This window comes from Narcine bancroftii, chromosome 4 (genome assembly GCF_036971445.1).
Source record: "Narcine bancroftii isolate sNarBan1 chromosome 4, sNarBan1.hap1, whole genome shotgun sequence".
NCBI classification, from domain to species: Eukaryota; Metazoa; Chordata; class Chondrichthyes; order Torpediniformes; family Narcinidae; genus Narcine; species Narcine bancroftii.
In genome coordinates this window covers 249,161,579-249,283,474 of record NC_091472.1, presented here as the reverse complement: position 1 = coordinate 249,283,474, position 121,896 = coordinate 249,161,579, and the positions used below count along the sequence as shown (strand labels likewise).

At 40.8% G+C, this 121,896-nt stretch overlaps 2 protein-coding genes across 9 annotated transcripts in view; both read right to left on the bottom strand.

Annotated features, from left to right (window-relative positions):
• Positions 1–208: 208 nt before the first annotated feature.
• LOC138761832 (signal transducer and activator of transcription 1-alpha/beta-like) lies at positions 209–66,968 on the bottom strand. 6 transcript variants are annotated; one of them, XM_069934636.1, is made up of 26 exons: positions 66,862–66,938; positions 65,744–65,807; positions 54,315–54,382; positions 50,094–50,222; positions 49,690–49,834; positions 39,774–39,872; positions 38,179–38,268; positions 35,352–35,430; positions 35,154–35,245; positions 33,423–33,574; positions 32,069–32,227; positions 31,568–31,660; positions 30,440–30,499; positions 28,998–29,027; positions 28,800–28,896; positions 28,640–28,681; positions 27,756–27,839; positions 26,483–26,581; positions 25,785–25,920; positions 24,304–24,356; positions 24,121–24,215; positions 23,853–23,992; positions 18,888–19,076; positions 13,261–13,336; positions 11,637–11,739; positions 209–2,479 (listed from the first exon to the last, which is right to left on the bottom strand). In XM_069934636.1, the coding sequence occupies exons 4-26, from the start codon at positions 50,219–50,221 to the stop codon at positions 2,426–2,428; spliced, it is 2,295 nt and encodes a 764-aa protein (XP_069790737.1). In that variant the 5' UTR covers position 50,222; positions 54,315–54,382; positions 65,744–65,807; positions 66,862–66,938; the 3' UTR covers positions 209–2,425. The 6 variants fall into 6 exon arrangements, with proteins under 6 accessions (XP_069790737.1, XP_069790741.1, XP_069790738.1 ...); XM_069934640.1 differs by lacking the exons at positions 54,315–54,382; positions 65,744–65,807 and having other exon boundaries at positions 209–505; positions 2,378–2,479; positions 66,862–66,968; XM_069934637.1 differs by lacking the exon at positions 54,315–54,382.
• Positions 66,969–79,489: 12,521 nt separating this feature from the next.
• LOC138761830 (signal transducer and activator of transcription 4-like) overlaps positions 79,490–121,896 on the bottom strand; it is a 111,924-nt gene continuing 69,517 nt past the window's right edge. For all 3 annotated transcript variants that reach the window (XM_069934627.1, XM_069934629.1, XM_069934630.1), the window contains 10 exons: positions 119,327–119,410; positions 115,642–115,740; positions 111,843–111,978; positions 101,099–101,151; positions 93,422–93,513; positions 83,131–83,270; positions 80,495–80,686; positions 79,937–80,003; positions 79,731–79,839; positions 79,490–79,622 (listed from right to left, as the gene is read on the bottom strand). In XM_069934627.1, the coding sequence (XP_069790728.1) occupies positions 79,593–79,622; positions 79,731–79,839; positions 79,937–80,003; positions 80,495–80,686; positions 83,131–83,270; positions 93,422–93,513; positions 101,099–101,151; positions 111,843–111,978; positions 115,642–115,740; positions 119,327–119,410 (1,002 nt within the window). In that variant the 3' untranslated portion in view covers positions 79,490–79,592. The remainder of the gene's footprint in view (positions 79,623–79,730; positions 79,840–79,936; positions 80,004–80,494; positions 80,687–83,130; positions 83,271–93,421; positions 93,514–101,098; positions 101,152–111,842; positions 111,979–115,641; positions 115,741–119,326; positions 119,411–121,896) is intronic.

Genomic DNA, 121,896 nt, shown 5'->3' with positions numbered 1-121,896 from the left:
CCCAGCATCTGCAGATCTTTCTTGTCGACCACCAAATGATTCATTATGTTTGACCTTCAGTTTCACTAAGTTGGTTGAATTTGTGACGCCATTTACCTGCAAGCTTTGGTTTTTAATAACTGTTTCATATTGTCCATGAACATATTGGATGATAATTTAGGGAAACAGAATAATTTGGCCATATAACTGAAAATTAATAGACCACAAATATTAAGTATGCTTTATTATGAGTATTTGATTACAGAGTATTTAAATGTTTTGTACAAAGCATTTTTCCATTTAATTCAGTGATTATCCCATTTAATTTTAACTACTTTTGCCTATTGGAAGGAGAGGCAACTCCTTCCATTCTGCAGATAACTCATCAAAAATGACTTGCATTTTTGATCCATTTTCATTGTTGCCAATCAAGCATCCAATCTATATAATTGTGCATCATCTTGTCCTGAAAATTCTGGAGAGCCATAGTCTCTTAGACGGTATGATTGATTAAATTACCTTGAAACTGGAAGACAATTAAATCAGGTCACCAATTTGCAATTGCATTTGAATTTTTCAAATAAAAGCAATTATCACCTCTTTAAAAAAAAAATATTTACAAGGAATAGAAGCTGTAAGGCTCTTTGGTGTGGAAAATCTTGGAATAATTTCTACAGCAAGCTGTAATTTAAGACTGTCCGGTGAAGAGGCACAATACAGCTAGTTCCATATTTTGTCAAGTTTTAAAGGGAGAGCTTTGGAGAGGATTTGGGGAACCAAATCTTGGAGAGTTGGTGATTAGATAGAGGAGCATGGTTCAGTGCAAGTTCCTGGAGTTTCACTGCCATTCAATATCGGTTCACACTTCATTAAATTCTAGTTTCGTATCTGTTCCCTGTATCCTTTCATATCCTTGGGGGTCATAAAATAATTTATTCTCAATCTTGAATACATTTCTCAGGCAAAGAATTCCAACCAGTTACTCCCACCCCAATCTTAGTCTTATCCTGACACTGAAACCCCACTTCTAAAGTGAGGAAATGACCTTTCAGCACCTCCTTGCTCTATCCACTCCCAACTCTAAATTTCAACTGTTCCAAACTTCTCGTGACTAGAATCAATGGTGTCTATGTAATTGTTATGAAAGACTGGCTTCAAATTGAGTATTTCTTTTTTTTTAAAGATGTTGCCTGATTTGTTTGGTGCTTCTAGCACTTTGCAGATGCTTGAAATCTTCGGCAATATTTTGTACTTTGGCAAATATATTCTTGCTAAGATACAGTACCCTTTGGGTAGTCTGTCCTAGTTGGAGATGTTTTGGTTTCACATTAGATCTTTGGGGTCTAAGGTAACAAGCACAATGCAAATTTTGGTGAAGATTATTCTTGCTCTGGTGGAAAACTGAGGATTTCAACTTATACATGTTCCAGTGGAGTCCAAATGCTCAATAGCTTCCTAGATGTTTCTTCACCAACTTGACCAGTCTCAGGCCAAATGGGTTCCCACAAATGGATGATGTGGCTTTCAAGAAAGCTTTGAGTAACTGAAAAATGCTGGAAGGAAATTAATTCTTGGCTCATCTGGTTGTAGATTCCTTGTGAACCAACACATATAAAAAGTCAGAAATTCTAGTCTAGTGCAAGGGAATATGTGTTAAGGGCTGTTCACAAACTTGCAAATGTTCCTGACCATCTCACACTTGTTGGAAAAAGAATGAGAGATGCGAGGAATGAAATTTGAGGAGTCATTTGAGAGAAAAGCTGTCTTCAACTTTACAGCCCTCTTTCACTGTAGTGTATTGAAGATAAATGACCTTGACATTTCTTCTGCTTCATCTGCATCACCTCCAGCATGGAGGGCGTCAAGAATCTGGCCGAGCAGGTGTTCGCAGACAAGCAGTGAGGGAGCATTCCATCACGTTTGGCATCTGTACACCAGGATGAGAAAAAAAAATAGGAACAGACCTTTGCTCTATTGCTTTTTATTTCTTATGGAGAAGGGCAAGTAGCTTTCTGTGCTTTTGTGAGGACGGATCATCCAAATTATATGCTGAGAAATTTGGAGTGCAATACAATATGGGCATTTGGCTCTGCAGGTGAGATGGCCTCCATGTGAGAAAATATCTTCAAATGTGATATAAAGGAGCAAGGGAGCAGAAGCTCAGTGTTTGTGTGGTCCAGAAGCGTAATGTGAGCCTCATTACAGTTGAATTGCTTTTGAGCAGAGTTTCCCTGTTGTAAAAAACATTAACTAGTTCGGACAGAAACTGGCATTGGACTACATTTTAAGCATGCATCTTGTCTATAGTTAGGACTAAGACACAGCCGTTGTTGTAACTAAAACATTACAGGTTCTACAGTCACTTTATTCTTTTATGCTGAAAAATACCAATATTTACATTGCAATACAAGTTTTGAGTTTGTGTAGCAAGCATCAAGTCATAATGTTAGATCCACAGGTGTGAAGAGTTCTCTTGGTTAACGTGGGTAGGTGTACACAACTGTTCAAAACAAAAAGAGGGTATGTATATTCAGAAACATTAAAACACATTATTTTTAAACTAAACATTCAAATGAAATCATTAAAACTTTAAAAAAAAATCTACTAGTTCCTCCTAGCATTGACTATATCCTATTTACTTAAATGGACACTGCTACTTCAAATCATACTTGAATCTCCAGGCAGACGTCGCAGTCTAAGAGCAGGGAATTCTTGAGTTGCCAACTGGTGCAAAATGTAACATTAGTTATGAAAACTACACTTTCATGAGAAATAGCTGGGTTAAGTCCTAGTACCGCTATACAACAAGCAATTGATGATTTGAAACTGCCAACCCTTATTGACAACATTCTTCTACAAATCTAGCTTAAAATCCCCAGGAGTTCAACCTGAAAACAGTGGCATTTGTAAGCAATGTTCACTATTTAAGCAAATGAATAGGGTTATACTTGAATTATATATAGTCAGTGTGTTTGTGGATTTGATTGTATTAAGAAGCTAAAACTACTTATCAAATTAAATCATTTTGCTGTATACCCTGATGAGGTTTCATATATGAAAAGGAAAAGAGCAATATTTCTGCATGTTGCCCTATTTATATTATGGAAATATCTGGTTTTTGTTCCTACCAAATTTTTGACATACAAATGACGACATTTAAATTTGCAAAACAATGCCTGGTGAAAATGAGAGAGAGTAGCAATTAATAAAGTGTTCAAAAATAAAACATACCATTTTTATATATTAAGCAACTTAGTTTAGAACGCTAAGTTTTACAAAAAAACTTTACACTGTAGTTGTGCTACTACCCAGCATAATCACTTTACAACTTTAATTTAATTTATTTGATGTAGCTGCCTTGCACAAGGAAACCCATAATTGGCCTGAGTGAGCAGACCATTTCAAAGGGCAAATTTGAGATTGACATTTTCCCCATTAGACTGTCAGACAACCCAGACCTTATTAGGTTAATAAGTTCCCTTTCTTGTCAGTCATTTGTGAACCTGATTTTATTCTTACAATTTGGTGGCTTGATTTCATTTAGATTTTTTAAAAAGTTTATATTAACTAAATATAAATACTACAATTGCCATGCTGAGATTTTAATTATTCCAGTCTTCTGCATTACTAGTCCAGGTATGCAACCTCTTTAGAAGCAGGCCCTTAGCACCTTTTTTCTGACCCTTTAAGAACAAAAACTTTTTAAAATGCTGATGGTGGCACGGTGCTGCAGCAGGTAGAGTTGCTGCCTCAGTAACAGGGTCCCAGAATAGATTCTGATCTCTGGTGCTATCCTTGTGGAGTTTCTGTTCTCAGAAGTCTGTGATTTCGAACCTATCATCCATACTAGTGGGTTTCTCTCGGTGCTCTGGTTTCCTTCCACAATCCCTTAGTACAAGACGGTATATTAAATGGCCCCTATATTCCTCTAGTGCATAGGTGAGTCACAGAATGGGGGCGGTGGGGTGCGGTGAGTTGATGTGTCTATGGTGAAAAGTTAAAGGATTACTTTCCATTTTGTGCAAATGGGTGGTGAAGTGGACTTGGATGGAGCAAAGGGGTTGTTTCCATGCTGTATGACTTAAGTACCTACTGTTCAATAATTAGTCCCCTTCCCTCCATTAGGTTTGTAAAATTTTCAATGAACTTTGTTCTAATCCTTCTTCTAGTTATTAAATCAATGCCGTTTGCTTCTCCAAGATGCTTCTTCACTCAGAGAGTGGTGGCTGAATGGAATAATCTTCTGGAGGAAACAGTTAAGGCAGAGTCAGTTCTTTTATTTAAGAGGAGGCTGGATATATACATGGATAAGAGGGGGTTGGAGGGTTATGGGCAGAGAATAGGCGGGGAGGGGATAGGGAGAGTTGTTTGAGCGAACTGGCATGGACTTGAAGGGCCGAGTTAGTCTGTTTCCATGCTATAATATGGTTATAATTGCAAATTTTCAATTATTTAAACCAAGTCCTAGATTGCTAAAGCTCTTGCTTTTTTTATTTGCAATGAACCTCAGTCACAAAAATGCCTGTCATTGACTATGCTTCACTTTCTGGCACAGTGCCTTATTTTGGATCACATAGGCCTCTTGTGTAATCGCTAAATTAATATACAGCCATTCCCCGACTTACATCTGAGTTCTGTTCTGATTGACCAGTCGGATCTCAAAATGGACACAAGTCAAACATATGTTAGCATTCTTTTATCCTATTCAATATAGGATTTGTACTTGGCTGTGGGTCATCACATACTTCATCTCAGTGGTTTGAGGGGCAGGGGGATTTTAAATTTAGACATACAGCACGGTAACAGGCCATTTCAGCCCACGTTGCCTAATTACAACCCATTGACCTACACGTTTTTGAACAGTGGGAGGAAATGGGGAAAACACACAAACTCCTTTCAAATGGTGCAGGATTCAAACTCCAATTACGATCAATGGTGGAGTAAAAAACGTGCTTCAATTTGTTTGGATTGTTTCTTTTTTTCCATGTAGATTCGACCATAAAAATTTATGCCGATCAACCTTGGCGTATCTTTTGACATTCTGGTTCATGCTTTACAAATCAGCAAGGACTTTTTTTCACTTGTGAAAAAACATCTGCCAACCCCTTTACAGTGAACATCTTCTGTAGGTCCTTCTCTTCATCTTTCCTCCTCCGCAACTCTTCTTCCACCTGTATTTCAATTAACTTTGTTGGTCAATTCCTTCAATTCAAAATCTAATAACTCTTCCATAATCTTCCACTTCGACTTCTAATTCAAGTTTTTACAATTTTCTAATTTCCTCAAACGTATCCTCTTTAGCAAAGCCTTTAAAATGTGTGAACGCAGTGTTTAAGACATTTTTCCAAATTCCATTCATGCATATTTTAGTCACATTCTCCAATATTCTTGATGCATTGTAGCATTTCCAAAATTGCACGACGACACTTTGCCATTATTGCTATGGCTTGCTCAAATGTTGATTGAAGGTAATAAGCTCCATCATTTGAATGATAGAAGCTGTGTTCAGTGACAAATATATCACTTTAACATCAGGATGAAGGTCATCCAGATAAGAGGGATGTCTTATAACTATATAAGAGTCTGGAAAAAGAGTTTGGAAAAACAACCAACTGAAAAACCTCACAAAGATAAGCGTATACAGAGCCGTTGTCATACCCACACTCCTGTTTGGCTCCGAATCATGGGTCCTCTACCGGCACCACCTACGGCTCCTAGAACGCTTCCACCAGCGTTGTCTCCGCTCCATCCTCAACATCCATTGGAGCGCTTACACCCCTAACGTCGAAGTACTCGAGATGGCAGAGGTCGACAGCATCGAGTCCACGCTGCTGAAGATCCAGCTGCGCTGGATGGGTCACGTCTCCAGAATGGAGGACCATCGCCTTCCCAAGATCGTGTTATATGGCGAGCTCTCCACTGGCCACAGTGACAGAGGTGCACCAAAGAAAAGGTACAAGGACTGCCTAAAGAAATCTCTTGGTGCCTGCCACATTGACCACCGCCAGTGGGCTGATAACGCCTCAAACCGTGCATCTTGGCGCCTCACAGTTTGGCGGGCAGCAACCTCCTTTGAAGAAGACCGCAGAGCCCACCTCACTGACAAAAGGCAAAGGAGGAAAAACCCAACACCCAACCCCAACCAACCAATTTTCCCTTGCAACCGCTGCAATCGTGTCTGCCTGTCCCGCATCGGACTTGTCAGCCACAAACGAGCCTGCAGCTGACGTGGACTTTTTACCCCCTTCATAAATCTTCGTCCGCGAAGCCAAGCCAAAGATATAATCACAGCATGGAAACAGGCCAATTTGGCCCTTCTAGTCAGCACTGACCCAAGTACCCTCCTCTAATCCCACTCTGCCCATATCCCTCTCCCATCCATATACTTATCCAACTTTCTTAAATGACAAAATTGACCCTGCCTCCACCACCTTTCCCAGAAGCCCATTCCACACTCTCTGAGTGAAGAAGTTTCCCCTCGTGTTAGTCCTAAACCTTTGCCTGTCAACTCTCAATCCATGACCTCTTTTATCCATCTCTCCTACTCTCAATGGGAAAAGCCTTTCCACATCAACTCTTATCTATCCTGGGATATGATTTTCTAAGCAATATTCCCAAACAATGGGAATAAAACAGTTTACAGACCAGTCTTCAAACAAAGCCCAGAATTATCTAGGATCTGGTGTTGGATCAGTAGTTGACAAGCTAGGTATGCTTATTAGTGTTTTTTGAATGCACGCAGGTTCTCTGAATGGTAAATCAGGAAAGGCTTCAGCTTAAAACCAGCAACATTTCCTCCCTAGTAACAAGTTACTTGAACCTTAAATCCTGGCATAGTTTTAGCTTCTTTATGGATGTACATTCATTCCAGCATCCACTTCCCAAAAAGTCCTGTTTTGTCAACTTTGAAAATTTGCTCAGGTAGATAACCTTCTTTATGGATTAATTGATCCAAACTTTAAATGAACTTTTTGGCACTTCATCAGCACTTGCTACTTCACCAGTGACTTGAACTTTGTGCAAGTTGTATTTTTTTTTAATGTAACTCGCTGTGAAGTTCTCGATGTAATCCTCTCCTGGTCGCTCTTTCAAAGTCTCAATAACACTTCTAACCTTTGCCTGAATTGTGAGTAAGTTTAGTGGTACATGTTTTTGAATTTGATCTTCTATTCACAGCATCAACAACTTTTCTAGTTCGTGGATGGGGCCTTGTTGTTGCTTTGTTATTATCATAGACTTCATACTTGCCGAACCTTTCTCTGCTTTCTGTATTTTTTCTTTGCCCGTTAAAATTATGGAGACTGTCGAATGGGACAAGTATGGACCACGTGCAACCACATTAACTTTTTTTTCCTCCTTCATTTTCAATTCCAAATCAAGTGTCTTCCTCATCTTCTTGCCAGATCTATCAGCAGGGGATGTGTTTTTCCTCTTGCATGTCATCTTCTTTGAGGTTCAATACAATAATGGTTTAATCCACCATGAAAATTAATTAGTTTTATTAAATAATGTGCGCTTACCAAATAGTGACCGAGAGATGTTGTGATGTATACAATGCTGGGATATCATCTGATGGTCACTATTGTACACACACAGCTGTTAGCACTGGTGGGCGCATGACCGAGTGTAATTTTTATATTTACATTTCTTTATTTTTTCCAGTCGTATGTATGGATGCTGGTAAGTCGCATTGGTCATAAGTAGGGGAATGGGTGTATTTATACGATTACAAAAATTAGTATTTAGTGCACTATATACTGACCAGTATTTTTGTTTGCCAACGATGTCTATTTATTGTCTACCCTTTCTCTCTTTTTAAGTAATGACAGGAAGAGTCCTCTTTCCCCTCCAACAGTATCATTGCCTGTAATGGAAGTGTAAAATACACTGCCATTTCCTCCCGATCACTCAGTGATGCATATCATTCAGGCCTAATATTTATTCAGTGAGGGGAAACCAAGCTCCTTAATATTAATTTCATTATGAATCTTAAGAACCACATTTTTCTTCTCTAGGCCACCTTCAGTCTGTAGTAAGTGCTTCACGTTCCTTTGTTATATTCTTAACAACAAAAAAATGTTTTCCATGAATTTATCTACCTTACCACACCATCTTTAATTCTACCCCCCCCCCCCAAACATTCTCGAGTTTTCTTCTGTATCTTGTTATCAAACAGATTCCATTTTACCTTGTGTTCCTAATATATTACCGATTTAGATGTTCCAACTGTGGTATCATTCACACTGAAGTGATCGAGGAATTTCTTGAGCTAGTGTGGAATTTTTGGCCACAAGGCAGTGGTAAAGGCCAGGTCATTGGGTATATACAAGGCAGAGATTGATAGGTTCTTGATTAACCAGGGCATCAACCAGAGAAGGACCAGCAGTGTGGCTGAGTAGGAAAGTGGATCAGCTCATAATTAAATGGCAGGGTAGACTTGATGGGCTGAATAGCCAATTTCTCCTCCTATGTCTTAAGAACCTTCCCATCTTTTGTCTGTATGTCATTGACTGTTTACCCATTGGTCTACCTTTAATTAACTCTTTTAAAAAAAAAAATTCTAGCAGAGGAGGGCTAAAGATTTGGTGCGACTGGCAAGGCCAACTTTTATTGCCCTTGAAGTGGAGCTTTCACCTTTAACCACCGCTATTCCGAAGGTACCACAGAGATGTTGTATAAAGAGTTCCAAGATATGAATTGTTTATAACTTTTTGTGGGAAAAGGAAAAGCCAGCAGCGTGGTGGTTCCAGGCACTTGCTGTACTTGAAGGTGTTCTCAGGACAGTCTATGCAGGGAATTATAGTGCATTTTGCAGATGAAAGACTGCAGACACATTGAGGCAGTTGTGGACAAATTGAATGCTTAGGGTGGAGGCTGATGGGGTACCGAATAGGGGTTGATTTGTTCTGGAGGGTTTGAGTTTTGTTGGCAGAGTAGATAAAAGTATCTTGTGGATAGTACCTTGTGCCTTGTGGATAGAGGAAAGATGTACAGGTGTATCAATGTACCCAGTCTGACCTGCCCGTATGGCATGTCATTTGTGGCTAGTCCAACTGAGTTTGTGCATCAGGAAACCTCCCTCTTCAAGTGAGCATATTATCCAATGATGGGAGTTGATGGTTAAATTCTGGAAGATGGCTGTTAACAGGCAGATTCAGCATGCACATCACTTGATAGCCAACTCCTGAATGCTACCTAGGCCTCGCTGCAAGCAGTCATGAACTACTCCAGCTGCTGACGAGATGGAAATGGAATTTGTACAAGCACCCACTGTTCTAATCTTGTGATCAAAGGAACATCATTGATGACCCAGCTTTGAGGTTCAATACATTACTATTGATTGCGTACTGATTAGCTAGATTAGTTTAGTCCTGCAGAGTGTGAAAAAGATGGATTTGGGCAATTATTTGACAGTCGGGTAGATTCCAGATTGACAGAGCAAGGGCTTTACTCTTTGGAGCAACAAAGGATGCGAGATGACTTGAGAGGTATACAAGATTGAGGCATAGATAGGGTGGACAAGTAGCATCCTGTTCCTAGGGTGACAATGACATGGTTCCCCTGTTTAAAAAGAGCTCCAGATCTAGGCCCAGCAATTATCGGCCAGTAAGTTTGACATCAGGGGTTGGTAAACTAATGGAAAGTATTCTTAGAAATAATATGTATAATAATCTAAAGAGGCAGGGACACCCATCATGGACTTGTGGGGGAGGGGGGAGGTCATGTTTGACAAATCTCGTTGAATTTTTTGAGGAGGTGATTAAGGAGGTTGATGAGGGAAGAGCAGTAGATGTAGTCTAATTGGATTTTAGTAAGGCCTTCAATAAGGTTCCACATGGAAGGTTGGTAAGGAAGGTTCAGGCGCTAGGTATTATTAATGTTGAGATAGTCAAATGGGTTCATCGGTGGTTAGAAGATAGATGCCAGTGAGTCCTGGTGGATAACTATCTGTCAGGATGGAGGCCAGTGATGAGCAGTGTGCCTCAGGGATCGGGGTTGGGTCCCTTGTTGTTTGTCGTTTACATTAATGATTTGGATGATGGAGTGGTAAATTGGGTTAGTAAATATGCGGACGATACAAAAATAGGGGGAGTTGTGGAGAGTGAAGATGGTTTTCGGGGACTGCTTAGAAGAGTGGGCTGAAAGATGGCAGATAGAGTTTAATGTAGATAAGTGTTAAGTGCTTCATTTTGGGAAGAATAATCAAAACAGGACATATGCAGTGAAGGGGAGGGCATTGAGGAATACAGAGGAACAGAGAGATCTTAGAATAAGGGTTCATCATTCTTTAAAAGTGGATTCTCATGTAGATAGGATGGTGAAGAAGGCTTTTGGTATGCTGGCCTTTATAAATAAAGCATAGAATATAGGTGCTGGGAGGTGATGTTGAGACTGTTCAAGGTGTTGGTGAGGCAAAATTTGCAATACCGTGTGCAGTTCTGGTCCCCAAATTAGGGGAAGGATATCAATAAGTTAGAGAGGGTGCAGAGAAGATTTACTGAAATGTTGCCTGGATTGTGGTATCTAGAATACAAAGAAAGATTGAGTAGACTGGGTCTTTATTCATTGGAGCGATAAAGGTTGAGGGGGATTGGTAGAGTAGATATGAATAAGCTCTTCCCCTTGGGGGTAGGTGAGATTGGAACGAGAGGTCATAAGTTGAGGATTAGGGGGCAAAAGTTTAAAGTAACATGAGGGGAACCTTCTTCACTCAGAGTGGTGGTTGAGTGGAATGACCTTCCGCAAGAGGTGGTTGCAGCAGGGTCAATTTTGTCATTTAAGAGAAGGCTGGATGAGTGCATTGGAGGGTTATGGACAGGGAGCGGGTAGGTGGAACTAATGGAGTTCTCTTAAATCGGTGCAGACTAGAGGGGCCGAGATGGCCTGTTTCTGTACTGTAATTGTTATATGGTTATACAAGAGGAAATCTGTTTAAGATGAGTGGAGGAGATGACAGAGGTTTTTTTTTAAAAAGTGCTGAGTGCCTGGAGTGTATGACTGGGGTGGTGGTAGAGGCTCATACAATTGGGACATTTAAAACACACTTAAATTTAACACACTTAAATTTACTCCACAACAGTCTAATTCTATTTGGGCCTTTCAGACCACAATGTTATGCAATGTTCTATGTTCAGTTGTCTACTCCTATATGAAAGATGTTTAACTAGTGAACCAAGTGCACGAGAGAAAGGATAATTAGAGTCAGAGGTAAAGATGAAAGTGATGGTAATGTTAGCAAAAATATTAAAATGGGTTCCATAAAAATAAAATAGATTTGCAGCAGTTAAAATTTGGTGGAGCAGAAACTACTATCCAGAGGATTTAAAAAAAATCAAATGATCTAGTTAACAGCATTCAACAAATCCTGGAACAAAAACAAAATCTGTATAGAAAAGTAGCTATTTAATCCATTCTACAAGGTCTTGTATCAGCATTTAATTTTCAGTCAGTAGATTTGATAAATTGTGAATTGAGATCAATGTAAAAACTGAAGGCTGGTTTTAAATAATGCATCCACATAGTACAAATTTTGCCTTTGTCTTACTACAATGGTTGAATTTAATATACTTCCAGTGAACAAACTACAGCACAGTAAATTGCTTTTCTTGCCAAGTGTAACTCACAAGAACAACAGCCACTTAGATTCTGAAACCTACCACTGTATCAATATCTGAAGAACTTAAATGTCGCGTCAATTCACCAAAATCCTCCACTGACATGGGTAGAAGATTTTCTGTTGACTGCAGTCTTGAAGGATGACTGGAAACAACAATATTGTAAATGGTTATTATATCTAAGCAAGCACAGTTTCACTTGTTATGATTGCTATACAAGTCTAAAAATCAGCACCCAGCCAAATTACTTGTTTGAAGAACAGGCATTGCTTTAACACAAGGAGCTCTTAACTTGCTGTTCATGGAAACTTGTGTGCAATGAGTTAAAATACAAGTCATTCCTTAATATAGCTCTTAATTAGTTAGCCAGTCAATCTGACAGAAGTTCCCTACCATGGGATCTTCCTAATTTGTCACTGAACAAAATTGTCATCTTCAGTATCTTTGAAGTTCCTTGATAAATTGGGGGCTTTCCTCCTGACAGACTTGTATTTAAAGAAATTTTAAATCCTGTTTTTAAACTTTACATTTAAGCTACAAGAGGCTGTACTTAAGTCGATCAACATTTATATTTGTAAACCCTGTTTGAAGGTGTTGTGTTAGATTTGGGCTGCAAGTTTAAAATGTAAACAATACTACTGGAGTCTTTTCCAAAATAACATTAACAATATATACATGTGAAGTGACAAACAATTGTTTTAGCTTCTGCATTATGGTGCAATATTTTAGAGCCAGCCCGCTAAAACTTATTTGGGTAAGTAATTTATCTTCCCCCCCATCATCACAACAGAATATGAAATCTATAGTCATGGGATCACAGACTACACTTAAAGACAACTCCTTCATTTCTACAGCAGCCATCGCCTACCCACTCATCCCAAAATAATGGACTTCACAGCTGGAGACTAGAAACTGTGGTAAGCAAATTGTCTAGATATAGGGTCACTGACTTTATTTTTAAAAAAAAGACCAGAACTGGCAAATCCATTGAATGTGATGACCTCCTGGAATTTTAAACAGATATTAAAAGGAAGTGGATCCATTGACTTTTATCTTCAAAAGTTGAGTTAATTCCAAGATGACACATCCATTTGTTTGGATGGCTAAAACCAGCCTGTTTCTTTACCTATCCCATTTACTCCTTTGTGTCTTTGACCATAATTCCCTTTCCCAGTTAGATCTCTCCCTTGGTCCTTGGCTTACTACTTCCCATTCTGATAATGGTCAGTGGCTTATTTCCTTCTCCAGATGTAGCAGCACTTGCACTCTTATCACTTTAATCAGTGAGCAAAAAGAGTAGAATGATTACAGTGTTCAATGCAAATCCTCAACATGTTAGAATAGCTACTCTTGCAGTCCTGATCTGAAGGATGAGAGGTTAATATTGTTATTTAGAACACTGTCACAAAATGGTCACATGGGAAAATAAGCAGAATTTTACATTTTGTGCATACAATTGTACTAGCAATAATTAGTTGTATTTGTGAATTTACTGTTTAAAAAATGCAAGAAAAGCATAATATTTCAATCACCAGCCACTTTCCAAAAGGGAGTTTTATTCCAAGTATCTTGTATTTAGAACATAATGAAACGCTGCAGGAAAGCACAAATATATTCATGACCTGCATTAAAACAGCAAGGAAAAAGCAGTTAAAAGGTTACTTACACTTCAGAAACAGAAATTAGTTCAGTCTTTATGTAACCACTCATCTTGGCATCATCCACATCCATAGGCTCAGAAGCTAAGAAAAATGAAATGAGCAGCGAGTCAGAGGAGGCGGCGACCCGGAGCTCAGGTAGTGTTTGGAGGAGGAGGAGCGAGGTCAGTGATGGGGTTAATTGGTCAAGGGCCAAAAGAGTGAGAAACCTGGTGAAGGAGTGGGGCTTCGAGGCTTGAGAGGGTTCGGTGAGCAGAGGCTAAGGTCAAGCATATCTGGATTAAGGTAAGACTATATATGTCACATCTTTTTCTCTTTGTACAGTGAGGGAGAGAAAGAGAGAGAAGGGATGAGTGTGAGAGCAGTTTGCTGTTCAGTGCCAGATGTGGGAGGTTCTGGAGTCTTCTAGCCTCTCGGACGTTAACATCTGCACTAGGTGTGCTGAGCTGCAGTGTCTCAGGGACTGTGTTAGGGGACTGAAGCTGCAGCTTGATGACCTCACTCTGGTCAGGGAGAGCAAAGCCATCATAGATAGCAGTTATGCCAGGTGGTCTCACCAGGCCCACAGGAGGAGGGTCAGTGGGTTAGTTAGGAGAGGGAAAGGGAAGAGACAGAGACTCAACAATAGGTACTCCTCCTTGAGTACTGTTGGGGGGGGGGGGGTGGGGGGAGGGAGAGAAACAGTCAGGCTGGGGAAGGCAGCAGTGGCTGTATCTCTGGCACAAGGTCAGCCTCTGTAGCTCAAGAGGGTAGGGAAAGGAAGAGGAGAGCAATAGTTATAGGGGATTCAATGGTCAGGAGGATAGATAGGGGATTCTGTGGATTAGATAAAGAAAACCGATTGGTGGTTTGCCTCCCTGGTACCGGGGTCCGGGATGTAGCTTTTTGTGTCCAAGACATCCTAAGGGTGGGGGGGAAGGATAATGAGCCAGAGGTTGTGGTACATGTTGGTACCAACGACAAAGGGAGGAAGAGTGAAGTGGTCCTTAAAAAATGAATATAGAGAGTTAGATAGAGAGCTAAAATGGGGGTAAATCTCTGGATTACTTCCTGTGCCATACGATAATGAGGGTTAGTATCAGGTGGAGGATGAATGTGTGGCTGAAGCGGTGGAGTAAGGGGCAGGGATTTGAGTTCTTGGATCACTGGGACCTTTTTTTGGGGGGAGGTGGGACCTGAACCGAATGGACAGGTTCCATCTGAATCCCAGAGGGACCAGGATCCTGTCGGGAGAATTTCCTAGGGCTATTAAGGGGGCTTTAAGCTAGTTTGGTTGGGTGTAGGGGTCCACATAAAGGAGAACAGCAAAGAGAAGGTTTGTCGGCAAATAGAAAAGGCTTGTAGACAAAGTTTGGGGGTGGAAAGGCAGGTGATCGAGAATGAAAAGGATCAGTACCATGGTGGGGTGGGGGTAATGGTAATAAATAATAGAGATGTCCATAAAGATGGGGGCAAGCAGAAGGTAAGATGTTGGAAATCTCTGAAATGTATTTACTTTAATCCTAGGAGTATTGTAAGGAAGGTGGACGAGCTGAAAGTGCGGATAGACATTTGGCAGTATGAGGTGGTGGCGATTAATGAGACGTGGTTGTAGGAGGAATGTGACTGGCAGCTAAATATTTGGAATTTTGCTGCATTAGGTGATAGAATTTGAGTGGTAAGAGGGGGTGGTGTGGCAATGCTTGTCAGAGAAAACATTACAGCGGTACTGATACAAGATAGATTGGAGGGCTCGTCAAGGAAGGAGATATGAGTAGAATTAAAAAATGGAAAAGGAGAAGTTGCAATTATAGGAGTGTATTACAGACCCCCTAATGGGAGCGAGAAATAGAGGAGCAAATGTGTAAGGAAATGGCTGAGATTTCTAATAAGCTTAGGGTTGTGTTAGTGGGGGAATTTAATTTTCCTAATATAGATTGGGAAATGCATTCTGTGAAGGGGTTGGATGGATTAGAATTTGTAAAATGTGTGCAGGATAGATTTTGCAGCAATACGTTGAGGTACCCACTAGAGAAGGGGCAGTGTTGGATCTACTGTTGGAGAATGAGATGGGGCAGGTGACTGAGGTGTGTGTTGGGGAGCACTTCAGATCTAGTGATCATGGTACATTAGTTTCAATATAATTATGGAAAGGGATAGGTCTGGTCCAAAGATTAAGGTTTTTGAGTGGGGGAAAGCCAGATTTGATGAAATGAGAAAGGATTTGCAAGGAGGGGTTTGGGCTGATTTGTTTTATGGGAAGGAGGTAGAAAAAAGGTGAGATTTTAAGGGTGCAGAATTTTTGTGTTCCTGCAGAGCCAAAAGTTCGAGAGAGCCATGGTTTTCAAGGGAGATTAAAAAGTTGGTTTGAGATAAATGGAAGGCCTACATTAAATACAAGAAACAAGGTATAAACAATATGTTTGAAAATACATGGATTGTAAAAAGCTTAAGAAAGAAATTAGGATAGCAAACAGAAGGTACAAAGTGGCTATAGCAAACAGGGTGAAAGTAAATCCGAAGGGTTTTTACAAATAGGTAAATAGCAAGAGAGTGAAGGATAAAATTGGTCCCTTAGAGAATCAGAGTGGACAAATGTGTGCACATCTGAATGAGGTGGGGTGGGGAGAGATATTGAATGAGTTCTTCTCTTCGATATTCACTAGGGAAAAGGATACGGAATAGTGAAGCAAAAGAAGTGATTATGGAAAATGTATGGATTAGGAAAGAGGAGTTCTTGGAACTTTTGAGGCATATAAAGGTGGATAAGTCCCCGTGTCCTGACAGGATTTTCCCCAGGGCCTTGAGCGAAGTCAGGGAGGAAATAGTGGAGGCTCTGACAGTGAATTTTCAACAGTCACTAGAGGGCAGGCATGGTGCCGCAGCATTGACGTGTCGCAAACATGGTTCCTCTATTTAAAAGGGGCTCCAGGTGTAGGCCCAGCAAATATAGGCCAATAAGTTTGTCGTCGATGGTTGGTAAACTAATGGAAAGTATTCTTAAAGATGATATGTATAAGTAGCTAGAGAGGAAGGGACTGATTGGGGCACCCAACACGGGTTTGTGCGGGGAAGGTCATGTTTGACAAATCTTAGTGAATTTTTTTTGAGGAGGTGACTAGGAAGGTTGATGAGGGTAGAGCAGTAGATGTATATATGGATTTCGGTAAAGGCTTCGATAAGATTCCACATGGAAGGTTGGTAAGGAAGACTCAGGAGCTAAGTATTAATGTTGAGATAGTCAGATGGGTTCATTGGTGGCTAGAATGTAGATGCCAGAGAGTCATGGTGGATAACTGTCAGGATGGAGGCCTGTGACGAGCGGTGTACCTCAGGGATCAGTGTTGGGTCTTGTTGTTTGTTATTTACGTTAATGATTTGGATGATGGTGTGGTAAATAGGGGGAAGTTGTGGATAATGAAGATGGTTTTCAGGGTCTGCAGAAGGATTTGGACTGCTTAGAAGAGTGGGCTGAAAGATGGCAGATGGAGTTTAATACCAATAAGTGCTTCATTTTGAGGAAGAATAAACAAAACAGGACATCTGCAATGAAGGGAAGGACAGTGAAGAATGCAGAGAAACAGATCTTAGAATAATGGTTCATCATTCTTTGAAAGTGGTTTCTCATGTGGATAGGGTGATAAAGTAGGCTTTTTGTACACTGGCTTTTATAAATGAAAGCATGGAATAAAGGAGCTTGGAGGTGATGTAGAGACTGTTCAAGGCATTGGCAAGGCCAAATTTGGAATACTGTGTGCAGTTCTGGTCCCCAAATTATAGGAAGAATTTCAATAAGGTAGAGAGGGTTCAGAGAGGATTTACTAAAATGTTGCCTGGATTGCAGTATCTAGAATACAAAGAAAGATTGAGTAGATTGGGTTAGTGTAGAAGGTTGAGGGGGGATTTGATAGAGGTATATAAAATTATGAGGGGAATAGGCGCTTCCCCTTGAGGGTTGGTGAGATGAGAATGAGGGGTCATGAGGTAAGGGTTGGGGCAAAGGTTTATGTAACATGAGAGGGAGCTTCTTCACTCAGAGTGGTGGCTGAGTGGAATGACCTTCTGGCAGAGTGTTTGCAGCAGGGTCAATTTTGTAACTTAAGAGAAGGTTGGATAAGTGCAGTGGATATGAGGGGATTGGAGGGTTATGAGCAGGGAGCAGGCAGTTGGGACTAGAGATCACTTAAATCGGTGTGGTCTCGAGGGGCCGAGATGGCCTGTTTCCGTACTGTAATTGTTATATGGTTATATATGGATTAAATTGATGAGATTAAATTTCCAATTTAACACCAATTGAGGTACAGGATTAACCTACTACAGGGAGTTTAGTCCTGCCTGCCATTGAACAATTCTTGATCCACTCAGTCTTAACTGCTGTGAAGTGGTAGTAAACAGCTTTACGCAACTCCATTGCAGTAGATGCAAAGTATTGTTCTGCAATTCATTTTGACCCACCAACGATGAAAGACAGGAGGCAGTGACAAGTTCGAAATACAATGGGAGGAGATATCACCAGAGATCAATACAAGGATCAATAAGACAGTATGTCCCAGCTTACCAGCACTGGCAGCTGTTCAAACTTGACAGGTACATCAGCAAAAAGCACTAACCTAAGACACCAGCATTTTGACAAATTTATGCTTAGCCATCCTAGAGTGAAATACACAACTTTTTACAGAAACAAGAACAACTTTAGAGCATGGAGAATGGGAAGAATTGAATTTTTCCTGAATGGGTGCCAAGATGTACAAAATTTAAATTAAAAAAAAAATCAACATGGAAATTCTAAGTAATACAAGTGCTAAACAAGCTAGTGTTGAGCTAAAATCTTATGCTCAGTAACAAGGTCTTTACTCTGCAAGTGGAATATTTTTCTGCACCCCATTATCACAAACCATAATTTCCCAAAATTACTTGTACCACCACTACCTTAAAAGAAGGGTATAAAAAAAGGTGCTCTTTGGCTAGGATATCTGAAAATTTAATAGACCAAATTTCTTAAGTAGGGTACAATGCACTGATGCCATTAATAGCTAATACAGCACATTCACAGAACAAATTTACTTCTGTATCAATTCTGGTCCAAACTATTAATGGTTGACTTTTCAGTGAGACCTGCTGGTGACAAAATTCTTACATTTTCACAGCTCATAACACAAATTCCCATTTGCCAAGTCCCAACAGTTCCTCTGCAGCAGCCATTCTCAATAGGGGCCTCAGCAAAAAATTTTTTTTAATGTAGAAGTACAGAAGACTGCTTCAGAGGAAAGGGGGGCCCATAAACTTTGAGCGGTCCTAATGAGTTGTGAATGGCTGCTCTAAAGAATAATAGGAAAGTGCTATTTTCATCAAGGAGTCGAATGTCCTGTCACATTATACCCTTTTAAGGTAGTGGTGGTACAAGTAATTTTGGGAAATTATGGTTTGTGATAATGGGGTGCAGAAAAATATTCCACTTGCAGGGTAAAGACCTTGTTACCGAGCATAAGATTTTAGCTCAACACTATCTTGTTTAGCACTTGTATTACTTAGAATTTCCATTTTGATTAAAAAATTTTTTTTTTAAAATTTTGTACATCTTGGCACCCATTCTCCATGCTCTAATTAAATTTACCAAAAGGTATCTGCCTCATCACAAAAATCCATTTATACTTACGATCTTTTGGCCTGGAGTAGTACTTTCCAAATGCCTGATCTTTGGGGATTTCAGGATACAAATACTTCAGTGGATTTTCTGGAATATTTTCGGCTGCCATTACTTTATAATTGCGAATAATATCTGGGAATGTGACAGCTGACAATTGATGCTTTGTGTATGGCTCCACAGAGTGAAACTGAGGTTCAGCTAGGAAGATAAAATTTTTTTAAAAATTACCCAGGGGGTAGGCAAATGGGGCATTACCATCTTGTATATTTTAAGTACAGGAAAATGCTTAAAATTCTTTATAAACATCGAAGTTCAAAAATCCTCTGTACTCAACATGTTTAAATTTTGAAACCTTCACTTTATTACAGCATCGGCTTACTCCCAACTGTAGGTTCTTGAATTTAAAAAAAATCCAGATACTCAATGTAAATCTAGACATTAGTAAACATCTGGAAAGAATCAATTGTGTTAAAGATAGCAACGTGGTGGGTTTCATTCAGACACGGAGCCTTTTTTCACTAAAGGCAGAACTAGACGGTGCTGGATCATGACGTTGCTCTATCTACTCTGCCATCTGCAGGATAAATTGATAGGGTGATAGAAATTGGAAATTCAGCAGTTTAATATCCTAGTAAAACATGAAAATGGTTGAAGTAAAAACAGTATAAAGGACACTGCTTGACCTGCTGGGAAACCTACAGCTCACGATCCAAATTTATCCGGCTCAGTGCAAGGCTCTTTCTTCTTCCCCCACCACCCCTTTCTCCTTGGTGTGAGGTCCATCTTGGTGCATAACTCCCCTACTCTGGGACCCCCCACCCCCCCCCCCCCAGTGATGGTGTTTTTCTCTCTCCCATTGTCTGTGAGATCCTTCTCTGCATGACACCCCTCTCTACAGCATCACCTCTTTCTGTAATGCTCCTTCAACTTATTTGTGTGAGGGTCTCTCGATTTCTGTATGCAAAACTGTGTACACATTCGTGTGTATACACACACACCGCTGCGTTAGAGCCCCTTCCCTCTGTGTGACGTTCTCCCCCTCTTACTGCTGTCTGTTTTGAGGTTAGTTTTTTTTTGTTTTCATAATGACTGATTTTTTTTCTCCTTTTTGACGTATCTTTTTAATGACTAACTTGTGATTTCTGGTGTATTTCAAATTTGACGATGCCTTCCCTGACCTGAAATGCAACATCATATTTATTTCAGTGCATCCATTGATACACCTCGAATGGTAAAAGATGGCCTGCCCCGTCCTTGCCCAATATTCCACCTTTCAAGTGCATCCCATCAAAAGCAATGGATGGGTACAATTAATCACCAATGGACATGTAAATAATCAAAAAGTAAGCCTGGACTTTTCAAATTGAAGTGTGTTTCAACCTCCAGATTATATTTTGCTGTTTCTCCCTGAGTCTTTGAATTTTAAAAAAACTTGTCAAAAAAGGGCATTTTGTGGAAAAGATTCAAATGTCAGCAGGACTTTCCAAATGCAAAAGTGATGAAACCATCCTATAAAGTCAAACCTGTCACATTTTAAAACTATTTAAGGCATTGAAAAAAAAAACACAAAAATAATAATTGTGCATTTAAAGCTGTTCAAGTCAATTAAATGGTTAAAAATTTTTCCATTTTCTTTACACATTACCCCAGGAAGACTGTGGGGATTCAGTCACTGAACATATTTGAAGAGTAGAGCACAAGAACAGGCCCTTCTCTAGGCCGAACACGATGTCCAAATCAAACTAAAAGTTTTTTTTTAAAAAAGGCATACAGCACGATAACAGGCCCTTTCAGGGCATGAGCCTGTGCCTCTCCAAATACACTAATTAACCTATAATCCCCATATGTTTTTGAAGGGTGAGTGTAGACCCACATAGATACAAGAATGTACATACTCCTTACAGACAACACTGGATTCAAACCTGCATCGCTAGTGCTGTAATTGGGTTGTGGTAACCATGCTACCCTTTTCAGGCAAGTTCACCACCCAGCCAGGAGACTCCAGGTATTTATTATCTGAGTGTACATATACAAACCAAAAACAGAGTTTCTGTGGAGCACAGCCAGCACACACACACAGTGTTATAGAGGGAACTGGGCATTCGCAGGCCCTGCCCCCCCCACCCCCCCCCCTTCTTGACTGCTATTCTAGACATACAACACATACCTGTTCCTTCCATGAACGATAGACTTGTTGTCCTCCTTCTTCGTTCTAGCATTCACCCTCAATTATACAACATAAAATACAACATGGTGACCACCAAGGCCAGATATTGCAAAACCTTGTCACCATTTATTTTGATACATTGGCCACCCCTGCCATAGGAACCATTTTGCGTCGATACACCACTGCCCTATCAAGGTTACCCTAATGCCCCTCGCTTAGATTGGTTTTGAAGCCAAATCTGCAGCACACAATTATCATACATACCGTATATTTTGGCGTATAAGTTGAGTCATGAAACTCAAAAAAATGGGGATCAATTTGTACACCAGATATATTGAGGCGTTAAATTCAGATCAAACTCTAATCTGCGCTAATCTGGCGTTCATCGACCCTTGAAAAAAAACAAAAAACCCGACTGCGACAGATTTTCATTGAAAACAACAATTAGCACCCTTCAAAAATCACTATCATTGTCTGAAAACAACCACACATTTAGAATCCTTCAAAATCACTCTCCATATCATCATCTGAAGTAAAGGTGGCGGCAAGCATATCCATATTCTCACTGTTTAAACAATCATCATGTGTCTCAGACTGTATCTGATGAGACGGTTTCAACTTCATCGTCAGTGACCCAACAATAAATAATTTTCCGTGCCATCAATTGCACAAGAGATACCACACTTTTTAAATGATTTTATCAGTCTCCACTTTAACTTTGTCCCATACCTTGAGCACAAAGTAACAGCATATTAAGTGATGCATCATGCATTACCCCTCCTTTCGTAGATGACTCTTCTGCACTCTACATCAATGTATTCCATTCCTCGCGCACATGGTCTTTGAATGGCTTCTTCAAGCAGACAGAGGTTGCAATACATTTGTCAAACCACCCAAGATAACCGCCAAGTGTTATGTAGTGCTAATCTACTTATAGTGTTTTCAGTTAAGTGGCTACGAAACATATCTAAGACCAGCAAACTCCATTCTTTGTGTAAAACCCCTGGCTGCATGTTCCACACATTGCCTATCCATAGTTTTACATCATTTTCATCCATCCATCTTTTTTCATGAAAATGTACTAAAATACCTGCAGGGAATTTTATTTTCAGATTAATTTTGCATTTGAAGATCACCATGGGTCTTAGCTTTGTCCCATCAGCCACGCTTGATTACGCTACAGTAAACCTAGTCCTTTCTAGTTTGCACAGTTTAACACCTTTCCATTCCACTGTTCTATTGCCTATCATGTCAAAGTCCATGTTTCCGATATTTGCCAATGCAAGCTGGTGCTTCTGCCAGTTCAGTATAATAAACTGGTGAAAACTTACAACTTTATGATCAAGATCTTTTGGTAGTTTCTGTGCAATTTTTGTTTTTTCTTGGTGTAATACCAGATTTTTCCTATGAAACTATTGCACCAGCCTACTGTAGCCTCAAAATCAGAGGTCTGGGTGCAAGTTGGCCCACTGCAGTGTAAATGTTCTTATTTTATTAACAATTTTGCCTCTGTTCACATATCCATCCTGCAATATGATTTTCCAACTCTGGCCAACGAGTGATTCCTTTTCTCAAAGTACATTGCCTTTTAGGTATGTTTCTTAAAGTCTCTTCTTCCAATCTCTTACCAGCTTCTCATTCACATCAAGTTTTCTTGCAGCAGCCGAGTTGTTGGTTTTCTTGGCTATTTCTACCACTTTCAACTTAAAGGTTGCTTCATATTTTCCTCGTGTGCTGCATTGTTGTCAATGGATCCTCCAAGACAGCAAGCACCTCCAGCCAACATCCAGCAGATCAATCTGTGCAATCTATGGGGGTCGATGTATACGGCGGTTAACGGCCCATCTCAGGGATCATGAGCTTTGGTGGGGGGGGAGAGGGGCAGGGTTAGACTTATACTCCGGTCAATGGGGCACCTCAGGGAGCCAGAAAACTGGGGTTAACTTGTAAGCCACATATACGGTAAAACCCTTAAAATGAGGCTGAAGGTGGGGGGGTGGGGGTGGTCATCTTATACACTGAAATATGGTACATAAAAATAATAAAATAAATGTACAAATCTGGACTAATTTACGGTTTCATTTACAAGGCCACTCAAACTCACAGCCTACAGAAAGAACCTATTTCCCAGTCTGGATTTTGATCCTCTAGTACGATTAGTATTAAAGCACTACTATTGCATCTGTTTTCACCACTACTCCTGGCACCCAGCACTCTGTTTAAAAAAAAAATAGCCCTACACATCTCCCTTAAATTTCCCTCCCCTCTAAATGCACATCCTTTGAGTGATGCTTTTGTCCTGGGGAAAAGATTCTGCCTGTCTTCCCAGTTAATGCTTCTCATTATTTTATACACATCTGTTAGGTCACACCTCAGCTTCCTGCACTCCAGAGAAAACAACCTGTTTGTCCAATTGCTCCCCATAACCCATGCTCTCTAAATCAGACAATATTGTGCTCAACTTCTCCTGTACCCTTCAAAAGTCCCCACGTTCCTCCTGTAATGTGACCACAAGACATGCGAACATAGTCAATTCAGCCCATCAAGTCTGCCCTGCCATTTAATCATGAGTTGATCCATTTTCCCTTCTTAGCCCCACTGTCCATAACCTATCAATCTTTGCACAGCAATCCAATTGCAGCCCATAAAAATCTGCAACATTAAAAAAAAATCCCAAAAATGCAATGTCATTAAACCTATCACTCCAAATGTTTTGAAGTGTTCAGTATTATTAAACTACACAGAGTTTGCAGGATTGAATTTCTGACTGATAATAGATAAGTACCTTCAGAATTTAATTCACTCACCATTTGATGACGTTTCCACCCAGGTAAAAGTAATGGCACCTTCTCTGCTGCTCTCACTGAATCTCAGTAAAAAGGTGCCTGGCAACAAGTCCTTCAACAAGACCCGTTCCTTTTCCTTGCTCACAAATCCCATTATACACCTGAAAATTATCATTAAATTCGGTTCATATGTTTATTTTATGCTTTTTTTTTTAAAAGAAAGATATCATGGTCAAAACACTACTAGTTTACTATACATTAGTATTGTGCACAGTGTGGATACTCTTACCCATCATTCCAAAGAGGTAAAAGGTGCTTTTTAATCAATTCTAAAATTCCTTCAATCCAGAGCCAGAATGAGAAAGGTTTTTCATTCAGATTCTCCTTAAAGTAATAACAAAGTAATTAAATCTTAAAGTTTTTTATTTCTTATTTTTTATGTTACTAACTTTAAGGAGTGTTATCTGGTTACCTTGCAGAATCTTGACCATGGAACTGAATTCTCATTGAAACAATTATTTGGACCTAAGAGAGAGACATTGTTTTTTTAAAAAGTTCAACAATTTTCACCTTCAAGTACAACTCTGATTATCAGAAATCCCCATTTATCCAAAATTTTTCGGAGCTGAACTGACCTCACAGGTCGACATATAAAAAAAAAAAATCACCCAGCATGAAATTAAAATGATAATTGTCCTCCTTCCTAGTAAATCCCTTTCCTTCTCTTTCCATTTCTTCTTCAACTTCCCCCATTGACTTTTCTCTCCAACTCTGCCTTTCAGACTGCACGACGCTGTCTCCCAGCGGCAAGCGGTTGGAACAATCTCTTGTCCAAGGAGAGCAGCCTCCTGGGCAGGTCCGGGACCTTGGGCTTGGTGGCATCCCCTCCCTCCCTGGCACACCAGGTGCCAACTTCGAACCCTTCGCACACTGGACTCCCTGGTGTATTGTAAGCCGAGGGGAGGATTCAGAGTCCGGACTCAGGGGCAGGAGATCTAGTGACTGGAGAGACAGGAGCCTGCCAACTTGCCAGTGAGTGTTCCACCAGCCAGGGAAGCCTCCCCGGGGACCAGAAGTGGTTGGGTCATGTCAGGAATTGGCCAAGGCCAGCATTTTTTTGTAAGAATTAAACATTTTAATGCTTAAAAGGCCTTCCCTTGTTGTTTGTTCTTGTTTAAACATTGATGCAGGTGATTTTTTTTTTGTTGCTACTGGGCTGTTTTTAAAAAGTGACCAGTTCTTCAAAAGAAAAGTTCATCTTTGGATAATGGAAGATGTACTGTATTTGAAAATTTTTCATATTCTACCATCCACATGGGGTATATACAAGATGCATTAAATAAATCTTTATAGACCAAAACACTTAGCATTATAAACTACAGTTATTAATTCACGCAACTAAACATATTCAGTGTTAATCATTAAAAACTGAATAACACGTTCACAATATTCATGATTATCATAAATACAGTACTGAAAAATTAGTATTTGTGTATGGCCCAATCTTTCTATGCACCAAGGCCTGGGAGTTGATCTTTTTAAACCTTATACCAACAGGAAAATTGAATTTTTAAATATCTTTGAATATTAGACAGAGTATGATGAGGTTTCAAATAAGAAAGTATCCTTGTCAGTATTTGCTAACAACTGCAACAAAATGATTGACTCTAACTGGAGTTGAACAGTCTTAATTTCTTTCAGTGATGAGGTTCGAACATAAAAGAACCTTTAAAATGCATTATATTTAGAATCTGGATGGAAGAGGAATCCTCCAATTTAATGTGCTACAGGAGCATTCTAAGAGCACCCTAGCTATCTTCCAAGCTATTATTCAAATTAGGAGTGTGGTTAACTGCATACCTCCAACCAACTGACATGAATCACTATCCTTTTCTAATAAACACACTGCTTTTCCTCTCGTCTACTTTTAATTATTGTTCTTCAAGATCTTACCGAGCAACTTTTCTCCCAGCATGCCAAGTTGGTCACTGTTGAGGCCGCGCTTGGTGACAGAGGAGAACTGCCAACTCAATACTTCGGAGAGCTGACTCCATGTGGCAGCTGGGGGGTTGGAGAAAAAACCCAAGATCTGAGGAAGAAATTTTAAATAATTAATCATTCACCAAACTTGACAATTCTTAAATTGTTACACAATTCCCCAATAATTGATTTTAATATTCATGAAAGCAAATAGTTATTACTTCAACCATCATTCAATTAAAAAAAATGTATTAGCAGAGTTTTTCAAAACAGTTAACAATTCAGAGGACGATTTACTGGATGGAACAGGAGAGGGAGAAGGGATCTTAACTAAATAGTGTACATTAAAATTAAAGCACAAATCAGATTTCTGGAGACTGTAAAGCATCCAATATCCAAATTTCTATCAACTGCACAAAGTAAAAAGTGTCAAAATGAAAAGCAGCAAAATATTTAATTATTTGTTTTTTTCTATTGTGTAGGTGCACCTCGCCCAGTGTTAAACTGTTACATTGTGCATACGATTTTCTGTTGTACACTACTAACAAGCAAAGTTCTGCATGGTCAATACAAAGACAAACACGTATGCTCATGACTTAAAATCAACCTCCACAAAAATCGTCTCTCCGCAGAGCACTCCACCAATTAAAGCTAGTTGCACAGATGCTTACCTTAGACTCGCACACAAGCATGTTATACCACAAAATGGAAGCCCAACCATTGGGAAGTTGACTAACATTGGATATCACTACCAAGGGCAATGACGTTATCTGCAATAAGGAAAGAAAAGTACTCATTGTTTCCTAAAGTACAATTATACAAGTACTATTTGACCAAATATAATTGGTCAAAAAACACTGCAATAAAAAGACCTTCATGACAATATGGCCACAATACAGAGCACATTAAATTGGTGCCAGTCAAATCCTAGTTTTCTTCTCTTGCATTCTTCCCTAGTCTTGTTTTCAAATGCTGTAATCTTGTGCTCCACAACAAATCTGTAACACAACATTTAAAATGATAAAAAAAATCCACCTCTTCACATTGCAGCCATGGAACATGGTGATAGAGGAATTAAAATAAATAAATATATACAAGGTGGCAATCGAGCGGGTTGGTTTACCCTGGAAAGTTTTTGATGTTGCTGGACCAATACCCACAAGGAAAGTGGAAGAACTTTCTTTTCTAGCTAAATAAAGTTTTTCCTGTTAAATGTAGACTGTTTTAATTTTTTTTTAAGTTTAAACATACAGCATATTAACAGACCCTTTCGGCTCACAAGCCTGTGCTGCCCATGTACACCAAATTGACCAACAAACCCCAGGATGTTTTTGAATTGTGAGAAGAAACCCACGCAGACATGGGGAGAGCATACACACTCCTTACAGGCAGTGCAGAATTCGAACCCCAGTCACTGGTGCTCTAACAGCATTGCACTAACTGTTTATTTTAGTCCATTTCTATCAACCAATGTCCCAGTAAAAATCTCAGCTTGGTTTCACTGATATTCCATATACAAAAAGAAAAACCCTAAATGGGATTCTAATTTACAAGTTTGATTTTTTACAAAAAATTTTGTAACAAATTTCCACAAGCATAAATCTAATTTCTTGGGTTCTCTGTTCTATTAAAAGCATTTTGAGTGAAATGATTCCTCTCGTACTCCTGCTTTTGCACATTTTCCCTCACTTACATAAAGTCCCATGCTAAAGTACAATGTACCCCACTTAGATATTTTGTAGGACCTGCTTCCCCATGATTTGGACAATGTAAAGACACTAAATTCTGCTTTATCATAATTAGTTGAACCTTAGTCCATCACCTTTCAACACATCATACAGTAGAAGTCCACATTTTCATAATCGACTGCACTCCTCAGACCTCATCTCTGAAGAGAAAATAAATTCCAGACTGAGTATGTGCATGCTTGCATATGCTCCTTACCTCTAGATCAATTGGCAGGTTCTGGTGACAGAACTGTGTCTCAAAGCTGATGGAGTGAAGTTCTTCAGTTACAATGAGGGGCCCCTGGATACGTGTGGAAAAGAAATAGATGATGATTTTAAACAATGACAGAATTTACCAAAAGTATTATTGACAAGAGAATTTTGATGCAGAGAGCCACACAGCATTGAGCAGACCCTTCATCCTTACTGTCCATGCTGTTCAAATTGGCATGCTGTGCTAGTCCCATTTTCCTACATTTGATCTCTATTCCTTTCTCTTTTTAAAATATATTTATTTATTTTAATAAAGAACATGCAAACAAAAAAAGGTACAATTCAATAAGATAGTATGGAATTACACAAAGTAAACAAAACATATTGAATATCACTAACATACATAAATTGTCAATCATATCCATAATTCATATTCTAAATAGCATATTCCTTTCAAACCATTCCTATCCACCTTTCAAATACTGTAAATGTAGCTTACTCTGTATCTGGAACAAGCTGTCAGAGAATTCAGTAGAAACGTTGCCTCTCAGGTCCCTCCTGAACCTATCATTCCCCTCCCACCTATGCCCTCTAGTTCTACAAGTGCCTACTCTGGGGAAAATGGCTGAACACTTTATCCATGACCCCCATGACTTTGTGTACTTCTATAATGCTCCAGGTGAAAAGTCCCCGACTGTCCGACCTCTCCAAATAGCTATAGTCCCAGCAAATCTTGGTGAACCTCCTCACTATCCCTTCTAGCTTACTGGGGTGTAATGAAAAAAAAACTAAAAAAGTCTATTCTACAACAATAGGCAAGTATTGAAGTAGGTGGAAGATATATGGGTTGAAGTTATATTTGGCAGCACCCCACAATCTGGCACTTACTTCTGTTGTTCTGCTTCCTGTATTTTTCTGTTCCTTCAATTGCTGCAAGATAGAAAAAAAAACCATATTGTTTTTAAAAAAAAAAAAATAGACACTGTTCAGTTCATTCTGTTGCAAGATGGATACCAGAACCTTTCTGCTTTTCAACATAGTTACTCACCAGATGCCGGAATTCAGCAGCCAAACTCCCATTCGTTGACTCCTCCATGTTCATCACTTTTGTATTAGTTCCTAGGATATTGAATTTCCTAAAACTACTGGTATACAAATAAAAGCAAACATAAAAAGGTAAAATGTGTTTTCATTGCAAAGTGTCATTACAATGGGTGCAGAAATCAACATACGTACGACTACTTACCCTTTTACAGAACTTTTTTCAGTGACATCTCTGAAAATAAAGAAAAGAAAACTTAATCACATTTTAAGAAATAAAAGCAAGAGCACAGATTTTGGCATCTTGTGCCTGTTCCATCATGCAATATCATGGCAGCAATTTACTGCCCTTCTCACCTATCTCAATTCTCAGATGCATGAAAATTTAATCAGACCTTCTTGAATATGCTTAGTGACTGAGCATCCATTGTGAACCCTTTGGGCACAGAAAATTTCTTCTCAGTTCAGGTCCAGAATTGCTGGCTATTTATTTTAGGTTTGGGGCAAATGACCCTAGCTTAAAATACCCAACCCAGGGGAAAATATCATCCCTGCATTTGTATGCTTCAGATGAGATCACATGCATTCTTCTAATCTTAAGACCATAGGGCCACTCTGCTCAAATGTTCTCAGACAATAAACCACCATCCTAGAAATTACTTTGGCAAATATTGATTGCAATCCTTCTATCCAGTTATCACTTTCAATCAAGTGACCAGACCTGCACACAACATTCTTACCACAATCTCACCAGAGACTTTACAATGGCACTAAGAAATCTCATTTCTTATATTCATGTTCTTTTGCAATACAAAAGTTAGCATATCATTTAATTGTCATAACTCCACATTAACCAAAGAGGTGTACAAGGGCAGACAAATCCCTGTGAATGCCAACATCTTTCTCATTTTTACTGAAGTAAAGCACATATACTCCACTTGCCCAGTCCTCAACAAAATACATCCCCTGAATGCTTCGTAGAGTCCTCACATCAACTCAGTTTCATTTCAAATTTGGATACATTAAACTCAAACTCTCCAAAATTATGGAGATTGTGAGCAACTGCAGCCCCAAAATCAATCTCTGTGCACACCAAAAAGTACCTTATTTATTCCTACAGTTTTATCCAAACCCAAATCGGAAATAACATGAAGGCTCCAAATTTCCCTAATTCTATGAGTGCCAATTTTGTTTAATATCATTATTCCAAAATCCCAAATACATAGCAACTGGTTCCTGCTTTCTCCAACTTCAAAAACAAAAGCTACCAAGTTGGTCAAACATAAATTTTACTTTGATAATATGCTGTTAGTTATGCCCAAGATTATTATTTTTCTGTGCTTATTACTACAATCTTAATAAATTACAATTGAAAATAGTGAATTTGTAAATACAAGCAGAGTCCTCCAAAACTTGTTTGAAAGACTGTTCAATTTATGATATCCCTGCTGAAACAAGGCACATCATTGAAGAATAGATCATCTCACTAAATTTTAAATTTTAACAAATTAGCACAGTAGGAGCTCATTCCAGCCTTTCAAATCCATGCCATCCCAATCCATGCCACCCCAGGTCTTACTGGGTGGGAGGAAACTGGAGCACTTCACTATGAACATCTATGAAATACGTGAAAATGCAACTACTTACTTGTCAAACGATGCTTTTACACGGAGCTGATAATTTAATTCTGATAGTCTTACAAGGAGTCTGTATTAACATAGTGGGGATAAAAGATGCAAATTAAAAACACAATACAGATATAGGAAACCAAGTCTGTGTGATTAAATTAGTTTATATGACTCATCAGTATAGTTTTGTTTTTTCCTAATTTTTACCACTTGCATGTTTAATGTCCAAAATTTAATTTGGAGAGTCATAAAACCATTTTCCAATGAAACATACAGATTGTAAGGACATAATCTAGGTTCCACTAGATAATGGACCACAAATGTGTAAAGGAAGGCTCCTAATTCATTCTCACTAACAAAAACATGCAGGAACAGCATTTTATTTTAAAACAACCCCAATTCGCTGCTATTTGAACAGTTTAAATGTTCACATAATGTTAATAGTACATTCAAAGTATAGAAAGAGTGATCGTAAAAATTCTAGATTTAAAAAGGTTCCTTTGCTTTCAACCAGTTTCTCTGCTTTCACCACCTAAATGCATAGCAAATACTGTTTAGCTGATGTTGCCACTAATTTCTCAAAAAAAAAAATTATATTCATATAGCAACTCTAACAGTATATTTCCAAATAATTCAAACAAGGCACCAAGCCACATAAACCAACACCAGTGCAGGGGACAAAAATCCTTGATCAAAAGGCAAGTTTTAAAAAGGCATTTATAAAAGAAGGAAACATGGTTTAGAAACAGAAGTCAAGAGTTTCAGAGCCTTGGAGCCTTTTCAAGTTGGAGCATTGCCATTAACATGGAGTCGTTAAAATTAATGAACATCGGAAAAACTGTAGTCACGGGGACAGAAGAAACAACCAATTCAGCACCAAAGCTAGAAAGTGAGAAACCACTGGGAGTTTGCTGGGTGTGACTGGAGAGATTTAGAGTGGAATCGGGGAAGTCAGCACTTAATACAATGATAGAAAATTGCTTTTTTAAAAAGCAAATAACTTTTGTTTTAATGTTAGTAATAAAACCACATCTGCCATTCTTCTGGGAAACTCAGGTAATTTTCACAAGATAATTGTTATGATCAAAAGAGTTGGTGTTAGTTGAGGCAAAGAAAAGAGATAAACATAAAACAGAAGAAAACTCACCTTAATTTAACAGTGAATTGAACTCCAGTTTTTAGGACCATGGGTCTCTGTGGATGAGTAGGCATGCAAGGCTGCCTCTCCACCACAAACGAACTAAAGTACAGAGAAAATTAATTTCATGTTATTAAGTTCAAATAACAAACTTTTCAAAAAACAAAACTGCAATATGACCTGTTAGCATAGACTGGGGTGAAGTTTGTAGAATGCAGTAAATGTATAGAGGTTACTGAATGGATGGTCTGAAAAGGAACACTGATTGGCATGTGGGAAAAAAAATCAGCTTTGGAAAAAAAACTGCTCCATGACCATAGTCAACAGGCATAAAATTGTCTATGGTTACGTGCAAAATGACTCAAAGTTGATAGCTTTTTCTTTTGTAACATCTTACAAGATTTCCTTCTCAGTTTTGTCCAACATCAGGACACAGGGAAACAAATTTTATATGTAAAATTGAGAGATTTTCCTAGTTTGATCATGTCAAGCTCTACCTGGAATTGTTACCTTTTAATAAGAGTGATGAACAAATCATTGTTTCTGTCCTCCAGGAATTGCTTCTTTTGAGTAATTGGATCACCTTCATATGAATATTTTTGCTCCAATTCTTCCAGTTTCTTTAATTGTTGCCGAACCTGCTGCAAACTCTCAGCAAGCAATGTAAACCTGAAAGCAACAACCATCACTAGTGAGCAGAGTTGATTTCCAACAGCCCTCGATCAAACCTTTTTGTAGAAATCGTGGATCAAGCATTGTTTCAGAATATTGAACAAATCACTAGGGATGCAACCAGAGTTCGCAAATCTCCTTTGCTGGTAGTTTAGATGCCATTGAACTGTCAGCAGTCCCACTCAAACTCCAGCTCTTCAAAAATAAGTACCATATATCCCGTTGTATAGGTCGATCCTCGAAATTTAAAATGTTCACCTTTAAAAATAAAAATATTTTTTAAAAAAATTGGGTCGTGCTTATACAAAGGATCTAACTTTGACGTCCCAAGTCGCAACACCACACCATCTTACTGCTGGCTCCAATGCAATCTCATGCATGCCCCGTTAGTTAAAAGGCTCCTCTCTGTGGGGTCCAACTACCCGATCCGATTGCTGTCGGCTCTATACAGGCTTTAAATGGCCTGTTACAGGAACCGACAGTGGTTTATTTTCAAATATCCACATAAAATTTAAACCTTTAAATTATCATTTGTTATTGAAATATTGTGATTTTCTTTTAACAGCATCCATTGATCAGGGTAAATGGCAGATTTGGGGGAGTCCTCTATTCAAAGAGTTATTGCTCAAAAACAACATTTTGGGTGTAAATTCCAAGTCATCCTATACAGCGGTATATACAGTACACGAAGGGAGGTAATCCACACCAGAAATCTCAACGTTAATTGCCTCATCACAATAGATCCAGCATGACACACTTCTATTGTACAATCAGGAACCATTTTTAAAAGTAAGGCTATTTTACCAAATTTACTATTTGAAACAGACATTACAAGAGGCACAAATCAAGTCCATATCAAGCTCCAACACTACTTGAAGAATTTCCAGGATATTCTTTGAGAAGAAATTCAGGAATGTCAATTGCACATAATAAAAGCATAAAATTCTGGAAATATTCAACTGGCTGGACAGCTGATCAATTTCCAGCATTTTTAATTTCAGGACTTGCAATGTTTACAAAATTTTGCTTTTCAATTAACATTTGAATACATGTTCCATTCTCGTTTAATTTTCAATGTTATACATTTACATGCTTCTTGCAAATGCTGGAAGGACAAGCAGTTCAATTCATTTCCTGGAAGGTTAGGCATTTGCAATAATCAAATCTCCACAAAATCGTTGAAGTAGCTCACCAGTGCTGTAGCTGATCAAGACAGGTGTTTGGTGGTCCTCCAATGCATGCAATCTGCTGTCTCCGCTTCCATTCCACCAACTCTTCATTGATCAAAAGGCCTTCAATTTGTTCCACTTCATTCAGTAGACAGGCAGTTTCATTGATTACTTCCTGGAGAGAAAAAAAATTCATGCAATTTAAAGTGCGAGTGGACTATTTTAACATTTTTTCCCAAAAAGACATGGATATAAATTTTAAAAATTCTCAACAATTAATGTTTGATAGTTTTTGAAAACTCATCAGTGGAGAGAGCCTCACAAGAAAATCTGTTTTTGAAGGTCAAGGAGATTTTCACCTCATTCCATAGATGCTGCTTAACCTACCTGATACTTTTTTTGGAAAAAGGTTTGCTTTTCAAGTGATCTCATCTAGCTGGCTGTTGCAAGAAGTACTTTGACCTTCGTGCAGTGGTGAACATATCCTGTCAGCACCTACATGTTGCCTTAGCTAACCAAAACTCATGGAAAAGTTAAAACTACTAATGATACTAGAATTACACATGTATCTTCCAGAATTGTTTTGCTGGCAATGATGTAAACTCCCCAACCACCCTCCACCACCACCACCACCACCACCCTGCTCAGCGATAAATGCGGCAAATTTTAAAGCAGAGGAAAATCTCAATTGAGAATCTCTCCACTTAGGTGAACATTTTCTGTGTCAATGAAATAATGTAATCAAAAACTTCATTACTAAATGTGATGTAACAGATTTACTTCATGGCTCATAGCGGAAATATTTCCAGCTTCTGCATTTACTGTGTGGATGTTTATAGCAATGTCAAACATGATGCAACACGCATCTTGACATTATTTGAGCAAAAATGCATCATTGAGCAAAGCCCACAAAACTCATGCAGACTACTCATACAGGAGAGGGCTTTCATATCAAGAAAGCAGGGAACCAGTTTAACAGGTCTAGATCTTGGAAGGTGACTGCTTTGATCCTCCAACAGGAAGGCTCACTGGAAGTATTTAACTGAGTTTTAATCCTTCCATCTCCTTGCTGTCTGAACAGGTCTAAAATGCCAGTTACCAACCGGACTCGGCAACTGCAGTCCTGACTCAACTATTCAAGTCTTGATTCTTGCTTTCCTGACAGAATGCCCCGCCTACTCTATCTTTTCACTGGCCCACCTGCAGCCAATTCTTGTTCCTCTGCCAACTCAACATCGTGCAGTGAATGGAAGAAAGCCTTTATCCATGTTTTTTTTTTAAACTGCAAGGCTGAATATATTGGGCGTACTACTATAGGTTTAACATTCAGTAGAAATTTGCTACAGGGAGACGGACGAAACTATAATGATGTGAATCAAGGAAATCTGCAGATGCTATAATTGCAGTAAAAACACTGAAATAATGGAGGAAATCAGCAGGTTTCGCAGCACCCATAGGAGTAAAGGTATATACTTGTTTTGAAACCCAAGATCAATTTCCAGCCCTCTGCATTTACATACCACCTCCTGCATTTCACGGCCATTTTGTTGCTGAATATAAATGAACTACCAATTCATTCATGACAGTATATTACCATTTAGCTAACTAGCCTGGGTAATGGCTGAAAACACATTTGCCTAGAGAGAGGTTCAGTTGCTTCTTGGGTTCCAAATTTAGAAGTAATTTTTTTTTTATAAACAAAACATACATTTAATAGAATAAATAACAAAGCACTGGGAATAACCAGGGCTTACCTTTCTCTTCAGATCTAATTTTAGCATCATATTGTGAAGAAGGACCTTTTCTTGTTTAATCTCATTTTGAGCTAATCCATTCACTTCATGCTCTGCCAAAAAAAACAAATAGATTATAGACAACAATAAAAAGTGTCATTTCAAAGTAAATTATTTCACCAGCAATTTTTGACAAACAATTAAACCATAATTACTTGCCTCGACTGTGCAAAGTTTTCGATCGGAAATCAAATTCATCCTGAAGGTCTTCAAGAGATTTTATTTCTTGCTCAATCACCTATAATTATAAAAATGTAAGAAATTCACTTTTATGCTGTCTTTCAAATCCTCAGGATGATTCCAAATGCTTCATAGCCAAAAGTTACTGCTGTACAGGAAAAAAAATCAGGTAGCCAATTCATGAGCAGGACACCAAAGCAGAAAAATGATCAATATGCAGAATCTTCTCTACACAAAGACCCCATTTTATGCACCAGTTCTGTATGACCACAGGCATCAGTCAAAATAACTAATGCAAAAATGTGAAATGTTTAATAACGCAACATTTCCTCTGAACTCCGATACATCATTGTAGCAATATCTTTGTCATTAAGTTCATGTTTATTTGTCATCCAATTGTACAAGTACAACTCAACAAAACAGCATTCTACACCCCTATGTGGAAAATTTGCATACACACATAGATTTAACATATATACAAACAGTACATAAATATATAAATATTAAATCAATATTACTGTGAAATAAATAGCAGTTACCAAGCAATTTTAGGAGTTCAGCAGTCTCACTACCTGTGGAAAGAAACGGTTTCTTAGCCTGGTGGTTATTAAGCCATTAAATGGATCACTGACCATCTTATTACCGAGTCTTAACAGATAGTTTGGAAAGTGATTGAAAACTTGTCAAAAAATGTCTATAATTGGTACTTTATATTGCTGACAAGAGAATTTATAAGAAAGTAACAAAGACCAAATGGAACAAAAAAAATTTGGTAAAACCATTTTCACAGTAACAAAAAAAGGCCAAAGAGCCATATTAATGAAAAAATATTTCACCATTTAAAAAAAAAAATAAACTGGATGGAATTAATTACAAAATCCATCAATATGTTGAAGTAATTACAACACGAAACATACATTGATAAATTATCATAGTGCAGGAGTTTTAAAACATAGGATTGAAAAGGAAAAGCAAAATTCTCCAAGGGATGGATTTTAGTGATCTGGTGTGCAAGTCTCCAAGCCAGCAGTAGCATCTCAGGATTTATTTTTGGCAAAAACTGCATTCGACTCCCAATTACCCAAAGGCTCGGTTCAAATCTCTCCCTGTCCCAAGCTGTTTCTTTAGCCTCTTTTACACAGCACATGAAAACCAGGTTTTATCCACCCTTTCAGCACCATGAAAGCATCAAAGGCTGATTGGGGTGGGGGGGGGGGGGGGGGGTCTAGACTTACCTGGCTTAGATCCACCAAGGTAGGTAGTCCAGTGGTGGAGCATAATGATCTCACAGAGCCAGTTTTTTTTTTGGATGTGTGTGAACAAGCAAGCCGGCTTCCAGAGACTGGTCATGAATACGGCAATAACATAGCTTTTCAGTGTAAAACGGGCCTAAACTTTCTTTTTTTCTTTACTCCTCAGAGAAATGGTGGGGTGGGAGGGGGAAATGAGATTGTATCCAATGCAATGTGCTGGGACCAGTGAGCAAATGTTTCACCAAAGATATTGTGAAACTTCATGTACATTTTTCAAAACTGGTACAATTCTCACTGCCCAACATCTCCAATCCAGTTAATGTACACATTTTATGAGGAATTTAATGCACTTTTTAAAAAAAATGCGTGACAAATAATAACTCTTGCTAATTAAAATCTACCCATAAACAAAAGGTGTACCAATTGCTTTCACTTTGTTACATTTGGCTACTAATTGCATTCATTGTACTCTGCTTCCAAGTTTCAGTTTGCCAGCTTCAATGAAACAGAATTTTCACACCATGTATATTGCTACAATGGCAGGCTTCTTGCTGGTGAAAGAGGTCCTCATCTTTATTACTTCAACAGTCTTGTGGTCTTAAAATATTGAACCACAATCATGTGCCAATCATTGCCATTCAAACACAAGCAACAAAAAGGAGCAGAATTTCCAAGAGAAAAGCAGGAAAGGGAAAATGGGGATTTCAAAGAGGCAAATGAAATTTTTAGAAATTTTGTCCCATTAGCATTTTTTTTAAACTTTATTTAAGATTTTATAACATGAATAACATATAGGATTACATTAAAAAGAATTAAGAATAAGATAATAAAATTACAGTACAATATCAGTAATCTAAATAAACTATACCCTCCCCAATAATTATTACACATTAATAACCTACTCAAATTAGTCTAATCCCCCATTCCCCCAAAATAAAGAGTGAAGAATTAATAGTTAATAATATGTGAGAAAAAACCCCACTTACAAAAAAAAACAAAAACATAACCGAATAAAATGCTAACAAAAAGTAATTAATACTAAGATATCAGACTTAAAAAAACATATTTAAATCAAACTTAAATGCATATATTTAACAAACGGAGTTAAGATTAAATATATATTTAACTCAAACTTAATATAAAAAATTAGTAAAGTTAGCAACATTATCTATCAAAAATTCTTAAACAATAATCAATTCTTAAAAAAAAATTGTAGCATGAAAAAAAAACTTTCTCTATAGAGATAAACCTTCACCAAATATCAACTAACTTCACATCTATCATCATATTAGTCACATAAACCATTCATCAGCATTTTTGAATAAAAACATTTACATTACCCAGTCAATTATGCAGACAATTAACTTGGGTATGTGCTAATCAATACTTTTGACACCCCATCTTAGACCAAGCTTCAGAAGCGTACTCAAAAAGTGGATTCTTAAAAGAAACAAACTTCTACTTGACCTTGTATTCTACAGTGTAATATTGAAGACTGTCTTCACCTCTGGTCAAATTAGAATAATGGGATAATGATGGTGCTGTTTACATACCTGAACACTGCTCTTTACAGTCTTCACTTGCTGATCTAGTTGCTTCTGCTTGTCCAGAATTACACCATTCTGAAGAGGACCAACATGATTCTACAAATTAAAACAAGATGCAGAAGCAAAATCTTTAAGTGATATTTTAGTACTACTGTTCCTTCTGCAATCCTGGGAGAGGAAGAGGTTTGTAATCTTTGGTTATTGCTGTATTTTTGTTGAAGAAATTCTTTCACCAGAACCATATAGAATTTACTCCCAACAAGAAGTGATTTGTAAAAGTACATGCTCAGAATAAATTTGAAACATCAATACCCGAGAGAGTGGTGCAATGTTAGATTTAACACTTTTTCCACACTGATCTAGAACATTTAGATCTAATTAGTAGGATGCAAAAATAAGCAGGCTCATGTCGTTAGTGAGGATTTATGCCCTTTTGACAAACTCAGCATACAAGTTGGTGGGGTATATACACTACAATTGAAATAAGGTTTATCCACAGAAACTATGGTTTCAGAATGAGGAAGGATTAAAAAAAAACTTTTACTCACCAAGCCACAATATGGATTTTTAAAAATTTGGTCAGTAACTACCCAAGATAAATGATCTCATGAACTTCTAATGTTCATATTCTGAGTTACACTATTCTAACCTCTACAGTCCAGTGGTTCCCAACCTTTTTCTTCCAACTCACATACCACTTTAAGTATTCTCTATGTCACTGGTGCTCTGTGATTAGTAAGGATTTGCTTAAGGTGGTATGTGAGTGGGAAGGGAAGGTTGAGAACCATTGCTCTAAACCCAAATGTTACTAAAATATTTTGCTTGAGAAAAATTGTCATTGGCCCATTTCCTTTGGAGTTATGAAACCGTGCACATAACAAGTCAATAAGGCACGATTAAAACAGTGGTTTTCACATTTATTTCTTTCCACCCACATCCCACCTTAAGCAATTCCTTACTAATCACAAAGCACCTATGGCTTAGGGAATACTTAGTGGTATGTGAGTTGGAAGAAAAAGGTTGGGAACCACTGCTCTACACTAATTGAACTGACAATTGTGAGAGCTGTGTCCATTCCATGTGCATTCATAAAAAGATATTACTGAAGCAGTACAAAAATTATTCATTTTGTGTGTCAGGTTTGTCAGAAAGGTTTCCTTTATACATGGTAGCGACCTTCTTAGGAAAGACTACACAGAATGTTGATGAAACTGTTCTTTCAACCTGTAAAGTGCTGACTTCCACATTCACTTGTGAAATCACTGCTCCTTACAGGCCAATACCATCTAACTACCTGAGCAGGGAAAGAGGATTTGATTTCTCCTACTGGCTAGGAATATGTATTTTGCCCCCTGCAGGTTTCCTCTTCTGCACTTATCAGTAAATGAAAAAGATTCTTGGAACATCTAACTGAAAAACAAAATTAAACAACACATTCAGACTCAATCTTTTTTTTTTGCTTTTCCTTTGTCACAAATCAAAAGTGAAAGATGTGGGAAATCACATGAAACTTTTGTAATAAAAGATGAAAGTGTATTCAAAATATTTAAGTATTATAAATTTTTGAAAATAAAACAGAAATGCATTTTAATTAAAAGTACCTTTTCATCTTTCAATGCATGTTCTAAGATTTTCTTTTCTTCATTTAGATGTTTTGATATGGTAAGTGCCATATGAATGGGTTCTTCTTGGAAGAAAACCTGATGAGAGATGCATCATACACAATAAAAAATGGATACACACCTACAGACATAAAACACATACAAATGCTACATATATAATATATAGATATATTTTATATACACACACACATTATATATATATAATATTTATATATATATAATATATGTATATATATAATATATATAATATATATATAATATTTATATATATATAATATATAATATATATAATATATATATAATATATATATATAATATATAATATATATATAATATATATATAATATATGTGTGTGTGTGTGTGTGTGTGTACACACATACATATATACAAACACGCATAAATAAAGATAAATAAATATTAATAATAAAATAGTCTCAGAGGTTTAGTGTGAGCAGTGCCCGAGGGAAGAAGCTGTTTCTCAGCCTGGTGGTTCTGGCTCGGATACTCCTGTATCTCTCTCCTGGTGGGAGGAGCTGAAAAATGCTGTGTGTGGAGTGGAAGAGGACTTCAACTATTTTGCGAACCCTCTTCAGACAACGAATCAGGTAGATCACAGCAATGGTTGGGGGGCAGGGGGGGTGGGGGAAAGGGAAACACTAGTGATCCTTTCTGCTGCTCTTATGGTCCTAAAGTTCGATTTCTAATCCAATACCCTTCAGCAACCATACCACACTGTAATACAGCTGGCCAGAACACTCTTGATAGAGCTCCTGTAGATGGCTGGTAGCCTCCCACTTCCATCTTCTCAGGAAGTGCAGTTGCTGTTGCACCTTCCTGACAAGTGAGATGTTTTGTGTCCAGGATACATCACTACTTAAGTGGACTCCAAGGAACTTGGTGCTCTTACTCTCGCCACTAATGAGCTATCAACATGTAGTGATGGGTTGTTGACCCTAGTCCTCCTGCAGTCCAAAACTGTCCTGTCCACATTGAGATTCAGGTTGTTATTCTTGCACCAAGATTTTCCACCTCTTTTCCTTAGTAGGGCACATTGTTGCTGCCAATGAGGCCAAGAACTAACATTTCATCTGCAAACTTGATCACACCGTTGGAGCTGGAGCCGGCAATGCAGTCGTGGGTGAGTAGCATGAATAGAAAGAAGCAGGCTGACCATGTAGCCCTGAGGTGCACCGGTGCTCAGCGTAATGATGCTAACCCAGACAGACTGGTCTTTCTGTTAGAAAGATTAGAAACCGACCAGTTAGAGAGAGGGGAGTCATCCCAGCCTGGACAGCTTCTCCACCAGCCTCTGGGGTATGATTGTATTAAAGGCTGAACTGATATTGATGAACAGCAGTTTGGTTTATGAAGGGTCTTTCTCTATGTGGGTCAGGACAAAGTAGAGGGACAAGGCTACAGCATCACGTGGAATAGTTCCATCTGTAGGCGAATTCAAATGGGTCTAATGCCTCTGGGAGGTGCGCTTTGATGTGTTCCATTACCAGACACTAGAGGCAATTCATAATGGTGGAGGCCAGAGCCACGGGACAGTAGTCATTGTGGGCCTCTTTGGATGATGGTGGCTGTCTTGAAACTCGTGAGGACAATGGACTTCTGCAATAAAGTGTTGAAACTGTCCATAACGACAACCCACAGTAGGTCTGCACAATCCTTCTGAACCTGACCAGGTATGTTGTCTAGTCCTGCTACCTTGTGTGGGTTCACCTTGGATCGGGTTCCCCTCACCTCAGCTGTGGCTCGGCAAGGGGCTCGTTCATCAGGGGAACACAGAGTTTTCTTTGGCATCAGCCTTATTTCTCGTTGAACCATGCATTGATGTTCGGTCTGTCGGGAAGGGAGGCATTGTGGTCCGTCGGGAAGGGAGGCATTGTGGTCCGTCGGGAAGGGAGGCATTGTGGTCCGTCGGGAAGGGAGGCATTGTGGTCCGTCGGGAAGGGAGGCATTGTGGTCCGTCGGGAAGGGAGGCATTGTGGTCCGTCGGGAAGGGAGGCATTGTGGTCCGTCGGGAAGGGAGGCATTGTGGTCCGTCGGGAAGGGAGGCATTGTGGTCCGTCGGGAAGGGAGGCATTGTGGTCCGTCGGGAAGGGAGGCATTGTGGTCCGTCGGGAAGGGAGGCATTGTGGTCCGTCGGGAAGGGAGGCATTGTGGTCCGTCGGGAAGGGAGGCATTGTGGTCCGTCGGGAAGGGAGGCATTGTGGTCCGTCGGGAAGGGAGGCATTGTGGTCCGTCGGGAAGGGAGGCATTGTGGTCCGTCGGGAAGGGAGGCATTGTGGTCCGTCGGGAAGGGAGGCATTGTGGTCCGTCGGGAAGGGAGGCATTGTGGTCCGTCGGGAAGGGAGGCATTGTGGTCCGTCGGGAAGGGAGGCATTGTGGTCCGTCGGGAAGGGAGGCATTGTGGTCCGTCGGGAAGGGAGGCATTGTGGTCCGTCGGGAAGGGAGGCATTGTGGTCCGTCGGGAAGGGAGGCATTGTGGTCCGTCGGGAAGGGAGGCATTGTGGTCCGTCGGGAAGGGAGGCATTGTGGTCCGTCGGGAAGGGAGGCATTGTGGTCCGTCGGGAAGGGAGGCATTGTGGTCCGTCGGGAAGGGAGGCATTGTGGTCCGTCGGGAAGGGAGGCATTGTGGTCCGTCGGGAAGGGAGGCATTGTGGTCCGTCGGGAAGGGAGGCATTGTGGTCCGTCGGGAAGGGAGGCATTGTGGTCCGTCGGGAAGGGAGGCATTGTGGTCCGTCGGGAAGGGAGGCATTGTGGTCCGTCGGGAAGGGAGGCATTGTGGTCCGTCGGGAAGGGAGGCATTGTGGTCCGTCGGGAAGGGAGGCATTGTGGTCCGTCGGGAAGGGAGGCATTGTGGTCCGTCGGGAAGGGAGGCATTGTGGTCCGTCGGGAAGGGAGGCATTGTGGTCCGTCGGGAAGGGAGGCATTGTGGTCCGTCGGGAAGGGAGGCATTGTGGTCCGTCGGGAAGGGAGGCATTGTGGTCCGTCGGGAAGGGAGGCATTGTGGTCCGTCGGGAAGGGAGGCATTGTGGTCCGTCGGGAAGGGAGGCATTGTGGTCCGTCGGGAAGGGAGGCATTGTGGTCCGTCGGGAAGGGAGGCATTGTGGTCCGTCGGGAAGGGAGGCATTGTGGTCCGTCGGGAAGGGAGGCATTGTGGTCCGTCGGGAAGGGAGGCATTGTGGTCCGTCGGGAAGGGAGGCATTGTGGTCCGTCGGGAAGGGAGGCATTGTGGTCCGTCGGGAAGGGAGGCATTGTGGTCCGTCGGGAAGGGAGGCATTGTGGTCCGTCGGGAAGGGAGGCATTGTGGTCCGTCGGGAAGGGAGGCATTGTGGTCCGTCGGGAAGGGAGGCATTGTGGTCCGTCGGGAAGGGAGGCATTGTGGTCCGTCGGGAAGGGAGGCATTGTGGTCCGTCGGGAAGGGAGGCATTGTGGTCCGTCGGGAAGGGAGGCATTGTGGTCCGTCGGGAAGGGAGGCATTGTGGTCCGTCGGGAAGGGAGGCATTGTGGTCCGTCGGGAAGGGAGGCATTGTGGTCCGTCGGGAAGGGAGGCATTGTGGTCCGTCGGGAAGGGAGGCATTGTGGTCCGTCGGGAAGGGAGGCATTGTGGTCCGTCGGGAAGGGAGGCATTGTGGTCCGTCGGGAAGGGAGGCATTGTGGTCCGTCGGGAAGGGAGGCATTGTGGTCCGTCGGGAAGGGAGGCATTGTGGTCCGTCGGGAAGGGAGGCATTGTGGTCCGTCGGGAAGGGAGGCATTGTGGTCCGTCGGGAAGGGAGGCATTGTGGTCCGTCGGGAAGGGAGGCATTGTGGTCCGTCGGGAAGGGAGGCATTGTGGTCCGTCGGGAAGGGAGGCATTGTGGTCCGTCGGGAAGGGAGGCATTGTGGTCCGTCGGGAAGGGAGGCATTGTGGTCCGTCGGGAAGGGAGGCATTGTGGTCCGTCGGGAAGGGAGGCATTGTGGTCCGTCGGGAAGGGAGGCATTGTGGTCCGTCGGGAAGGGAGGCATTGTGGTCCGTCGGGAAGGGAGGCATTGTGGTCCGTCGGGAAGGGAGGCATTGTGGTCCGTCGGGAAGGGAGGCATTGTGGTCCGTCGGGAAGGGAGGCATTGTGGTCCGTCGGGAAGGGAGGCATTGTGGTCCGTCGGGAAGGGAGGCATTGTGGTCCGTCGGGAAGGGAGGCATTGTGGTCCGTCGGGAAGGGAGGCATTGGGGTCCGTCGGGAAGGGAGGCATTGTGGTCCGTCGGGAAGGGAGGCATTGTGGTCCGTCGGGAAGGGAGGCATTGTGGTCCGTCGGGAAGGGAGGCATTGTGGTCCGTCGGGAAGGGAGGCATTGTGGTCTGTCGGGAAGGGAGGCATTGTGGTCTGTCGGGAAGGGAGGCATTGTGGTCTGTCGGGAAGGGAGGCATTGTGGTCTGTCGGGAAGGGAGGCATTGTGGTCTGTCGGGAAGGGAGGCATTGTGGTCTGTCGGGAAGGGAGGCATTGTGGTCTGTCGGGAAGGGAGGCATTGTGGTCTGTCGGGAAGGGAGGCATTGTGGTCTGTCGGGAAGGGAGGCATTGTGGTCTGTCGGGAAGGGAGGCATTGTGGTCCGTCGGGAAGGGAGGCATTGTGGTCCGTCGGGAAGGGAGGCATTGTGGTCCGTCGGGAAGGGAGGCATTGTGGTCCGTCGGGAAGGGAGGCATTGTGGTCCGTCGGGAAGGGAGGCATTGTGGTCCGTCGGGAAGGGAGGCATTGTGGTCCGTCGGGAAGGGAGGCATTGTGGTCCGTCGGGAAGGGAGGCATTGTGGTCCGTCGGGAAGGGAGGCATTGTGGTCTGTCGGGAAGGGAGGCATTGTGGTCTGTCGGGAAGGGAGGCATTGTGGTCTGTCGGGAAGGGAGGCATTGTGGTCTGTCGGGAAGGGAGGCATTGTGGTCTGTCGGGAAGGGAGGCATTGTGGTCTGTCGGGAAGGGAGGCATTGTGGTCTGTCGGGAAGGGAGGCATTGTGGTCTGTCGGGAAGGGAGGCATTGTGGTCTGTCGGGAAGGGAGGCATTGTGGTCTGTCGGGAAGGGAGGCATTGTGGTCTGTCGGGAAGGGAGGCATTGTGGTCTGTCGGGAAGGGAGGCATTGTGGTCTGTCGGGAAGGGAGGCATTGTGGTCTGTCGGGAAGGGAGGCATTGTGGTCTGTCGGGAAGGGAGGCATTGTGGTCTGTCGGGAAGGGAGGCATTGTTGTCTGACTCGCAAGGTTATCTTGTGGTCTGTTATAGTTTTAAATCCTTGCCACAAGTGTGCCTCGTGTTGCACTTGCTGTCTGTGCGTACCCATACTTTGCCTTCCTGATTACATGGGAGAGTTTGGCCCTGATTGATCTTAGTGCCATCTTGTCTCCTGTCCTGAAGGCAGCCTGGACCTCTGCATCCAACCATTGTTTCTGGTTAGACCTGCTTGTGAAGCATTTGATGTCAGTGACATCCTCAATGCACTCACTGATGTAGCCAGTCACTGAGCTCGTGTAATCCTTAATGTTTACGTGACTATTGTAGGTGGTCACCTCCCTGAAACAACTTCAGTCCGTGGTCTCAAAGCAGTCCTGTAGTGCTGCAGTAACCCCCCGCCAGCCACTTCCCGACCGCCCCCCGCCAGCCACTTCCCGACCGCCCCCCGCCAGCCACTTCCCGACCGCCCCCCGCCAGCCACTTCCCGACCGCCCCCCGCCAGCCACTTCCCGACCGCCCCCCGCCAGCCACTTCCCGACCGCCCCCCGCCAGCCACTTCCCGACCGCCCCCCGCCAGCCACTTCCCGACCGCCCCCCGCCAGCCACTTCCCGACCGCCCCCCGCCAGCCACTTCCCGACCGCCCCCCGCCAGCCACTTCCCGACCGCCCCCCGCCAGCCACTTCCCGACCGCCCCCCGCCAGCCACTTCCCGACCGCCCCCCGCCAGCCACTTCCCGACCGCCCCCCGCCAGCCACTTCCCGACCGCCCCCCGCCAGCCACTTCCCGACCGCCCCCCGCCAGCCACTTCCCGACCGCCCCCCGCCAGCCACTTCCCGACCGCCCCCCGCCAGCCACTTCCCGACCGCCCCCCGCCAGCCACTTCCCGACCGCCCCCCGCCAGCCACTTCCCGACCGCCCCCCGCCAGCCACTTCCCGACCGCCCCCCGCCAGCCACTTCCCGACCGCCCCCCGCCAGCCACTTCCCGACCGCCCCCCGCCAGCCACTTCCCGACCGCCCCCCGCCAGCCACTTCCCGACCGCCCCCCGCCAGCCACTTCCCGACCGCCCCCCGCCAGCCACTTCCCGACCGCCCCCCGCCAGCCACTTCCCGACCGCCCCCCGCCAGCCACTTCCCGACCGCCCCCCGCCAGCCACTTCCCGACCGCCCCCCGCCAGCCACTTCCCGACCGCCCCCCGCCAGCCACTTCCCGACCGCCCCCCGCCAGCCACTTCCCGACCGCCCCCCGCCAGCCACTTCCCGACCGCCCCCCGCCAGCCACTTCCCGACCGCCCCCCGCCAGCCACTTCCCGACCGCCCCCCGCCAGCCACTTCCCGACCGCCCCCCGCCAGCCACTTCCCGACCGCCCCCCGCCAGCCACTTCCCGACCGCCCCCCGCCAGCCACTTCCCGACCGCCCCCCGCCAGCCACTTCCCGACCGCCCCCCGCCAGCCACTTCCCGACCGCCCCCCGCCAGCCACTTCCCGACCGCCCCCCGCCAGCCACTTCCCGACCGCCCCCCGCCAGCCACTTCCCGACCGCCCCCCGCCAGCCACTTCCCGACCGCCCCCCGCCAGCCACTTCCCGACCGCCCCCCGCCAGCCACTTCCCGACCGCCCCCCGCCAGCCACTTCCCGACCGCCCCCCGCCAGCCACTTCCCGACCGCCCCCCGCCAGCCACTTCCCGACCGCCCCCCGCCAGCCACTTCCCGACCGCCCCCCGCCAGCCACTTCCCGACCGCCCCCCGCCAGCCACTTCCCGACCGCCCCCCGCCAGCCACTTCCCGACCGCCCCCCGCCAGCCACTTCCCGACCGCCCCCCGCCAGCCACTTCCCGACCGCCCCCCGCCAGCCACTTCCCGACCGCCCCCCGCCAGCCACTTCCCGACCGCCCCCCGCCAGCCACTTCCCGACCGCCCCCCGCCAGCCACTTCCCGACCGCCCCCCGCCAGCCACTTCCCGACCGCCCCCCGCCAGCCACTTCCCGACCGCCCCCCGCCAGCCACTTCCCGACCGCCCCCCGCCAGCCACTTCCCGACCGCCCCCCGCCAGCCACTTCCCGACCGCCCCCCGCCAGCCACTTCCCGACCGCCCCCCGCCAGCCACTTCCCGACCGCCCCCCGCCAGCCACTTCCCGACCGCCCCCCGCCAGCCACTTCCCGACCGCCCCCCGCCAGCCACTTCCCGACCGCCCCCCGCCAGCCACTTCCCGACCGCCCCCCGCCAGCCACTTCCCGACCGCCCCCCGCCAGCCACTTCCCGACCGCCCCCCGCCAGCCACTTCCCGACCGCCCCCCGCCAGCCACTTCCCGACCGCCCCCCGCCAGCCACTTCCCGACCGCCCCCCGCCAGCCACTTCCCGACCGCCCCCCGCCAGCCACTTCCCGACCGCCCCCCGCCAGCCACTTCCCGACCGCCCCCCGCCAGCCACTTCCCGACCGCCCCCCGCCAGCCACTTCCCGACCGCCCCCCGCCAGCCACTTCCCGACCGCCCCCCGCCAGCCACTTCCCGACCGCCCCCCGCCAGCCACTTCCCGACCGCCCCCCGCCAGCCACTTCCCGACCGCCCCCCGCCAGCCACTTCCCGACCGCCCCCCGCCAGCCACTTCCCGACCGCCCCCCGCCAGCCACTTCCCGACCGCCCCCCGCCAGCCACTTCCCGACCGCCCCCCGCCAGCCACTTCCCGACCGCCCCCCGCCAGCCACTTCCCGACCGCCCCCCGCCAGCCACTTCCCGACCGCCCCCCGCCAGCCACTTCCCGACCGCCCCCCGCCAGCCACTTCCCGACCGCCCCCCGCCAGCCACTTCCCGACCGCCCCCCGCCAGCCACTTCCCGACCGCCCCCCGCCAGCCACTTCCCGACCGCCCCCCGCCAGCCACTTCCCGACCGCCCCCCGCCAGCCACTTCCCGACCGCCCCCCGCCAGCCACTTCCCGACCGCCCCCCGCCAGCCACTTCCCGACCGCCCCCCGCCAGCCACTTCCCGACCGCCCCCCGCCAGCCACTTCCCGACCGCCCCCCGCCAGCCACTTCCCGACCGCCCCCCGCCAGCCACTTCCCGACCGCCCCCCGCCAGCCACTTCCCGACCGCCCCCCGCCAGCCACTTCCCGACCGCCCCCCGCCAGCCACTTCCCGACCGCCCCCCGCCAGCCACTTCCCGACCGCCCCCCGCCAGCCACTTCCCGACCGCCCCCCGCCAGCCACTTCCCGACCGCCCCCCGCCAGCCACTTCCCGACCGCCCCCCGCCAGCCACTTCCCGACCGCCCCCCGCCAGCCACTTCCCGACCGCCCCCCGCCAGCCACTTCCCGACCGCCCCCCGCCAGCCACTTCCCGACCGCCCCCCGCCAGCCACTTCCCGACCGCCCCCCGCCAGCCACTTCCCGACCGCCCCCCGCCAGCCACTTCCCGACCGCCCCCCGCCAGCCACTTCCCGACCGCCCCCCGCCAGCCACTTCCCGACCGCCCCCCGCCAGCCACTTCCCGACCGCCCCCCGCCAGCCACTTCCCGACCGCCCCCCGCCAGCCACTTCCCGACCGCCCCCCGTCAGCCACTTCCCGATCTCCCTGCAAAATTACTTTGCTCATTTTATCACCAGTCAGTATGTGGAAGTTATCAGGACTGATACAAGATCAGAGCATCCAAGCTGGGGGCTAGGAATAGCCTTGTATGTACCAGGAACTTTGGTGTACACCCGATCGAGGGTGTTCTGACAGCAAAGTTGACATGCTGTTGAAATCATGGTATAACAGTTTTCAGGTTGGTGTGGTTGAAGTTGCTAGCTATAATCATGGCACCATCAATGTGGGTTGTCAGGGCTTCAGAGATGGCACCATAAAGCTTTTTCGTTGCTTCACCTTCATTTGCCAAAGACCGAATGCAAACTGCAGTGGTCCGTGTGGCCGTAAATTCCCTGGGCAGATAGAAGGGTTTGTGTTTTACCATTACCATCAGGGACTCCATCTCTGCTGATCAGGTCTTGACAGCACCAGTTTTCATTGATGCAAATGCTCAGACCCCTCTCCTTGAGATTTTCCAGAAGCAAAAGCATCTTTGTCTGTCCTGAGAGAAATCAGGATATGAAGCTGAATCCGCAACCACATTTCTGTAATGACCAGAGCCCTGCACCCGCCCTTCCAGTGCTTTTTGGCTCATATGCAGATTCAGGAAATTGATGTTCTTCTCTACTTTTGCCAGCAAGATAGTCATGAGTTTAGATCTGAAGGGGTTAATTCTTAGTCTAAACCCGGTGCCGACCTAATTGCCATCTTCTGCCACAATGCACAGCACTTCCAATAGCACTCCTTGCATCGGCAGTGATCCACTCCGTGGTTGACTGTAGACTGGCTCTATTGTTAAAACTGCCAACTATCAGTCCAATGCTCTAGTTTGAAATTCCACGTCATGTTTCATTTCCTGGAGATTTTTGGACAATAATAAACATTACGTGTAGTGTCGGGGAATTTCACTATGCATCTACTCCAATCACAGCATCTGCTGACTTTCTTGTATCACTATATTTAACAGTAGTATTTATTTTTAAACATAATCCCTTTAGAACTGTGTGGGCACTAGCATTTGTACCCAACTTTACATTTAATAATATTAAATTGGTTTTACTGCAGTCCCGCTGAGTGTCCAACAATGTAAGAAATCCAGTCCAATTGTATAAAACACTCATATCCATACCTGAAGATTACGTTTGACCTTCCTGATGTTATGTTGAAGCAGAAAATTATTCTCCAAGGCAAATCTGCTGTACTGGTCATCCAACTGGGTCAAAAGCTCATGGAACAGCACGGTGGCCATTGAATCATTGGTGACAGCATGTTCCCTAATCACCACAAAACACAATTAAAATCAGGAAGCTCATCCTTATATGGGGAAAAATAAAAATAGTTTTTGAACAATAATGCAGAAATAAGGGTGAGTAAAACAAAAAAAAAACAGGAATTAACAAATTGACCATGATATTTAAAAATATATATATATTTTAAAAAGATGGCATATGATGGGATCTTATTTGCTCTTGCTCAATTTGTTCCATCAATAAAGACCATTTCTGACCCAACGAGAATTAAAGGAACTCTTACCAATCTTTAGCCTCCAGCCATTGTGCGAGATACTGCCGAATCTCCATAGGGAAGTTATCATCATACAGCTGGTCAACTTGCTCCAGAAATTTGGAGTCCAGCTGCTGTAGTTGGTACCACTGAGACATTCTGCACAGAAATTGCACAAAAATCTTTTCAGTAAAGAGCCACTCTCGAGCATACCTCATGGTGGAACAGTTGATACTCTTGCCTTTTATTTCCCCCCCCACCTCATTATTTTCCAAACCAGTGAGAAATGGAATAATCCTACCCATTCCAAATTAGAGAAAGCTTGCTTAACTAAAACCCATACTTTGTCGATCCAGCTTCAAAAAGTCTTACCAAATGAAGTTCATCAAGACATGCAGCTTTTTTACTGCTCAGAGGAAGATTTATTCCCAATTATATTTTTTATTCCCCCAAAATTTTTATTGAATTTAACATTTTAACTTGCATACAAAATTTTGAAAAAACACATAACCAGTCATCTAATCAAGTGTGTATATATATTAATTTTGGTTCTCTAACTATAACAAGCCATGAAAGACTTCAACAACGAAGACGCTGTTTACATCCGGTACCGCACGGATGGCAGTCTCTTCAATCTGAGGCGCCTGCAAGCTCACACCAAGAGCAACATGTCCGTGAATTACTCTTTGCAGACGATGGCGCTTTAGTTGCCCATTCAGAGCCAGCTCTTCAGCGCTTGACGTCCTGTTTTACGGAAACTGCCAAAATGTTTGGCCTGGAAGTCAGCCTGAAGAAAACTGAGGTCCTCCATCAGCCAGCTCCCCACCATGACTACCAGCCCCCCCACATCTCCATCGGCACACAAAACTCAAAACGGTCAACCAGTTTACCTATCTCGGCTGCACCATTTCATCGGAAGCAAGGATCGACAACGAGATAGACAACAGACTCGCCAAGGCAAATAGTGCCTTTGGAAGACTACACAAAAGAGACTGGAAAAACAACCAACAGAAAAACCTCACAAAGATTAGCGTATACAGTGCCGTTGTCATACCCACAATCCTGTTCGGCTCCGAATCATGGATCCTCTACCGGCATCACCTACGGCTCCTAGAACGCTTCCACCAGCGTTGTCTCCACTCCATCCTCAACATTCATTGGAGCGACTTCATCTCCAACATCAAAGTACTCGAGATGGCAGAGGTCAACAGCATCGAAACCACGCTGCTGAAGATCAAACTGCGCTGGGTAGGTCACATCTCCAGAATGGAGGACCATCGCCTTCCCAAGATCGTGTTATATGGCAAGCTCTCCACTGGCCACCGAGACAGAGGTGCACCAAAGAAGAGGTACAAGGACTGCCTAAAGAAATCTCTTGGTGCCTGCCACATTGACCTCTGCCAGTGGGCTGATATCGCCTCAAACCGTGCATCTTGGCGCCTCATAATTCGGCGGGCAGCAACCTCCTTTGAAGAAGACCACAGAGCCCACCTCACTGACAAAAGGCAAAGGAGGAAAAACCCAACACCCAACCCCAACCCACCAATTTTCCCTTGCAACTGCTGCAACCATGTCTGCCTGTCCCGCATCGGACTTGTCAGCCACAAACGAGCCTGCAGCTGACGTGGACATTACCCCTCCATAAATCTTCGTCCGCGAAGCCAAGCCAAAGAGATTGATAGAACTACATTGGTCTGTTCCTTAATCCACACAAAAACAAGTGATTAATTAATCTATAATAACCATGTTAAAGCCATATTTGCTGTTAAAATAAAAAAAATAGATAAAAAGAAAAAAAGAAAACAAACAAAAACTTTAAAAAAATCCCACAAGATCTAATTTACCCCCTCCCTGTAATCAAGGCTGCTTTGTATATAAAGAGGAACTGACAGCAACCTCCAGACACAAAATGAAGGATCTCCGGAATATTCAAAATCCTGAATTCTTCCAATCATGATAATATTCTATGACTGGTCCCCACATCTTTACAAACTTTCCATCGATAATGTTGTATCTAATTTTCTCCGACCTTAGATAAGACATTCCATCATGTAACCACTGTGTATGGGTAGGTGGAGAGTCACCTTGTGGTCAGTGTGGCTGTGCAGCAAATGAAAGAAAAACCAAGCAAGCTATGAGTGAGCTGACTTTACTGGAACTCTCCAAAAAGCTTATCAGCAACCCCCACCATTGTGATGTCTGCCCAGTGCGAGTCTACACCTCCGGGACTCAGTTCATTTGAGGATCGGTGCAGCCTGCTACTTGACCGCCCTGCCCCCCTCCCCCCAACCCCCAAGCAGCATTTGGAGGTGCCAAGTCCACAGTTCGTAAACAGTTCGTACATTTGGGAGGCCGACCTCCCCACTGCGGGGCTGGAACAGTTACTGGTTGGTCGAGGCAAGGTGCGCTGGTTTGAGGCAGTTGACCATGAATGTTTCCTGCCTACCCCCAATGTCCAAAAGGCACACAGACCCATTGTGTCGTAACACCCTGTTTAAACCCTCATACGAGCACTGAAGGGGTGTCTGGTGCACACCTCTCCTTATGAAGACATTCTCAGTCCTCGATATCCTTCGGGATGTACGATGGATCTGAACCGCGGCGTGAGGTTGGGACGGTTAACAAGTCGAGATGGGGGGGACCAGGAACTTGGCTTCTCTAAGAGTGATGGTCTAGAAGGTCCTGGATTTGGCCAGACAGTGCCCTTTCAAGTCCACCAGAAGGCATTAAACTCTAAGAAAATCTGTGCCCAGTAGGGGCTGGGGCACATCAGCCAAAGTGAAAGTCAAGGTAAGCAAACTCGAACAGGATGGTCTGCACCTCACTTGTGTGTATGCTGCTATTGTTGGTGGCGGTGAGGAATGGACCTGACTTCCTGGCGCAGGTGTCTTGGTTCAAGGGGAGCAAGACGCCACCCTGAGTGCCTGTCCTTTAGATAAAGGAGGCGGTCATGGCGGCCAATCATTGTAGCCATCAGCAACAGGTGACCCTGACATTTCCTGGATGGGAGCCAGGTAGACAGCAGCGGCAGGCCCCAGAACCCCATTTCTGATGGTAAAACACCATCGCACCAAGTTTGAGTCTCCACTTGTTGTGGCTGTCACCGATGGAGTGGGAGAGAGACGAATCACTGGGCGTGACACAGCAACCAGGTCAATGGACGCCCCTCCATATTGCTTGGCGTGAAGCAGGACATCCGCATGTGCTGCTAACGTGTGTGGGGTCCCTGAAGTCATCGTCTGCAAGGAGTAGGCAGATCTCTTCCGCCATTTGTTCAAGAACTCTCTGCTTGGAGTAAGCAGGGCCTGTGGCTGCCTATTACTGCCAGCATATCATTCATAAAGGTGGAAGGCGTGTGGACACAAGGCCGTCCATGTAGAGCAGCCATGCTGCTCTTTCACAGCATGAAAGGAGCATCTTAATTGCCTGTCGGCAGCTGGCAGCTGATGTTAGAAGTTGATGATTTGACCAGCATTCTCCTGAGCGAACTGACCACGTAACAATATCTTGTGGAGTCTGTGGTGATCTGCCTGTCCTGAAACTGGACCTTGGCCTGTTCAAACCAGATTAGTGGCTGTGAGGTCCACAAGGTGGGCAGCTTCAACAAGACTGCATTCTGTGTGCTTGCGTCATTTATCATGAGGTCCAAAATGCCGTTTTGTACCATTGAGATCACCACTGGAGTCGTTACGCTGTGCAGCGAACGAAAGAAAAAAAATGCACAGAAGCTGAGAGCAAGTTGAACCAATCAACTAACTTTACTGGAACTCTCCGAGAGCTGATCAATAGCACCCCCCTCCCCACACTGTGATGTCAGCCCAGTGCGAGCCTGCACCTCTGTGACCTGGTTTACTTGCATATCAGTGCAGCTCACTACAATCTTTCCATTTCAATAAAATTGCTCCTTTGGCTATCAGCATGGTAAAGGCCCAAACTTTCTCCTGAGATGCAGAAAGAAGTATATTTTGCTCACGTGAAAAACTAAACAAGGCAATTATAGACATGGTTTGATTTTAATCTTAAAAGTTCAGAAATTGCCTTTCCTAAATCTCTCTGAATTTGGGCACTCCCAAAACATATGAATCAGTGAAGCTTCAAAAATTTTCTTCTTCTCACATAGTGGATCAATATCTGCATCAAAATGAGATAATTTATGTTTGGTCATAAAATCCTATGTACCATCTTAAATTGCAATAAGCAGTGTCTTGCACAAATGAAGAATCATTAATCAAGTTGAGAGTAGAGACCAACCTTCGTCTGAAAATGTTATGTTCAAATCTCGTTCCCAACTGTTCTTAATCCCAGCCATGGAGGCTGATCTTAAATCCAAGAAATTTTTTATAAATATATATTAATACATCATGAAATAAAAACTGCAAATTAAAAATATATCAAGAATATTACTATTTGAGAGGAGTCACGTGATGGAGTAGTGGCCAGTTGGGAAAATCAGCTCTCTCCAGGAAAATAGAACAAAAAGTAGCAAAAAGCAAAGCATAACAGAAATAGAGTACAAGAAATAGAAGATAAAGAATCAGAGAAGAGAAAGAAGATGGCTTCCAAGAAGGAGAAAGTAAGAACAGCTGGAAAAAAAGTAAAAAGTCGCCGGAGAAGAAGGAAGAAGGCCTTACCTGCACAAAGGAACAGGACATTGTGGTGATGAGGAGCACCCGACCCAAGAGGTCAGTACCTGCCCTGCAGAGTCACGACCCACCGGCCGGTACACTACAGAAATGGCCCTTGGAGCCAAACAAAAGTGCACAACGGCGCATGCGTAAGGAGTCGCAATCAGAGGAGAAAAAGGACATCAGCGGGAGGGGGGCTCAGCAGAGGAGCGGGCTGTCACAGACCGAGCAGTTGAGAGACGCCCGACACCAGGGCTCTCAGCTGGAGGATAAGGAAGACAGCAGAAGAGGGTGCGACGAAACAGCCGTGGAAGACAGACAGAGGGAAGATTGACAAGACGACCAACGTCAAGAAACACAACAGACGAGCAGCTCAAGAGAGGAGGAACAGCAAGAAGAGGCCCAACAAAGAGATACAAGCAGCTCATCAGGAAAAACAGAAGAGACACAGACACAAAGAGAAGACACAAACACAGATACAAACACAGAAGAAGACCAAGATCTTCACAGAGAAATAGAAGGTAAAACTGATGAACAGAATATAGATAAAGTCTTTTTTGAAGAACAGATGAGATCACTAAAAGAATGGTCATCATTAGAGATTAATGCAATTAAAAGGAAAATGAAAAGAACAGAAGATAAAATGCAAAGGTTAGAACTGGTAATGACAGAAATAGGGAAAAGAGTAGAGAATCTGGAAGAACGGGAAACGGCTGTAGAAATGGAAGTGAATGACAAGAGAAAAATAGGAAGAAAGTGACAAAAAAATTAAAGAGACATGAGTTGTTATCTCAGAAAATTGATATGTAGGAAAATTAGAGTAGGTGAAACAACATAAAAATAGTGGGCCTGAAGGAGGGTGAAGAAGGCACAGACATGAAGGAATTTATAAAAGGATGGATCCCGAAGGTCCTGGGAACAACAGAAATGCAAATAGAAAGGGCTCACAGAGCATTTGGCTAAATAATTAGCCGAAACCACAGGCACATCAAAAACCAAGATCCATCTTAGTAAAATTTTTGAAATATATACTGGAATGGGCAAGGAATAAAATTAAAGAGGATAATAAACCATTGGAATACAAGGGTCAAAAAATATTTTTTTTACTCAGACACAAGTTTTAAACTCTTAAAGAGGAGGAAGGAATTTAATACAGCGAAATCAACTTTATGGAAAAAAGGTTACAAATTCATACTAAGACATCCAGCCGTGCTTAAAATATTTATACCCGGGGAGCAAAACAGACTGTTCTCGGATCCAGAGAAAGTGCAAGAATTCGCAGAATGCTTGCAGGACAGGAGAAGAGATGTAACAAGAATGAAGAACAGTGATAAAGTATACATAAAGATGTAAAAACAATGTATATGTAAAGAACTAAAGAGGGAAAAGAGAAGGGAAGGAAGGGAGTAAGGGGGAAAAAAAAGAAGAGAGACCTTTGTTATATGTGTTTAAAAAAAAAAGTGTTTTCTGGAGAGGGCTGGGTGGAGGGGGAATAACGCTGCGAACAAAATCGCAACCCAAATGAAAAGGGAAGTTGTGGTTGCCCGGCAAGGGGTATGGGGCAACTTTTGGGGTTAAGGTATTAGTGGATGTGGGAACTGCGGGGGTACTTTATGTCTTAAATGTGTTGTGGTATATTGTGTAATAAGAGAAAACTAAGAGATGAAAATCTGGAAAAGGGGGATGAAGGTGGTGAAGAGGTGGAAAAGAGGTGTTTGCAAGATATAAAATGGCCATGTTGAATTATATGACTATAAACATTAATGGAATACATAACCAAATTAAAAGGAAGAGGCTACTAAATTTATTGAAGGAAAAAATAGATATTGTACTTGTGCAAGAAATGCATCTAACTGAAGCAGAACATAACAAACTAAAGAGAGACTGGGTAGGACACGTAATGGCAGCATCCTATAATTCAAAAGCTAGAGGTGTAGCCATACTAGTTAACAAAAATGTACCAATCAAAATAGAGGAGGAAATAATAGATCCAGCAGGGAGGTATGTAATGATAAAGTGTCAGATATACTCAGAATTTTGGAATTTGCTCAATATATATGCACCTAACGAGGAGGATCAAAAGTTTATGCAGGATATTTTTTTTGAAGATTGCAGATACACAAGGAAATATATTGATAGGAGGGGACTTTAACCTTAATTTGGATCCAATGTTAGATAAAACTGGACAAAAAAACAAGTAAAAAGAATAAAGTAGTCAAATTTATGGTTAAATCAATGCAGAAAATGAAACTTATGGATATATGGAGGAGGCAACACCCAAAAGGGAAGGAATTTTCATATTACTCGAGTAAGCACAAAACTTACTCAAGGATTGATATGTTTTTGTTGTCAGCCCATATTCAAGGGAGTGTTAGGAAAACTGAGTATAAAGCTAGACTACTATCAGATCATTCACCCCTATTATTAGCAATAGAACTAGAGGACATCCCACCAAGAACATATAGATGAAGGTTAAACTCCATGCTACTTAAAAGACAAGAATTTAGGGAGTTTATTGAATGCCAAATTAAAACATATTTTGAAATAAACACAGGATCAGTGAAAGACAAATTTATATTATGGGACACAATGAAAGCCTTCATTAGAGGGCAGATAATAAGTTGTGTGACTAAGATGAAAAAGGATTACAATCGGGAAATAGAGCAGTTGGAAAGAGAGGTAGTAAGTACAGAAAAGGAATTAGTAAAAAGGGATGATATAACGAAAAGGAGAGAACTGACAGATAAAAAAAATTAAATACGAAACATTACAAACATACAAGGCGGAGAAGAACATAATGAAAACAAAGCAAAAGTATTATGAACTGGGAGAAAAAACACAAAATATTAGCTTGGCAACTTAAAACAGAACAAGCTAAAAGAACGATACTGGCATCAAGGAAAAAGGACAAACAAATTACATACAATCCAACAGAGATTAATGAAAATTTTAAGGAATTTTATGAACAATTATATCAAACTGACAACGAGGGGTAAGATGATAGAGGAATAAATAGAGGAATTTTTAGCTAAAATTGAACTGCTGAAATTGCAAGAAGAGGAACAAAACAAACTGATAAAACCATTTGAAATAGAGGAAGTACAAGATATATTAAAAAAAGCTGCCGAACAATAAAACACCAATAGAATTTTATAAAACATTTAAATAGTTACTAATTCCTCCTCTCCTGGAAGTAATGAACCAAGTAGAAGAAACACAAAACTTGCCAGATTTATACAAGAAAGCAATAATTACAGTAATACCAAAGACGGGGAAGGATCCATTAACACCAGCATCATTTAGACCAATATCTCTACTTAACTCAGACTATAAGATAATAGCGAAATTATTAGCAAACAGATTGGCCAACTGTGTACCTAAAATAATAAAATAGTCTCAACGATCATCTGTGGGTAGGACATATAGAATGCTGATGCTTACCTTGCGTACTGCTACGCAAGATGGCACTTGCGACTGAAAGCGATCCTCCCCAGAACATGAAGAGTTAACACACAACCGCACAACATTTGAACTGGCCCAAGCTGTGGGGGACCCAGCCACCACCAGCCAAGCCACTCTGGGCTGGGGGAGTTCACACCCATGCCCCAATCTCCACGGCAATGGAGGAGGAAGAAGAAATCATTGGACTACGAGAAGAGGAGGAACAACTTTTGGAGAAGGCAGAAAGTTTGGCTGAGGGTAGGCCTAAAATGAGAAAGACTTTTAAGTTTAAATCAGATCCAGCATACCCTAACCCTGCATTGTCTAATTTAGCCAAACAAATGGATAATCTGGCTGTGCAAACGAGCCAGGGATTTGCAGTGGTCAAGGAGCAATTTAATTAGATGAAGAGCGCAATGTCCGACATGAGGGGTGAAATATTCACTATTAAAATGGACATTAATAAATGCTTGAGTGTTGTGGACAAGGTCCAAGATCATTTAAAAAAGATCAAAGAGGCATTTCTTGATTGTAAAGATGATGTGGAGCAATGCAAGGAAAAAATGGATCAGATGGGAGATTCATTTATAGGTTGAAATTCAAAGGTCTGATTTGTTGAAGAAGGTTGATGTTTTGTAGAATCAGAGTCAGAGAAATAATGTTAAGATTGTGGGTCTTCCAGAAGATTTTGAAAGCTCCGATCCAGTTCAATTTTTTTTGAAAATGGATACCCAAGGTTTTGTGGGAAAGTTCCTTTTCAGATGGCTTGGAACTGGACAGGGTTCATCAGGTGATTAGAAGGAAACTGCTTCCAGGCCAAGCGCCACAATCCGTCCTGATTCGATGCCTACATTATCAGGATTGAGAGACGATTTTGAGACTTGCAGTACAGAATCCCAGACGTAATCAAAGCCCTTTGATTGCTAAGAATAATAGTTTTTTTTAATGCCGACTTAAGTCGAGCTGTTATTAAATATTGTAAAGAATTTAAATCAGCTAAAGCTGTTTTGTGGAAGAAAGGTTATAAGTTTGCTTTCCATTATTCTGCTGTGTTGAAGTTTTTTTATGGGGATTATCAGGCTCAGATTTTTGATAATGACGCTGATGACTCTTACCTTTGCTAATTCTTTACCTGTTAATAAGCAGGGTCAAGATCAGTCTTCTCAACAACCCATAGTGGTTTCAAGAGGAAAGAATGGGAAACAAGAAATGGAGACACAATAGTTGATCGACATTGATACTGATGATGATCAAGTTAATCGTGAATTAGAAGCAGTTTATCATACTTTATTTGACTGTATTACTATTTGCTGTTTGTTCTGTTCGGGGGGGGTTTTCAACTGCCGATTCTTCCGAAGTCATCGGCCATTTTGTGGCCCTGGTCACTCCCGTGTAGTCGAGGGGGGTTGGTACTACACTTATATTGTTGTAGTTTTTTTCTTTTATGGGGTAGAGGGTTTCTATTCTTTTTATGAGGAGTTTGTTTATTTGTTATGAGCCTTGGGAGGTGCTTCGCCATCGTAGGGGGAATACATAAATTGCTATGGCTAATTTAAATTTTGCTACTTTTAATGTTAACGGGTTTAATAACCCATTTAAAAGAAAAAGAGTATTAGCATATATTAGAAAACTGAAAGTTGACATTGCATTTTTGCAAGAGACTCATTTAACTGAAAAAGAACATCAAAAGTTGAAAAAGATTTGGTTGGGCATGTTATAGCATCTTCTTTTAATTCTAAAGCTAGGGGTGTTGCTATTTTCATTCATAAAAAGTTATCTTTTACATTGGATTCAGTGGTTGAAGCTGTTGGTAGGTTGGTGATAACCGTTGAATTTTTTCAGAGGCTTGGACTTTAAGGAATGTTTACGCTCCTAATATAGATGATGAATGTTTTATGGCAGATTTTTTTTTTAAATAAATCAGGCGTATGATAAAGCGTTGGTTGGTGGTGATTTTAATTGCTGTTTGGATCCTTTGTTTTGATAAATCTCAAAAATCAGTAGTTAAAACGAAGATGGCTAAGCAGTTAATGACGGTAATGAAGGATTTGAATTTGGTAGAGATTTAGAGAAAGTTGAACCCGACTGAAAAAGATTTCTCATTTTATTTAGCTACACATGATTCTTATTCTATAATAGATTTATTTTTAGTATTAGCACAATTACAAGGAAGATTTGTTCAAGTTGAATATAAAAGCAGGATTTTGTCTGATGATTCTTTATTATTAATTACTTGTTCTGGTTCTTAGAGGGTGGAGAATGTGTATCGATGGAGATTTAACACATTGTTGTTGAAAAATCCTGAGTTTATTAAGTTTTTGGGGAACATATACAGTCCTTTTTGAAAATAAATGAGGGTTCGATTAACAGTAAATTTGTTTTTTGGGATGGATTGAAATCTTACTCGAGGGGACAAATTATTAGTTATACAGCTAGAATTAAAAACCAACATTTGACTGAGGAAAATGACTTGGAGAAAGAGATAGAGAGTTTGGAGAAAGAAGTACAGCAAGATGCAACCGAAACGAAAATAGCTCATTTAACTAAGTTTAAGTTACAATATACCTTACAAGCTTATAAATTTGAAAAGTTATTACAGAGAACTAAACAATGCTACTGTGATGAATTTTGTTTATGAGAAGTTGTATACTTCTGAAGTATTGGAAGTCAGTGTTAAAATTAATACGTTTTTGTCTGATTTAGCTTTACCATCTTTAAAGGTTGCAGAGGCTAAAGATTTAGATGCATTTTTTACAATTCTGGAGGTTAAAGAGGCTTTACAGGCAATGCCTGGTGGGAAATCCCCAGGTGAGAATGGTTTTTCTTTTGAATTTTACAAAGAATTTCCTTTGTTTATGGAAGTTTTGAAACAGGCTAGAGAGTGGATCCTTTCTGGATTCTTTTTCAAGAACATTGATTACTGTTACTCCCAAGAAGGATAGAGACCCGTTAAAAGTGGGATCTTATAGACCTATTTCTTTATTGAATGTAGACTATAAGATTGTTGCAAAGGTTCTGGCTAATAGATTAGCTAAGTATTTACCAGATTGGATTCATGTAGACCAAGCTGGTTCATTAAAAACTGGTATTCTGCTGATAATATTGTAAAGCTGATTTCTTTAATTATTGTTTCTCAGGGGCAACCCAGTCAACCTTTGATAGTCACTTTAGATGCTGAGAAGGCCTTTGATAGAGTGGAATGGGTTTTTTTTTTGTTCAAAGTGAAGGAGAAATTTAAATTAGGACCATTTTTTTTATTGGCTGGGTGAAGGCTTTATATAAAAATCCTTCGGACAGTGTGGTGACAAATGGACAAGCATCTTCTTCGTTTGTGATATTTAAGACGACTAGACAGGGATGTCCTTTGTCACCAGCTCTATTTGCATTAGTTATTGAACCTTTGGCTCAGATGATTACACAAGATGGTAGTACTAAGGGTATTCAAATGAATGCAAATGAATATAAAATAAATTTATTTGCAGATGACATCTTGATATATCTAACACAGCCTATGCAATTGTTGGGGAGCCTTCATGCAAGACTGGAACAGTATGGTGCATTGTCAGGTTATAAGGTAAACAGGGATAAGAGTGAAATAATGCCTTAGCGGCTACAGATTATTCATCTTGTAAGCAGATTGCAAAATTTAGGTGGTCTGATAGAATTAAATATTTGGGAATTGTTATAAATAATTATATTCATTTATACTACTTGAATTATTTGCCAATACTGACTAAAATTAAATAAGACATGAATTGGTGGAAAGATTTGCCAACAACTTTGATAGGATGAGCAAATTGTATAAAAATGAACATTTTTCCTCGTATTCAATATTTTTTTCCAATCGATTCCTTGTAGAATTCCTCAAAATTTTTTTTAAAGGATTTGAATGCTTTAGTTAGGATTTTTTTTTATGGAAGGATAAAATGGCAAGGGTGTCGTAACAGAAATTGACTTGGAAATATGTTTTAGGAGGACTGCAACTTCCTCATTTTCAAAATTATTACAAAATGGTACAATTGAAATTAATTGATAGAATGTTTGAAGTGTATAAACTGCTGGTTTGGGCTAAGATTGAATTGTCTCAGACAGGTGAGCAAAGAATGAAGCATTTTATTTATGTGGAATTCCCAGCTTCTACAGAAATATAATTCATTAGTGTTGAAGCATTTAACGGAGTTATGGAGTAAGAAGAATAGTGATATAGATGTTGAAGGTAAAATTTCTGCTAAAACTCCTTTGTATCATAATATGCTTTTTCTATTTTCCATGAATAGTTGGTGGAGGATTGTTATGAAGCTGGGTATTTTGTTTCATTTCAAAGAACGAAGGAAAAGTATGGAATTTCTTCAAATATGTTGTTTACTTATCAGGTTTGTTATGAGATAACTTCAGATGTACTTTAAGATTTGAAAGTGAAGGAGGTAAAAAGGGATTTATATCAGAGATGTATGGCTTATTACAACACCAAATTCCCAAGCCGGATATTTATAAAGTGAGGACTAAATGGGAGAAAGATTTGTCTGTTTCGATTTCTCAGGACGATTGGATGACTATTTGTGAAAATAATATTGATTCATTATAATTTTATACATCAGCTTTATTTGACTCCTGAGAAGTTAAAGAAATATCAATTTATTTCTTCTGACCTGTTTTTGATGTCATAAACAAGTTGGGGTTTTTTTTTTTAAACATTCTGTTTGGTTGTGCAAGATAGTGAAAACTTTTTGGACTAGAATTATGGAATTTTTGGAAGGTTTATTTAAATTCAAAATTTCACTGTGGTATTTTTATTGGGTTACATTTAAAAACAGAGTTTGAAACAAAAATTAGATTAGTTTCAAACTGCATTTTTAAGATTAGTACTGGCTGTGGCGAGAAAATGTTTGGCTATTACCTGGAAAAATGAAATTGATTTAAGTATTCAACGGTGGCATGAGATCTTGTATTCTGCTGGAAAAGATGATGTATAATTTACGTAATAATTATTCCTTTTTTGTTAAGGCATGGAGCCCGCATATGAAATATATGGGTTTAAATATGTAGTAGTTTTTATTCTCTCCCTTTGTTGGGGTTGCACCAAACATTGGAATATTGGTTGATTTTTATATGAATTGATCTCCTCTTTCTTCCATTTTCTTTGGGGTAGTTAGTGGGGGTTGGGGAGGGAGGGGAATATAGGGGAGAAAACATTACAAATGAAAAACTAAATACAAATGTACATACATTTTATTATTCAAAATAAAGCATACAAAAAAGATTAAATTTGGCTGATAATTGTTAAAAAGAGGCAAAATTAACTCAAATAAAAAGATAGTTATAACTTTCAATACATAATCTATACCATTCCTTCAAACCCATGTCCAGCAGAGACAGCTGAAAAAGTGGGTTATAAATTTAAGTAAATTTAGCTATTCTAATTTTCCATTTAAAATAGTGAAAGATCAATTCCAATATTTAGGAATTAGAATTACAAAAAAAGTTATAAAAATTTAGCTTTGATTCCTGGTTCCCACAAGCTAATCTCCAGCAGCCCACGTGGGACCCCCCCAGTTCCAAGTTGCTGGCAGCCTGTGTGGGTCCCTCAACTGCTGAGCCCCTTGCTAGTCTGCTGCCGTGGTCACCGTCCCATAGTCTCCTCTGCTTCTCCTTCTCAACGGGAGAGGTTCTCCCAGTTTTGGGTGCCCTGCTCTAGTCCACTGCTCCCTGGAATCTGCAACCACTTATGTCCACTGCCGAGCATTGGCGCCGCCACTTTTTGCACAGACCCATAGTTGCAAGATTTAAAAATTTAAACCACTGTCGGCTGTTGAAAGGTACGGGCCAAACACAAACAAATGATCTTGTTCAGATGGGCAACTTGGCGGTCATGGATAAACTTCACTGAAGGGCACATTTCTGTGCTGTGTAATTGCAATTACAGTAGTTTTTTTTTATTGTTCAAGGTTTCAGCCTATGCAATCTCATGACACCTGCATTGTTAGAAGTAATTCCTTTTTTTCCTCCTTTTAAAAAAGCCAAAACCTCAACATTGCAACAATATTAAAGTTGTCATTAATTACACCTATATAAAAACTGGCCTTGATTTTTTTTTAAATATAAAGTTAATACAGCTTGTATACACATACACATTGTAGCTCACACAAGAGACTTAGACACATGGATGAAAGAAAAATAGAAGGTTGAGTACTTTTTTAAGGAAGGGATATATGGGTACTCTATCTCATCTTGATCCCGACTCAAAACATTATCACTTGTTCTTGCAATATTTAACTTTCACAATAGTTTCTGCGCTTACTTCTGTGTTCAATGCTAAAGTTTTGAAGCCCAAGCTGTGCCAAATTAATTTAACCCTCCATTCATTGTGGATCGACACTGTCACTAACATAAGTGCTAGACAGCGAGATCTTATTTAGAAGCCAATTGTAGCCTTAACCGTAGTCAAGGTCATCCATAATGGTTGTTGACACACTGGACAAAACCTTTTAAAAGGCAAAAGTTGTAAAAAAAAAATTCATAGCTTTCACAGATTTATTCCATGATGTAATTTTCTGTAACAGTTTGTCTCTGTATAAATTTACGTGAAGAATATTTTAGTCAGATAGCCGTGCAGACTTCTGTCTACTCTGCATGATACATCGTGAAATAAAGTCTATGAAACTATACTCAAGGACTCGGATCAGTTCATTTTATTTACAGAATTTGCAAAGCCAGCAGAAGCCCTACGAAAACAGAATCTGGAGAGAAAATAAACAAGGGATCCGTGGAAGAAAATTTAAGGAAAAAAAATGACACTGTCGCTAACATAATTGGCAGTCAGCTAATTTTAATACAGCACCTGCTTAACAAGATTATTTAGAAGCTAAGTTGCAGCCTCAACCATAGTCAAGGTAGTTAATGATGCCCATTTAAGATTTTAGGAGACAAAAAGTGTAATAAAGATTATTTAGAAGCTAAGTTGCAGCCTCAACCATAGTCAAGGTAGTTAATGATGCCCATTTAAGATTTTAGGAGACAAAAAGTGTAATAAAGATTATTTAGAAGCTAAGTTGCAGCCTCAACCATAGTCAAGGTAGTTAATGATGCCCATTTAAGATTTTAGGAGACAAAAAGTGTAATAAAGGCCTTAATATTGCTTTCAGTGAGTTTAATCCCATGATACAGCTCATTTGCCTGTATAAATTAATATACATTCACTCAAAGTGGTGGAAACTCAGGTCAGGCAGCATCCGTGCAAGCCAATAAACTATCAAAATTTGGGCTGTCACCCTCCAACGTTTTGTAGGTTTTTCTTGTTTTCCTCCATATTCCCAGCATTGTGTTTTTATTTCAGATTTTTTTGTGGTTTTTTTTTGTATATACATTATTACCATGTATTACTTTGGTTTGCTGTCATCCACCAGTGAAAGACAATGATCTTAAATGTATACTTCTGACTGGCTCGTGTAAAATCTGCAACTAATTGTCTATTTAAGACACTTTTTCCAGGATGTTTTGCTTGTGTGTTACTTTTCTTCCCAATGCATTTTTAAAAAATATACAAAACCATCTGACTTTACAACTACTTTAAAGGTTAAAAGACAAGATGAAGCGATGAATGTTGTTCCTACTTACCCATACCAGGATTCTAACGCAACCAAGATTTGACAGACACATTCACAATTTCTCACGATTGCATCTTTGACAAATACAAACATGATAACTTTTTTTGTTTTCTAAAAAACTAGAGTGTGTGTGTGTGTGGGGGCCCCCGTGTGTGTGTGTGTGTGTGTGTGTGGGGGTGGGGGTGTGTGGGGGTGGGGGTGTGTGGGGGTGGGGGTGTGTGGGGGTGGGGGTGTGTGGGGGTGGGGGTGTGTGGGGGTGGGGGTGTGTGGGGGTGGGGGTGTGTGGGGGTGGGGGTGTGTGGGGGTGGGGGTGGGGGTGTGTGGGGGGGTGTGTGGGGGGGTGTGTGGGGGGGTGTGTGGGGGGGTGTGTGGGGGGTGTGTGGGGGGGTGTGTGGGGGGGTGTGTGGGGGGGTGTGTGTGGGGGTGTGTGTGGGGGTGTGTGTGGGGGTGTGTGTGGGGGTGTGTGTGTGTGGGTCCCCGTGTGTGTGTGGGTCCCCGTGTGTGTGTGGGTGTGTGTGTGTGTGGGGGTGTGTGTGTGTGTGGGGGTGTGTGTGTGTGTGGGGGTCCCCGTGTGTGTGTGTGTGGGGGTCCCCGTGTGTGTGTGTCCCCGTGTGTGTGTGTGTCCCCGTGTGTGTGTGTGTCCCCGTGTGTGTGTGTGTCCCCGTGTGTGTGTGTGTCCCCGTGTGTGTGTGTGTCCCCGTGTGTGTGTGTGTCCCCGTGTGTGTGTGTGTCCCCGTGTGTGTGTGTGTCCCCGTGTGTGTGTGTGTCCCCGTGTGTGTGTGTGTCCCCGTGTGTGTGTGTGTGTGTGTGTGTGTGTGTGTGTGTGTGTGTGTGTGTGTGTGTGTGTGTGTGTGTGTGTGTGTGTGTGTGTGTGTGTGTGTGTGGGTCCCTGTGCGTGTGTGTGTACGCGCGTGTGTGCCTGTGTGTTCACACTGCGCCCACCTTGACCTGTTCAGCCGTTGTCGCGGCCCCATGGGGGCCGCCACACTTTAAGACAAAGCCCACAACGTTGCCACGCACCAAACCCAAACCCCATTCCCTCGCGATTACACGTCATCTCAGGAGCAAAATACAGCTGAAGCACCTCCCCTCCCTTGGCCACGCCGCTGCTTGAAGAAACGCACTCACCCGAACAGGAGCAGGGAAACACGGGTGGACTCGAGTCACCGGCCGCCTCGCTCCAGCGTCGAAATCCAAGCAGCGAAATGCCCGCTTCGTCAAGTCTCGACAATAAATACGGAAGCACGTGGGGGGGGGGGGCCTCAGAGCAGCTCCCGTCCGCAATTCGTGCGAAGGATTCCTCAGTCAGCCAACCGCTGGCCGCCAGGAGCAGAGGAGCCAATAGGCGCGCGGCGGAGGCGGGGCTGCGATGACCCCCCCCCCCCACCCCCGGAGCTTCACGCCTGGCGGCGAGCAGCTGGGTAACAGGGGGGGGGGGGGAGAGAGAGCGAGGAGGAGACACGTGGTTTCCAAGAAGTTACAAAGCGAGAACCTGAGTGGAAATTGCAGGAAAGCGAGAATCGAAAGTAAGCGCTTGTTGCTGTTGGGGGTGGCGGAGCTGGTGCCGAATTATAAATGGCTGAGGAGAAAAAAATCCTTTTTAGCAATGCCATGGATTTCTGTGAAACGTCAGATGAGGTTCCCCACTCATTGGCGTTTAATGCCTTTGTGAAGGTCACCGAGGACCAGTGAGAAATACGACAGGCTGCAGATGCTGGGATTGTGGTTAAAAAAAACACACACCAAAATGCTGGTTTTCAAGGGAAAAGAATCAGAAAAGGCGGAACCAGTGAGTCTCAGAATTCAAATAGGGGAGGACTGCAAAGCAACAGAAGGTGTTCACTGGATGTGCTAAATGTCAGAAATAAAACTTCTCACACATGAGTCTCTTTAAAACTGATGACACGACAAGCTTTATTTACAAGTCTGCAGAGTTGGACTCAACTGGCTTCTCACCAGTTAAGCCCCGATACATACAGTGCATTGATTTTTATACCCTTGTTGTTTGCCCTTCCCCTTCTTATTAATACTGTTTTAATTGGTTAGTATTGCAAAAGCATTCTAAGTACAACTGCATTTTTTAATTATCACGTTCGTTACGTACGCTGCGAACTCTACATACACTAAATTCTGTTTCTCACCCTTCTTATCAATCTTTTGTCTCCTGCATGTCTCTCACTATGACCATGAAAAGATATGTTTAAAAAACATATCCAGCTGAACTTTTTGTCCTTGGCTGCTAGTAAGCTCCCTGTCCGTTCTGGCTTCCCTTTTTATGATTAATCATCACATTTTAACTTAAGCCATTTTAACCTAAATTCTCTATATAACACTAAAGGTTCAGGCGGAATTTATCATTTTTTTTGGCAAACTTGTAGGAATCATTGCCATCTACAAGTTTGCCAAAACTTGTAGGAAAATATTCTAAGGCCAAGTCCTGTACAACAGGGAAGCACAGTTGGCATAGACATTAGCACAACATCTTTACAGCACCAGCGATCAGGACTGGACCTGGGTTGCAATCCCACGCTGTCTGTAAGGAGTTTGTATGTTCTCCCCATGTCAGCATGGGTTTTCTCCAGGGACTCCAGTTCAAAACATACCGGGGGTGTAGGTTAATGGGGTGTAAATTGGGCAGCCCAGCCTTGTGGGCCAAAATGGCCTGGTACCGTGTTGTATGTCTAAATTTAACAGTGCACTATGTTTTGGACCTTATTCTCTGTTGAATTTTACACCAATAGGTCCTCCAAATAATGGTACATTGGTTCAGGTTTAATCACCTGAACTGACACCTTTCTGTTTCTGGGCAGGTGTATTTATTCATTTTAAATTTGCAGAATAATTTTTTAAAATTTACATTTGAGCTTTGTGCTTTGATCTCTGCATTTTTGCTCTGTCCTTTTTGGTCAACATTATATTTCAAAAATAAATGAAAGTGTGGGTGATACTAAATGTGAACAAGTTAGGTTTCGCCTTGGCTGGAAGGATTCCAGCAGAATCATCCACTGAGAGGATTTGCAGTGGGAATCTGGGTGTGCTGTTGCTTTGAACATCACTCTGTGATGAGCTGTTTTCTGGATTAATTCAGCCAGAGACTGCATCAGCCTCTATTTCAGTCCAAGACCTAATTAGTCTCAATTCTTGTGTTTCGAGTGTCCAGGTCAGGAAAAAAAAAATACTGATATCATACAGTTTTCCATTTACACACAAGGCATCCTGTCAAATCAAGCAGCCTGTTCCTCCTATGAGATAGGGAGAATACAGTTGGGGACATGTACGTCACTCAGGTTTTGTACTGCTGTACAAATAAAGCAGGGTTCTCAAGATTCACTCAAGAAATGGTTTGGGTTGTTAATTTGTTCTTCTTCACTAAAATATTGTGCTCTTTTAAAGTTACCTGTGAGTTTAAAGTTTCTTTTAAAAGTTCTGAGAGTTCAAAACTGTGGAGTATAAAATAGGACTAAGTCACAACTCCTTCCCACTGCCACCTTTGGGAAGAAGGTACAGAAGCCTGAAGTTCAGCACTTCCTGGTTCAAGAACAGTTTCCTTCAAATAGTTATCATGCTAATGAATTTCCCCAAACTACCCGAACCATCAAAGACCTGTCTGCCATATTGAATTGCCACTTTTTTTCGGGCATTAACTTTAACAATATTTATACATTTATCCTTTATATTATCTATTATGAACCATTGTAGTTGGGGCATCCTGCAAACTTGTTTGGCTGCAGCAAGCACAATGTACCTGGTGCACAGGTACATTGTACTTGCTGATATGACATTAAACTCTTTATGATTATAATTGACAGCAGAAGAACAGGGGCGGTGGCAAGGATGTTATTTTTAAGTTCGATGAACAACATTAGTATGTAGCAGCCCGCTCCGCGGGTCAACACAGGAAACTGTTGTCGAACATGGTGATTGAGAAAACAGCACGTGGGATGAGACACCTGCAGGAATAGCGGCCGAATTGACCAATCACCGCCAGCGGGTCACAGGGGGTCCAATCCAGGCCCATGCATCCGGGACAGCCAATCAGCAGCCAGCCCCGCTTAAGCCATGCCCGGTGGTGACACAGCTGGCTTCCTATAAAAGGCACAGCTGCAGCCCAATAAAATCAGTATCGATTACACTCCCTTTGTGTGAGAGTTTTCTTTATTTGATCTTGAGCTATAACTATAGTGGCCCTGCTACAAGTATACATTTTAAAGAGAAATCCCTATTTGTAGAAATGTTAGCAGCTCTTTTTTTAAATTTAAAAATTTTTTTCACACTGTGAATAATGTCAACCAAAATATGTACAAAAGTTTCTCATTTAATTTATACAGTGACCTTCTTTCCCTTTTTTTCCCCCTTTCCCTCTCTCCCCTCTACCCAACCCCCAAAACCCTTTGGTATTCAACATATCTTTTCTTTCTTTGGCTTGGCTTCGCGGACGAAGATTTATGGAGGGGGTAAAAAGTCCACGTCAGCTGCAGACTCGTTTGTGGCTGACAAGTCCGATGCGGGACAGGCATTGTATATACAATACAATAAAACCACAAAACAATATCTTCACATAAAGGAGAATAAACAAGAAAAATGCGTCGTCTATTTATTACACACTGAATCTAGTCATTTTGTCATCTTATCATTTTAGGGGATGGAGGTCTTAGGCAAGCTCTCTCTGATCTGTTCCATGTATAGTTCCCAAATTTGTTCAAACATTGTGACTTTATTTTTTTTTAATGTTATTTTTTCCAATGGAATAAATGTATTCATTTCCATGTACCATTGCTGCACACTCATGCTCTCTTCCATTTTCCAAACCGACACAAAACATTTCTTTGCTACCGCCAAGGCCATCACAATGAATTTTTTTTGTGCTTTATCCAATTTGAGGCCCAATTCCTTACTTCTTATGTTATCCAAAAGAAATATCTCTTTTTTTTGGTATGCTATTTTTTGTAATTTAATTTAGTATCTGATTTAGAATAAATTTAGTAGCCTCTTCCTTTTAATTTAGTTATGTATTCCATTAATATTTATAGTCATATATTTCAACATGGCCATCTTATATCTTGCTTATATTTCTTTTCCACCCCTTCGCCACCTCCATCCCCCTTTTCATCTCTTAGTTTTCTCTTATTAAACTTAATGTACGACAACACATTTAAAACATAAAGTACCTCCACAGTTCCCACACCCACTAATACCTTAACCTCAAAAGTTCCCTCCCTCTCTGAGTTGCCCCTTATCCCTTGCTGGGCAACCACAACTCCCCTTTTCATTTGGATTGCGATCTTGGTTGCAGCGTCAACTGATTTTGCAGTGATGGTTCATCCCTTCCCCCCCAGAAAACATTTTTTTAAAAACACATATAACAAAGCTCTCTTTTTTTTCCACCCTTACTTCCTTCCTTCCCTTCTGTTTTCCCTCTTTAGTTCTTTACATATACATTGTTTTTACATCTTTATATATACTTTATCACCATTCTTCATTCTTATTACACCTCTTCATCTCTTCTTCTGTCCTGCAAATGTTCTGCGAATTCTAGCGCTTCCTCTGGATCCGAGAACAGTCTGTTTTGCTCCCGGGGAATAAATATTTTAAGCACAGCTGGATGTCTTAACATGAATTTGTAACCTTTTTTCCATAAAATCGTTTTCGCTGTATTAAACTCCTTATTCCTCTTTAAGAGTTGGAAACTTATGTCTGGATAAAAAAATATTTTTTGACCCTTGTATTCCAATGGTTTATTGTCTTCTCTAACTTTAATCCTTGCCTGTTCCAGTATGTTTTCTCTTGTTGTATATCTCAAAAATTTTACTAAGATGAATCTTGGTTTTTGATGTGCCTGTGGTTTCGGAGCTAGAGTTCTGTGAACCCTTTTTATTTCCATTTCTTCCTGTCTGTCGTTTCTAGGACCTTTGGGATCCATCCTTTTATAAATTCCTTCATGTCTGTGCTTTCTTCAGGCCCACTATTTTTATATTGTTTCATCTACTATAATTTTCCAACATATCAATTTTCTGAGATAATAACTCTTGCGTCTCTAATTTTTTTGTCAATTTCTTCTAATTTTTCTCTCGTCATTTCCTTCCATTTCTACAGCTGTTTCCCGCTCTTCCACACTCACTATTCTTTTCCCTATTTCTGTCATTACCAGTTCTAACCTTTGCATTTTATCTTGTTCTTTTCATTTTCCTTTTAATTGCATTAAAATCTAATGCTAACCATTCTTTTAATTACCTCATTTGTTCTTCAAAAAAAACTTTATCTATATTCTGTCCATCAGTTTTACCTTCTATTTCTCTTTGTTCATCAGTTTTACCTTTTATTTCTCTTTGTCCATCAGTTTTACCCTCTATTTCTCTGTGAATATCCTGGTCTTCTTCTTTCTCTTCTTCTGTTTGTGTACCTGTGTTTGTGTCTTCTTCTCTTCTTTGTGTCTGTGTCTCTTCTGTTTTTCCTGTGGATCTGCTTGCATCTCTTTGTTGGGCCTCTTCTTGCTGATCCTCCCCTCTTGGGCTACTCTTCTGTGTGCCTCCTGCCATTGATCTCCTTGCCGGTCGTCTCTCTCCCACGTCATTCCCTTCTCTGCTGCCTTTTTCGTCTTCCAGCTGAGCGCCCTGGTGTCGAGCGTCCCTCAGCTGTTTGCACTGCGGCTGCCTGCTCCTCTGCTTGGCCCCCCTCCCACCAGTGTCCTCTTTTTCCCTTGTTTCTGTTGGTTGTGCACTTTTGTTTGGCTCCGAGATCCATTTATGAAGTCCACCGGCAAGTGAGTCGCAACTCCGCAAGGCAGGCACTGACCTCTGGGGTCGGGCACTCCTCGCCACCACAGCGTTCTGTTCCTTCATGCAGGTAATGCCTTCTTCTTCAGTGCTTTTTCTATTTCTTTTATTCCAGCTGTTCTTATTTTCTCATTCTTGGATGCCATCCTCCTTCTCTTCTCTGTAAAGAGAAGAGAAAAGTCTTTTTCTAACTTTTTTCCTGTTTTCCTGGAGAGGGCTGGTTTTCCCAACCGGCCACTGCTCCATCACGTGACTCCTCCTGAAATGTTTGCAGCTCTGAGTGAAAAAGTGCAATGGAAGAAATAGGTGTGACCAATTTTATATTATATATTAATATGTCTTTAAAAAAAGATAGATTGAGGGGGATTTAGTGTAGGTCACCACAAAGACAGTAACACTTCACAAAAAACATCTTATTTAAAATGCAAGAGATATGCTTAAGCAGAGACGACATGTCCATAGTGACTTTACAGATATTTTGAGAATGCCTATGGAGACTTCACAAGTAGGTGCTAATTGGACTAATGCTGTGTAGTAAATGGATTATTGTTTTGAAAGCAACAGATGGCCAGGCAGAAACTGATTCCGGGACGGCAATCTGTCTGCTTGCAGTTTGCTATTCTAATAGGGTTTATGTGGTTTTGCAAACAGAGAGAGAAAAAAAGACAAAACAGGATTCTTCTCTGAAAGGGGCGGGGGGGGGGGGGGGGGGGGAAGAGAGAGAGAGACAAAGAGAACCAACTTCTGCAGTGGCTTTTGGAAGCATGTTTGAAACCCCAGTTTGAAGACAGGTTGTAAGTTCTGAGTTCAGCCTATAGTGAAAAGCCCTTGTAGACCTTACAAGAGGAAATGTCTGGCTAGAGTGTTTCTCCTTAGATAAGGGAAACAAGAGGAACTCTGTGTGAGCTAGAAGAGGTCATCATTTGGAAAACCCATGATGGGTTTCTTCAGCAAGACACTAACGTACTGATCTTGGGAAATCAGTTTGTGTGTGTCCAACAAGCACAAATCTCTCTCTGAAACTTTCCTGAGCAGTAACCAATTACCTTTTCACTAGAGCCTGGTGAAAATTCATAATGTTATATTCTGTGCACAGTATAAGAATTGCCTGATATTGGTGAACTTGGGGAAGTGAGAAGTGAGATTGGACTGTGAATCAAAAGAATTTTCCTGAATATATACACATTACATAGACATGTGCTTAGAATTAGAAGGGGGTTAAGTTAGGTTAAGTTAATAGTAATAAGTTAAAGTGTGATTCTGTTTAAAAAAAAAATTAAAAGCGAAGTTGAAGTAACGATTTGTCTTGGTGAATTTCTATTGCTGCTGGGTTTTGTGTTCCGCTGGGCCCATAACATAGGGAATCATTTTGGAGAGCAGTGCAAATAATTGAGGTAGAATTTTGATGAACTCTACTAAAGCATGCAATTAACAACAATATCTTTGGTATGTATATCTCTGTAATGCCCATATAAAGTAAATGGTTATCTGCATATAGAGATAACCTATCTTCAATAGGTCCTCTAAACAAGCCTCTAAAATTTTCACTTGCTCATGTAGTGACAGCTAGCAATTCAACCACTAAATCAAAAAGCAGAGGGCTTTGGGGGGAACCCTGCCTTGTTGTAATTTTTAAAACTTTGATTGTTGAGAATTAAAATGAATTGATGCTCTTAGAGATGCATATAAAAGTTTTATCCAATGAATAAAATCTGGTCCAAAATTAAATTTTACTGAAGTGGGAAATAAGTATTCCTATTCTACTCTTTTTCAGCATCTAAAGAAAGAATATATTCATTAGTGTGAGTAGAAGGATAATATATAATATTAATTAATATATGAATATTATGTTAAGAATATCTATTTTTAATAAAACCCATTTGGTCTAAATTTATTATTCCTTGTAAAATATTCTCTAATCTATGTGCTAAAATTTTAGATAAAATTATTATGTCCACATTGAGTAAAGAAATCGGTCCGTTGGATGCACAATTGTCAGGATCTTTTCCTTTTTTTAAAAAAAGAAACAGAATGGCAGTCTTGCTAAAAGAATAAGTTGTTTAGAGAATAGTTTGTAAAACTCCACTGGAAATCCATCTGGTCCCAGAGATTTGCCTGATTGTGGAGAGTGTATTACTTTTTGCAGTTTTTCTTGTGAAAATGAAGCTTCCAAACTTTGTTAATTTTCCTGGGATATCATTGGTATATCCAAATTAACTCGTAAAAAAAAAAAGGGCCCACTTACTCTCTATTCTAATTATCCTTTTAAAATAGTGAAAGATCAATTTAAATATCTAGGTATTATGATAACTAAGATTTTTTTTAAAACCTCTTTAAAGAAAATTTTGTAGATTTATTTAATCAGGCTAAAATAATACTCTCTGGATGGTTATCTCTTTCTCTAACTATGATAAGCTGTATTAATTAAATTAAAATGAATATGTTACCAAAATTTTTATTTCAATACATATGGCAAGAAAAGAAACCAAAAATAAATAAAAGTTATCTTCAGCAAAAAATAATGGAGGACTTTAGATTTTCTTATTGAGCAATGAAAATAAGGAATATGTTATTGCTTTTACAGTTTAAGAATAGAGTTGATTGTACCAATTGGATGGAAACAGAATTGAAATCCCTTAAGAATAGTTCTTTATGGGTGGTATTGAGCCCACCTTTACCTCTCTATTCCAAAACTAACAAAGAATTTAATAATGAGACATAGATTGAAGATTTGGAGTAAATTTAGGAAATTATTTTGGAATGACGGGATTTATATTTACTAGTCCTATTCTACTCAATCATTTACTCCAACCTGTCATTTAGATGCAAACTATGAAGAATGGAATCATCTAGGAATTAAAACTTTTAACGATTTTTAAAAAATTCAACAAAATTTTGCATCTTTACTACAATTGGCGATGACATTTAATCTGCCAAACAGACATTTTTATTTTAGATATTATCAAATTAGACATTTTATTTTTTCTAAACTTTTAGTATTTCCATATCTTCCGGATCTGAATTTCATAGACAAATTTTTTGAATTACTATTTGTTCATAAAGCTATAATATCCACCTTATATTATAAAATACTGAATTTAAAAAGTATCTTTGATTAGGACCAAAACTGAATGGGAGAATGATCTTAATTGTTTATATCAATGAAGATTGGATTTCAATTTTGGCCCTTATCCATGACTCATCTCTTTGTTCTTGTCACAGTTTGATTCAATTTAAAGTGGTGCATAGTGTACATCTTTCTAAAGTTAAGCTTGCTCAAATCTACCCAGATATCATCTCATTTGTGTGACAAATGTAAAAGATTTGATATACAAGTTTTGGTTTTGCCTCAAACTAGCAGAATATTGGACAGCTATTTTCAGAACATTTTAGGCCATTTTTGAGATCGATTTAGAACGATTTTAATCGCAATGTTTGGCTTCTCCAGTGATGAAAAAGTAAATTTAGCTTCTAACCAAAAACAGGTCTTAGTATTTTCTACATTACTGGCTAGAAGATGAATACTGCTTAAATGGAAAGAGGACTTTCCACCCACTCATAGACAAAGGTTACTGGATATTATGTCCTTTCTAAGTTTGTAAAAAATCAGATATAATGTTAGGAAGATTAAGTCTCTTTCGATAAGACTTGAGGTCCATTTGCAGCTTACCTTCGTAATTGGAATGATCAAGTTGTGGGGGTGAAGTAAATGGGCATGTTTCGTCAGATCTCCAGAGGCCATTTGAATACCAATTTCCACCTTGGCTAGTGGATGGGGTTAGATCTTTATAATCAATTTTTTTCCTTTTCTTTTTTACTATTCACTAGATTGGAATACGAGTCCATGTATTATTATTTCTATATGAAATAATACCAATCCAAATGTATACTATATTTAATTTACATAGACTTATAATGTAGGGGTTGTATGATAAAACTCAATAAAAATAATTCTTAAGAATTTTGATGAATTCTGCTTTCTTTCTTGAAACCTCTTTCATCAAATTTTAACAGGCCATGACATACTGGTGCAAGCCTGCTGCCCAGAGATGCAAATCCTTGGTCCTCACATGGCCGCATTTAAAATGGATCAGAGGCAAGTGTTTGATTTCACTCTCCAACACAGTAGTTCTCAACCTTTTTCTTTCCACTCACAAATCACTTTAAGTATTCCCTATGCCATAGGTGCTCTATGATTAGTTAAGGGATTGCTCAAAGTGGTACGTGGGTGGAAAGAAAAAGTTTGAAAACCACTGCTTTAATCGTACCTAATTGACTCATTATTTGCATCATTTCATAATTCCAATGAAAATGGGCCAATGACAATTTTTCTCAAGATATTTTAGTAACAATTGAGTCTAGGGCAGTGATTCTCAACCTTCTGTTCCCACTGACATTTCACCTTAAGCAATCCCTTACTAATCACAGAGCACCCATGGCAATAGGGACTACTTAAAGTGGTATGGGAGTGTAAAGAGAAAGGTTGAGAACCACTGCTAACACATCAACAGGTAGCAATCTCTGCATGTATAAGCACCAAGCAACTTTGTGCAAAGCCCCCGTCTCTGGTTGTTTCTAATACTTAAGAAACGATATTGGCAGAGAGATTATAGAAACAAAGTTTAGATTGATCAAACACTTAGCACATAGTTGTAAGAATCACATACTTTAAAAAAAAATAACCCTTTTTATGAATTCCTGTCTAATTTTAACATATTTCAAGCATGCAAAACCATGGTGCAATACGTCATTGAAAATTCAGTTACTGCATTCTTACTTGGACTTCTTCCCTTCCAATCTTGGTGCAGTCAGTGACGAACACAGTGAAAGGTTTAACCAGGACATTGCAACCATAGGAAAGTGGTATCAGAGCAACTGGAATCCATCAATGCTGGTCGACTATTGTTGGACACTGACACAAGAGGCATCAGATGCTGAGTACAAATGAAAATCAGCAGCAAAACATTTGTTAAGTCAGTTGAACTAAAGCAATGTGTCAGCATCATTCTGTGGTTAAACGTGCTATATTCAATAAAGGTTAATTTAATGTTTCTCCAAATTCCTATGTGATACACAAAATCTGAAATTATCTTTGTGTTCAGCTTGAATTTGTCTATCTCAATTTTCTTTCAAGAAGCATGCCTTTAGAAATAATTTGTTGTCCAGTGCAATTAGCATATATTTTTACTGGAAATGCACAATAAGGTATGGCATGGGGCCCAACTGCAAGATGGTTGAGAATAGATGGCTAAGGCTGCCTGAGTATTACTGTATACGATGTACAAGACATTTAAATAGAATTATATGAATGACTTTAATAACATTGTTAATGAATGAAACATGAAATGTTCAAAATGAAGCAAGATAATTAATTCAATAACAAATATTTTTCTCTTAGTTATACTACCCTAGAAATATTAAAGCATTTAAAATAATAGCAAAATTTCAAGACGGAGGGGTGGAGTTGCATTCCATGTTTTTCATTCACTTCTGTGCAATATTAAATCAAGGATATTACTCCACATTGTCATCACGATATGGCAGATAATTCTTTAAAACTTTGAAAGGGCAAAATAATGAAGACTTTATGACTAATCTTTAATATTCTTTAATATAAAAACGTAACACAGAGTAAATGAAAAACTGACATGTGTAGACTTAAAACTCACCGAATTTCAAATAATGATCCGTAAATTCTTAAACTGAAAAGTTGGATACAAAGCACAAATCAAGTATGTGAAATTTATAACTTCAAATATATTTAATCTGCTAATATTTAGTGAAAAAAATAAAATCAAATAGCATGTGTTATTTCTTATTAAATAATTATGGCAATAAGGAATGACTCATATTCATGTATTGCTTCAGAATCTCTGGCCTAGATCCATGAGTGAAAGTGACCCGCACATTTCAAATCACACCTTTCATCAAGAAAATTCCATTTTAATTGTACAATAAGTTAAAAACGGTTTCCAATAAAATTATAAATTTAAAAAGACATGTACAATATGCAAGTACAATACACAAAAGTGCTGGAGAAACTCAGCAGGTCACGTAGCATCTATAGGAAGCAAAGACCTAAAATGTTGGTCACCCTTTGTTTTCAATAGATGTGTTGAGTTTCTCCAGCACTTTTGTGTATTGCACTACAATCACAGCGTCAGCAGACTTTCCTGTTTAACAACAAAATATAACTAACAAATACTGATCAAAAATATTACTGGGAAAATACTGTTTGTATTTATCCCTTTGAAGACCTCTGTCCTAATCTACTGCACTCTGTGAATGTTAATATCCAGAAGAAAGGCAAGTATAAGCATTTAATCAATTAATTCTGTTGGTACTTTCATTGTATCATGAAGCAGCTCAGAACATTATTTCCAATTTTATTTCTTCACTGTCAGTTTCTTGCAACTGATACTTCACTTTGCCTTTTACAGCTGATATCACATCATAAGTGTCTTGATGAAATGAAGGATTTATTGCTCCTTAAAGATATATCTCAACCCTGTAGTCAACATTGTTGATCCACTTTGATTGGATAATATATATGTATCTGGAATGTATATCTACAACCATAGTTGCCAAAATTTGCATTGTTGTTACATCTGCAATTCATATTCTTGCTTAATTTCCTCAATTCTTTCTTTGGCTTGGCTTCGCGGACGAAGATTTATGGAGGGGGTAAAAAGTCCACGTCAGCTGCAGGCTCGTTTGTGGCTGACAAGTCCGATGCGGGACAGGCAGACACGATTGCAGCGGTTGCAGGGGAAAATTGGTTGGTTGGGGTTGGGTGTTGGGTTTTTCCTCCTTTGCCTTTTGTCAGTGAGGTGGGCTCTGCGGTCTTCTTCAAAGGAGGTTGCTGCCCGCCAAACTGTGAGGCGCCAAGATGCACGGTTTGAGGCGTTATCAGCCCACTGGCGGTGGTCAATGTGGCAGGCACCAAGAGATTTCTTTAGGCAGTCCTTGTACCTTTTCTTTGGTGCACCTCTGTCACGGTGGCCAGTGGAGAGCTCGCCATATAACACGATCTTGGGAAGGCGATGGTCCTCCATTCTGGAGACGTGACCCATACTCAATACTGTTCTAGAAAACGACTTCCCTTGATGTTAGATACTGCAATAAATGCATAGGTTATATGCAGTTTGTTTTTTTTTTGCAAGAGTTATTGTAAATAGCATTCTAGAGATTAGTTTCAAATCAAATCATTGCTTCAAAACATACAGCCGTTTCAATTTCTGCTGGACTCAGTTGCTGTTTCAGTTCAGCATATACTCCCGGTGACATAGGAAGCAAGTCTGAAGAAGAAACTGGAGCTGTGGAAGCATTCGGGCTGAAAAGTACAACAAATTAGTGGTTAGCACACACACACACACGCACGCACACTATTTTGTTAAAATTAAATGAATAAACAGTCTGCTCACACTTACAATTCTGAGAATGGGATAAATCTTGAGGAAATGTAGCCTTTTTTCTCTGTTTCTGTAGGTTCAGAAACTGTTTAAAAATACACATTAGTTCCAGTATTCCATAAAGATGTTATTTTTTTTAATTAAAGCTCATGTATATTTTGTCCTGTGACAATATTAATGCACAATTACAGGCATTTTATCTGCACTCTTCTGATGCTGTGAATATATTTATTTCAAGAGGGGTAAAGAAGGAGGAATTTTCAAGAGTACTGAAAAAGGACATTGAAGAAGTTAAACCTCAACCTTCTCTGAACCCAATCATAATTTTAGAACCTTAAATGACATTATATTGTCAAATTTAAATACATGGAAAGTGTATCACCTTTTTCTCTGCATTAAAATTAACCAGGCAAAGCTAATGCACTGTGAGCCTTTAGATAATGATTTGTGAAGGGGAATAGTGACAAATGTGATTCAGTTATTTTCTGAATTGGTTGCTAAACTAACATAACTAATTAAGGACAATAATTATTGCTTTTTTTAATATTTCAAGTCTCCAGTAGCTGTGATACTAACCTTCTTTTGGCTTATTGTTGTAATGTTTTCCAAAAGCTTTATCCTTTGGAATATCAGGATACAGATACTGCAGTGGGTTCTCTGGGATATTCTCAGCCACCATTACTTTGTAGTCACGGATAATGTCAGGCAAAGGAACTGCTAACAACTGACTTTTGGAATAAGGTTCCACCGAATGAAATTTCATTTCCCCTAAAAGAATAAATAAAAATTATGCTCCAATTCTTAGCATTATACAACATTAACAAATGAAACATTGTTTATGGAATAGTATTTTAAATATACATTTATTTAAATCAACCTTGACGTACATTTCTACAAAAAAATTCAAAAAGGATTAAGGGGAAATAGCACAAATGCTTAAGACCTTAAATTATGCTTTTAAAATGCTAATAGTATCAGAAGAAATGGTTCACAGTCCTTTCATTGCTTATCAAATAATTTACCTGCTTTGAGAAATGGCACAATTCACTTAGTTTGTATAACAATTATACCAGACTATAACACCCGTATTTGGCAACATATATTTGTAGATTAGTTTCCACATTTTAATGGAGAGAAAAATGTTTTGTCTTTGTGGCTTTAAATAACTGGCCAATCTATAGTGAAAAAGAAGTACCAAAAGAAACAATCCTTTTAAATCAAATTATCAAACTTATTTGTAAACAAGTGCAGATGGTGGAAATCCAACATTAAAAAAGCTGAAAATACTCAGGTCAGGCTGCAAGGATGGGAACAGACAAGAGAACTTTCTGATTAAAAAAAACCTTTGTCAGAAATGGGAAGGTGACAAAAGAAACTCTATAAGAGCGAGGGGTAAAATCAAAGTGACCATGGAGATCAGATTTAACCAAGATTATCTAGTGAAAGGGGATAAGAATGTGAGAATAGAGACAGAAAAACAAAGAAAAAAGAATGTAAGAGTTTGAAATGCATGATTCCATGGCCTCACACATACAGACTGTTCTTGCATAATGAACAGGTTTCATTTTTACAGATGTCCACAAGCTGATTTTGTTCATGTTGAAAAATGCAGAATAATCACTCGCTATGGTAACCAGAGCTCCACAATATTGTAATGAATGGCATCAAAGGCACATAAAGCTGATTTTGAGAAAAGGATTACTAGAGTGGAGTGAGAGAGAGAGGAAACTAATTCTGCCATTTCAGACTGTTTGAATTGAATATTAAGGGACACTGTATGCATGGGTATCCATCCATAAGTCAGACATTCTTGACCTGGGCATGGCCCGAATATGATTATTGAGGAGGTCTTAATTCTTGCCTGCATTCCCTCACAATCCACATCAACTTGCACAAGATTACTGCTGAACTCACATTTCCAAAAATTATAGGATGTTAACTTTGTGGAAATGTTGTGGTGGGGGGGGGGGGGGGGGGGCTTAATTGACAAAAAAAATGACTATAAAGTTTTTGTAGCAATTCTTCAAGTCAAATACTTGAATACAAATTAACTATACTTGTGTTTACAACTTAAAAACTTAATGTGTGACAGGTACCTCATTTTGTCATTAAGAATTCTGAAAATATATCTTCCTCTACTGAATATAAAACACACAATTTTGTGGGGTAGAATAAAATTTATCAAAAGAATAAGCCATAGATGAAACATCTAGTTAGGGAAGGAATTCCAGGATATAACTTCAATCTGATAAAACAGACACTTGCTTGGACAATTACATTAAGTTTCACAACCATTATATTGGTTCTAATTATTGGAGTTCATTGCAATGGGTTACTTGCCAAGTTCACATGTAGGAAAGTGGTATGTCGTTTGACAGACAGGTTAGCCAACCATACCAAGACAGAGAGAGCTAATGGAGTTTTGCAGATCCAAGCTTTGGCTTCTGGCCAGTTAAGAAAAGGCACAAAGAACTTAGGCTGTCAATTACATCCAATCTGATGCTATAGCAACAGGAGGCCAAAACAGTAATGGTGCCATCTTCAGGTCAATGGACAGGCACAGGTGTAATTAGTTTGCTGATGGCAACATGTTACTATCTATGACCAAGAGTAATATTTAAATGAGGTGAGAGATACTGAAATGTTACTCCATTCTTTCAGCAATTGTTTGTAATAAAATAATCTGTTGATGTGTAATGGGTTTGGTCAAAGAGGCAATGTGCAATACACAAGAGTGCTGGAGAAACTCAGCAGATCATGCAGTACTCAGAGGAAGTCAAAGGTAACCAATGCTTCGGGCCTGGGTCAAAGAGGTGCACAAAATTATGAGGGGCACATAGAAGGTCAACAATAGGAAACTTTTCCCCATGGCAGAGGTATAAAAAGCTGGAAGGCAGGTTTAAAGTAAGGAAATAGGAGGTTACAAGGGTATCTGAGGAAAAACTGCTTTACCCATAGGATGTTTGAAATTTGAATGCATTGCTAGATGAGTTCAAAATTTAAAAAGTGTCTAGATGAGCACATAAATCACCAAAACATAGACTACAGATTAAGTGCTGGTTAATGAGAATAGTACACATGGGTACTTAATTGTCGTGCTGCTTGTTATGGGCTAAAGGGCCTCTTTCAGTGCTGCACGACTCTTTTTATTCTGACAAAACCTTTGACTTTGATCTTGGCTGACAACAATGGGGAACCCATTACCACCTCACCATTCTCAGATCGATCCACCCAGGTGAAGGTTATGGCACCATCCCTGCTGCTTTCACTGAACCGCAATAAAAAAGTACCAGGTGGTTTATCCTTCAGTAGAGCACGTTCCTTCTCCTTACTCACAAATCCCACAATGTACCTGAAGAAAAAAGTAGAGTTAGAAAAGGTGACTTGATTTTGGTTTTCCTCAGCATAAAGTCCATAAAATTTCCTCACTCTTCTCCTGAACTCAGTATTGAATTGAGTTGAATTATTGTTATCAGAATCTTGAATAGATTGAATACTAGCAAAAGATAATCTCCTTGCAAGGTTTTTAATGTTCTACTTTTCTATATTCCCAGCACTTTTTCGAAATGTATCTGCTCCCTGAATGACGTCACCACTGCAAAACTACCCCCTACACTGCTGTCTCATTTTGTTTTTAATTAAAAAATAGATACACCACAGTAACCAGCCCTTCTGGACCACGAGCCTGCACTGCCCAAAATACACCATCAAACGGACTAAACTTTTCATATGTGGGAGGAAAGCAGTGCAACCAAAGGAAGCCCACGCGGGTACAGGGAGAGCGTGCAAGCTCCTTACAGAGGTCGCTGATGTTGTCATATCTCTGCTCCAAGCACTACGTTGTGTCAACCATGTGATTTGTTTATTTGCTATCATTGTGCTGCCTGCTGCTTGATTGCCTAAATAGCATGCAAATCAAAGGTTTCTTGTCAGTACACGTTCAAGAGTATGGCACGGCAGTATTTTGTTAATGTTTTTGCTGCATTTTATTTTATTTCCTTATGAATACATGAGATTATATGTCGTTCTGAGTATACCCAGTTACAGAGGAAAGAGCTGTTTCTAGGGTGCTTAGCAATAAATAAAAGTAAATAATCACAAACATAAGGGCTAAACAGTCAGAGTTTACAGGTACAATAGCTATCAGAAGACTGCTGGTAACCTGTCCAGCTGACCATTCCACATACACACGGCATCTATTGGGTTTTCTTTATGGCATGTCCCATTGAGTATGCAGGAGGCCAGTTGGCCCTTTATGCCTAGATAGCTATCTAGAAAAGCAAAACAGATCAACTACTCCACTCCTGATCCCTTTATATTTCATTGTTTATTTTGTTCAAGTCCTGAACCAGTTCTCTGAGAGCCCCAATTGAATCTTCTTCCATCATCCTTGGTTTAACAGTTGTTCCTTAAAATTAGATTTAGATGACAGGTTTACAGTCTGGCATGGGAATACCAATACCCTTAAGGTAGTGGACACAGCTCAGGACAACACAAGCAAACTCCTCACCACCATCAAGAACATCTACAGGGAATACAGCCATTGGAGAGCATCACCAATCATCAAGGGTCCATATCACCCAGCACCCACTCTGTTCTTGCTGCTGCCATCAGGAAAGAGGTATAGGTGCCACAAGACTGGCACCACCAAGTTCAGGAACAGCTGCTACCCCTCCACCATCAGACTCCTTAACGACTAACTCAATCAGAGTTCGGACTCTTACTTGTGCACTTTATTGATTTCCTTTAGTTCTTTTTATTGCAGAATTTGTTTATATTCACTATCTGTTTACAGTTTTTTTTGTTGACATGATTATGACGTATACAGTTTTTTTGCACTACCAATTAGCGGTAATTCTGCACGACCGCAGGAAAAAGGAATCTCAGGGTTGTATGGGATGTCATGCGTTGTCAGATTTCAGATTTATTGTCAGAGTGGATACATGACATTCCATATAACTCTGAGAATCCTTTTTCTAAGATTCTTTTCTTTGTGGGCGAGGCAGAATTACCACTTATTAGTATTGCATAAAAAAAACTGTAATCAATGTACACATAAACAAATCAATGTAAACAAACTGATTGTGCAATACAGAGAGAAAAAATTTAATAAAGTGCAAAAGAGTCCTTAAATGAGTCCCTGACTGCGTTTGTTGTTAAGGAGTCTGATGGTGGAGGGGTAGCAGCTGTTCCTGAACCTGCTGGCACCTATACCTCTTTCCAGATGACAGCAACATGAACAGAGCATGTGCTAGGTGGTGTGGATCCTTGATGATTGCTGCTGCTCTCCAACAACAGTGTTCCCTGTAGATGTTCTCGATGGTGAGGAGGATTTTGCATGCGATATCCACTACACTTTGTAGGGCTTTATGTTCAGGGGTATAGGTGCCCCCAAACCAGACAGTGATGCATCTGGTCAGCACACTTTCCACCACACACCTGTTGAAATTTGCCAGGATTTCCAACGTCATAGCAAACCTCCGCAAACTCCTGAGGAAGTCGAGGCACTGATGTGCGTAGTCACTCCATTAATGTGTTGGGTCCAGTAAAGATCCTCTGAGATAGTGACCCCAAAAACTTAAATTAGCTCACCCTCTCCACCTCTGATACCCAATAATCACTGGATCTTACAGCTCTGGTTTTCCTTTCCTGAAGTCAACAATCAGCTCCATGGTTTTGGTGATATTCAGTGCGAGGTTGTTGGTGCACTGTTCAGTTAAGTTTTCACTCTCCCTCCTGTACGCTGACTCATTGCCTTTTTTTTATACAACCCACTACCGTGCCATCATTAGCGAATTGGTAGATTGTGTCGCTGTCGTACCGAGCCACACAATATAGGTGTATAGTGAGTACAGCAGGGGGCCAAGAACAGAGGCCTGCGGTGCTCCAGTACTGATGAGTTCTAGGTCTTGAAGCTTGCTGATCAATTTTGAGGGGATGATGGTGTTAAATGCTAAACTGTAGTTGATAAAGGGCATCCTGATGTATGGATCTTTGCTCTTCAAGTGTTTCAGGGCTTTATGTAGAGCCAGTGAGATGGCATCTGTCATCCTGTTGCTATGATAGGCGAACTGGAACTGATCCATGTTGCTGCTCAGACAGGAGCCGATAGGCTTTATCACTATTGATGTGTGTGCCACTGGTCATAGTCGTTTAGGCAGGCTACCACACTCTTCTTGGTCACTAGTATGATTGCAACCTGTGTGAAATAGGAGGGTACCACACCCTACCAGAGTGAGTTGTGAAGATGTCTGTGAATACACTGGCAAGTGGTCAGCACAGATTTTTAAATACTTGGCTGAGTACTCCATCCGGACTTGGATTCACTCTCCTGAAGCCAGACCGCACGTCATCCTCAGATATGGCCAGGAGAGGATCATCAGGGAACATGGGAATGCACAATGGTGGTTCTATAAGCATACTAAAATGCTGGAGAAACTCAGCCAGTCTCGCAGCATCTATAGGAGGTGAAGATACATCACTGATGTTTCAGGCCACAGCCCTTCTTCAAGGAATAAGCAAAGAACAGGAAGGCATTAGAATAAAGACAAGACTGGCAGGGGGAGGAGAGGTGTTAATTGGATAAAAGAGGAGAGGGGAGAATTGATTTTTTAGCTCTGTGAAAGGACACAGGGGGAGAGGGAAGAGAGACACAAAGAGCTGGGGGAAAGGCTATGGGAAGAAGGGTTGGGGGTGGTGTTTAAACAGAAACTGGAGAAGTCAATATTAATGCCATCTGATTGAAGGGTGCCCATACAGAAGACAGTCAGAGTTTACAGGTACAATATGTTCCTCCAACATGCAGATGGTCTCAGTCTGGCAGTGCATGAGACCATGGATAGATGTGTAAGCAAGGGAATGGGATACAATTGAAATGGGTGGCAAGAGGTTTAACCTACAAGAGAAATATATTAATTGGATTAAAGCATTATATAAGGGACCATTGGCGAAGGTGACAGTAAATGGATATATATCAAACCAATTTAAATTAAGCAGGTCAACTAGGCCACTATCTCCCTCACTGTTCACTTTAACTATAGAACCCTTGGCAGAACAGATGAGAACAGAAAATGAAATAAAAGGGATAAAAATAAAAGAGAAGGAATATAAAATCAGTCTATTTGCAGATGACGTCAGAGTATACTTAACAGAATTATCAATAAAAGAATTACATAAGAAATTGAAGGAATATGGAGAAGTATCGGGGTACAAGATCAACATAAATAAAGGTGAAGCGATGCCAATGAATAATGCGGATTTCACAAAGTTTAAGAAAGAATCACCATTTAAATGGCAAACACAAGCAATTAGATACCTAGGTATTAGACTAGATAATAATCTAGGCCATCTATACAAATTAAATTATCAGTCATTAATGAAGAAATTACAAGATGACTTAGAACATTGTTAAGATTTACCACTAACACTGATAGGAAGGGTAAATTGCATTAAAATGAATATCTTCCCAAGAATACAATATCTATTTCAATCATTACCAATTTCTTTAACAGAGAAATTCTTCAATAAGCTAAAGAAAATAATAAGGAAATTCTTATGGAAAGGGGGGAAACCGAGGATAGTGTTAGATAAATTAACAGAATGGTACAAACAAGGGGGCTTACAGCTACCAAACTTTAAGAATGATTATAGAGCAGCACAATTAAGATATCTATCAGATTTTTTATCAAACAAGGGAAAAACCAGATTGGACCAGGTTAGAGCTAGATAAAATAGGGGAGAAGGTACCAGAACATATACTTTATAAGTGGGATGAAAAGCTGGTGCAACATAGAAGTTCACCAGTACTGCACCATCTGCTCAACATTTGGAGGAAGATTCACGTAGAAAGGAAAAAAAACAAATTAGCAACTACCAAAATTATTATTGTTGCAAAATCAACTAACCCTTTCATAATAGATAACCTTTCCTTTAGAGAATGGGAGAGAAAAGGCATCAAAAGAATAGAAAATTGTTTATTATCTTTTGAACAAATGAAGTACAAATATGGTATAACTCTCGGTACAATGTTTGCATACCACCAAGTGAAAACCTACTTGAAGGACAAATTTGGAAGCAGGCTGAGGTTACTAGAAGGAAGCAGCTTTGAATATGTGATTACAGATACAATGATAATTAAAAGATTTATAACAAACATGTACATTAAGCTGCAAGAGAAAGAGACGATGAAATAAGCTGTAAACCCAAACAAAAGTGGGAACAAGATCTAAACATAAAGATAAAAAATGAAAAATGGGAAAAGCTATGCTCCGGAACTACGAGAAATACAATAAACATAAGGTTACGCATGATACAATATAATTGGTTACACAGGGTATATACCATGCCCCAAAAGTTAAATAAATGGGATCCAACAGTATCAGATAGATGTTTTCGCTGTAAGAAGGAAACGGGAACAACAGTACATGCAATTTGGGCATGTGAGAAAGTGGAAAATTTTGGGAAGATCTAAACAGGTATTAAATAAAATCACAAAAAGCAACATAGCAAAAAATCCAGAGATCTTTCTTCTAAGTAATATAAGAAGTAAAGAACTAGGCCTCAATTTGGATGAAGCACAAAAAAAGATTTATTATAATAGCCTTAGCTGTAGCAAAAAAATTTATAATGTCAACCTGGAAATCAGAAGAGAGACTGAGAGTACAGCAATGGTACATAGAAATGAATAAATGTATTCCATTGGAAAAAAATAACATATAATTTAAAAAATAACATCACAGTATTCAAACAAATTTGGGAACCGTACATGGAACCCAACAGAGAGGGCCTACCGCAGACCTCCACCCCCTAAAATGATAGAATGAGAAGACGACTAAATGAACTGACCCAGTGTGTAAAAGTAGATGACACAATTTTCTTGTTTATATTCATTGTGTGATGACATTGTTTAATGGATTTATTGTATTGTTTCTGTTGAATGTTTAGTGGATAGGGAGGGGGGTGGGAAGGAGGGAGGGAAGGGAGGGGGGACAAAGGGAGAAAATGACACTGTGTATATTCAAGAGGTAAATGTTTGTGTGTATTTTGGTTAATATGGTTCATAGTGTGAAAAATTAAAAAAATTAAAAAACATAAATGGGTGGCAACTAGGAGATCCAGGCTTTTGTGGTGGACAGGTGGTTCTTCCATGTTCTTGTGGTCAAATTTGGTGCATAAGGCATTGAGTTCATCTGGGAATGAGGCTTTTCCATGTCTGATTGCCCCAAATTTGGTTTTGTAGCAGGTCTCGTTATTTAAGTCCTGCCACAGCTGTCAGGTAACCTTCGTTGATTCGATTTCATCTGGAAACTCCACTTTGCCTGGCAGATGGCTTTCTGCAGTAATCTGGGAATCCGGACTTAAATGCCTGTGATCTGGCTCTCAGCAGGTTCCAGATTTCATTGTTCACCTAGGGCGCTGGTTGGGAAAAACCCTGAACGAATTGGTGGGGACACACTTGTCCATAGCTGTCTTGAAAAAGTCTGTGACAGCCCTGATGTAATCATTCAAATCCTCGGATGAGTCATTCAACACTGCCCCATCCACTTATTTGAGGAAGTCCTGCAACCATTCTTCAGCCACCTTCTCACTGTCCTGATCTCCGAAGCCTCTCTTTTTAGGCTCTGTCAGTATGAAGGCAAAAGGAGCACAGCCAGGTGTGACTTGCCAAAATCCAATCTTGGGAAAGAAAGGTAGGTCTTCATTATCTTGGTATAGCAGTGATCGAGTGTGCTGGGATCTCTGGTACAGCAGGTTATATGTGGTGGCAGTTGGGCACGGTTTTCTTGAGACAGGCCTGGTTAAAATCACTGACCAAGATTTGCATTGCATCAGGGTGGTCCATCTCTTGTTTACTGACCATGTCATTGAGCTTCGCAAGTGCCTGTTTGTAATCAGCATTGGGAGTGATCTAAACTCCGATATAAAGTAAATTATAGAATTTAGTTGTGATTTTTCAGTCTCCTTAAAGATATGTTAATGCTTCCACTCTGCATTAATTGTAACACTCCTATTGTATCTCCTCAATCATCTCTCCTCTGATAACAGACGTAGCTTCTTCTGTCATGTAGATCTTTAAATTCTAAGTGAGTCAGATATATTTTCCAGCAAGTGCTTCTGGTCAAGCATCTATCAGTGGGAGGTTTTATAACATTAAGAGGATCACTCCAGCTTTCCCAAGAAAAGGTCAAACCATCTTTTCTGGCATCAGGCTTTAATATCATTGTGTGAGGATCATTGGTTGTTTACTAAGTGATTGGTGTTACAGCATATTGAAAGCATGTGTGAATTGAATGAAGCAGTTTTAATTTAGGCCGTCACATTGCATATGAAAACAGCACACCCCATTTTCCTCCAAACTATAGCTCCGTTCACACTTGCATTCCACTAAATTGGCTGTTCAGTGTTCCGGGATAGGAATAGGTTTGACTTTTCACATTTGACCACTCCTAACTGGGACAATGAATGCTTTCACACATGCAAGGAGGCATCCCCAGGGTTAGGACAGTTCTACCTTCTACCTGTGGTACATCATGATGCATTGAGTGACGGTTGACCTGCCCTAAATCCTGATAAATGTATTATGATCTTGTATTTGAACAAAATTAATCATGCCTCATGCACAGTATGAGCACTTCAGCCCTGTTGTTGTTGTGCCGACCTATATTAACCTTTATAAGGGACTGTGGGGAAAGTGCGAGCAATAAATAGCAATAGCGGGCAATTTTTAAACAGGTTAGGAAAATTGGTAGCGCTCTAGCGCTTAATGTATATAGTGTGGGAAAGTTTGTACCACCCTACCATTCAATTTAAACAGCGTGGGAAAGTTGATAGCACTATCGTGTACAATTTATAAATACTGTGGAAAAAACGATGACAGACCTGCCCTCTTAGAATTCCATGCAGCAGAGAAAGGGCTGTGTGCCCAGCTGCATGGATGGAGCACTCATAGAGGGGTTTCTCTGCCACAAGGCATTCTGGGAAGTGAGGGTCACCATTGTTTTTTTTCCCCCACGGTCTTTATATAAATTGTGCACTATAGCTACCAATTTTCCCACGCTGTTTAAAAATTGTCTGCTATTGCTATTTATTTCCTCTCTCTTCTCCCCTCTCCCAACTGTGACTTTCCCATGGCAAAGTTTATACCTTCATTTTAATCTTTTCTTCCTGCATTCGTGCAAAAACTTGGGTCATTTCAATTCCAAAATGTAATAACCCATTTCATACTTGCTTGATTGCAACGCTAGTGTCTACAGACGCCAGGAATTGTACTAGGGGTCGAGGCCGTCAATCCCTGGAGTGAGATGATGTCATCTGACGCTAACATTGAGTTGATTTTGCTTTCACACTTGGCACTTTAAAGGCCAATCGGTGTTTGATTCCTGGGATCACTTGCAGGTGTGAAAGGGGCTGATGTTGGAGTCGTAGTTATCTGCAATTAAGTCTGTACTCAGTAAAAATAAATTTTCCTATTAGCAGTACTGCAGAATATCAATAATTTTAGAGTACATCAACTAATTAAGGAGTGCAACTTATTCTCTGATGTTTAAAATGTTCTTAATATGCTGGGCAAAATTCCCCTAATAACAAATAATAGTTCACAGAATAATACTAGCTATGTGTTGTATACATTGCGACTAAATTATCAGCCTTAGTCAGTCTGTAATTAAGTCAATTAGAGCAAAAAGGTTTAGAGGTGATGAGATTGCGTGAATGATAATTGCTCTTGTGCAGAAACAAAAATAAAGTTATCACAAAATTACTGTTTTCCCATGACCATGCCTGATTAATTTCAATCCCTTTTCCTCCTCTGAAGTTATTATACTAGAATCCATTGCTTTAACAATGCAACTTAAATTTCATTCTGAGCTTTCTTTTGTCTATACTCCTTAAAAATAACAAGACAACAACTTCCAGATTCATAATATAAATCTTGTGAATGAGACTGATATGACTGTACTCAAAAGGATCGCAGAAAAATAAACAAAAGTGCTGGAGAAACTTAGGTCATACATCAGGAAGCAAAGGGAGATGACCTGCTCAGTTTCCCCAGCACTTTTGGGCATGGCACTAAAAATCACAGCAACTGCACACTTGCCTGTTTAACTGCAGTAGAAGTCCAAAATTCAGGACCACCCAAAGATCTGGACTTTTCAAAAACTCTCAACATTTTTTTAATTTAGCAGGCTTTTGTGTGCGTGAATGCATGCATGTGTAATGCCACAGATGCACAGTGGCGTTTTTCTTTAAAACTGCTCACTTTGATAAATTAAGCATGCTCTATTTTCTAATGAATAAACTATTAAAACTATTCATTTCTTTATTCCTCCTTCAAATAGCCCTTACTGCAGACAGCAGGAGATTCTGGAATGTGTGTTACCTGGTAACAACATTCTGGCTGATAACTTTGCAACCATTTCTCTCTAGTCATGTAATTTACAGGAATTGGGAAATCAAAACTATAAAAATACCTTAGAGGAGGAGGACACATCTGCGTGATTGGTCCATAATATGGTGTATCATGTAGACAGACATTGCATCGCTTAATACTGATGGGATAATCCTTGCTGCAGGAGGTGACTGTTTTAAAATTGGTTAACGTCAGATAGCATTGGAGAATTTAAACCCATGCATTTATACGTTTGGGGAGCTCCTTGTTGAGGTGACAGATCGTCCACAGGCCTGAGTATCAAATGAAGGGAATTGGCTAAAGAAAAGGTCTGAGTCCTTCAATTATCAGAAGAGTAAACTGCTGATTGGGATCTTACCCCAGAAACACCCATCCTCCACAGAAGCCAATGAAGTGGGATACATCTTTTCATGACGTCAAAATGGATACAGTATTAGTGAGTTCAGAGTTAAAATGCAATATTGGGCACTAGATCCTTAATGAGCATTGATTGAATGAGAAGGCCATACATGAGTCAACCAAAGAGAGGACAAGAGCCTAGTAATCTGATATTCAAGGTGCAAATAATATAGAACAAAGCATATTTGGTGTACAATTTAACAAACCAAACCTATACCATTGAGAAATACAATTGATGTTTCAAGTAAGGATTGAATTTTACTTTACTCTTGCAGGTATTTGACATGTGACTCAAATTTTCATCACATCATTTGCTCATATGATGAACATATTTAGAAGTGAGTTGAATTTGTATCCTATAAAGAAAACAGGTTGTAAGCATAATTACAGGTGCAAACAGAGATACAATCAAGTTCCTCTGAGTTCCAGAAGATAAATGTAAAGTTCCTTTACTGAATATAACCGATGACAGTGGAAAAAAATACAAAATTGATGCAACCATATTCAAGAGGCAGATTTAAACAGTACCTTCTCCTGTTAAAAGAAATATTTCCACATGAAAGACCAGGTTAAATCAAATTAAATAACTGTCCCTTCTTTATAAAGTCAAGCAACTTTATAGTCCAACATTCTCACAAATCAATTAACGTGTTTAAATTAACAAATATTTTAATTATTATCTGTGACTTTTTTTTTACCCATCAATCCACAAAGTCAGAAGGTGCTTCTTGACGAGCTCCAGGATTCCATCTAACCACAGCCAGAAACTGAATCTGTTTGGCAGATTTTCCTGAAAATTAAACCACGGAATGTTACCATGACATTAGAAGTATCTTTTTTCTTGAAGATCAAAACTGCTTGAAATTGAGGAACAAAAAAAAACTGTCTGCAGAGTGAGAGACACAGAAATACATTTGTGTACATTCCTGCCCGGCAATAAACTACAAATACAAGAATTCAAAGAATAAAATTCATTCACTTCCTAGGGTTACCGGATTTACACTAGTTGTACCACAACTATTAATTGTATTTTTCAAGCACCATCAACATCCAAAAATACTTCCAGATGTTTCTTGGGTATTTATCAAAACAGAATATCAAGTTAAACAAATCAGAGATCAGAAGATATTGGTCAATTGTGTGAATAATGAAGGAGGCTTTAAAGGAGACAAATTTGGAATGGTTTAGGAATTCCAAAACTAAGGGTTTAGGAAATTAAAAGCACAACAGCAATGGTGGGATGAATGAAAAGAGGGATTAAACAAAAGACTGGTGAGTTGGGAGTTTTGAATGGAGATTAGAAAATTAAAGTAAGTGGAGATCTAACATGTGAAATGGAATTTTAAATGTGTCAGCTTGAAGTACCAGATGGATGAGTGATCAGAGCTTGATCCACAATAGGAAGTTTTAGATGAACTACAATTTGTGGGAGGTTGAGAATATACGAGCTACCAGTGCAGTGGATCTTACCCCAGAAACACCCATCCTCCACAGAAGCCAATGTAGTGGGATACATCTTTTCATGACGTCAAAATGGATACAGTATTAGTGAGTTCAGAGTTAAAATGCAATATTGGGCACTAGATCCTTAATGAGCATTGATTGAATGAGAAGGCCATACATGAGTCCAGTGCAATAATCTAGGATTATTTTAAATGGCAGATGGGCAAAAGCAGATAATATGATGGAAGTGGAAGTAGGTGGTTCATGTAGCTCATTCAACAAAATTTACACTGTTTTACATTCAAAAAAATTTAGAGAACACCGAGCTCTACTGTGGCCCTTCAGGGTCTTTTGTAAATTCAAGCATCTGAAGACCTGAATAAATATCACATACCTTGTGTAACTTGCTAAATCCATGTTTTTCCTTTGTGGCAGATTTCTATTTAAATAGTTTCACCTGGATGTGGTATACAAAAATATGATGCTCTACACCATCAAATTTCTTGCCTCTTTTTTCAAACTTTGGGCTCTCACCTCCATGATGTTCCATCACCAAAGGGGCATGGTGCCTGCATTCACCACCCACCATCTAGAGCAGTGGTTTTCAAACCTTTTCTTTCCACTCACATACCACCTTAAGTAATCTCTATGCCATAGGTGCTCTGTGATTAGTAAAGGATTACTTAAAGTGGTATGTGGGTGAAAAAAAGGTTGAGAACTGTGATGTTTCTTCTATTATAATAAAGAAACGGGTTATTTTTAAAACAATTAGATTTATTAACTAAGCAAACAGCACGAAGAACAGAACATACACAAGCCTGACCTCATGTGGAAGCATCCATCTTGAATCTACCCCAGATGCTACGCACTCCGTCTCCAACTCCTCCTGGTGGTAGCACTCTATCATTACATCCCCTTTCCTTGAGATGTTTAATTAAACATGGCGCATGTTCTTTCAAGTTCAACACAAACTTTTAAGTGTGTCCTTTTTCTTTTATAGTTTCAGTCTGTCAGGTGCATTGACAATTTGTGTGGATCTTCTTAACACAAGTTATTATGTCGGCTCTGCTGGTCCACTACTGTCTTGCATAGGTGGCATTTCTTCTGTTGCTGTGCAGGCTAAATCCTCTGCATTTATCTCTGGCATTTTCAGCAGGCTCCTTTGATTCCTCCTCAGTATTTGACAATCCTCTGTTCTGACAGTGTATGGTCTTGGAATTGCTTTTCCCAGAACAGTAGTCTTTTTGTCCCAAGTTTTGGAATTTCTGAGTCTCACTTTGTCATGTTGTGCCAGTGGCCCTAGGCTTCTCGCTGACTTGTCAAAGTTTGCTTTTTGTCTCCCTTGTAGGCGCTTTGGTTTCTGTTCAACATCTCGGTTCTTGATTGAGCTTCTGCAAAGAAGAGTATGGTCCATTGTCACCCTTCATTCAAATTCTTGATGACCTTTGGTAGAACTGTGACCTTTTCTGTTTCAGCTGCGATCTGCTTGGATTTCATGTAAAATACAAGAGATTCAGTGATCAGGTTCACATGGAGATTCACATCGGTGAATTAATGTCTGTAGAACTCTCATTGTGTGCTTCACTCTGCATTGTTGCCCTGGATAGGACATCAGCTAACCCAAGTTTCCCTGGATTGTACACAAATTCAAGGTCATAACATTGTAACTTTATCATCAGTCTTTGGATTCTTGGCGACATTTCATTGAGATTTTTCTTGATTATTACTATTAATGGCTTATGGTCTGTCTCTGCCACAAACGTTGGTAAACCATATACATAACTGTGGAACAGTTGTTTTTGTGTGGATCCCCATAGGATCATGTCATCCATGTACACATTTATCCCTTCTATGATGTGCTCCATTGTCCTGTGGAACACTTCTGGAGCTGAGGAAATTCCAAAAGGCATCCTCAGACAGGAGTATTGGCCAAACAGTGTATTAAATGTGAAGTATTTTGTGCTATCACCATGCAGTTTTATTTGCCAGAAGCCCTGGAATGCATCTAATTTAGTGAAAAACAATGCACTTGTAATTTAATTCCTGGTCGGAATCTGATAATGTTCCGTCTTTATATTGGCATTCAAGTGTTTTGGGTCCATGCACACGCATAGGTCACCGTTCTTCTTTTTGACACACTCCATTGAATTCACCCATTCTACCTGCTCCTCTACTTTCTTTATGACCCCAAATGCTATCATTAGGTCAAGTTCTTGCTTGAGCTTTTCTTTTCGTGGTTCTGGAACTTGCCACTGGGCAGCACTACTGGCTGTGTGTCCTCTTTTAACTGTATCTTATCGGTGAATGGTAGAACTTCAAACCCCTTGAAGGTGTCGGGAAATTAATCCAGTATTTCATCCATACTGCTGGTCACTGTTAATGTGATACATCCTCTTGACTAGGTTTAAGTTTTCACATGCTTTGTCACCCAGCAGTGATTCATGTCCATCTAGGATTACTGTGAACCTGAGGTGGTGCTCTTTATTTTAAACTTTCACCTCGAGTTGATGTGTACCTTTCATGTTTATGCTCTGTCAATCGTATGCTTTCAGCGGTACAGGATTTGCATGGATGCATGGCTTTTTCTTCATTGCTCTGATGTTGTGCTCACAGATCAAATTGACTTTTGCCTCTGTGTCTAACTTGAATGCAATGACACAGTCCATTTATCCTGTTCGACATTGTTCACTTCATGGGGATGGTGGTACAGAAAAAGTGTATCACCGAGAGCAGTTTCTTCTATTGTGTGTGTACAGTGTCTTCTACAGTCTGTCCACTTTCACTTCTGTTTCATTTCTCTTTGGAAAAACATTGCTTTGCATAGTGATTCTGCCCTTTGCACTTGTTACAGACTTTTCCATAAGCTGGGCATTGGTTTGGCGCATGATTACAATTGAATGTCTCTCCATCTTTTTGTTGGTTTGTCCATCTCATTTTTTGTTTGTGTGTGCATCCAGACACTGTGGCGACAACCATGCCTTCATTTTCATTGGTTTTTACACTATCACCAAATTTTTTCATGTGTTGGCATATCTTCACAGTTCCAGCTACGGTAAGCTGTCTCTCATGGCAACTTCTTTCTCACCTTCTTATCATTAATTCCGAACACAATTTGATCAAGAATCATTGAATCTTGCAGCAATCCAAAATTGCATGTTATTGCTTTTAATTTTAAGTCAGTTAAGAAAGTATCAAAGCTCTCTCCCTGGAACTGCAAGTGCGAACAAAACACATACCTCTTGAAAGTTTCATTTTTCTTTGGTGTTCATCGAACATCTCAATAACCTTGTCGAATTTGCTCTGGTCTTCTGTCTCAGCAAAAACAAATGTGTTGAAAACCTCTAGTGCTTGAGGTCCTGCCATGGTAAGCAGCAGTGCAATCTTCTGTGCATCTGGTTTGCTATCAATTCCAATGGCATGCAGATACAGCAAAAAGCTTTGTTTAAACAGTCTCCACTCATGGTTAACATTTCCAGTATTAGGAGGTTTTAAACTCTCCATATTTTCACTGCTAATATTAACTGTTACTCACTATGCACACTGTGTGTTTCTTATTTTACTTCTGTGCACAGCAGAACTTGGTTGTTTCTTCAATTCAGGTACCATGTGACATTTCTTCCATTACAGTAAAGAAACTTGGGTTCTTTATAAAATAACTAGATTTATTAATTAAGCAAATAGCACAAAGGACAGAACATACACATGCCAGACCTCATGTGGAGGTGTCCATCTTGAATCTACCCAAGATGCAACAGCATTCCCCAGATGTCTGTCTCCAACTCCTTCTGGTGGTAGAACTCTATCACTCCAAGAACCATTGCTCTAGACCCAATTATTATGGAAATATTTTGCTTGAGAAAAATTGTCATTGGCCCATTTCCTTTGGAGTTACAAAACCGTGCACATAACAAACCAATTAGATATATTAAAACACTGGTTTTCAAACTTTTTCTTTCCACTTACATACCACCTTAGATACCGTTATATGTGCATTTTACAAACCAGGCACCTTCCCCACGCGTTATGTGTGCACGCTAGATGAGAATATTTTTTACGTTGAAAGAATGAGCACAATTTATTGCAGCCGTGGGAAAGATGCACCAGCAATTTATAGCAAGTGTGGGAAGTTATAGCGAGCGCGAAAATAATAGCAACAATGAAAGAATACGCACAATTTATATCGTGCATGGGAATATTATAGAGAGCACAAGGCTGTAATAGAGGCATTGATAGAATGTGCAAAATTTATAGTGGCCATGGGAAAGATGTGCCAGCAATTTATAGTAAGCATGGGAATGTTATGGCCAGCATGAGAATGTAATAGCAGCAATGAAAGAACATGCACAATTTATAGAGAGTGTGGGGAATTTTGATCTTGGGAATATTTCTTTGTATTGACTGCCATGGTATTCCTATAAACAGGACATTCTGGCTAGGGCATTGCACCTTATAAGTACAGGTACACGATCCTTTATCCAGACATCTAGAATCCGGAAATCTCCAAAATCCAGTAAGTGGGGAGGGAGGTGGGAGGCGGCCGACTGGCACTTGGGGGAGGCGGGCGAGCGGCGCTTGGGGTAGGTGGGCGGGCGGCGCTTGGGGGAGGTGGCCACGGGACCAGCGCTTGGGGGAGGTGGCCACGGGACCAGCGCTTGGGGGAGGCAGCAGGGTGGCCGGTGCTTGGGGAAGGTGGCCAGCACTTGGGGAAGGCGGCCAGGCAACTGGAAGGGGGTGGGGTGGATACAGCAGCACAATTCGGGTGGGCTTTCCAAAATCTGGAAAAATCTGAAATTCAGAACACACTGTCCCCCAGGGGTTTGGGATAAAGGATCATGTACCTGTAGGCCCTTTCAAGCAAGGAAAATGTCTGTCTGTAAAGGTGGGGGTTCTTCACCCTTACACCTAAAGACTTATCTCTCTGAATGTGCTATGGCTGAGGCACCAATTTCAACCCTTCTCAGGGAAGGATAATCAGCAGAGCACCGCGCTCCACCGCCTGACCTGAATGTACAGCTGCTGCAAGTGGGTGGTTAGGGGTGGGCTGATGATGCCATCAGCCTGCGACCAATCTCCTACCCACCCCTCTCCCTCCAAGACTCCCTCAAGGCAGGGGTGGCGGGTGGGAGCTGTTGGGGCAGTGGGGTCCGGCAGGAGCCACTGGGGGGCAGCCGGTTGTGACAACCTCACCAGGCCACTTCGGCTTTTGGGGCAACTCTCTGTGGCTCAGAAGTGGCAGAGCAATGGCTGCCTTCCCTACCCATAATCCACCACTCAGCTGGAATTGCTCTGGAAAACACAGTGGCTCTATGGCACCAGTTGCCCTGCCTCCATCGACTCCAGAGGGCAGTACGAGGCACCATTCAATATGAATGTGACGCTGGAGCAGCTTTTTAGGACTGCTGTCTGAAGGGCAAGTATTAAGTTTTCAATCCACGCTTGTAGTCAGCCTCCAGGCAGAGGCCTGACATTTGAAATGGCCTAATATTAATTGCCCATACCTCTTCTGTTAGGGAGAATAACATATCATGTGCCTCTGATCTGAGATTATTATTTAAAATCCTGCCTTAACCGTCTTTGATCTATTTCATTGCTTCCTCTCCAGAGCTTGTTAATACATAGCATCTATATAATGGGCACAATATAATATAGTGGGTACAAGGACTGCCTAAAGAAATCTCTTGGTGCCTGCCACATTGACCACCGCCAGTGGGCTGATATCGCCTAAAACCGTGCATCTCGGCGCCTCACAGATCGGCGGGCAGCAACCTCCTTGGAAGAAGACCGAAGAGCCCACCTCACTGACAAAAGACAAAGGAGGAAAAACCTAACACCCAACCCCAAACCACCAATTTTCCCTTGCAACCATGTCTGCCTGTCCCGCATCGGACTTGTCAGCCACAAATGAGCCTGCAGCAGACGTGGACGTTACCCCTCCATTAATCTTCGTCCGCGAAGCCAAGCCAAAGAAGAAAGAATATAATGGGCACCTCTGGAAAGTTGATTGGGTGTTAATTGTGGGAGATTAACTGTGGCAGATACTGGTATGTGCTTTATCTCATGTTCCATTTAAATGCAAAATGCTTTTGTCAGCCAGAATTTAGAATATACCCGTGCAATATTTGCATGTGTGCATTATACAAAAATATATATATATTTTTTTACATAATTTATTATTTTCTGCACATTATATGCATGTGCGTGTTATAGGGATTATAGGCATAGGGATTACTTAAGGTGGCATGTGAGTAAAAATAAAAAGTTTGAAAACCACTGATCTACAGCAAATCTACCTCAAAAGTGACTCCGACATCACTTTTAAAACTCTCACTCTGATGGGAGAGAATGTAATGCACTTTTCACACAATTTTGTGCTTTATATAGCTTTCGCATGACTTTAACTCATGGATTTGCACTTTATAAAATCTCCTTTCTCCAACCCTGATGAATTGAAGAAAAAATTACAGCCTTCTAAAAATGATTCTTTTCAGAAGACGGTATGAATTAGCAAACCTTTTATCTGAAGTTGCCACATCAGTTATTCATGTACAGTGTATTTGTTGTCGAACAATGAGATTATGGAATGAAAATTTGGTACCACGTCCCATTATTTAAAAATGAAAAAGGTTTCTCTTTCTATTAATGCAAAAGCAACGAAGTCAGCCGCATATATTCACCTCGCAACAGCTATAAAATGGTTAACCACTAACACATATAATGTATTCCTGATTGCTAAATTATATGGCTCTTCCACAAAAAGGAAAATGCTTTTTGCAGAAACATTTTAACAATATGGTGCATCAAGCATTACAATAATGTGAAAATGCTACCGACATCTTTGTGCCTTAAGAGTTATAATGGCACATGATACCAGTAATACTAAGTCCCAATCAGACGTTCAATAATTTTATGTCAATGTTATAAGTTCTACTTGCCTTACAGAATTTATTCCATGAAATGTGGCAATCATTGTAATTCAGCTGCTGTCCTAGAAATGAGCAACAAAATAACAACTAAATATCTAAAGATAGAAATAGATAACATTTCCTAAAAATATGAACTTAAAAGTAGAGAATTACTTAAGCCTACTGCCAATATTTCAAGTCTCTACATGAATGCTAAAAGGACATATTTAACCATGGCACTTTGCCATTTCTAATCATTTCCTTTTTGGGTAGAAACACTTCCAATTTAAGTGCTTTCAGAATATCTTTGCTTTCTGCCGCTGCGCTGATGGTCTTATTTTAAATCCTTCATGGTTGAAGTTACTTGATGTTCCAAAAATGTCCAATCTTTTTCCAAATAAAACACATATCACCCAAAAAAGCAAACAGCTTTATAAAAAAAATTCTCAATGTCATACCACCATTATAGGTGAATGCAAAAGTAGTGTTGTTTTCAAAGCTTACATTCCAACCATTTTGCCAATGGGGCTTTACCACCAGGCAATTAGTAACTTGCCTTGGAATCTCTGCTGAAAGCCAATAGTTGCATTCACCAAGGCCTAAAAAAAATTATCATAATGTCTGATGTACTTTACAAATTGTCATTAGGATAGTAAAAAAAATAGATAATTTTAACTGAAGATAAAAACTCTTGGGGAGTATGTTTTATTATTTTACAGTGAGCCAAGTAAATGCAACGCAGCTATTCCATCAAAAGGAGAATAAATAAATTGAGCAAAATGCAAGACTTATTTAAAATTGATTATACATTTATAGGAGAGAAGCAAGAGACATAATTATCAATACTGTGGATATTAGTTATAGCATGTCGCTTGATAGCTGCCAAAATTTTGTTGGTGTACAAGCTGAGATAGATCATTGAGGGAATTATTCTGTGAACAGCATTTCTTTCCTGTGTATAAAATTGAGGATGAATTGCACTTACAAGGAACTCTTTTGGCAAGAATTGAGACTCTGAAAGCTTAGACAGCAAATAAGTAACAAGTCATAGTTGAGGGATTTGGTTTTTTTGCTGGTGGCCTTGGGAGAAACTCCATGATTTTCACTTTTATTGATTCTCAGCGAATAAATGAGAAGAAATATTTTGTGCACTGAAATTGTCACATTTTCATGTTTGTGTCAGACAGTTGCATTTCCACACTGAAGTGAACAAAACCTAAATGAAGGTTTCAAGATGATTTAACTACAAAATCTGATGATGTATTTGAAATAGCTGAAACACGCACTTAAGACAGAGAAGAATGCAATTAATGAATTTAATTAATTACTGCTTTTTTTGTGTTTTACTGGCCCCTGTAATGTTTTTCTATAGAATAATATCTGAATGTCAGCTGAGTTTTCACTTAATAAGGAGGTCGAGATCAAGGACAATATTGAAGCTTGAAAAAAATCCTGAAAATGCTGGAAAAATTTAACAGGTCAGGCAAGAGGAACAAAGCCAATATTGTAGGTCGAAGACGCTTCGTTAGAACTGAAAAGGAGATAAAGGAAACTTGTAAGTCTTCAGGAGGACGTCTCTGATAAGGTGGAACCAGGTGAATAAGCTGTAAATATGGTTATCTGATCAATGAGTGAATGGGAGCTAAGAAGCAAGGAGTTGCAAAACAGAGAACAGGAAAACGAGCCCAGCAGATCAGGAAGCCATTTGTAGAAGTCAATAGAGTCCAGAATGAATCAACTTGTGCAGAGAGACAAGGTGCTGTTCCTCAACTGGTGTTGTGCCTCACCATGACAGTTCAGGAGGCTATCGATTGAGAGGTCAGAGTGAGAGTGAGATGAGGTACGTTAGGATTGGGGTTGCCTTGGAAGATTGTATCTTGGTGTTCGACAAAGTACTCACAAATAAGTGAAAATTTCTCTCTATTTTGCAACTCTCACTTCTTTTTTCAAAATAAAAATGCTGGAGGTTGTGAAGCATCAGTGAGGACATTTCAGGTGAACATCTTCATCAGGGGTGAGATTGTAGAGCAGTGGTTCTCAATCTTTTGTTTTCCACTCACATGCCATTCCAATAATCCATATGCCATCGGTGCTCTGTGATTAGTAAGGGATTGCTCAAGGTGGTAATGTGAGTGGAAAGCAAAAGATTAAGAACCACTTTTGTAGAGGGAAGATAGCCAGTGAAAAGAAGTGAGAGGGAGGGATGAGGACAGATGGAGCCAGGAGGGAGAGGAGTGCAGATGGGATACAGTGGTTGATGGGTGATGGGTAGAGACAGATAAGGAGAGAGAAAAATATGGTAGATGATGCCTGGTGGAGGTACAGCCAGAAGCTGGAAAGTGATGTGGGAGCATAAGATATTGAAATCCGATGAGAAAGTGCAGGGGAAACCAGATGAGGGAAAGTTAATGAACTAGAAGATGTGTAAGGGTGATAGGCAAATGGAACATATTGGGGGAGAGGAATGAAACTTGATGACAGGAGAGGAGTGAGCAACCAGGAGAGAAAGGAACACATGGTGCAAGTTACCAGAAACTGGAAAATTTAACATTCTTTGCACTGGGTTGTAGATCACAAGGAAGTATACAAGGTTCTGTTCTTCGAGTTTGTGTTTTGCCTCACCCTGCCAAATGGAGAAGGTTAAGGACTGACAGGTCAGTTTGAGAATGGGGAGTTAAAATAACATGCAACTGGGAGGTTAGGATGGCCATTACAGACAGAGAATCAGCATTGAAGTTGTTGAATTGAATTGTTTATTTTTCACATGCATCGAGATAAAGTGGCAAACTTAGTTTTTGCACGTTATCCAGGTAATGCAACAAATAAGTAAGTGCAGGGAGTAATATAATGGTGGTCAAATAGTATAAAAAGCATGTGCATCTTCTGCCCGATGGAAGCGGAGAGAAGAGACGGTGACCAAGGTGCGATGAGCCCTTTAATATTTTAGTAGCTGCTCCAAAAAACCATTGTCTAGTCTATGTTTAGTCTTCTAATGTAGAGGGAGCTACTTTGAGAGCACTGACTGCAGTCAATGAAGTTGGAGGAAGAGCATGTGAATATTTACTTGATGTGGAAGGGTTGTTTGGGTTCCTAGATGGTGGCGAGGGACGAAGTGTTGCACATTCTACTATTCCAGTGTATGATGCTAGATTGCAGAGGTGGGTAGGACTGAGGGAACCAGGGAGTCATGAAGAGAGCACTCCCAATAAAAAGCAGGAAAGAGTGGGGAGGGGAAAACACGATTGGTGGTGCGGAAGTTGCCACGGTTAATGTGTTGGATGTGAAGGTTGGTTGGTGGAACACCTCTCTGCCCTCTGGCTGGAGGAGTCAAGGAAATGTGAGTGAGGGCTCCTTAAACCACAGTCGAGGGGAAACCATGTTTTCTGAAAAAGGATATTTCGGGTATCCTGGTGTGGAAAACCTCATATTGAAAATGTGATGGAAATGGAGAAACATTCTGACCACATAAGCTCCTTTAATAGTCTTATCCCCATGGTTTTACCCTCTCCCCATTCCTACCTATAGCTTAACAAGCTTCTTTTGTTTCCTTCCTGTCTGACAAAGGATCTTTGATATAAAACATTAACCTTATTTCCCCCACACCTGCTCTCCCCCCCCCCCCCCCCCAAAACAGGTGGCCTGTCCTGAATATTGCTAGCATTTTTATGCTTTTGTTTTACATTTCCAGCATCCACAGTTTCTATTTTGATTTTCAGTGTCATTGCTTACCTTTCAAAGTGGTTCAGTGCCAGATTCCACGTAATGAAATGTAATTTTGACATTCTGCCATTCATTTAAATTTTATGCATGATGTGCAGGAACAGTGGCAGTTGACAAAGGAATAAAAATCCCCACACTGATTTTCTTTGTAGCCTATTGTCACCAATGTCCATCAGGTCTACCATGTACCTTCTCTAGGGCAATTTAGGATCATTGTCATAAGGCGCAGAAACAGTCCCTTTGAGTCACCACTTCCACATCGTGGAGTCATAAAATTGTACGGCACAGAATCATGACCTTCGGCCCAACACATCTATGTCCACTACTGTGCCTATCCATACTAATCTCACTTGCCCGTTTTAATTCCATGTCCCTCTTTGCTCTGCTCATTCAAGTCCCTGTACTGTTCTCTCTTAAGTGTTGTTACTGTTTCTGCTTCCACCATCTCTCTGACAGCTCATTTCAGACACTATTCTTTGTGTAAAAGAAAATACGCCTCAGATCCCTTTAAACTTCCTCTTTCTCACCTTGAACCTAAGCCCTCTACTTTTAGACATCCTTACTATTGGAAACAGACTCTGTTTCCTTGTCTGTTCATCACATAATTTTCACACCTCTCAGACTCCTTCATTGCACGAAAAAAGTCCCAGTTCTATTCAATCTCTCCTTGTATCTCAAACCCTACAATCCACACAATATTCTAACTTAATCACGTCTTTCCTATAATGTAGCCACCAGAACTGTACACAATTCTCCAAGTGCAGCCGAACCAGTACAACTGTAATGTGTTGTTCACTCAGTTATATTCAATGCCTTGACTAATGAAGGAAACCAGGACATACACCCTCCTCACTTCCTTGTCTAAGTCTTGGTCCTTTCAGAGAATTATGCGCTATATTCCTAGGTTCAACAACACACTCCAAGGCCTTGATATTTACTGTGCATCTCCTATCCTGTTTTAACTTTCTTCACAATTATACGAGTTAATTTCCATCTGCCATTTTTTTTGCTCACTTTTCCCAGTTGATTAATATTTTGCTGTACCCTTAGTTAATTTTCAAAATTCACGATACCAGCAATTTTGTTGTGACTTGTAAATTACTATCATGCCACCTACATCCTAGTCCAAATCATTCATATATTTGACGAACAACACCAATCCCCGCTGCACTGTCTCCAACCTGAAACATAGGCCCTCCAAGATCAACAACTGCCTCCCACCACCAAATTGTTATCTTTTTTTAAACCAATTGGCTAGTTCACGCTGAATCCCATTCAATCTCACCTTCCAGAACAGTCTACAGTGCCCTCCATAATGTTTGGAACAAAGATACTTTTTTCATGTGCTCCACAATTTTAAATTTGTAATCAAACAATTCACGTGATTAAAGTGCACAATTTAGAGTTTATTCAATGTTATATGTATACATTTAGGTTTGGCCAAGTAGAAGTCACAGCACTTTTTGTTCATAGTCTCCTCATTTCAGGGCTCCATAATACTTGGGTGTAGTCATGTTTAGTACTTTGTTGAATATCTCTTGCATGCAATGACTGCTTGAAGCCTGTGATTCACCAGGTGCTGATTAGCTTTGGCGATGCTCTGCCAGGCCTCTACTGCAACCGTCAGCTCCTGCTTGTTTCGGGGGCTTGTCCCCTTAATTTTTCTCTTCAGCACATGGAAGGCATGCTCAATTAGATTTAGATCGGGTGACTGACTTGGTCATTCAAGAATTTACCAGTTTTTAAGCTTTGAAAATCTCCTTTATTGCTTTAGCAGTATGCTTGGGATCATTGTCTTGCTGTTGGATGAAGTACCTTCTAAGGAGTTTTGAGGCATTTTCTCGAAATTGAGCAGATAAGATGTTTCTATACACCTCAGAATACATTTTGCTACTGCCATCAGCAGTTACATCATCAATGAAGATAAGTGCTCCAGTACCTGTGGGAGCCATACATACCCAGGCCATAACACTCCCACCACGTTTCACAGATGAGGTGGTATGCTTTGGATCTTGGGCAGTTCCTTTACACCTCCACGCTTTGCTCTTGCTCTGATGCAGTTTAATCTTGGTCTCATCTGTCCACGAGATCTTTTTTTTCCAGAATTCTGCAGGGTCTTTTAAATACTTCTTGGCAAACTGCCATCTGGCCTCCCTGTTTCTGCGGCTAACTAATGGTTTACATCTTGCAGTGTAGCCTCTGTATTTCTGTTCATGGTCTTCTGTGGACAGTAGACATTGACACATCCACATCTGCCTCTTGAAGAGTGCTTCTGATCTGTCAACAAGCGTTTGGGGATTTTTCTTCATTATGATGGGAATTCTTCAGTCATCAGCAGTGGAGATCTTCCTTGGCGAGGTTTTGGTAATCCTAATGTTTGAGCAATATCTCTAACTCTTTGACTTTCATTGGCATAAATCTGGTTGTCATTGTTGAAAAATGGCAACTACAAACTCCAAAAGTGATCAAAAGCTTAGATGCAAGTCTAGCTCTACTGTACCTGCACCAATGAAATAATTAAATATAGTGGAGTAATCACAAACACTTGTGAAGCGAATGCCCCTGAAATGGGGGAACTATGTATAACAAAATGCTGTAATTTCTACATGGCCAAACCAAAATGTACACATATAACCTTAAATAAAATTTGCAATTTGCACTTTAATCACATGAGAATAGTTTGATTACAAATTTGAAACTGTGGAGCAGAGGGGCAACTAAATGAAAAAGTGTCTTTATCCCAAACATTATGAAGGGCACTGTAGCACATGAGACCTTGTCAAATGCCTTGTTAAAGTCCATGTACATAATATCTAACATCAACCCTCCAAATCACTTCAAAAATCTCAGTCAGATTTTTAAGACTATTTCCCATGCAAAGGACTAAACTATCCCTGAATAATCCTTGCCTTTCCAAATGCAAATAAATCCTGATTCTCAGAATCCCTTTCAGCAACTCTTCCAAGGCTTGAACAAAGGGAATGATACAGAGCTATCAGATTACACCTAATTAAAAAGAGAGAAAGAAAGGGTCATGCTATAAATGCCAGATCACAGTCAACACTGAAACCTGAAACCAAAAGGAGAATGCTGGAAATACCCAGAAAATCAGGTTCTACCTGTGGAGAGAGAAAAATTAATTAACAACATAGATGATCTCGCAGCAAAAATACCCTTGAATGAATATGCTGCAATATTCCTCAAGCTTACATTAGACCTTGTGGTAACAGTGTAGATGCTATAGAGAGATAGGTCATATATGAGATGGAGAAATGAAATGATAGGCAACTTGAAGGCCTTTACAGATGAAATGGAGTTGTTGAGCAAACCAATCAACTCTTTGAATTTGATTTCTCCAATGTAGAGGTGACTACATCAAATGTAATCAATAATATTACCAGAACAGCAAGTGAATCATCTGAGTTGAAGCATGGCAGCAAGGGACAAAGTAAAAGACTCAATGCTGCATTTCCTGCTGTTGGGTAAGTGTTGTGAGAATGGCAGTGGTTGCTGAAGCTAGAAGAGTAGACCAAGGAGTTGCAAACAGAATGGTCTTTCGGAATGCTGAAAGAAGAGCACATGAATCTCATTGAAAGTGAAATGAGATGTTGAATGTGGAGGCCAGTGCTAGAAGGTGAGGACCAAGACCAAGGAAATAGTGTCCTTCCTTTGGTTGGGAAGAAAGAGGCTGAGAGCAGAGGTTATAGAAATACATGAGCTAGTCAAATGCTTGTTAACTCTTGTTAACAATGGCATGTCCTTTACCAAACAGGAAGGCATCTCAGGAGGGTCTGGGTTGAAAGTTTCATTGGTGAGCACATCGCCTTTGTGACTCTGAAGTCTGCTCTTTTATCTTACTGGGGAAACCAAAAGAAGACTGGGTAACCATTTTCCAAAAGTAGACTGGGTAATTGTTTTACAGGACACCTCTTTACAGACTCCAATTGTGATTTCATGCTTCCAAATGAGTCATTTTAATTCTACATCCTCTGCCTTACTTGCCTGTCTGTGGCTTCCTGTACTGTTCCAATTAAACCCTTTGCAAGCTTGAGAAGCAGCATCTCATTTTCCATCTTGGTATATTATAGCATTTGGGACTCTGTATGAAATTCAAAGATTTCAGCTAACTAGCTTTTTCTGTTTGCACTAGCACTAGAAAATTCTGCAATAGCAGTCTTTTAATAATATTGCCTCAGTTTTTCCTCTTTCTGTAGACACTACTGGCATCACCTACGGCTCCTAGAACGCTTCCATCAGCGCTGTCTCCGCTCCATCCTCAACATTCATTGGAACGACTTCATCACCAACATCGAAGTACTCGAGCTGGCAGAGTCCGCAAGCATCGAATCCACACTGCTGAAGACCCAACTGTGCTGGGTGGGTCACATCTCCAGAATGGAGGACCATCGCCTTCCCAACATCGTGTTATATGGCGAGCTTTCCACTGGCCACTAAGACAGAGGTGCACCAAAGAAGAGGTACAAGGACTGCTTAAAGAAATCTCTTGGTGCCTGCCACATTGACCACCTCCAGTGGGCTGATATCACCTCCAACCGTGCATCTTGGCGCCTCACAGTTCAGCGGGCAGCAACCTCCTTTGAAGAAGACTGCAGAGCCCACCTCACTGACAAAAGACAAAGGAGGAAAAACCCAACACCCAACCCCAACCAACCAATTTTCCCCTGCAACCGTGCCTGCCTGTCCCGCATTGGACTTGTCAGTCACCAACGAGCCTGCAGCAGACGTGGACATACCCCTCCATAAATCTTCGTCCGCGAAGCCAAGCCAAAGAAGAAGACAGTACTAGATCTGTTCAGTATTTCCAGCATTCTCTTTTTTGTTTTACGTTTTAGCAACAGCTCCGACTTCTATTTCAACAGTTCTATTTGTCCCTTTATTTTTCTAACTCACTTTATACATCTCTTTTTGAACATTGGATCATCTGAGTAACTCTGTCAAAGATATTACCTTTGTCCAATCCATCTCTGCAAATTAAAATTTTATTTTCCTCAGTTACTCGGTTCTTTTACCCCTCAAATCAACATAATTTCTCTGTCCACATATGCCAGCATCCAGGCTTGCTCGGTATTTGATTTCTTTTTAAAAAGAGGTTTTGTAGAATGATGTGATATTTTTCTCCTAATCACAGGGCAAAACAACAGCAATGAAACAATCTACTGGAAAGGCAGTGAGTGTGGCAACATCTGAGGGGATAAAAAGGAGTAGTTGATGTTTCAGGTTAAAACCTTCTTCAAGATCGATGAAGGATTTCAATTGAAACATCCACAATTCCCGCCATTTGCCCCTTCCCAGCACAAATGCTGCTCGACCCACTAGACTGCCTTTTTTTTGTTCCAGATTGCAGCATCTGCAGTTGTTTGTGTCTCCATATAGACTGACAAATTGGATTTACTTACAAATCACTAACTCACTTTGTACTTCATGTCACAAATAGTAAAATTCACATGTTCTCAAAATACAATTAATAGGAAATGTTCAAAAACTGGTAACAAAACTTATTTGAGGGGAATAAAGGAGTTTTCCAGCCTATTTTAGGATTAATTAATTCATTCATAAATTGATGTAAAGGATCACAGTCACTCCATATTTCCCACTGTTTGGCCTCTAGTTATACATTTTACTTGTTTTGTTTTGCAGGTGGACAGTTATAATTCCATGAATAATTTTGGACCCCCCTCCTCTATCCATGCCTCCACAAACATTCAACAATTTTTCAACGATATCCCAGTGCTTTGTTAAAATTACCTCTCCAAATTTTAAAGTGTAGGATGCCTTGAAGTACGGTCCAGAGGAGAGCACTGTAGTCTCTCGTGTCTACAATAGATGGTGGTGTTCCGATCTTCTCAATAAGTAGAGCATTCATAATTACAGTCTAATTGGGTTTTAGCATTACAGAAATGCGTAGAGTATGTCAATATATAACAATAGCTGCATGATAAACATTATATTAATTAAAAATAAAAAATTGATTTTATAATCATAATTTAGGATTAAAATCAGCACACTTTGAAAAGTTCAAGAAATGCAAGTTATATAAATCACGCTTATTATTTTATGAATTAATAATGAATTGGATGCATCTTTCCTACCTTTCCCTTTGTTAGTCAATAAGTTACAAGTTACTCCTTTGCAAGTGGAATTATGTGATTGCAGTGCCTGGAGTAATCTTGATTAGTCCACATATTAGACTCAAGGCTCCAGAATGGAGGACCATCGCCTTCCCAAGATCGTGTTATATGGCGAGCTCTCCACTGGCCACCGTGACAGAGGTGCACCAAAGAAGAGGTACAAGGACTGCCTAAAGAAATCTCCTGGTGCCTGCCACATTGACCACCGCCAGTGGGCTGATATCGCCTCAAACCGTGCATCTTGGCACCTCACAGTTCGGCAGGCAGCAACCTCCTTTGAAGAAGACCGCAGAGCCCACCTCACTGACAAAAGACAAAGGAGGAAAAACCCAACACCCAACCCCAACCAACCAATTTTCCCCTGCAACCGCTGCAACCCGTGTCTGCCTGTCCCGCATCAGATTTGTCAGCCACAAACGAGCCTGCAGCTGACGTGGACATTTACCCCTCCATAAATCTTGGTCTGCGAAGCCAAGCCAAAGAGGCCTTTTCAACAATGGACAGCTCAGCATTTTGGCCAACACAAAGTTAACCAGAAAATAAGAGGAAGCAGAAGTTTGGATGGTTTTTGTGGAATTTGATTCAATTCTTTATTACTTCTAGCCTGATGGCAATTAAATAACATCCTATATTTGGGGTCAGTTTCATCTATGCACAGTGTCTCCACTCAGATCAAAAATTTAACAACTGATGTCAACGTAAATATTTTAAATGGATCTATTATTTAACCAGGGGCTCATTCCAGTTACCTAACTTTGAGCCCAGAGAAACACTGCCAGGGTGGTAACAAAGTGCAGTCAACCCCAGCCTGAAATTTCAATCCATTCATCTCCTTTTGTTGATTACAACTGTGTCAGTAAAATCCAATTACTTTTTGTCAAGCAGCTGATTTATTTGTTACCCACCTAGCAGCTTCTCTGCCAACATGTTGAGTTGTTCAGAATTTAGACCTCGTCCCACGTAGGAGGAGAACTGCCAGCTCAGCACTTCCGACAGCTGACTCCAAGTGGCAGTGGGAGGGTTGGTGAACAAAGTCAAGTTCTGCAAAAAAAAAACAAGCAATGTGACAAACATTGTGAAATCAGCAGTGCAAAATAAAGCACCTCAATCAACAAAAAGAGAAATGATCTCTTGTAAAATCTCAGAGGTGTAAAATGTTTGATCGAGTCATATTGTGGGTGAACACCCAGTCAATCTACCTTCCTTTGCAGATCACACCAGATTTTTTTTTCCAGTAGTTGCTATTTCTGTTGATAGTGAACTGACGGAAATGTGTAAAAAGTAACTTTAGGGATGTGATAGAATGCGAGTTGAGGAAGTCTCAGGTTAATGAAGCACTAAGAACTTTAGGTTAAGGAATGAAGAGCTTATTGTAAGTATAATGTACAGATGCAAAAAAAAATCTTACTTGCTGCAGAATCTCAGGAACACAAAACACACAAACAGCATGTACCATTAACACACAAGCCGCCTTGCAGACAAAAAAGAGACACGAAAGAGAAAAACAAACAAATATAAATAGATATTCACATTTGATCAATGAGCTGGTGCAGAGATCTTTGGTGGTCTTGGAATTAGGATATGACAGGGAGGTTGAAGAGCCTATTGTGGTTAAAAAAAAAGAAAATAAGAAATAGGAGCAATAGTGCTCTCTCCGCCATTCAATAAGATCATGGCCGATCTGATCATTGACTCAACTCCACCTACCTGCCTTTTCCTCCCCATATCCCTTAATTCCATTGTTGTATAAAAATCTATCTAACTGAACCTTAAATATGTTTAATGAAGTAGCCTGAACTGCTTCCCTGGGCAGAGAATTCCACAGATTTACTACTCTCTGGGAATAACAGTTTTTCCTCATCTCTGTCTTAAATCTACTCCCCTGAATCTTGAGGCTGTGTCCGCTAGTTCTAGTCTCACCTGCCTCTATCGAACCTATCCCTTTCATCATTTTTATGTTTCTATAAGATCTTCTCTCATTCTTCTGAATTCGAGTGAGTATAATGCCAGGCAATTTAGTCTCTCCTTGTAGGTCAACCCCCTCATCTCCAGGATCAACCTGGTGAACCTCCTCTGGATTGTCTCCAAGGCCAGTATCTCCTTCCTCAAGTACGGAGACCAGAACTGCACACAGTACTCCAGGTGCAGCCTCACCAGTAACTTGTACAGTTGCAGCATGACCTCCATGCTCTTGATTTCAATTCCTCTAGTAATGAAGGCCAACATTCCATTTACTTTCTTAATAATCTGCAACCCAACTTTTTGCAATTCATGCACAAGCAATCCCAAGTCCTTCTGCACGACAGCATGCTGCAGTTTTCACCATTTAAATAATAATCTGCTCTTCTAATTTTCCTACCAAAGTGGATGGCCTCATATTTACTAATGTACTCCATCTGCCAGACTTTGCCCACTGATCCAACTTAACTATATCCTTCTGCAGCCTCTCCACATCCTCTGTACAATTTAAATGGTGAACAGCTGTCGGCCCAGTACTGACTCCTGTGGCACCCCACTGACCACTGTCTGACAATCAAAAAAACACCCATTTATCCCAACTCTCTGCCTTCTGTCAGTAAAACAATCCTCAATCCATGGCAATGTACTTCCCCCGATTCCATTCGTCTGTATCTTATTGATAAGTCTCTTGAATGGCACCTTACCAAACACCTTCTGGAAATCCAAATGTACAACATTAACCTGTTCCCCTCTATCTACTGCACCCATTATATCCTCAATGAACTCCGGAAAGTTTGTCAAACAAGACATGCCCTTTCTGAATCCATGCTGCATCTGTCTGATGGAACCCTTCATTCTAAATGTCTCACTTTTTCATCCTTAATGACAGCTTTGAGCATTTTCCCAACTACAGACGTTAAGCTAACTGGCTGATAGTTACCAGTCTTCTGCGTACATCCCTTTTTAAAAAGTGGTATGACACTTGTTGATTTCCAATCTGCCGGGACATGCCCAGAATCCAGAGAATTTTGGTAAATGACTACCAACGCATCCACTATAACTCCCACCATTTCCTTAGTACCCTGGGATGCATCCCATCAGGACCAGGGGATTTGTCCACTTTCAGTCCTATTAGTTTTTCTCATCACTATCTCTTTTGTAAAAATTATTTTATTGAGGTCCACACCTCCCTTCGCATCCCTATCACCACTCTTTGGCATGTTGGATGTGTTTTCCACCGTGAAGACTGACACAAAATATCTGTTCAATGCCTCGACCATTTCCTCATTAATCAATATCAATTTCCCTTTCTCATCTTCCAAGGGACCTATGTTGACTCTAGTCACTCTCTTCTGTTTTATATATTTATAAATTTTTTTGCTATGTTTTTTATATTTTGTGCTAATTTACCTTCATAATCCTTCTTCCCTTTCCTTAGTTCTTGTTTAGTTGTCTTTTGTTGCCTTTTTAATTTTCCCAGCCTTCAATTTCATACTAATCTTGGCTACTTTATACACGAGCTTTTAATTTTACACTTTCCTTTATTTCCTTAGTTAACCAAGGCTGACTCTTCCCTCTCTTACTTATTTTTAAATGGGAATATAGTTGAGCACTGTGAAAAATCTCTTTGAAAGTCTTCTACTGTTCCTCAACTGTTCTGCCAACTAGCCTTTGCTCCCAGTCCACGCTGACCAATTCCTCCCTCATCCATTTGTTGGCAATGGTAAAAGTATGGACCAGGATATTTAACTGGGCAAAAACTGGAAGGGTATCAAAGAATTCAGCAAGTGGTGTTGGATTCAGAAATAATGTGTCTGGACTGCTAAAGATAAAAAGCAAAGAGATCTTCCTGGGGACTCTGGAACATTAGGGTTGGGATGAAGTGTGAGGACAGTTGGTGTGGCATCAAGAAAGAGGATGCCAAAATTTGCAGGAACACGAGAGTGACAAACAAAGGGAATGAGGCAGTGAAGGCTGTGGGAAGTGGGTTGGGGGAAAGAGTATAGCACAAAAAACAGAGTAAAGGAAGGGAAGCGAACAACTTTTAGAAGCTTCTAACTAAATGATCCGTATGAAACATTCAAAGACAATAAATGTCTATAACCTTTCTGGTTATTTGTTTCTTTATATCTCTCATGCTAGCATATAATAAATGCAGAAATATATCTCTTTTAAAAAAAATTCTAATCAGCTTCTTTGACCTTTCTACAACATCCTCCAGAAATGTAATACTTTATTTAATCTATACTCTTTCTTTTGTCCCTATACTTCCTGAATATTTTTTTTATCCAGGTAAATTTCACGTCCAGCCCTTTTTGTGCCTAGTTTCTGTCATCTCCACCATATCTTATTTCTACAAGGCCGTCAGTTTTTATGGTTCACCAGCCTTATTTACCACCATGCATAATAAATCGCATTTAGTTATATTATTCTGTTTTCACTGACCCCAATAAAATTTGTGCTGATGTCTTTTCCATTATTTTCAACTTGTTTGCTTACATCTAATCTTCTCATTCATCCTGACTCTGAATATTTGATGGTATACATACACATGCTCGTACAGGCTGCTGCCTCCAATGTGCTCTGGTTGTCATGCCTCTTCTTTCTGGAATACCTCCTTACTTGAACTGCCACTCTGCCCCCTTTCAAACAAGGGAAAGTCTTGGAGTGTTCAAGACACCCTGGCAGATATTGATTAATGCATTTGCTTTTCCAATTTCAAATTTTAAAAAAAGGCAAACATACCTTGGGATCATTCATTAGCATGTTGTACCATATAACGGAAGCCCAGCCACTGGGCAACTGACTTACGTTTGAGATGACCACCACAGGCAGAGAACTAGTCTTGTTTAAACACAAAGACAAACACCAGCATTAATTCAGTTTCTAGAAGTCTCATATACTTTATTATGACAAGCACACACTTCTATTACAGAATGTTTCCTTTTTCGATATGTTTGCTCTCGCAATGCACTATTACATACAACTAACCACTGTTGTAAAATGTAATGGCAAATGGAATCTACAGACCTACATTTAGACATATTACCCAAGGTTGATCAGGAAGGATATTTACACATGATGTAATATAATCATGAACTTTTCTCAAGTTAATCAAATCAAGTAAAAATGGTGTAAAAAGAACTGCTCAAAATAAATGATGTTCTGGAAATAAGTGGCAAAAATCATAAAGCTCTAACATTCTTGCATTTTTTATGCACACTTTTCACTCTTATTCTGTTTGAGCTGTGTTTAAAAAGAATGCTTGAAAAAGGCTCTTTGATGAATGCCTTTTGAATTTGTTAGGATTCGGTAAAGGAAAGAATATCACCTTCTGCACCACATCTAATGATTCATGGATTTAGAAACTTTAATAAGTTCTTTGATTTTATTGCTCCACACAAAATTGTCCTGATTTCTGATATTATCCTGCAGCAAGAACTAGGAACTGGGTTTGATACTTAATCCCCAGTCTTGAATTCCATAACCATAAAATATTTCTAAATGAAGATGGTGGGAACGATGTTGTATTCACTGGCTGGGAGAGGGATAGCACACAGTTAAAGACTACTGCAGGAGACCCAAGGAAACAGTCTCAATCCATTGATATTCACAACTAGATGAGGAGATGCCTGACTGGAGTGGGCAGTGGGAAAAAAGTGGGGGAAAATATTAGATTCTTTTGTGCAGCCTGGAGAAGCATTCCTGAATATCTTGTCCCCAAAGGTAATACAGTACAAGTCCGATTATCTGAAATCGAATTCTCCAAAATCCTAATTTAATCTAAAATGTTTTTCGGAGCCAAACTGATCTGACAGGTTGAAAAAAATTCACCCGACATGAAATTAGAATGATGATTGTGATCATTTCAGGTAACCCCCTCCCCTCTCTCTTTCCATTTCTTCTTTACCTTCCCTTACTGACTTTTCTCTCCAACTTTCCTTCTCATACTGCGTGCTACTGTCTCCCAGCCACAACCAGATACACAGCCTGTCACATCCTTCCATAAGGTTCATGGTCTGCCTGCTATTCAACAAGTATGTGTGGCACAGCCATTAGCCGTCTAACTCTATGGCCTTAGACTTGTTTGGACTGCCAGCACACCAAAGTGCACCGACTCAACAAGGCCCTGCTCCAGAGCTTCGACCCGGCGCAGCGCTGTTTTGATCATTTTTATGTGGGCATCATCGGCCCACTCCTCATGACCCAAGGTATGCGGTATTTATTCACAGAAATCAACTGTTTTACCATTGGCCAGAAGCAATACCTCTGCTCACATGCGACACAGAGACTTGCCCCAGAGCTTGGGTCGCACACTTTGGAGTCGACCCACATCACCTCAGACCAAGGGGCCCAGTCCTCACTCTGGGCCAACCTAGCCAAGTTCTGTGGCAGCCAGTTACACACCATGGCCTACCATCCACAGGCAAACAGCCTCGTAAAGCATTTCCACCACCACCTGAAAGCATCCCTGAAAGCTCAACTACAAGGACTGAATTGGATGGTCGAACTCCCATGGGTGCTGTTAGGAATTTGCACAGCACCAAAAGAAGACCTACCAGTGTAATCAGCCAAGATGATGCACAGCTCCCCACTTACCATCTCAGGGGACATTCACTTCAACCCTCCCGGCCCACAACCCAGTGCTCTAGACGTCCTCCAGCAATTGAGGGAACAAATGGGCAAACTGTTTCTAGAAGTCTCATATACTTTATTATGACAAGCACACACTTCTGTTACAGAATGTTTCCTTTTTCAATATGTTTGCTCTCGCAATACACTATTACACCTCCGCCACCTTCCCGACTGCTACCCACCCTGCCATGTCCTGGCGAACCTGCAGTCCACTGAATTCATTTTTGTTCAGAGAGGACAGCTTGGGGACACAGCTACAATGTCCCTACAAAGGCCCATTTGTTGCAGTGAGACGGTGTCATTTTCACCTTGGACATTGACCATTGATCACCTCAAGGCAGCGTATCTGGACTCAGGCCAGCCCGTCCGCCCAAAAATAGTACGGTAACTTGTTTACAGGGTGGCAGTGATTCTGGAGGGGGTGGTGGTGTAGTGGGCTGAGTGACTGCACGGTTAGATGGGCCGAATTGCCACCCCAGTTGTCCGACACAAGATGGCGCGGGCCCCCCCTTCAGAGAAGAAACCAGCGGTTGGCCACACGCGCTGCCCATGGGATGGCGCCGCTTCCGCGTTGCACGCCACTAGATGGGGAGTAGTGCCTCAATGTGCTGACATCACTTCCTAAGGCTAGCACGCCCCTCGCAGGAAGGGGGGCGGTCTCGTCGTGCAGTGCAAGTAATTCAAAATAAAGTTGAGTTCCTAGTTCACCTCGTGCTGGGTGGACGTCTCTCATTTCAGTAGCACTGCCGTTAGCAGACGCTTCAATATCATCAAAATCAGCCTTCTGAACATTCCTGAAATATTCTTTTGCACATCTCCTAAAACCAGGCAGTTTGAGTAACAAAAATTGATACCAACAAGTGACTTGTGCACTTTAACAATTATTGCTAAATAAGTGGGTGCAAAATCCTGCAACTATCGTTTCCTATTCATAGAACAGTTCTGGTGAACTTATTCTGAATCTTTTACTCCACATTTTTAATGTCAGTTCCATTATATAATCTGTGCAGTAATACTACATCTGGACCTTCACTGGTGTTTTGTATAAATTATGTACAAAACTTTACTTTTGCATACAATGCCTACTTGTAAAATACAAACCTACAGGACCTTTGCATAGTGTTACAGAAAATGTCCCATTTGGGAAATGAGGCAATGTTAGCAGAAAAATTAAATGTTGTTAAGAAGTAATAGAATTATAATTTTACACTGCAGTAAAAAAAATGGTTCAACTAGGTAGAGGGAGCTAAGAAAAGATGAGGTGCCTTTCAGAAATAGTGTAGGAAGTGGATATCACAAACACATGACCAGTGATTGACGTTACTATACTGTAGTTGGATGTAAATTAGGAATTGTGATGTTCATCCACAAACTGCCATATTTGCAGTGAAGAAGATTTGAAGAATTGCCAACTTATTTTCATGATTAATTTTCAGTAAGCAAATCCATGGATGAGTTAAAAAAATATTAAAAGTGGGACCCTCACATTCAGCTCTTGCTTTTAAAGCTAATATCCCAATTTAAATGTTTAATTTAAAAAAATATACAGCAATGTAGAAGCAGATTTTGGCTGCTTAAACCTGTGTCTCCCACTTACACCCAAATTAACCCACTGCCCCGTACGTTTTGCAGGGTGGGAGGAAACCGGAACACCCGAGGACAACCAATGCAGGACAATGCAACAGACAGTGTCAGATTCAAGCCCAGGTCTGTGGTGCTGTAACAGCGTCACACTAACCGCTACAATGTAATATTAAACCATAAATCCCACTGATGACAGCTTGAATCAACCTACCTCCAAGTCTATAATAAGGTCCTGATGACAAAAATGCGTTTCAAAATTTATTGAATGAAGCTCCTCTGTGACAATGAGAGGACCCTTTAAAATTAAGAGATGGGGACAAGATTTAGGAAAGGTGATTTACAAAATCAAATCTTTAATAGAAACAGACAGTTACTGAATACAGTAGCACTTTGATTGTTGAAGTGAATTTAATACAAGAATTAATAAGGGAAAATTGAATATTAAGTAATGAATTGGAGATTCATTTATGCTAGATAAACGTGACTGTTCAATAGAGCCTAACCAGCCCCATAAAAAGCACCACAACCATTTTTGAAATGGAATTTATTTTGATTAAGTATTAGAAAGAATTGAAACCAAAATTAAACAATACTAAAGAAAAAAATGGAAAACATAAATTATTAATTAAGTGCCACACTACTTATGGAACTAAACAAGACAATCACAGAAGCATGGAGCAGCGAAGAATTAAAACAGTGGTTCTCAACCTTTTTCTTTCCATTCACATACCACTTTAAGTATTCCCTATGCCATTGGTGCTCTGTGATTAGTAAGGGATTGTTTAAAGTGGTATGTGGGTGGAAAAAGGTTGAGAACCACTGTTTTAATCATACCTAATTGACTTGTTACTTGCACCATTTCATAACTCCAAAGAAAATGGGCCAATGCCAATTTTTTCTCAAGCAAATTATTTCAGTAACAATTGGGTCTAGAGCAGTATTTCTCAACCTTCCCTTCCCACTCACATCCCACCTTAAGCAACTCCTCACTAATCACAGAGCACCCATGACATTGGAATTACTTAAAGTGGTATGTGAGTGGAAAGAAAAAGGTTGAGAACTACCGAATTAAAGGGTCTCAAAGGAAATACCTCATGGTTTCAATTTTGCAATAGGGTTTAGATTTGGGGGTGGTTCATTAGATTACAAAATATCAAATGTAACTTCTTTCTTTTAAAAATATAGAGACAGGAAGTCGAAAGCATGGATAATTGTTTAATACCCGTCATAAAAATTTAAAAGCTGATATCAAAGATGGTAAAACAGGTACTTTGTGGAGAAAAAACCCCAGTATAATCAAGAAAGATCAATATGGTCTTGTGAAAGGGAAATTAAGTTTGACTATTATATTGGAGTCCTTTGAAGAATTAACATGAGCTGTGAATAAAAGACATCCTATGATTTTACCACAAGCTCTAGTCTAGGTTCTTGATAAAATGCTGGATCAATGATAATTGCACAAAATAAAGGTCATAGCACAGGTGGAAACATATTGGAAAGAAAATTAGGTAACAGGACGCAACACAGTAGACATTAATGGAACCTTTCCTGGTTGGCAAGATGTAATTAATAAGTGGTATGCCACAGGGGTCAGTGCGGAATCCTCAATGTTTACAATTTATATAAATGACTTACATAAAATCACCATGGGTACAGAAGCTGATGATGCAAGGATTTTTCTTTTTTTACATACAACACGACAACAGGCCATTTTGACCTAGGAACCCATGCTGCCCATTGACACCAAATTGACATACAATCCCTGGTATGCTTTGAACCATGGGAGAAAGCCTGAACCCTAGAGGAAAACCCACGCAGACATGGGGAGAATGTATAAACTCCTTACAGACAGCGCTGAATTCGAACCTCGGTCCCGATCGCTGGCGCTGTAGCTGTGTTGCGTTAACCGCTATGCCAACTGTGCCACCCATGTAGGAAAGTAAATAGAAAGCAGGACAAAAAGCAGCCACAAAGAGATATTGATATGTTACATGAGAGTGAAATGATCTAACCAATGGAATATAATAGTAGACATTTTCATGTTTTCTAACATGGCAATAAAAACGAGTATTAGGTAAGTAATGAAAAATTGCAGAGCTTGGTAAAACAATGAGATCTAGATGTTCTTGTGGAAAAGACTAGCATGAAGGAGCAGCAAGTAATTAAGAAAGTAAATGGAATGTTATTGTTTATTGCCTGAATAATTTAATTCAAAATTAGGGCACTTATGTTTCTGTTATATAAGCCATTTCTGATGATCTAGATTAGTCTTCTTATTTAGGAAAGGATATAAATTAAATGGAAACAGTCCAGAGAGTTCTCTGTTATCAGGAATGAGCAGGTTGTCTCACAAGGGAAGGTTGAACAGACTAGGCTTATATCCCCTGCGGCTTAGAAAAAAAATGAGAGGGGACTTGACTGATACATTCGCGATCCAGAGAAGCCTCATCAGGATGCACTTGGAGAATCTGGAACTGACGTTTGCTTCTTTACAATATTTCATCATCCATTTAAGACAGTTACAAGATGAAGTGAGGTCAAGATTTCTTCAGTATTCTCTTTCTTAGAGTGGTGAACACAGAACCTTTGAATATTTTAAAGGTAGAGGCAAATAGATCTTTGATAAGCAATGAGTAAAAGGTTATTGGATTAGTCACAATTATTGAGTTCAGATCAGTCACTAACACTGAATGGTGGAGAAGACCCGGGAACAAAATAGACCACTGTTGTTCCTTACTAGTCTGCTTGATCTTTAAAATCTCTGCACAAAAAGAAATGTCT

What these genes read in the sequence shown, in the direction of transcription:
- LOC138761832 (XM_069934640.1), bottom strand. Translation starts at nt 50,221, where the DNA reads ATGTCTCAGTGGTACCAACTACAGCAGCTGGACTCCAAATTTCTGGAG. An exon ending in CTGTAAAGAGCAGTGTTCAG is followed by an intron (nt 35,431 to 38,178) that starts GTATGTAAACAG and finishes TTATAATTATAG; the next exon opens with GTGATTGAGCAAGAAATAAA. An exon ending in TGCTTGTGTGCGAGTCTAAG is followed by an intron (nt 25,921 to 26,482) that starts GTAAGCATCTGT and finishes TTTCTTCCTCAG; the next exon opens with ATCTTGGGTTTTTTCTCCAA.